Source organism: Xenopus laevis, chromosome 6S, assembly GCF_017654675.1.
Source record: "Xenopus laevis strain J_2021 chromosome 6S, Xenopus_laevis_v10.1, whole genome shotgun sequence".
Taxonomy (NCBI): domain Eukaryota; kingdom Metazoa; phylum Chordata; class Amphibia; order Anura; family Pipidae; genus Xenopus; species Xenopus laevis.
The window spans coordinates 42,870,568-43,014,746 of record NC_054382.1 but is presented as its reverse complement, the minus strand read 5'-3'; the positions used below and the strand labels follow the sequence as shown (position 1 = coordinate 43,014,746).

General features: G+C 38.3%; 2 protein-coding genes across 8 annotated transcripts; one reads left to right on the top strand and one right to left on the bottom strand.

The window, feature by feature from the left end:
* Positions 1–6,030: 6,030 nt before the first annotated feature.
* trim71.S (tripartite motif containing 71, E3 ubiquitin protein ligase S homeolog) lies at positions 6,031–44,944 on the top strand. 3 transcript variants are annotated; one of them, XM_018269304.2, is made up of 5 exons: positions 6,031–7,758; positions 19,104–19,151; positions 33,259–33,426; positions 40,760–40,894; positions 42,029–44,944. In XM_018269304.2, the coding sequence occupies exons 1-5, from the start codon at positions 7,012–7,014 to the stop codon at positions 43,478–43,480; spliced, it is 2,550 nt and encodes an 849-aa protein (XP_018124793.1). In that variant the 5' UTR covers positions 6,031–7,011; the 3' UTR covers positions 43,481–44,944. The 3 variants fall into 3 exon arrangements, with proteins under 3 accessions (XP_018124793.1, XP_018124792.1, XP_018124794.1); XM_018269303.2 differs by having other exon boundaries at positions 6,032–7,758; positions 19,104–19,169; XM_018269305.2 differs by lacking the exon at positions 19,104–19,151 and having other exon boundaries at positions 6,033–7,758.
* A 26,562-nt stretch (positions 44,945–71,506) lies between these two features.
* cnot10.S (CCR4-NOT transcription complex subunit 10 S homeolog) lies at positions 71,507–143,202 on the bottom strand. 5 transcript variants are annotated; one of them, XM_041567124.1, is made up of 21 exons: positions 143,060–143,202; positions 140,134–140,243; positions 136,734–136,828; positions 136,316–136,525; positions 135,367–135,517; positions 133,873–133,947; positions 127,944–128,092; positions 126,599–126,688; positions 125,544–125,627; positions 125,233–125,350; positions 120,346–120,495; positions 118,004–118,206; positions 113,225–113,346; positions 110,924–111,100; positions 109,786–109,866; positions 93,754–93,867; positions 87,068–87,198; positions 84,563–84,598; positions 83,567–83,694; positions 79,946–80,021; positions 71,507–72,709 (listed from the first exon to the last, which is right to left on the bottom strand). In XM_041567124.1, the coding sequence occupies exons 2-21, from the start codon at positions 140,153–140,155 to the stop codon at positions 72,552–72,554; spliced, it is 2,370 nt and encodes a 789-aa protein (XP_041423058.1). In that variant the 5' UTR covers positions 140,156–140,243; positions 143,060–143,202; the 3' UTR covers positions 71,507–72,551.
* Between the last annotated feature and the right edge of the window lie 977 nt (positions 143,203–144,179).

Below are 144,179 nucleotides of genomic sequence, written 5' to 3'. Positions count from 1 at the left end.
AATCTTGTTTGTGCATCAAAATGAGGGACCCGGTGTCTATCCTAGGGATGCACTGAATCCACTATTTTGGATTCGGCCGAACCCCCGAATTCTTCTCGAAAGATTCGGCTGAATACTGAATCCAAATTTGCATATGCAAATTAGGGGTGGGAAGGGGAAACATTTTTTACTTCCTTGTTTTATGACAAAAAGTCACGAGATTTCCTTCCCGTCCCTAATTTGCATATGCAAATTAGGATCTGGATTCGGTTCGGCCGGGCAGAAGGATTCGACCGAATCCGAATCCTGCTGAAAGAGGCCGAATCCTGGCAGAATACCGAACCGAAATCCTGGATTCGGTGCATCCTTAGTCTATCCCCATGCACTGGCTACACAATGAGATGGTTAAGAGAACTGGGGGAATGTGGGGAGAGCAGTGACATCTAGGAAGTGCTGAATGGAAAGTGAAAGTAATTGATTGCCCCACTTCTATGCCTATGGCATAGAGGAGGGGCAGGCAATATTTGATTGACAGCTGAGATTTTTAAATGAATCTACAACAGCTATGAACACTTTAAAGGGATACTGTCATGAAAACATTTTTTTTGCAAAATGAATCAGTTAATAGTGCTGCTCCAGCAGAATTCTGCACTGAAATCCATTTCTCAAAAGAGCAAACAGATTTTTTTATATTCAATTTTGAAATCTGACATGGGGCTAGACATTTTGTCAATTTCCCAGCTGCCCCATGTCATGTGACTTGTGCCTGCACTTCAGGAGAGAAATGCTTTCTGGCAGGCTGTTGTTTTTCCTTCTCAATGTAACTGAATGTGTCTCAGTGAGACATGGGTTTTTACTATTGAGTGTTGTTCTTAGATCTACCAGGCAGCTGTTATCTTGTGTTAGGGAGCTGCTATCTGGTTACCTTCCCATTGTTCTTTTATTTGGCTGCTGGGGGGGGAAGGGAGGGGGTGATAATCACTCCAACTTGCAGTACAGCAGTAAAGAGTGATTGAAGTTTCTCAGAACACAAGTCACATGACATGGGGCAGCTGGGAAATTGACAAAATGTCTAGCCCCATGTCAGATTTCAAAATTGAATATAAAAAAATCTGTTTGCTCTTTTGAGAAATGGATTTCAGTGCAGAATTCTGCTGGAGCAGCACCATTAACTGATTCATTTTTGAATGTCCCATGACAGTATCCCTTTAATAAAAAAAAAAGAATTTGGATTTCATGTTTAATTTGCAAATACTTTTATTTTACAGCTTTTTATGTCTGGGTGACAGGTCCACTTTAACCATGAAGTATATATTTTTTACTTTTAATATTGTGTGTAGGCAGCCATCTTAGTCATTTTGCCTGATCCTGTGCTTCTAGAAAGAGCCAGCACTTCATGATGTTTCTCCAATTCAATGTAACTGGAGGAGTTGCAGTGGGACTTGGATTTTTTACTATTGAGTTCTTATATCTACCAGGGAGCTCTTATCTGGTTACCTTCCCATTGTTCTATTGTTAGACAGCTGGGGGGAAAGGGAGGGATTTGATCAACTTGCAATGCAGCAGTAAAGAGTGACTGAAGTTTATCAGAGCACAAGTCACATGAATGAGGGCACCTGTGAAAGTAACAACCAGTCTAGCCCCATGTCAGATTTCAAAATTAAATATAGAAAAAATCTGTTTGCTCTTTTGAAAAAACTGATTTCAGTGCAGAATTCTGCTGGAGCAGCACTATAAACCAATAAACACATTTCCCTTGACAGAATTCCTTTAAATCTGTGGTCCAGAATGACACACGCTAGGCTAGGCTTCTTTTTCATTCCATAGAAACCTGGATATAAGAGCTTGTGTTTTGAGTATTCTGAATAATTTAATTATTAGGTAGTTTCCATTCAAGGCTGCAGTATTTCTTATGATTATTATGAACCTTCAGCTAACCTTAGCTATTGTCAGGCATGTTCTATGTGTTCAGAGCCTAAGAGAACTAACAACATAATTTATTATTAGTGTACTACTTTTCACTTAACAAGTCCAATAAGTGCTGTTTTATTGTTGTTTCATTTCTAATGTGCAGTCCTTTTGAAGAATGCTACCTGTATGCTCTGATATAAATAGGATAAATATCTCTGCAGAAAAAAAGCTTAATATATTGCCAGTGGGCCAATGGTCAATTATAGTAGAAAACAAAGATTCTGTGTAAAAGTTATAATTCTATAAACTGATTCTAATTCAGTAATTTTTCTATCAAGTCAGTACTTTGTACAGCTCCAATCACAAAGCATACTGTGCCATGCTATAAAACATGCAATTAACTAACATTTCCCCAAAGAGAAATTAAAATCTATAATAACATCCAAGGACAAGGATCTCTGGACAAGATGATGTGATGTGGGAACAAATTGACACTGTACATGCAAATGTAAAACATATTCCAATTTAGACAACTGCAGAGGAAGCATAATTTCTTGTTGTGTGTTTTTATTAGGGGGCTCTCTGGAGTATTGGTGGTGTTGCTGAGAATGTTTCGGCAGCAACATTTACCAGTCACAGGCCTTGTTTGTGTGCATGTAGAAGAAAATTCCCCTGGTATCTATGATTATTCAAGCTGAAAGTATACGTTTGCCTTGTTAATTTCCCTTAGTCTATTGTACAGGGAACACCAGTCAGTGGCCCAAGAATACAATGTGATAGCTAGAACTGGGATTTGACTCTCCCATGCTTTTCTCTTTCCAGAGAATCTGTGTACTACTACCCACAATGCAAAGCAGAGGGAGATAATGTTCCCAAACGCATTTCTGCACAATGGAACAAGGTGAGGGAGGGGTTGCATTACACTGTGAGCCTAAGGTGGTGGTTACATTGTTGAAAGTATATGATCATCATACACTTTCAATTTGGTATCAGGTATGTCTGAGTAAATAAAAAATCAAAAGGACAGTACATTCTCCCTTTAATGAAGAGGGAAAGGCCACTACTGTGCTTGAATAGATGAATGATTTTGTTGCCAGCGCAAAGCTACCTCTTGTTCAGGAATCAAAACACAGACAAATAATTTTTCACTGAAACCTTGCTAGTTTATGGGATTAATCACTGCAAAATGCTCAATGCTGTATTTTGGCTGATGAAGATGTGTGCCCTATGCAGAGTACAAAAATTCCAGTGCTCTGCAATGTAAAGGTATTTTCAGGTATTTTCTTTCCCACTAGAAAGACAATTTTGCATGTCATTCCCCTTACATTTTGGTTTTACTACCTGTTGCTGCCCCTGGCATTTCTTTTGATTCAATCACTAGTGATAGCTTCCTGGAAACTACAGGCAAGATTTTCAGTTGCAAAACTCATTTTTGAATCTTATTGATGTAAGTTATAGAAATATCCAGGGAGCACTTGCACCCCTGGGATTTCAGCTCAGGCTGTGCCATAGGCATGAAGTAAGCAAGAACTTTACTACAACGTGCGTGTTTTGCCTTAGGTTTGTCTAAGTTGACGCCTACAAGCTGGTCACGTCCCCCCCCCCCACATTACTCATGAATAATAAATAAATAAATGCAGCAGTGCTGTATTCATATGGCATATTCTTCATAGGCAGTCTGACTGCTGGATGCCAGGAGAACTCTACCTACCTGAAAGCATAATGCAAAGTATCCATTTTAATTGGAAAAAAATATTGGTTGGGAGCTATTTTTCAGGGTTTGAATTAGACCTAGGGATTTTGATCCCAGTAAAAGCAAATGTTTATCCTACAGCATATAATTATATTCTTGACAGTTTTGTGATTTCTACTTGCACATATTAGTGAAGACTTATTTCTGTTTCAGCACAATGCTCCCTTGCACCCATATTGTTTAACCAAGGGAGCCATACATCCCACAAAAGATCCGTTAGTAGCAAATGGAGTACCAAGTGCATATGAATCTCTTTAGTTTGGGAATTAGATAATGGACAGGCAGGTGTCTGGGCACTTTTGACCATATAGTGTATTTACATCTCAAAAGACCAGGGCATAGATCTGCAAATTTGGCTATGCATTACAATTAGACCATTTTAAATTACTTTAAGCAGTGTAGCCATCAGTGTAAAAAAAAAGTACAGCACTGTTCAGTATTATATAGCTCCACAGCAAACTTTATGTTCAGCTAGTCTTTTCAGGCACATTTCTTAGAATATATATAAAATATGTTACTCAAAAAAGACTGACAGAACCTATTAAAAAATACAGCTAGAATTTTTGCATAACCTAGGGCTGCCAGATCATGTGTGTAAAACAAGATCAATATAAAATCCAAATGCTGAGTAAGTTTTACACAGAGAAGATGGAAACTGCATAGATTTCAGCGTAGTCCTGCATTGTATATTGTTGCTATTTAAAAGGCAACGTTATTAGGGTCAGACTGGGGGGCCCGCGGATATGGGACGACGGGGCCCACCAAGTTTGTTTCCCAGTGTCACGATGGCCCAATCCGACCCTGAACGTTATTATATAACAAGTATAGGATCTATTACCTAGGGATTTGTAGTATTCCGAGGGGATATCAGAGGGCCCTTCTGAAATTTGGATCTCCAACCCTAAGTCTTCTATAAAAAAATGTAAACATTAAATAAATCCAATAGAATTGTTTTGCTCCCAATATGGATTCATACAGCTTAATTACCATCAAGCACAAGGTACTTTTTCATTATTACAGCAAAAAAGGAAATAATTTTTACAATTTCCTTAAGACTAACTTTGTGAGAGATGATCTCTCATAATGTGGAGCATTGTGGATAATACGTCTATGGATATTTATAAAGCAGAAATACATTTATGCTGTGATTTACACAGATTGTCCATTATTCACATCAGTCCTCGTCCCTACAGAATAGTCATAGATGTCAAATTAGCTTTAAGGTGGTTTTATGATACATACTGTAAACATAAAATTCAGAATTTATATTTAGTGGTATCAATTTACCGGATACAGGATTTTCATGTATGTGCGCATGCTGCTATCCGGATCCATTTTCCCTACTCCACTTAATTTATTTTTATAATCCTCTAATTTGGAAAATTAGTTTAAATGCCGATTTCATAACTGGTCAAAATTGCCTAAATGTTTTTTTATGTTCTTGTCTTCTAATAGCATGCACTTTGGATGATAGTCACATTGATACATGTACACGTGTACAAATCACGTGAACCTGATCCAGTCCATGAAAGACTGGACATCTCACTGCATTTTCTTTGTCTTGGGCGTTATGCATTTCAACTCAGCATGTTTTAGTATTATAGGTTATTTACATTAATAATTGCCTATACAGGCTATGCCCAAAAGCATAGATGGCCCACACTTAAAGCACCATATTCGCCCTTTAGTACATTTGCCCCATTGTCTTTTACTGAGCCTGCTCATGGAACCATAATGCCTGCTATTAGCCTAATATAGTGGATATGAAAGAGTTACTTTGCACCCATGGGTAAGTAGTGTGCACAAGCCTCCCCGCCTAGCTCATAACACACACTTAGTTCAAATGAAGGGGTTGAGAGTCGGCAGCTTATTGGCCTGTGTACGGGGCCCTCCGACGGGCTTCCCCGATCGATATCTGGCCGCAAGTCAGCCAGATGTTGATTGGACGGGACTAAAAATTTCGTTGGATCGCGGCCGCATCTGTTTGTTGATGCGGTCCCACGATCCAACTGCCCGTTACCCATCGTTAGGATCTGATCGTTGGGCCCTACGGCTCCTAGGGCCCAACGATCGGATCAACCCAATATTGCCCACCTCAAGGTGGGCATATCGGGGAGAGATCCGCTCGTATGGCAACATCACCAAAAGAGCGTATCTCTCCATGTATTGTCACCTTTAGTGCTGTTCAACAGAGACTCTCTGCTAATGTATAGGATAAAAACCTTACTTGCTAAAAGTAAAAAAGGGCTGTTGCTCCCATGAATCACTGTGCAAACAAACCCATAAAAGGCTCCAAATGCAAATAAAGTTGAAAGATTTAGTGCTGTAAGTTTCCCTTTAAGGGTTAATAGCAGCATTCCACTGTGCAGCAGCAGGAGAGATCCTCAGGCATGTTCTTCACTGAGCGTCCATCACGCACTTTCCATGAAGTAGTGTCATGTGGTGTGTATTGTACATGGCACATTACTGCTGCTGTTTAGCGTTTCCTGTTTTTCTGTTGGCACCCCTCCCTCTCCTGCACTATCCCACCCCTAAGGGCTCTGGCGGAAGTGAGGGCGCTGCTGCTCTGTACACTAGAGAGCTAGGGAAGGAGGCGAACAGTGATCACACGAGTGCAGAGGCAGGTTTACTATAGGGCGAAACCACCCCGCCCGCTCGCAAGAGCCACGAGCAGCAGCAGCAGCAGCTTGAGGAGGTGCATTCTACTGACAGTATGTGAAGGAGCGTGTGCTCAGGGCTGGGAAGAGCAACAAGAGAGCGCACTGAGGAGCATGGGGGGCTGCTGTCTGCACTCACGGCTCCCCTGGGGATCAGCTTGCACTAGCTACTACCTCATGTGAAAAGACGCACCCCCCCACTGGGCTTTGAACTCCTCGTGCATGTGAGAGCACCAGCAGCCTCCCATGGACTGGAGTGTGAGGGGCACAGTGAGCTGTGATGCGGGGGTGTGACAGGGGAGCCTGGCTGCAAGTGAAGCAGTGAAGTGCAGGGAGGCAGCTCTGACTCTCACACCGAGTAGGAGACTGGCATGCAGGGCAGCTCAGCACATTTACACACAGCCGGGCCACTTTACCAGCACTGCCCCAGCCTGTCCCCTGTGCCTGTCACCCTAAGCCGTGCAGCCCCAGGCGCAGCTCCGAGGCACGGTGACACCAACTAGCCATTGGTCGGGCCACTTCAAGCAGCAGCCACACAGGAGCAAGTGGACAGAGAGAAGGGGGTGTGTACCCATGCATTGCTGCTGCCACACTGAGCCTGGAGTGTTCATGTACCGCAAGCGGCTGCCACAGAGGAAGGCGATGTCAACGGGCTCCCCATTGGTTCCACATTAGCTCGGCCAGTTGTCCTGTCACTGCCTCTCTATGTAAATGGCTTCATTCCCGGAGTCCGATTTCCAGCTGTGCCCCCTGTGTAAGGAGATGTGCATGTCCTCTGCCCCCATCTCCTCCTCCAGCTCTTCCTCATCCTCCTCCCAGGTGTCCAACAGCAGCAGTAGTGCTGGCAGCGCAGGAGGAGGTAGCGGCACCGGCTTGGCCTCGGCTCCCCTCCGCAGGCTGCACGTTCTCCCGTGTCTACACGCCTTCTGTCGCCAGTGTCTGGAGGGGCGCCGGACCCCCGGGGATTCTCTCCAGCTGCGCTGCCCGATCTGCGACCACAAGGTGCTCATCTCCGAGGCCGGAATGGATGCGCTGCCCTCTTCTACCTTCCTGCACCTCAGCAACCTGCTGGACTCGGTGGTGGGCACAGCCGATGAGCAGCAACAGAGTAACGGCGGTCGGGCCAATTTGAACCGACATCGCTCAGCTTCGTGTTCTTCCTCCGGCCTCCTCCGCAGAGCACCCCCCTGCAAGTCCGAGCCGCGGTGTTCCTCTTGTGACGAGGGCAATGGGGCCAGCTCGCACTGTTTGGACTGCCAGGAGAACTTGTGCGACAACTGCCTGCGGGCACACCAGCGAGTCCGACTTACCAAGGACCACTTCATAGAGCGCTTCCCTGCCTCCCCCTGCAGCTCCGCGACTTCCAGTGTCGCCACTACCTTGTCCTCTTCCAGCTCGGCCTTCTCCCTCTTGCCTGTCTACCCCGAGAGACTCTACTGCCAGCAGCACGATGAGGAGGTGAGTGTCGAACAGATGGTGTCCTACTAAGCTTAACCCAAATAGAGAAGAATGCCAATACCTGTGGTTGCAGCAAACGGGGTGATCCCAAATTTATTCAATGGTGATATACAACACTTTTCAAATGATCAAACGTTTCGGGACCACATGGCCCTTCCTCAGTGATGTCCTACTAAGCTTCCCAGCATCCCCTGTCAGATTTACAGCTTCTTTAGCAGAGTCACAGCTCCCTTCCTTTTCAGCCAGCTGAGGAGGATGGGAGTTGTTGTCTTTTAGTAAGCATCTTTGACAGCCCTGAAGTAGACTTGGCACCTCTGATCCAAGCTTCAAAGCTCTTTTTTTTAGATGGGGAAAAAACACCTCATGCATTTCAAGTGAAGATTTTAAAGTACTGTATATTTTAAAACCAACAATAAAGTTTTTCCTAAGGAAAGAAAATTCAGTTCTTAGCAACTTTCCTGTATAGATTCATTAACAATTTCTGCTGTCAATGCAACTTGCAATCCCTATTTGTTTATCCCTTTCTGCACTGGGGGTTCTGCCTCATGAAAAAATGTAGTGGGCTAGCCTTGCAGATCTGTTAACGGAGTGGCTCTTTACAGGTCTGTTAACGGAGTGGCTTATGCTACATTGTTTGAGGCACAAAAAAAAAACACCAGGGCAGAGAACAGAAAGGGACTGACTGATGCTGCTTGCAATAGCAGTTATTGTTACATAAATTACAAATTGTTTATGAATGTGTTTAAAATCAAACAAATTTGGTTTCTGGTTTTATATTTCCTTTAAAAGATTGTAGGTAATAAATAAGGCACAGTAATGTAGCCATTGTTTTATCATTTCTTTGCTGACATTTATTGGAATTGCTTTGATTGCACTGCATTAAGCACTGATTTAATTAGTATTGCCTATTTGTAAGGAGGCTTTTACAATTTGTTACATCTAGTTACCCTTAGATAGCAGTAGCTAATTGTTGTAATACTGGTAAGCTCTCTTTTATTTGGCAGCCGATTGCTGCTATTTTGTAATTATTTATGTAGATTGGTTCTGAAGTTCTTTTATGAGAAATGAAAAATCTGGTGTTGTTATTTAATCAGCTGAATAAGTTGGGGAAAATGCATGCTTCTTTGGTCTCTAACTGCTATTATACGAAACGGCATCATATTCCCACAGTGCCAAATCCATTTAGTAGCGCAACCTGATATGAATGGCTGGCCTTTGCCATTCCTGCTTCATTTAACCCTACCCAACCATTGCTTTACTTTATTGTAAATAGATCTGGGATTTATGTTGGTAGATAAACAGATGTGTGGTTTTCCCTCTGCCATCTAAGGATCTCGCTACTCAAAAAGTATGTTGGCCTTTAAATGTTATTTGCTACCTGTTTAATGAAGCAAATATATATTTCTGCATGATTACCTGGGGTTTTTTTATTTCTATAATGGATCTCAATTATTCAGTAGCAACAACATCCATCTTGTGCCTCTCTCTTCTGGTTGAACCTCCTAGCTGAAACCTGTAGTTTAGAAAAAGCTCAAGAGCTATAGGCTGGATATCCCTGCTCTGTTATCCTTCTGATATTTTATATTTTGAGTTCAGAAGACAAACACAGTAACATACTTTATTCTTGTTTCATTAAAATGGGTGGGGGAAAATATCATGCAAAGATTGTACCGTAGTGTTGGTATTGGCTGGTAATAGTTATTTCTTCACTCTTTGTTTTATGCTGCCTTAGAAGCAGTTATGGTTCTTTTTTCTTTTTTTCCTATAGAGATCCAACAAATTTCATAGCACTTTACAATGGCATACATTGTTGCATGAACAAACACACCCCCTCTTCTTAATCATGGTTAATGAATCCTTTTACATGGTGCAAAGAATGTCAGCGCTAGGCTGAACAGGGAGGTTCACAAGCATATTGAATTGCACACACAGCTAACAATCTAATTAGTGAGTAAAAGAGACCCGGCATATACACTCAGGGTCACAATCAATTGTCACCAGCAACAACCGGTAAATGCTTCATATTTATAACAACATAAATGTGGCATTCATATAACGACAAGTGACCATCACATTAATCCCAGTTCCATTTTTGTAGCTTTACCTCCCTCATTTTATGCACCGGGAAACAACAGTTGAAAGAAGCATTAACAATTAACCAGTTATGTTTCTCACTAATGAAATAAGTTTAGCAGAAACTGAAACAACATACTGCTGAAACAGTCTCACGTGTTTAGTTATCTCTAAAAGATCCCTCCCTTAAAATTAGCTTTCCTGTGGCTCAGCCCACTCCTAAAGCAAATATACTGTATCTGTGCTTGAGTTATTGGTTGTAGGAGCGATGCACAATTTAACATAACGAGGAGTCTCTGAATTTTGCTTTACAACTGCTTGCCGATGTTTTAAATCTTTATATGGATAGACTCATTTCTTTCTTGCAGTTTGCTGAATATGTCTGCATTGTTACATCCTTTTTATGTTTGTTTCTTTGTGATTTTTTTCTTTGTGTCGTCGTCTTTTGCTTTTGCATTGTGTTTAACAGTGGTTTACTGCTCATTTCGTTTGGTCTAGAAGAAATAGCACATTTTCACAGCATTTATACCAGTTATTCAACTCCACAATTTTGGGGATTCTCCAGGAATGCACTAAATAGTAGTAATTTCTCTTTATAGTTCCTTAAGTTGTATCTGCAAAAAAAAAAAAAATGTTTGGGGGAAGCCTTAGTTTGGGAAGTGCTTCCTTTTTTTTATGCAGGATCATGTTATACAAGGCTTCAGATGGTGAAACTATAATGTGCATGTAATACCGTGCTGTAGATAGTTGTTAAGGATGTGGATTAAATGTCTGGATCTTTTTGATGGATAAATGCTTGTTCATTTTTTAACCTGTTTAATTAAATTGCAATATCTACATCATTCTGTTTTCTATAAGTGTACAGATGGACACACCGAATTTGAGCTCCCATTTTTCATCATTTGTAATGGTTTGCTGGATAATGGCATAGGAAATCAATTTAAAGAAAATTTAAAGCTGAAAGGGCTTACTGTGTTAAGACCAATTACAGATTTGTATGAAAAGAGTTGAAATAACGTTACAAAACAAAAGATAAATTAACATTTACTTGCCTATTTTTCACAGAGTGGGGAACTATTTTCTATGCCAATGTCACTGATTCAGAACGAATAAAACAACATGCAGTAGGCGCTTATGATTTTCAACAAGTTGTATGTTATTAAAAATGTGGGCGATGTAGAAAAATATGTGTTTTTTAAGAGGAAATCTTTACATTAGTTTTTCTATGCAAATGCTGTATTTTTGCTCATAATGGTAGAAGTACTAAATCTTAACTTCTGTACGTGTCGCCCTAGAAATATATGTAACTAGTACAGTAGGCATAAATAACTTAAGGGAAAAACGTTTTTTTTCAGCCAGAAGAAAGCTGCACACTTATATGTATATGTGTGGCACAATAAAGCCTTTAAGGATACCCTGATATACAGTACTGAGCTATGATCTCTCATTAATAACAGCATCTATTAATTGTGTGGCTGTTTTTGATAAATTTTTAGCTTGGGTGATTGGGTAATTTTCTGCACATCAGTAACCATTGAATAAGTTTGTTTTAGGTATCCTTAGTTATAAGGAAAAGGGATGGGCTGAGAGGCACAACTTCAAGTTTTCTGTCTTTTATTTCCCTGAATACACACAAGGAGAATTTTCCTCTCTGACACACTTTATTTCTAAAGAGTGTTTGTATTGAGTAAGAAATGTGGGAACCCGGATATGCAATTGTTTTAAAAGCATTTTGATAATTAGCTGCCAATGTGTTTAAATTGCTATTAGAAGGATCCTGTGCCCTTCTACAAATCAGAATTAGGTTGCATTCATTTTCGGTTAAACACTGAAGTATTTATAATTTGTCATGTGCAAATTATTTGTTCTAAAATCTGAATTTCCCCTACAATAAATGTTCTCTAGGCAATTATGATGCCCCACCTCTAGTTGTCATCAGTAGATGATTTCAACACAATTGCCAAAATTCCAGTTGTATCCATATAGAAATACTGAGAAGTAATGTCCTTTGTACATAATAAGTTGCACCCTTAAAACTGTCTAATTGAAAATCGAGGATTAACTTTAATTTAGAAAGAGGGTTCCATTTCGTTGCTAATCAAATTATGTTTTTGGAGATGATACACCCAGTAATTGTTTGTTAATTGCAGTATCAGGCTTGATTCTTTTTTTCGCAATTAGTTTATACTGTTTTTTCTCACTGTGTTGTTTTTTTCTGCTCCAGTGTGTATTGGTACCTTACATTTGATTAATTGGGCTCTGTTTCCCACTTACCAAGTCATGTGTTATTGCTTGTCTTTTGTGCTATATTTATATGTGGCACTAATATAGCAGTGTTATGTTAGAATATGTTCCTGTTAAGATATTTTCAAAGCACAAATATATTGATTTCTGATAAATTTGTGTACACTATACACACAACATAACATTCAGCTGTAAGCCACTTGAGCAGCAAAGAGGTTGGGAGTTGCAATCACACAGGAAGAGGACTGCAAAGTTCAGGAATGAAGTTACCAAAACTGAAACTGCCGTAAAAAAATGTTTTTAAATACCTTGTTTCTACTATTTCCCAATATTTCTTAAAGTGACCTCTCATTTTTTCACATGATGTAGGGAAAATGTTTTTGAAAGCTACATTACCAAATACATTCATAATTATCATTTGTTTTAAAGTTATTTGTAAATGTGATAGTAGATATAAACAGTATCTGTTTATCATACTCTCTTGTCAGGTTCTGACTCTTGAAATATTGTAGCAGTAATTAATTCAACCAAAACTTGTCTTGGCACTAGGAGCAATATACAAGGGGTTGGTGAGCAACGTTACGGTCATGGCACACGCTCAGATTCGGGGAGATTAGTTGCCCGGCGACAAATTTCCTGTTCTTCAGGCGGCTTTTCTCTGAGCGCTTTGTTTTCCAAAACTGCCCGAAGTTGCCTCACGAGGAAACTTCGGGTGACTTCGGAAAACGAAGGGCTCCCAACGGGAGGCAGTTTGGGGAGATAAGTCGCACCGAAAAAGAGGAGATTTGTTGCCGGGCGACTAATCTCCTTGAATCTGAGCATGTGCCCTGACCCGTAAGGTGGCCATAGACGCAAAGATCCGCTTGTTTGGCGACATCGCCAAACGAGCAGATCTTTCCCCAATATGCCATTAATGGCTATATCGGGGGTAATTTGAACGTTCGGCCATACGATCCGATTACGATGCACAATGGGCTCCGGCGGGATCGGTTGAGTCAAAATCAAACCTGTCCGATCGACCAAACGACCGATCTCCGCCAGACGAAAAATGCCGGCACACTCCACAAATGTCGGCACACTCCACACACGATCCGAAAATCGTACGAATCCTCAAATCGTACAATAGGATCTTTGCGTCTGTGGCCACCTTAACTCACGAGACACTGGGCTGAACGATCACTATATTTACTGGAGAGACCAGGAAAGAGATAAGGATGATAATGGCAATATGTAGACAAGACAAGGTAGAATCTGCAGACAATCAGTATTGCTGGGTGCACTAGAAACGAGTACAATTGTAAGATTGCTTACATTAGCTAAGCACAATGAAAACTTCTCTTTAAATACACCCCTCGTTGCAAAGTAAACAATGTAGCTTGCATATTAAAATTAATTACTAACTATTCAGTATTTGGTACTTTGCTTCTAGCATTAATGGGTAGATCTGGCTCTCTATTAGTTTCAGATGTTAACATGTAAAACACCAGCACCAGTGCATTGTATGTGTACATTTTTATTAAATAGTATAACTTTATAATCATGTTTCGTATTTATAAAACGTATAATCACATTATGAACATGATAATGACACAGGGGGCTCTTTGAAGTGCTTTAAGCACCATGTTTTAAAGCAGCCCAAAACTTCCAACATTGAATTTGTAATTATCTCAATGTACTTTAGTACTGCACTCTGTATAGACATGCTTTTGCAATGGGACATTTTTTACTGCTGCCCTATTCTACCAGAGAGGAAGAGATGATGGAAGACACTGTAGTTAGACTTTAAAAGACAGCAAAAGTGAAATCACTGGAAGAGTGTAGTTTGGTGGGCCACAACCCAGTGAACCAAGTTAAATTAGCCCAGTGTGAGGCTTTTTATAAAAAATGCACCCAGGGGAGTATAGTAGCATTATAGTAGCATTATATTAGGGATTTCACTTCTGTCCAGGCTAAGCCCACTCAAGAATTTCCTGGGAGATGAAGGCATAGCATTTCCAAACCAATTATCCTGGGGTATGGGTGCATTTTTTTGTTTTTTTAATAGATGCACATTGGTTTGTGGTAGAAGGCTTGACGTGCCCAACACCTTTTGTTGTCTTTAAAATGCAAAAAAAAAAACTTCACCGTCAGACCTATTTGTGTAAAGGTAACTATCTTTTGCATTTTAATTGCTGCAAAGCCCGTCCTGTATGGTGATTATAGCAATTCACAAGGTAAAGTTTGCATCTTAATATCCTTTCACTTCATATATAATCAAAACTATTTGAGCTGTTTGTTGGTAGACAGCAATATTTATTTAAATTCACCTAAAATGGTGATCCAAAGATATAGAGTTTTTTAAGGCAAACATCTCTCTAAAGTTTGGTAATGTTGCCAAACATGTTACATCTGGGGTTTTGCCTGCCATGATTCTTTTGGAGAATCATGAGCCAGAATGCCTTTCTACACTTACCATTGTTTCTCACTGAAAGAAATGTAAAACTATATGTGTATAGCTGAAGCTGGCAGTGACAGACTGCATTCAATTGTGAACGTTGTTACTAAGGTTGAGTGGTGCTAGCCTGTCACAGATGGAGTCTGATATAGGCAGAAAGTTTCCCATTCTTTTTAATCTTTTAGACTGTAAGCTCTTTTGGGCAGTGTCATCTTTACATCTGGTATGGGTTTGTTTTTGTCTGTATGTACACATCCATTCATTGTAAAATACTGCAGAATATGTTTACATATTAAATACATTTGTGGTGATCATAATAATAATAATAATATAAAGAAATTTCAGATGGGAAAGAATGTATTGACCACCGCAATTCATCCTACAAAAAACAAGTGGACAGGTATGCCAAGGGCCTTATAATACACCGTGGGTCAGTAATCATCTTCCTCAATTCTCTATATGAAGATGCAAAGACACCAACATGTCCTGTGGGAAGCCTTTGAGCAAGCCTTCAACGTTTCCTGAGGGGTTTAATTTTCTTGTGTTGCAAGATCTATTTGAAGGACCTAAATAGCTTGGAATAGCCCTTCATTGTTGTGATAGTAGGCACCAGAGTGTCTGTTTTCCAAACATTCCCTAAGTACCCTCTCTGCATTTAGAATAATGAGCTCAAATGCCATTGTCTTGCAGTCAATAAATTCCTCACAGGAATTTATTTCTTTGGGATGATTGAACCAAATTTCAAAGATGAGAAGGCTAACCTTAAGATTCTTTTGCACAGATCCAACTTGCAGTTGATATTTTCTTTTTGTTAGCTCTTTCGCAAACTATATTTGAATGTACCTTTTAATGAGCAAAACGTCAATGGTGAAAATATTGAAATTATGTATGACAAATGCAATCTTTCATGTCTTGAAGCATTTAAATTTTGATTTTGTGCAATAATTATAGAACATTTAAATTCCAGGCCAGGGGCAGTAAACATCTCTGGTTTATTTGTGTTACATTGAATACAGCAGACTGCCATGTTGTAAGCAATAGATGCCACATATCTTTTACAAGAATCTATTGATGATGTTGGTATTTTATTTTACAGATCTTAAGTGCATTCTTTACATCACTGCCTGAAAAACCTGAAAAAACAAATTGCTACTGTATGTCTTGTAATTGTAATAAACAAAGATTGGTTACATGTTATGCAGATGAACCAACTGCACTCTTTACTTCATAGTGGTTTTAATACAGAAAAAGGTGCAGGTATAGAAAACAACATTTTGCATTGAGCCTTCCTGAGATTAAGGGCGAGGTCACACGGGAGCGGCTTTATGTGTCGTTTTTAAAAACGTGCACATGATAATGTGCATTTTTTAGCCTGTAGTTTTCTTTTTCCCAAAATGCATTTCTGGGTTTTGTCATTCCCCACAAGAATTTTATTATACGTTTGTGGGAAAAAAAGCCAAGTGGAAAAGAAATTTACATGCAAAATGTAGCTGGACTGATGATCAATGCGCATGCGTAATTACGTCACCAGCAGACAACTCCGCAAATACTTATACGTGCAATCCATCTTGCGAGAGTTTGGTCACAATATTAAAAATATGAGGTGTATTTCAGCATACTTTATTTCCAAACTTGCAGATCCCATAGAGTTCAATAAATACTGGCGTCTTGTGGTGGATGGTGGCTCGCAAACACTCAGTGGGAATTGCTATAGTGCATATTCCATTATTTTCAGTAGGGTTTTATTTCACGAGTATTTACACTTGATCTCACGTTTTTAAAAACACAGTGCAAAACTCCCCATGTGACCTTGCCCTTAAATGTTGGCTTGTCCACATGTGTTGACTCGACAGCCAAATAAATACTGCACCAACATTTTTTCATTATTAATTAAATTAGTTGGCACCATGCTACAGGATTTAAGATGACCATGTATGAATTGAGGGGATTAGCTATGTATCCGCGTTTTGATATTTTGTGGTTCATCAGCCAGATTGCTCAGTTTGGGGGCCTACTTGCAGATTAATGGTCGTACAGTAACATGAAGTCATGTTATGTTATCTTTAGTTTCCTTTGTGGGCCTTATACATATACCACATATGCCAGCAATATAGTATTAATTAGTTTAAATAAATTGTACACAGCTGTTATGTTTTGGTGAATCTCAGCATGTAACGTGTTTGTTTTACAACAATAGCACATTATTGTCTTACAGGTGGTGGATGATTACACAGTTTGAAGCATACATTAAGTTAAAAAAAAAGATATATGAATCCCACCCCCAAAAGGAATCCAAAAACAAATGTCATTAATCTCAAAATAATGTATTTAAAAAAAAAAAAAAAAAACCTATTAGTTAACTGAATGAAAATGACATTACGTGGAAGCTCATCATTACCATAGTTTTGCCTTGCATGCATGTTAATAAACCACTATGTAGGGACTACAAAATCCTGCAGTTGAAAAGAAACAAAGGATTACACTGAGGGTTACAAGAGTATTTTGAGTTCTGCTATGGGGGATGAGTAGTGACAAAGTCATTTTAGTGTGTTTAAATGTTTAACATAAACAGCTAGTTTACGCTGATTTAATTTAATTAACAGTCATTGCTTCAGTCTGCATGGGTGGGAAGCTGTGTCTGCCTGATTGCTTTGAAATGTACAGGAGAATCCAATTAAACTCTTATCTTTACAGAGCATTGCCTGTTTGTTAAGTTAATTGGATGTAGGGGCTTGCCTTTGGGTTTATGCTATGCAGGTTTTCTCATGACTTGCCATTTTGCATGGTTAAATTTATCTCTATTGAGTGTTGGAGCCAGTTGTAAGAAATGGTATAATCAGAAATGTGTTTTGTTAAAAGTGCTTAGTGTAAGCTTTTTTTCTAATTATAATAAACATAGGCTTTATTAAAATTCATAAAGACACTATGAGCATATAAAGACAGAATACTGTAGGCTGAGTGCTTTTATGCAGGCTTTGGAATTCTGAAATTATCTATATACCTGTTATCCAGAATGCTCGGGAACCTGGGGTTTTTTTTTCCAATTCATGGATCTTTCCATAATTTGGATCTTCATACCGTAAAGGAGAAGGAAAGCTACCGAAGCAGTTTATTGCCAATAGATTAGCCACAATAGTGAATACACAATATGTATTCTGCATAATGCTTTACCATACCTGAGTAAACAGCTCTATAAATTTGTTTATAAACTTATAATTTGTATAATATGTTTGGGATAGCAGCTGCCATATTTGCTTAGTGTGGCATCACTTCCTGCCTGAGTCTCTCCCTGCTCACTCATAGCTCTGGGCTCAGATTACAGCAGGGAGGGAAGGAGGGAGAGAGGAGCAAACTGAGCATGCTCTGGAGGTTTATGCTTCAATTTGGTATGTAGCGGTATTTCTAAACAAATATATATTATACAAATAATTTTAAGTTAAGGTGTGTGGTAATGTTCAAGTAGCCTGTTTTTACCACTGATGATACAGCATAGGTATTTATAGAGAAATGACTTGGATTTACAGTGTTCATTTATAATGTAAGTTAAAGGGGTTGTTCACCTTTAAACTGACTTTATGTATGATGTAGAGAGTGATATTCTGAGACATTTTGCAATTGATTTTTATTTTTTATTATTTGTGGTTTTTCAGTTATTTAGCTTTATTCAGCAGCTCTCCAGTTTGCAGTTTCTGCAGTATGGTTGCTTGGGTCCATATTATCCTAGCAACCATGCATTGATTTGAATGAGACACTAGAATATGAATAGGAGAGGGAGGGCCTGAACAGAAAGAGGAGTAATAAAAAGTTGCAATAACAATACATTTGTAGCCTTACAGAGCATTTGTTTTTTAGATGAGGTCAGTGACCCCCATTTGAAAGCTGGAAAGCTTCAGAGGAAAAATATGAATAATGTATAAACTATAAAATATAAATAATGAAAACCAATTAATAAGTTGCTTAGCATTGTCCATTAACATAACATACTAAGAGGCAGATTTATCAAGGGTCGAATTTCGAAATAATGAGAGTTTTTTGAACTCCCATAACTTCGAAATTCGAATGAAAAAAGACCAATCGAATTTTTTTTTGGCCGAATAGGTCCTTTTTTGATTGAATAGATCTGTTTTCAATTGAATTCAAATTGTACAATTCAAAGTAATAATGCATTAGATCGAATTCGATTTGAAGGTTTGTTTTTTTTTGGAAAAAGTCCACCAATTGACTCCAAATAGGTTCTAGGAGGTTCCTCATAGTCTAAAACAGCAATTTGGCAGGTTTTAGATGGCGAATGGGCGAAGTTGAATTTTTAAAGAGACCGTACATGATAAATTAGAAATTCAAATTTTTTTCAAATTAGAATCGAATTTGGACTATTCCCTAGTCGAAGGACACAAAAATTAGCTCAAAAATAGATTTTTTTTTTTAAAATTCTAATTTTCACTTCGACCTTTGATAATATTAGCCCAAAGGTGAACCACCCCTTTAAGAATTCAGTAGAAGACTACATGTTAGATGAAATTTACTTGTTTGTGTGAGTGTGTACTTACAAGACTGACACTTTGTTCTTTTTTTGGTGGGGGTCCCTTCTTAACAGATTTACAAATATGGAATGCGCAAGAGAGGGTATACCCTGGCGGATCTGGTGAGGATTAAGAATTGGGTAATTTTTTTCTGAATATTTGTTTCGAACAAAAAAAATGTTTTGGTTCTCCTAATTCCTATGTAATATTAGTCTCAAACCATGGGCACTTAACTGTTAAAGGAACAGTAACATCAAAAAATAAAAGTGATTTAAAGTAATGAAAATATAATGCAGTGTTGCCCTGCACTGGTCAAACTGTTGTATTTGCTTAAGAAACACTACTTTTGTTTATATAAATAAGCTGCTGTGTAGCAATGGGGGCAGCCATTCAAAGGAGAAAAGGCTCAGGTTACACAGCAGATAGCAAATAAGCTCTGTCTGTCTAATGGTGTTATCTGTTATGCATTAGTTAACCTGTGCCATATAGCCGTTTTTCAATTTCCGCCATTGCTACACAGCAGCTTGTTTATATGAACTATAGTAGTGTTTCTGAAGCAAACAGATCAGTTTTACCAGTGCAGGGCAACACTACATGATATTTTCATTACTTTAAAACACTTACATTTTTGGTGTTACTGTTCCTTTAATTAGAATTACTTTTAATTGCTTATATATGTATGTCTTGAAGTGATCCTTGATTACAAATGTATTCTAGAGTTTGTACCTGTTGAAGTTTTCTTGTATGAACAGTTTTCATCAACTGTTATTGTGAATGCAATATCAAGCTTTGCTATGCTCAGTGCATCCTCTGGGAGATTGGTAGTTAGCACAGTTTTTCTAGTAAATGATATTGCTAGTGGCATGATGTATTAGATATCCGTATTGTTTATACTTCCATATTAAAATGCAATGTGCCACAAATATTAATAGAGACCAGTATATTCTGCTATTAAAGTTATAGTCATTTGGTTACTAACACAAATGTAGCAGTGAAACCTGTAATATTGTAATTTTGCATGTTACATGGGATTACATGTTAGATTCAGTGAGCACTTTTCCCATTACAGCACTTAAAAGTCTGGAGCAGTCTTGTTGCATGATTTCCTATAATTTTCCGAGAGTTATAGGAGTTGCTTACTTTGTTGGAGGAGCTAGTATGTTTTTTGTTTAATCCAAACTTAAATCATATAAGCAAGTAGTAAAAGATATGAAGCTGTTAGTGCATACAAAGTACATTAATGTTTAACTTATGTAGACAAGAGTAGTGTTTGTTTGTGTTTGTACATGTGAAGATTTTATTTTGGAGTGGTTGGAGCAGCTGCGGTACATATAATAAAAAGCACAAATGTAAACCTCTGTATTTGAGAACAGAAGTGTGTAACTATAGGGGAAGTCTGCAACAGCACAAGGTATAGGGGCCTCATGTGGCCCTAATTAATGAGCAATTTCAACATGTACTGGTAAAAAGTACAACCTCTGACTTTGTTGAGAGCCCTAAAATTAATTTGCAATGGGACCAAGTAACATCTAGTTATGCCACTTTTCAAGAATCTTTTTTTTTTTTTTTTTCTCAATCTTGTTGTCCACATTTAAAAATCATTTCAAGGCACTTTTTGCCTGTAGCCTTTTGTGCTCTACTAGAGCTGTGCAAACTGAATTATCTGCGGTGTGAGATTTAGCTATGAGTATTGTGTGTCCAACATCGGACTGGTACTGATGCCTCGGGGCCCCTCACAACCCCACTCTGGATTTTGGTTTTGGCACTTTCTGCAAGGAGATTGTATGTCCTCCCCATGTCTGCATCTTGCCACTTCCAGTTTGCTCCCATGCTCTTACAGGAAGTTTAATTGGCTGATCCTACTGTTTTCGACAGGAGTGCCCATACTTTACTAATGTGAGGTCTACTTTTAGTGATATTGTCCCATTATGATCTACATCCATAAAATATTATCATTCAGTTCCATAGAAAATGTTAAATATTAATTTGAGAAAATGTATATTGTTATATTTAAAGGAACAGTAAAGTCAAAAAATAAGTGTTATGAAAATATAATGCAGTGTTGCCCTGCACTGGTAAAACTGCTATGTTTGCCCCCATTGGAAAAGGGGGGATTAGCCCTTCCGCATCTGCAAATGTACTACTATGCTAGTCAATTAGCATTCATACATAACTGGTTTAACCCCGACCCCGAAAACACACTCACAGCTTTACACGCCACGCTGGCGGGCTCCCTCGAAGCAATTAGAAATGCACCCTACAGGAATGCCAAAGACACCCCTGAACTGCCACCAACGCTAAGATGCCCACAAAGGGCCTGGATGCTTGCCACTAAAGTTCTTGCAAAAGCTGCAAGCCTTCCATCCCCCTATACCCCACTATGGAGAAACTCCAATCTACAGCACCTAGTTCATCTACCGGACTTTGCGTACTGGCCAAAATTAGGGATCAGACACCTATCGGATCTCTTAGTTAACAGCACCTTCCCGACCCTTACCCAACTAGCGACTAAACTGAACCACCCAAACATAGCTTGGCACTGATACTTCCAACTCAGACATGCATTTGCGGCCCAATTTGGTAGCCTGGTAATCTGTACAAACACCCAACCACATGAAGACAGACTTTGGGACCCGAATCCACAAAAGCTGGTCTCTGGGCTATATAAGCTACTAATATCCACCATCCATAATCCACTTAACAAAGCAAAAAACAAGTGGAATGGCCTTATCCCTGCTCTAGATGATGATATGTGGGAAGATGCAATAGGGGAACTATACAGCTTTCTAATCTCTACAAAAGATAGGATGGTGCAATTCCATATCATACATTGTACATATATTACTCCAATCAGGCTCAAAGCCATGGGCAAAAGTCCCAATGGGAACTGTCCCAAATGCCAGCACCTGGACGCTGATTTCTTTCATTTGCTTTGGTCATGTCCCCTGGTGCAGAGATTCTGGGCCAAGGTAATAGCCTACTTGACTAATGAAATTCTGCTCCCTGGAGCACTAACACCAGAGGTGTGCCTACTGGGACTGGTGGACGAATTGGCACCTCTAAATAAAACGCGGTATTTACTAAAGACCCTTCTATTTTACGCCAAAAAGCAAATTGCCATGACATGGATGAGCCCACGACCCCCTACAATAAAGCAATGGGTAAAACTGATCAATACCAGGCTCCCGATGATAAAACTAACATACATAGCCAGACAGTGCCCAGAAAAATTTGGGAAAATCTGGGAACCCTGGTTGGAGCTCTGTCCCGAAGTAGACCCAGAGTCTCAATAAATGCGTGTATATGGGAGAACATATATGTAATATAACTGTTTCTTTTTCAGCGAATTGAGTCTTATATAAGCGTGCTCCAATCCTGTGAGATTTGGAAGTAACATGTAATACTCACTTTAACCTAACATGTGGCAGACTTTTTGCTCCGATTGTGTACCTTGATGCCTTAAACTGATATGTTGTGGTCCTGCGTGACCAACTGCACTTTTTATCACCAATGCCTACATTGTCTGTTGTTAAGTGTGTTGTTTGTTTCAAAACGGAAAATAAAAACCTTTTAAAAAAAAAAAACTGCTATGTTTGCTTAAGAAACACTACTATTGTTTATATAAATAAACTGCTGTGTAGCAATGGGGGCAGCCATTCAAAGGAGAAAAGGCTCAGGTTACACAGCAGATGGCAAATAAGTTCTGTCTGTCTAATGGTGTTATCAGTTATCCATTCGTTAACCTGTGCCATATAGCCGTTTTTCAATTTCCGCCATTGCTCCAGTTTTTCTCCAGTCGCTTTATCTCTGTATTCTCCCACAGCTTGTTGCTAACCACATAGCTCTGTTTTAAAATGTTGAGTTACGGCCTTTAACTCAAGTTTTGCTGTAGCAATAATAATCTGAATTGAGACTGACAAAGTTTAAGTCACAAATCATTATACAGTAGTATAATCTTTCTCTTAAACAGGTCTCTGTTTTCATTTCACTTTGAATTGAATGCGTGACATTTTTTAAAATAAGACAGCTGATGACTCAAGTGTTCCTAAAGCTCAGACGAAGCTAGACAGGATTTATAAAAAAAAATTAAATCATTGAAAAGGACCTTCGTTTAGTGTCTAGGTTGAGAAGATAAGTAGCACCCATCTTTAGAGCCTCGGGAGAATGACTCATGCCCTGGATTCCTGGAAGCCATGGGGGAGGAGGTGTAGGCAAAGCTTGCTGACTTCCAGTAATCCCATATGAGACCCTGTTTCCCTTGTTGGGGAGAACTTGCTGAAACTATTCATGTTTTCCAAAGTAGAAAATGCATGAAAATTAAGCAAGTATAATTTTACCTACAAACCTTTCTTTAATTGTGAGAGAGAAAATTAGAATGTGTACAGGTAGTACTAGCAGATAACACGACATAATGTAGTATATTAATGTAGTATATTTTGGTCCTAGTAAATGCTAGTTAAAAATAATGATGCAGCATAATATAGGAATAGGATAGTAATATGATGTAGCAGTCAATGTATAAGCAGCAGCCCATATGGCTGAAAGTTTGAAGTTCTAACAAATATGAGTATGGACAAGCATATAACAATACCATAACAATGATATCATTAGATTAAAAATGGCTCATGGCAGTGTGAAGAATTGTATCTGTTGGTTTCAATGATGGTTTAATTAATAAAGGCTTTCTAAGAATTAATTTGTTGAATGGTGCTGTAGAGAACTGGATATTAAGCATAAGATGCCCCAAGGAAAAAAAACTACAGTAATATAATGATAATAAGTAGCACAGGTATTTTACACTGATGATTCTGCCCAAAGTTGCTGTATATTCTCATAATTCATAGGCACACCACATAGGCATAGGTTAATTGTATTGGTGTTAGAGTGCATTTTACAAACAACTCCTTCCCATCATGTGTTTCAGGAATTTTTTTTGGAATAAAGGCTGGGGGCACAGGGGGCTTACCCAAGGTTGAAAATGGCTTACCCAAGGTTGCAAAAGTTATATTTTATTCCTCAATAAGAATTTAACTAAGTTCTCTCTGAATCTTTGCTGTTACTTACAACACATGCATCAGTAGCACATTTGCATCTATAGTGCAAGTCAGTTGCATATGTAGGAGAAACATGCTAAAGGAACCCTTGATATGCAACACCTCTATATTGATGTTAATTCAAGGGTACTGTTGCAACCCTTTCAGCCTTTATTTTGCATGTGAATAGTGTCTGTCTGCGCAGGTTTGTATTTATTTTTGCATTCTGCACCTTAGCTTGCATTCATTAATTTTCAGTAAAAATGGCTATTGAATTAATTCGTTAATGGACAAATATTCATTATCTTTAGCTGCACATTTATAATTTAACAAACCGTGGATGACAGTACCAAAATCTTGTACAGAGTAGCTACCCTGTGGAATAAACAGCTGGGCACAAGCAATTTTTATGGTCATTTCTTGATTGGGCTGTGTGCTTATGAGTTTGTCTTACCCCAACATGCTGTTTTAATGTTGTTTATAAACTTTCCCTTTAAGTTGAGGAAACCAGCAGTGAAAGAGTGGGCATGTGACATTCAAAAAATAATAATTTTGACTATGCACCACTAAAATCCAATGAAGCACTGCAGTTCGGATATGTAATGCCTTGTGTTCATTTTAAATATTTTATCACAAATTTGTTTAATTTAAAGTGATCAATGTTGATTGCTCTACAGTTGATCAGCCAAAATGGAAAAACAGGTTGGTCTATGACTCCTGGTTAGCCTACGACGAGTATATAGTAAAAACCCATGTCCCACTGAGACACATTCAGTTACATTGAGAATAAAAAACAGCAGCCTGCCAGAAAGCATTTCTCTCCTAAAGTGCAGACACAAGTCACATGACCAGGGGCAGCTGGGAAATTGACAAAATGTCTAGCCCCATGTCAGATTTTAAAATTGAATATAAAAAAAATCTATTTGCTCTTTTGAGAAATGGATTTCAGTGCAGAATTCTGCTGGAGTAGCACTATTAACTGGTGCGTTTTGAAAAAAACATGTTTTCCGATGACAGGATCCCTTTAAGTAATCTTTCCCTTTTACATCCCATTTCGTGATGGTCTGTGTGCTGCCTCAGAGATCACCTGACCAGAAATACTACAGCTCTAACTGTAACAGGAAGATGTGTTGTAGCAAAAGGGGGGGTATAGTTTTCCTTTAAGTGTTCCCTTAGACTCTCCATTACTAACCAGTGTTGACCAACGACACAGCTTCAAACAGAGTAAAGTTGTGAGAGATGTCTAACTTGGTCACCAGTCTGTTGAGACTGTTGGCCCTGTCCCCAAGTTCCAAATGTCACTATTCATCTTGCTTTACTTGAAGCTATATTGATGCTGGACACACTGGTTGGGGCTGGCAGGGGGCCATCACACAAAGAAGTAGTTATCGCTGAGCAGCTTTCTATAGTCATAGTTATTCTTTTCATTTTCCCTCGTTCAATGTCTTCATTAAGTCCAGATGTTTCACTTTCTGATGTTACACACTGTAATGTAAATGTAATAGCAGCGCTGCTGGTTCTGCCTGTCGGAAGCTACCTGATTAACAGACCTGTGAAAATGCATGCAAGGCATCATGAGTCTTGGCTGAAGGAGAGCTGACAACTGCTGGACTGTTTGAAAAGTCAGAACAAGCAGTTTAGGGAGAAATAGTGCTTGCAGTTACATTTCCAATTAACCTTTAAAAAGTAATAATGGAAAGTTGCTTATAATAACCTTTACATTCATTAGTCAAAATTACATTTTGGATTTACATCCCCTTTAATAACAATCAAGTTTTTCGTGGCTACTAAAAACCACTACATTTTTGCTTTATTGCAGTTGGTTAAATTCTGGTGCCAATAGCTGTTTCTGTATGTAATGCATATAGAAGATCAATACAAAGTACAAGGAAGTTAGTAGAAGCGAAGTATTGTTCGAAGGACGCATGATTGTTTTCAGTAGAGAGCGGGGTATTGGATTCTGGTGTGCAAGTATAAATGAAGCGTGTACAGAAACAAATGGAGGTTTGTTAGCCCAGAACTTAAATATGCAGACAAGAGGATGTCAGAGGAGGGCTCCCAATGGTAACAAGACATTCTTTTGCCCTAAGAGGTAGTCTGACTGTGGAATTTGCTTCCAGGGGAAAAATATTCCTTAACCGTTTCAGAACTTTAGGTGCTTGCTGCTAAAAAAAATGTAAAACATTTAGATTTTTTGTTTCATTGTGAGTTTCTTTTTTTCCATATGATAGCAAGATTCTTATAGAACATCTATAAAATGTAGTGAGTGGTTTCTCTTTTAATCGATTTCTTAACATGCCTTTAACACTATTAAGTATTAACGGAACTGAATGTTGTCTGAAAAATAAACATTTTCCCCCAAAATGCCTTGTTAATTTATATAGTAGATATTTAGAATATATAGTTGATGATTTATGCACTCCAGGATCACCATAGCTTCATTTGTCATATCCAACACCCAAAAATGCAACCGTATAATATGCAAAATATAATACATAGATTGGCACATTGGTTAACTGTGCAGCACTGGGGTCCTTTGTTTAGTTCCTGTCTGGGCAGTCTGTTAAGTTGGTATGGTCTCCCTATGCCTGCATGGGACTAGCTAATACACTAGCTAATTCAACTTCTACTCATGCTCCAAATACATACAGACAGGTTACTTGGAGTGTGATGAAACTGACTCAAATACAAGCTTGTTCTATGAATGTTGCAGCCAAATAAATGGATTATCATCTTTATAATTATCTCCTCCCTCAGGGGAGGTTAGTGCATACCCTGCCAACTGTCCTGTTTTCTGCAGGACAGTCCTGGTTTTGAATGCTCAGCCTGCAGTCCTGGGTTTCTTACTGAAATGTCCTGTGTTTCTCTCTGATCTCCTGCACTGATGCCAGAAAAAGATACAAAGTTTCTGAAAGTTAATTAAAATAAGAGGCTTTTTGGCAGAGACCACAATACTAAGCACCTGTACTTCAATACTTTTATAACATTTAAGATAAGAAAATAAACTATTTAAGATAAGCAGGTCTCTTTGGGAAACTGTTACAGGGCAATTTCAGCTTCATTAGCAATACTGTTATAACACATTAAACATTGCCCTAAGACAGAAATGTGTCCTAACTTTCATAACCTGCCAAATTCTGTAAAATGGATTTGGTAATTCGGGGGTGTGGCCACAAAATGGGCGTGGTCAATATGATTGTGTTTTTGTCCCTTTTTACATATTTCAAATGTTGAAGTATGGGTTAGTGACATCAGTTTAATCAGGAGCCTATTAACCTATCAATATATATATATATATTTACGCCTGGCTAAGTGTGGCGGAGCGTTTGCTGGCGAAAATATGCACTTGCATCTCCTCATATAGTGAATATAAATGTTAACCGTTAACAACCAGTAGAGATTGTGTTCCATAATATGATCTTACATTAGTATTGATTACATTTTTTGTGGTTTTAATTTTGTGTAAATGTAATTGCAGTTAGTGGTTTTACTCCCTATCTGCCTTGTTGCCTTGTTTGCTCCACTTGCAGGCCTTAAGCTTAATATATCTCCATATTGGGACATACTATCTATTTCTAATTTTATAGACATCAGTGCATGGGTACCTGCAGCTGTCTTATTCACTGCTGTGCCACTCATGCATTGAATTAAATGATTAAAGGAACACTATACCCCCAAAATTAATACTTAAGCAACAGATAGTTTATATCAAATTGAATGACATATTAAAGAATCTTACCAAACTGGAATATATATTTACATAAATATTGCCCTTTTACATCTCTTGCCTTGAACCACCATTTCGTGACTCTATCTGTGCTGCCTCAGAGATCACCTGACCAGAAATACTACAACTCTAACTGTAACAGGAAGAAGTGTTGAAGCAAAAGGCAGAACTCTGTCTGTTAATTGGCTCATGTGACCTTACATGTGGTTTGTATGTGTGCACAGTGAATCTTACGATCTCAGGGGGCGGCCCTTATTTTTTAAAATGGCAATTTTCTATTTATGATTACCCAATGGCACATACTACTAGAAAAGTATATTATTATGATAATGGTTTATTTACATGAAGCAGGGTTTTACACATGAGCTGTTTTACTCAGTATCTTTTAATAGAGGCCTACATTGTTTGGGGGGTATAGTTTTCCTTTAAGCATTGTACATAATAAGTAATGGATTGCTGAGCAGCTGGGGAACTGTGACACTAATAGAGGAGGCTATAGCATGCAGGCACAACTCAAAAAGAACACAAAAAGGAATACAGATGATTATTTAAATATGTAATCTATGCAATGGTTTTTATCACTACTTAAGTTATAAGCTTGTGTAATTGTAAAATGTCAAGGCTCTTAATAGGACTCTAATAATGTCACGTGCCAAGACTATTGTTTGACCATTTTGTTTGTGCCACAAACTATAATGGGAATATAGAGACTGCTTTTTGAAACCAAATCAGTATTAAAAGTCCTTATTCTGTTTGGTTTATTTTAGGATCACACTCATTTCACAGAATGCCTTCTACATCTTATTACAATACAGTGATTCTCTGTATACCACAATTGCTTGTTTAGCAAAAGCCTTCCAGCTGCATGCCATGTGACAGCACCCCGCAGTTTTACTACCATTAATCTTAATAGCCAGTTCACTAAAAAAAAAAAAAAGTCAAATGTAGTTCAGCCTAGATGAACACATTCTGGAAGTGTAGCAAGTATTTTAGGTGACCGTACATGCCATGTAGGGTCCTACCCCAATCTTCTGGACAATGTTAGGGGGCTGTTTTGATGGATCATCCTGCAGTCCTTTCGCACTGGAGATAAATTGTCTGGTTTGAGAATTTCATCAACTAATGCACCATGTCTCATGTGCACGATGCATTGACAGATGAGGAAGTGAAGGGGGGCCACCCATAGTGTCAGTCTGGCCATAGACCATAGTTCATGTATGGCTTCCTTAAAGGAACATGAACACCAAAAAATGAAAGTCTCTTAAAGTAATGCAAATATAATGTACTGTTGTGCTGTACTGGTAAAACTGGTGTGTTTGTTTCAGAAACTCTACAATCGTTTATATAAACAAGCTGATTTGTGGCTGTGGGGGCAGCCATTCAAAGCTGAAAAAGCACAGGATACACAGCCGATAACGGATAAACTCTGTTGTACACAATGGGATTTTTCAGAACTCATCTGTTTTCCATTGTGTATCGTGTTTGAATGGCTGCCCCCATGGCTACACAGCAGCTTGTGTATATAAACTATAGTAGAGTTTCTGAAGCAAACACTGCTGTTTTACTATGTTCAATTCCTTACTGTATTCATTTCACTGTGGTGACCACACTTAACTTCTTCACACCTTGTGCAAACCACCTCATCATAATAAGTCTCAAACACAAAATTGGGCTAATTGTGACTGCCAACTCCACCAATCTTCACCAACTTCTTGTATATGGTTCTGAAGAGATGACCACCCCAATTGACTTCTGATTGTGACACAGTTGGGAAGGCTGAAAATACTGCTTAAGGATGTGGATCCTGTCATTTCTTGACTGTTATGCATAAGGCCCTCTGCGATTTGATTGTGGCCTGGAGACAAAACAAGCTGAACTAATTTGGCCCACCAGATTTGAGACCAAAACGAATAAAGATTTGCTCATTTGGTAACCTTATAATATAAACACATTTTTCAGTGTACTCTCCGTAAGTGAGGGAGTAATTGTGCTGGAATGACTATATGCAGTGCTGCTTGCAGTTACTGGTATTATGTAAGTTATTAAACATTGAAGAATTATCATCCTTGCATTATCTTGTTCTTTTAATGCATCTGCAGCAGCTGGAGCCATTAATGAGTTTATAGAGATTGACAGGGAGTAGGAAGGTCAAGGTTCAGAGCTGTCTGACCTGTATATATTGCCTGTTAAACAGTATTGCAGGTGACAGATGGGGAAATCCCTTTATATTTCTAAAATAAAGCTTTCCAGAAACATCTTACTTTAGGTAGCTAAAGATAAAGCTGTTTGATGTCCCTGTTGTGAGTGTATTGTATTGCGTTGGTTTCATTCTTCTAACAAGTGCACTGTGAGTGTTTGATGATTTCCAGTCCTTGTATTGTACACAGTCGTATATACTGTTCTTCAGTCCAGATTCTATTGAAAACAACATATTGCATATCACGTGTAAATTCTAGTACACTCCTCTTAAAAGGGTTAACAGGAGACTCTGCCTCAAATTTGCCATTGATGAACTATAAATCATATATAACCTTTTAGTATTAACATAGAATTGGGTCTTCAGCTAGATTGTAGTTGGGTCACCAGATAGTTTGAAATATCAGGGATGCCTCTTTAATTTGCACCTGCTTTAAAGTGAATCAGTCAATTCATCCCTTCTAACAGGAATTCATAAAATTGTCCCCAAATTTTCAAATATGATCAGTGAACTTTACTAGACAGTTGGACCAGACAACATTTTCTACTGCCTCCTGATGCCAATTGCCCATTATGCCTTGTTCTATGTTTGACCATTACCAATGAGAAGACCCGAATGATTGCAATTATTGAAATTATTTCTGGTTCCCCAGTATTGTTTTTGTTGCATGTTACATGAGTGATCAGTATATTACTTCTCACATTTTTGAATTTATTTTTGAGCTGTAGTGTCTTCCGACTTATATCGGAAAGAAGGAAGTGTAAATTAAGCAATTTTTGCCAAATTACTTCTGGTATCCCTATATATGCTTTCTATTTGTTGCATGTAATATCAGTGACCAGTATTTTACTTTCAACTTCATTCTATTTATTTGAGACCAGTAGGATCTCACTCATGTTGGAAGAGGAAGGGGTAGATTAAAACACTTCAATGATGTAGGAAGGGTCATAGCATCAGGTCAGGGCTTAACTTCAGTGACCATTCATCACATGTTGATTGATTGCCCCAAGGTTTCAAGGGACATTTTCATCAGCTCCCCCCTCCTGAGAGAGCAGATGGACAAGTAAGTAGCATTAGGTTGATGCCACCCAGGAATTTCCTTTTTCCGTCTCATTTCTTTAATATAACCATCCTTTATAATATATCTTCTATAACCATCCATTTCCTGTGTATTAAGTGTTAGAGGTCTTATGTAGTGGTGTCTAAATGATGCATTTCTGGAAATGTAAACATGGTTTGCTGAATAAGTTGTTGCATGAGCACACACATAAAGATCTATAGATATGAAAGACAAGACTTTGGCTGTACTGTATTAAGATTAAGGTCCAATATAAGATGCAGAGACTATGGGGTATATTTATCAAAGAGTGAAGTCTGAGATCACTCTCCTTCCATTTCTATGGGATTTTTAAAAGTATTTATCAATGTGTGAAAGTGAAAGTTCAACCTTTGATAAATACACCTTTAAAAATGCCAGAGAAATGGATGGAAAGAGGTGGTATTTCACTCTAGCGGACTATATACCCCATTGTCGGTAGTGAATGGGGCCCTATTCCGACTGCTCTTATTCTCCTCCCCTAGGATCAGCCCAAAATCACCCATTTCAAAGTGATCATATCTGGGAGAGATCCTCTTGTTTGGCGAGCTCACCAAATGAGCAGATCTCTGTATGTATGGCCACCTTTGGATGGATTTACTTGAAAGACAGTGATTATTACTGTGCATTTTGACTACCCATTCTATGAGAAACATACAACAGCACTCTCAACTATAAAATATATAAAAATATAGAGCACAAAAAGTACAGGGCTTTTTCTTATTTACCCCAACCCCTTTTTTAATTTTTGAGGTACCAACATTTCTTTTTTTAGAGACTACATATATCAGCCCTAGGTTAGACGTAACTACAGCTGCATCATAACTGTATTTCTCCAGCGTTCCTAGGCAGCACAGGTACCCTAGTGTTAGGAGCAGATTTATCAAGGGTCGAATAGTAAATCCACACATTCAAAATCCACACATTAGAATTTTAAGACCTTGACCATCTAAACAGTCCTAATTTGAATATTCACCACCTAAAACCGTGCCGAGTTCATTTACAAGTCAATGGTAGAGGTCCGTGGTACCATTTGGAGATTTTAATAACCTTCCTGACATTCAAGTTTTTTTTCCCAGGAGAAAAAATAAATTCGTACGAATCAAATACAAATCAAATAAAATTTAAATTTCGATCGGATATTAGACATTTGATTTTTTTCTTAAATAACATCCCAGTATATTAGAATTTTAAGAATTCGAAATTCAAAATTCTACCTTTGATAAATGGACATCTTAATGTTGACTTCCCTCTTGGAGGCAAGATGACTGAAGAAAGAAAGTAAGCAGTTCCTGTATTTTTATGCATAGAATGTATCCATATATTACTCCCTCACTAATATATACCAAATAGGAATGTTCTGCAGTCATATTAAGATCATAGGTTTTATTTGAAAAACAGTAATTAAAACATAAATGCTGTTCAGAAGCTTAGGACTTTTAAAAAGGTCATTCACTAATTAGGAACAAATATTATTGGTCAGGTGGGAAAAGGTAACTAATACGCTTGATGTCAGATGTGGGGGTGGTATTTTGTGCACATCTGTTGAATTGTTTACTTGCTATACATTAAAGGGGACCTGTCACCCTAAGAAATAATTTCAAATTCTTTTCTATCATGTTAGTTGAGCAAAATAAACTTTACTTACACTGTATTTAATATTTAAATTTTGTTTCCTTCTGTTTTGGAATTATACAATCACAGCAAGCAGGCAGCTGCCATTTTGTGGACACGGTTATTAAGGAAAATTGTGTATCACCCCAAAATCTTGTGTATGAACCAGAATGAGGGACCTAATGTCCATGTGCAGTGCTGTACACAATTATGGAGCCTGAGGAGGGAAGGGGGAATGGGAGGAGAGCAGTGACATGTAGGAAGTGCTGAATGGAAAGTGAAAGTAATTGACTGCCCCGCCTCTATGCCACGGGCATAGAGGCGGGGCAGGTAATATTTGATTGACAGTTTAGATATTTAAACACCTTTATAACAGGTATGGATGTTTTAATGAAAAACATTTTTGGGGTTCCATATTTAATTTGGAAAGGACTTTCATTATGCAGTTTTTTTATGTGTAGGTGACAGGTCCACTTTAATGGACTGCTGGAATCTCGAGACCTGCATGTAGCATATGTGGTTAGCAAATGTATGTAAAATCATTTCTTTTTTTTTCGTATAGGTCCTGCATTTCTACTGTGACTCCTGCTCTGTTCCTATATGTCGTGAATGCACTATGGGCCGTCATGCTGGGCACAGCTTTGTCTACCTCCAGGAAGCTCTTCAGGACTCAAGGGCACTAACTATTCAGCTGCTGGCTGATGCCCAACAAGGCCGTCAAGCAATTCAGGTTTGATTTGAGGCATTTTATGAATTTAGAATTCTAGAACTTCTAGATTTGTAGGGTTATCATTTTTAAAAGAATTATGAAATAAATATAGGAAACTCTTGTTTTTAATTGCTGTATAGATTAATGGGCAGTGGCTGTCCCATAAGTTAAAAAGGGCAATATTAGATCAGATATTATTGGTGAAATATAGACAAACACCTAGATGGCCCCATTGTATTGATCTGACTGGACCAGAGTGAAAAACTCTTCTCTTCTTCACAGTATTTCTGATAGTTCCATAGGTGTCAAAACTCTGAACATCTCATAGCAATTATATATAAAACTGAAACTGTTAAAAAAGATTAATATTGTATTATTTATTGTGTCCTTTTTAAGAATTGTTTCCACTTTAAAGGAAACTAAACCCTTAAAAAGAATATGGCTAAAAATGCCATGTTTTATATACTGAACTTGTACCAGCCTAAAGTTTCAGCTTCTCAATAGCAGCAATGATCCAGGACTTCAAACTTCTCACAGGGGGTCACCATCTTGCAAAGTGTATGTGACACTCTCTCTGAGCAGCTGTTGAGAATCTAAGATTAGGGGTTATCGCAGATTTACACGCAGAAAATGAGGTTGGTCTGTAATTGGTGCTACAAGGCAGATTATTACATTCTGATGTTCGTTGCACTGGTTTCTGTGCTGCCATGTAGTAATTATCTGTATTAATTATGAATCGGCCTTATATTGTGACAATTATATTCTATGTGTACTGTATATTGTGAGTCGGTCCCTAAGCTCAGTAAGTGACAGCAGCACAGAGCATTTGCAGTGAATCAGCAGAAAAGAAGATGGGGAGCTACTGGGGCATTTTTGGAGATACAGATCTTTACTGCTAAAGGGCTCTGGTTGCCTTGGGCTGGTACAGAAGCCCAAACCATAATGTACAACATTTCTAGCCACTTCTTTAGTTAAGGTTTAGTTCAGATTTCATGTGTGTTTTTATCTATAATGAGCCATGTGTGGACTTTGACTCTGCAGTTCACTGTGTATATAAGAATATCTTGCACTGTCAATGATGCAAAGCTGTATGAAGAGCTGTATGCTGACATGCTATAAATGCTTTATATATAGATTAGTATAATCTATTGCACAATGAATTCTAGCAGTATTACTCTTTTATTAAAAGTTTAACTATGTTTTAGTCTTTTGCCAAAATAGTGCTAGATTCTTATATCTATTTTGCTGAGTGTGTGTGTTATAGGCTAGATTTGGCATACATTGAACTGGGGATTGTAGGATCATTCTGAATGAATTACCGTAATACTATTTATCACAGCCTTTGAATTTGTCAGTTCATCTGAACTTGTTCAACTTATTCATTCAATTTCAGTGGTACGGTGGTGTTCAGCATCTTTTTGACTCTTGTGTGTTTAATACAAACCATGCTGAGAGATAGCAAGTAACAAAACCATTAAAAAAAAATTTGTTTTGAGATGTAAGTTTTAATCCCCAGGGTTTTTGTAATATTGTAGGAGTATAATTTATATTTTTCATCCTTGCTGCTCTGCATTTTTGCAGACTTCTTCAGAAGGTTACCATTGCTTTCATTTGTTCGTAATCCACAGCCATTCCTGGAATTTCTATCAGTAGTTTATATCATATCAATGTTTCTCCTTGGTGTACTGATAGACAAACATAAATAATTTAGGTACATAAGTCATAGAACTCATATTTTTGGGCTTAGTGAAAATGGCTTATCTTAAGGCTGGAGAATACTTGTTAACTTCTTTTTTTCGTCATTGGTATAACCTACAAAAAAAACCTAAATTTTAAAAAGAGAGACTCTGCCGAATGTGTATGCCTTGGCCCAAACAAAATATAAAGTAAAGTGCTAATATGACCAAAATGCTTCACTAAATCCTAATTTACACATTTTAAATCTAGTATAATTTAATATTATTCAAATCATGAATATTTTAGCTCATCAATATTTAGTAAATAGTAACTGTTTATCTAGTAGCAATAATTAAAAAATGCATGTCTTAAATGCCTCAAAATTGCAGTACAAAATGCTGTTTTTCCCACTTGGTAGAACGAAAAAAAAAAGTGTATATATCAATTCACTGAATAGGAATGCAAGAATGCGTGTGAGGGCTCTAAAATGTTTTTGTTTTGTTTTTTTACAAAGTTTCCTTTCACAGAATGTGTTGCACCAGAAAAATAGATTTTTTTCATGCAATGCTTGTTCATAGTGTTGTTTATATGAGTGTATGCTCTCACACACACACCTCTCTTGATAGACAGACAAGTCTATTTTATGGTATTGTGTTATTTGCTACACTACAAAAGAAAGGAAGTTCTGAAAGAACTAAGTGTAATTAATAGGATTGCTTACAATTCGGGATCATCCTGGTAATCCCAGTTTGCATTCCATGTGTACAGAGCTCGAGCTTTGTGTGTGAACTTTGCTGACCACCTTTAATGTAATTGAATATGTAGAGTTAAAGGCAAGGGAAATCCATTTAGGGTAAATAAGAATTTGAAAAGGTAGTAGTAAATTAGGTAATTTGGCACCTTCTGTCCACTACCCCCAAGGCACCCCTGCTGAAAAGGGAGCTAGTTTTTTTTTTATCCTTTTTTAGCGAGGGCTGTTGAAGGGGCAGCTCATTAGCAGAACACAGAGGAAGTAATTCCGTTATCTCCCCACATCAAAGGGTCAGGGAGTTGGTTGTACAGAAGGGTCATTAGGGCACATGGAAAGATGTTTTGTTCCACTGCTGATGAATTCATTGAGCCTTCACCTCAGTCACGTTTGCAAAGCAATGGAAGAGCGAGCTTCAGGGAATGAGAGGGCTGTGTCCCGTTCTTGGGTTAAACAAGACAAAAGCAGGAGAAAGGGGACAGATTTTGAAACATTTTCATTCTACTCTGAGAGGCCTCTATTGGGGGAGGTGACAAAGCTGTGTGGCCATTTCAGAAACGGTCCAATATGATCCTATAATAAAATACCACCCAGGACCAAAGGCTCGTATAAGAGGCTGCTTTGGATTTATTTTGCGTAAATGGTTTAAATTGTTAATAACCTGTATTTATAAATCTGCAACATATACTGTACAATACATATAAAACAAACAGATTACATGTAGACAATGACCAGATAAAGGTTCCTGTTCAATGTATAATGAAATAGTTAACATGTTAATTTATCATTTCTGATTAAGTTAGCTTATTTAATAGCCAAACGTGGGGGGGACAGACAGCTGTTACTGAAACACACATTTTAGGTGTAGTGAAAGTTTTTAGATGCTTCATGGTCAACACAGCATTTGCATTCAAACAAAAAAAAAAAGAGAGAGAGAAATTCCCCCCTCCCCCTTTAAGGAAATATGGGCAGCAAGATTCCTGTTCCCCAACCAAACAACCAGATCATTGGTTATTAGCCAAGCTCATCTTAAAAATCCATTATCTATCATAATTTTGATCACCAAGAAGCCTTTGCAAAACAGTGTAACCTTTTGTTTGTGTATTTTAAATTGTATTAATCTTTGTTTATAAATTGTGTATACTGATATATTTTTGGCTATAAATATGTTGGTATCTTTAAGATTATCATGGACAACAAAGTATATCCATGACTAATTGCACAAGCGGTTAATGTGCGGTCGGGATCGTGCAATTAAACAAAGAGTTATCTTGGACATTTTTAAAGTTATGACTGTCATACAATTATCTGTTCTTTAGACTCCTTTTATAAGCAATTGAAAAAGTCCTTTAAAGATATTGATGTCATTGCCTAACAGGCCCATAATGGCCCAAATCAGTTTGCTTAAGGTCCCCATAGACGCAAAGATCTTTCGTTGGTGAACGACCGATTTCAGCGAAATCCGACCAATCCGTCAAACTATCGTGAAGTTAGTGGGAATCGAACAATTGTACATCTTACGATTTTTTATCCGACATCTGACAGAAAATTAATCAGCCAGGTTAAGAAAAAATGTATTGGTCCCAATGCAATCTATCTATGTTTGCAGGGCCAAGCATGCAGCTACCCTCCCTTTTTCCTAGCAATATCGGCTGAAATGGTCTTTTTAGTTGGTGGACAAATCGTACATTTAAACGATCGTTTCGAGGTCCTGACCATAAAGTCGCTCTACAACAAATCTCCTCTTCTTCGGGGCGACTAATCTCCCCGAACTGCCTCCCCAGCAGCTAAAATGTAAATCGGCAACGAGATGGCACTCGGCGCAATTCATTTTCCGAAGTCGCTCACAAGGAAACTTCGGGCGGCTTCGGAAAACGAATCGCACCGAGTGCCATCCCACCAGTGATTTACTATTTAGCCGCAGGGGAGGCCGTTCAGGGAGATTAGTCGCCCGAAGACTATATATTATACATGTTTTGGTTTAATTTCATCAGTTCATCGGTTTCATTAGTCAAAATTGGAAACTGCTCAAGTCAGTGACAGATGTCACCTAGTCTGATCGGCAGATTACAGTGTAACATCTCCAGGAAGTATCACCTTTTGCCAGTTACGCTCAGGCAGAAAACCATTTTTGGCTTCCTCCCATTAAACATCCTATGGACAGCATATTCTAACAGCAGCAGGTGTTTTTGGACAGAAAAATGAGTATTAACCCCAGAAAGGAACAAATACACTGAAAGAGATTTTTAATATTTGGAAACAATACCTCTATTTGTTCATTAGGAATCTGACACGTGGGGGCAGATTTATCAAGGGTCGGATTTCGAGGGTTGATAAACCCTTGAATTCGACCCTCGAAGTAAAATCCTTCGAATTCGAATATTGAGACTTTTCTGGAAACATTGTCTTCTCTGTTATAAAGATTGCTTTTTGCCAAGAAAAAAGTCAGATGTGCATTGTTGCCTGTACCAGCAGTGACCGGCAGTTACTATAAAAGTGTGTGGGAGGCAGCAATAGAAGTTTTTAGGCTGAGGGTAGCATGCAGGAAAGCAGAAGCTGTAGTGCTAGTGATATGTTTCACCTCTGTCTTCTGGGGTCACAGCGGATTTGACTGAAAATGCTGTTACTCTCTGCCTGTATGGCCATATTTCTGTTGAACAGGTCTGAACCCCAGCATTTCAGGTACACAGAGGCCAATAAGCCCATACAAATGCCCAAACAGCCCCCACCAGCCCACTAAATACCGACTTTCTATAGCAGCCCCTTTTGCATTTGCCGGAACCCACAAATTGCCAGTCCGGGCCTGCTGTGGAACCTGTATGTTTGCATGCATGTTCTAAAAATAATTAATGTAATAGTAGTTTACATTTTTGTTATAGTGTCCCATTAATCATGTGAATTTATAAATCCACAACCAAATTCAGGTATGGGACCTGTTATTTGGAATACTTGTTACCTGGGGTTTTCCGGATAATGGATCTTTCCGTAATTTGTATCTTCATACCCTAAGTCTACTAGAAAATCATGTAATGATTAAATAAACCAAATAGGCTGGTTTTGCTTCCAATAAGGATTAAGTATATCTTAATTCGGAAAAATACAAGTTACTGTTTTATTATTACAAAGAAAAAGGAAATAATTTTTAAAAATTCGGATTATTTGGATAAAATGGAGTCTATGGGAGAAGGCCTTTTAATAATTAGGAGCTTTCCGGATAACGAGTTTCCGGATAACGGATCCCACACCTGTATTTGACAATTTTTGCAGCTGTATCAGAAAAGAACTTAATTAGACTCTTTCAGATCAAGTGATTCCGCAACTCTACAGTCTCAAAACATACCTTCCGCCACTGACTGGGAATTGTTTCCATCACTTCAAGTATTGTTAGCTTACGGTGATGTGTCCAATCTTTACTTCTGAATCACTTTAGTAGGGTTTATGGATGGTTTACCCATTGGCTCCAATGGTAACAGCCTGGATCTTTCTAGAGTACTTTCATGGTCTGACCTGCGAGTGTGCTGGCAAATGCTGACATTACCATTCAAGTCAGTAGAGGGGCAAGTCCAAGCTGAGCAAGTAACATTTTCTAAAAAAACTTTTAAAATAGTTTAAAAGTTTTTATATATTACTTCAGCAACAATCCTTCTGTCGTGATTTTCATGATGTAGTTTTTATTTCTAAATTACACTGTTTACACTGCAAATAATTTACTCTACAATATTAAATCTAATTCCTGAACCAGTGTGTGTTTTTTTTTTACATTTATACTATTGGTGTGTAGGCAGCCATCTCCAGTCATGAGTTTTCAGAAAGAGTCAGTGCTGCACTATAGAACTACTTTTTGAAAGGCTATTCTTTCTCCTACTCAATGTAACTGAATGTGTCACAGTAAGACCTGGATTTTTACTATTGAGTGCTGTTTTTATATCTACCAGGGAGCTGTTATCTCGTGTTATAGAGCTGCTATCTGGTTACCTCCCAATTGTTCTGTTGTTTGGCTGCTGGGGGGGGTTGATATCACTCCAACTTGCAGTACAGCAGTAAAAAGTGAAGTTTATCAGAGCACTAGTCACATGACTGGGGGCAGCTGGGAAACTGACAATATGTCTAGTCCCATGTCAGATTTCAAAATTAAATATAAAAAAATCTGTTTGCTTTCGTTTTGAGAAACTGATTTCATCGCAGAATTCTGCTGAAGCAGCACTATTAACTGATGTGTTTTGAAAAAAATATATATTCCCATGACAGTATCCCTTTTCAGTAGGGATGCACCGAATCCACTATTTTGGATTCGGCCGAACCCCTGAATCCTTTGTGAAAGATTCGGCCGAATACCGAACCGAATCTGAACCCTAATTTGCATATGCAAATCAGGGGTGGGACGGGGAGAAAAATTTTACTTCCTTGTTCTGTGACAAAAAGTCATGCGATTTCCCTCCCCACCCCTAATTTACATTAGGGTTCGGCCGGGCAGAAGGATTCGGCTGAATCCGAATCCTGCTCAAAAAGGCCGGATCCTGGCCTAATCCCTAACCGAATCCTGGATTTGGTGCATCCCTACTTTTCAGACACCTGTTGTGAAACAGGTAGATGACACCTGGCCCACGTGTGTTTGTGTATGCACGGAAAAATTCCCCCTAGGTTTACAGAAAATATAGAGTTCTATTATTGGAATATCTGTTCTCCTAAAAGCTCCAAAATATGGTAATGCAATTTTCCAGAGTTCAATTTAAGTAAACAATTCTTTCTTTTCAAATACATAGAAAAATAGAAAAACAGGGTTTGTGCTACCATTGTGGATTTATGCTAGTTTAGTTATCAAGTACAATTTACTATTGTAAATATAAAATGCTTTGTGAAACATAATCCATGTTTATACAGTAAATGCACTTTTTAATTGTATCGATGTCATCTCTTTGAATTTTACAGATGAGTCTAGAGCAGGCTCAAGCATTGGCAGAACAAGTTGAGATGAAATCCAAAGTGGTGCAGTCCGAGATCAAAGCAGTCACGTCTAGACATAAGAAGGCATTGGAAGAGAGAGAATGTGAGCTGCTCTGGAAGGTTGGTTGGTGTGATATTACCTTTGACTGGAAGAAAATACCATTACTACTATATAAATAAATGATGATGATTATTTTGACGGTTAAGAGATTTATTAAATATTAAACAAATGTATGAGCAGTTATAGTTTTATATGTAATTATGCACCAATCCAGTTTGGTATTTAAATTACAAATAGTGACCCTAGCAACCAAGCTGTGCATAGAATGACAGACATGATGTGCAGATGATGAGTGGAAAAGAAATACGATGAAACATTTGTAATGAAGCCTCTTAATTAATTCACTTTACTGTTACTTAGTTCACTGATCCTATTAGCCAAGTGAGTTTATATTCCAGATTAAAGAAAGGCAAAAATAATTAGGAAACAAAAATAAGGGAAAACTGGAAGTTAACATATCTGTTGCTAAAAATTGTGTACAATTTTTCTAAATATTACAAGATGTTTTGGAAAAATCTATTGATAACAGTATTAAAAAATAATAGATGTTGCCCAAAATGTATCCTGAATAGAAATATCATACACAAGAGCCATGAATATATTGTGAATTATATCATTAGAAACTGTGCTAAATATATGTATATAATGTATGTTTTTTTTGTTATTCCTTTCATATAAAGGTTCTCTTTATCTAATAGTTGTCACTTCCAGCACGTTACTTCCTATAATAGGTACCTACAGCACAGCAGGCCCTATAGCTCCCCCCCCCCCGCATCACTGCTGGATTAATGAGGAAAGTTCTCCAAATTGGCTGGAGGCATTTTTTTCCTTAAACAAATTATTCAATTGTATAGGCACCCTAGGGCTATCCTCCAAAAGCTGCTGGCCTAGGAACATGCTTTTGAGTTCCTATCAATAAATAGGTCCCTGTATATACAGCATTAAAAGAAATGACAGCACATTAAGGGGGTTATGTGATAAAAGGCACTAAGTTTGCCCAGGGGCAGTAACCCATTGCGACCAATCAGCAGGTAGCATTTACTGGTCACCTGTTTAAATGCAAACGTCTTATTGGTTGCTAGGGTTACTGCTCTTAGACAAACTTAGTGCTGTATATTACATATGGGGGTTTGAGTATACCCTACTTTTTAAAACATTTTAACATGTTTAAATGGTTTCCCCTTTTTATTCAGGTTGAAAAGATACGTCAGGTGAAAGCAAAGTCTCTTTATCACCAAGTTGAAAAACTCCACCAGGCCCTTAATAAGCTGGACAGCACAATTAATGCAGTGCAGCAAGTCTTGGAGGAAGGCTGTACTATGGATATCCTCATAGCTCGTGATCGTGTTTTGGCTCAGGTGCAGGATGTAAAGAATGCTAGAGGCCTTCTACAACTTCAAGAAGATGACAGGATTATGTTTACTCCTCCTGACCAAGCCTTGTTCCTTGCCATCAAATCCATGGGTCTTGTCAGCAGTGGAGCTTTTGCAGCTTTGACTAAAGCCACTGGAGAAGGACTTAAACGTGCCCTACAGGGAAAAGTTGCATCATTCACTGTAATAGGATATGACCATGATGGAGAAGCCTGCCTCTCAGGTGGGGACCTCATAACAGTGTTGGTGATGGGTCCAGATGGCAATCTCTTTGCTGCTGAGGTCAGTGATCAGCTGAATGGTACCTACTTAGTGAGCTACCGGCCTCAGCTGGAAGGGGAGCACCTTATTTCTGTCATGGTTTGCAACCAACACATAGAAAGCAGTCCCTTTAAAGTTAATGTAAAATCAGGACGTTGCTACTCGGGTATTGGACTTCCTACCCTCTCTTTTGGTGGGGAGGGTGATAATGATGGGAAACTTTGCCGCCCCTGGGGAGTTTGTGTTGACAGGGAAGGTTACATAATTGTGGCTGATAGGAGCAACAACCGTGTCCAAATTTTTAAGCCATGTGGTACCTTCCATCACAAATTTGGCAGCCTTGGCTCTAGACCTGGACAGTTTGATCGACCTGCTGGAGTAGCTTGTGACAGTTCACGTAGAATTGTTGTTGCAGACAAAGACAACCACCGTGTTCAAATATTTACCTTTGAAGGCCAATTCTTACTGAAGTTTGGTGAAAAGGGGACCAAGAATGGCATGTTCAACTACCCTTGGGATGTGGCAGTTAATTCTGAAGGAAAGATCTTAGTTTCAGACACTCGAAACCACCGTGTCCAGCTGTTTGGTCCTGATGGGACATTCCTTAACAAGTATGGCTTTGAGGGTGCACTCTGGAAGCACTTTGACTCTCCCCGAGGTGTAGCATTTAGCCAGGATGGCTATCTGGTTGTGACTGACTTTAATAATCATAGGTTATTAATAATCAAGCCAGACTGTCAGTCAGCACATTTCTTGGGCACAGAGGGCACAGGCAATGGGCAGTTTTTGCGACCACAGGGTGTAGCAGTTGACCAGGAAGGCCGCATCATTGTGGCAGACTCCAGAAATCACAGAGTGCAGATATTTGAGCCAAATGGCAGCTTTCTGTGCAAGCTTGGAACGCAAGGAAGCGGCTTAGGTCAAATGGATCGCCCATCTGGTATAGCTGTAACTCCTGATGGCACAATTGTTGTGGTGGATTTTGGTAATAACCGCATTCTAGCCTTTTGATCTGTTCTCAACGCAAAACTGTCTCAGGGAAACCCATTCAAGAAACAAATATTGAAATGAGCAACTACCTCATACTTTTGTCTAGCAAACACATATACTGTTACCTAGATACAGCCTGTGAAGAGTAAATCAAATTCAGGAAATATCTACCTCAAAACCTCTTGGAAGGAGGGGTGTTAATTATCCTGCTTTATTTCTCTCAAACTGCACAACGGATTAAGTTCATACCTCAAATAAAAAAAAATAAAAAAAGATACATTTTGGAACTGCACCTGCTTGGAGATTGCATAAAAATCTCTCGTGAATAAGCCAAAAGGGCTATAAACTACAAAGAAAAGTACTGGGAATTGTTTGTTTAAAACAAACGTGTCCTCTATAACCAAATTGTTGGATTTCTTCTTTACCAGTGCTGCTGCAACAGAGGGCACCTTGTTTCTTTCCAATACCTCCATGTGTTTTAAAACAAAGATACCTCAGCATGCATATTTTACAAAGTGTTTTTTTTTCCTTCTAGAATTTCAAATACCTCAGTAGTTGAAGCTGTAATTCTTTTATGTATATTTGCTGTTAAAGCACAGTAACATGTTGCTTGACTTATTTCAGATTAGTCACATGTTTTCCTCTCATGTCTGTATTCATTTTACAGATTCCATCCAGTACTAGACATGTTTGTTAGCATGGCAGGATGGTTTTTACTTGTTTCACTGGAATACCCTCTAGGGGATGAAGAGTGTGAAAAGGTGAGGATCATCACGTACCAGTCAAGTCTTCGCATATGAGAAATGTAAATGGAGCTGTTGCAACAGAGTGACCTAGCTGATGTCATTATTTTATTATAATAGTCAGACCAAAGGTGACAAAGGGACACGACCAGCCACAGCACAATAGTTATGTTTAGCATCTGCTTGAATCAGTGCTATATCTATACCTCAGTTACAAGCAGGGAACTATGAAGTGATTTTTTTTGGAAAGTTTTTTGTTTGCTTTTTCTTAAAATGTTATTCATTTGTATTACTTTACAAAGACAGACTCATCTGTCATGATATCCTTATCAAGCACGTCATTGTAAGAACCATGGTTGAAACCAAAACATAGCCAGCAGTCAACTTGTATTTGGTTGAACAAAAAACGGAAGCAACGCTATTTGCATAAAGAAGGGGGTTGCACATCAGGATTCATGCCACTGTTTCAGTCATTCAGTGCTGCTGAAATCATTGTGTTTTCCCTTTTCCTTTTTTTATGAGGACAGTTGAGCTTCCTCGTTGAAAATCATACAGAGGTTATTGTCTAAGCTTTTGTATTGTTTTTGCCATTCTGCACTGGTGTCTCATATCATAGCATGTGTACCTAAAAGGAAAACTATAGCCCCAAAATGAATATTTAAGCAACAGATAGGTTATATCAAATTAAGTGGCATATTAAAAAAAATCTTACCAAACTGGTATATATATATATTTAAGTAAATATTGCACTTTTACATCTCTTGCCTTGAACCAGCATTTCATGATGGTCTGTGTGCTGCCTCAGAGATCACCTGACCAGAAATACTACAACTCTAACTGTAACAGGAAGAAGTGTGGAAGCAAAAGACAGAACTCTGTCTGTTAATTGGCTCATGTGACCTAACAAGTATGGCATGTTTGTGTGCACCGTGAATCATACAATCCCAGGGGACGGCCCTTATTTTTTAAAATGGCAATTTTCTATTTAGGATTACCCAATGGCACATACTACTAACAAAGTATATTGTTATGAAAATGGATTATTTACATGAATCAGCGTTTTACATATGAGCTGTGTTATTCAATATCATTTTATAGAGACCTACATTGTTCAGGAGGGTGCAGTTTTCCTTTAAGAAACACTTGTTTCCAAATTATGCTTTTCCATCAAATCTGTTTCTGTTATGTATCCATCCATATCCTTTTGTCCCACCATAGTGAGTGGCACAGCTAAGACACAATCTTTTTATTATCTCAATTTAATCTATTCAAACATCAAAAATGTATAAGCAGTAAATGAGGTTTTGACTGTAGAATAAACTCACCATTTGTAATATTAAGGCTTTAAGGCACATAGCAATATATAAAATGCTGGCTATAAAATGTCAGAGGAGTGCATCAATCTGTGCAGCTGTGTGTGACTAAGTATGTCAGCACTTGAGGTATAATTTTTAATCACCAGTCCAGTGTTTCTGCCATGGAAAAGTTTGTGCAAGGGCCAAAATGTTTAACTAGTACCTCTCTATATATAGTGATCTTTTATCTGGAAAGCATTTATCTAGAAAGCCCCAGTATACAGCATTGCCATATGCTTAACTGACAGTCTCCTGTTTAAGCGAATCATTTTTGTACATGGTTTTAAGTGAGCATAAATCAGTGTTATTGGGCACTTTTTAATGGTAAAATAACAGAGAACGGGTCTTGCCATTCCTGCATGAGTGCATATATGTATGAATATATACTTACATATATGTGGCCCTAGATCACTGTTGCTTAGTAGTATTTTCTTGGACTTTTCTTCATCCAAAGGTGTATGGTGGGCACGGCACAAAGCTGAAGTTTCATCTCTCTAGGAAAAACATGAGAATACATTTTACATTGGCTGGTGTTCATCCTAAACTGGGCAGGTTAGATTCACATGGGGATAACAAGAGTCCAACCAGAGTAATGGATTGCAGTTTATGGTGTTTGTATAAAATGATTTCTTCTTACAACCTAGAGGATTTTATATGTGCTTCCTAGAGAAAAAATGAGACTCCTATGCTGAGATGGATGTCACTGACACCTCAAAATGAAACCGACTAATGATAGTTGTGATGTAGTGTGACACAGTTTGTCGCTTGTGATTTATGCATTTTATTTGCTTTTGATTGGTCCTTTGCTTTCTCTTTGCTATCTAAGTCAACAACCATGTACAGTTTCAAGATACCAAGTGACAGTCTTGGAAAAAGATATACAGTTGCCAATAGCAACACCTCTTATAATACTAGAAGCTTTAATTTGTTTTAGTAATGAAGTCTATGATGCAGCCTTCCATTAATGGTAACAATTGTACACTACTGCCTTAGTTTTATCAAACTTTTACTTTTGAACTGAAGTGACCAAAGCAGAGCTAATTACCAAATGACATAGAAAAGCATGGTTTGGTGTGTCTTGTGTGCATTATAATAATAGAGATACACATTTGCTCTTGTGTACATTCTCATTGTACTCTCATGTCTCCATTCGTGGCCTTGCATGATAAGCCTTTTCAAATTTTCTTAAAATGAACAAATCTAAATTCTCTCTATATTATTCCCCAGTGCTTTGAAGATGGGAGTTTGATGCAGTTTAAACACTTGTCTAACTTGTGTTTGGAAGCAAGCTCCTTAAAAAATAAAAATGGATAGACTGTGAAATGGCTACTGTCTAGATCAGTTCTGTGACGCATTGCTACCAGCTTGCAAAATGAGAATTGAAAAGAGAATTGGTAACAGTCATTGTTTCAAACTGAATTAGATTTGGTCTCTTCCTTGAAGTTAATCGGACTGGTTTCCATACTTACCGTTTAGTGATTTGTGGGTTGAGAAAAACTCAACCCGCACCTGACCCTAAACCGCGCCCCCCCCGATCTGTGGCTTCCTGCACCCGAATTCTACCGTTCTTTTATAGACCCACACCACCTGACCGATGATGTCACAAAATGGTGGGGTGGACAGGGGCATGCCTATAAAACCGGTAGCTGGAAGTCCAAAGTCGGCAGTGTTAGGTCGCGAGGCAAGGAGAGCGGGCAGAAGAGCTCAACCCGAACCAGCCCGCAACCCACAAATGGGGGAGTTAGGTTGATTCTCTTTTAGCAAACCATGCTTGTTTTTATTATGACTACACTGCAGCAATGGTTGATCTGTTGGCATTATTCATACACTTATTGATCCGCCCCTGCTTCTGTGTAGATATTCTGAAAACATGCAAGGTATGAGCCTGAGGCTAGTTGGGGGGACTCGTATTCATGTCCCTAGTGTTTGGCTTCAGCAACATTACAATAATTCAACCAATGACTGACACAGAACTGAAATAAGTAGCTGCTGGTGGTCCTTGAAGAATGACCGAACCTTGACATTACGGATAATTATCACTTGTAGACATAAGCCTGTATTGGGCTCAGCAGCATCTCTGTGACGCCTTCCTTTCTGGCAAATCTGATCTGTTTACATTACCCTCCCAGTGCCAGGAGATAATGCAACAGCCTTTTTTAGATTCAAATAATACTTGTAAATAGTAGATTTGGATATATGATTGTATAAAGCCACTAATTAGGCATGCTGCAGCTTTTCTTTGGAGTGATTTCACTTTTAAACAGTTTACAGTATTGCAGGTTAATTGTAGCTTTCTAGGTGAGTGAAAAATGCATCTAGGTTATTGAATGTATGTTTATTCTTGTTTATGAACACATTGAATAGTTTTCCATCCATTAAATTGTAGATTGGATATATTGTATGTTTTTTTCTCTTAAGAAATATCAATACCAAAGATGACTTAATGGTTAATTTCATTTAGGTTAAAAAATATATATTTTTTTCATTTCCAATAAGCCTTTCTACCTCAAATCCTAATCCCTCAGAGTGTAGGTAGCCATGATAATAGTGTAGAGTGGAGTTCTATTGCACAAACAGCTCATCTACATCTCATTAAAGTAAACAATTTTTAAATTCTGCAATTATATAAGATGTTTTGTCTTAATTTAGTCCTATACAAGCCAAAGGCTTCTTTGTGTTCAAATGTCAATTTAACTTTCAATCTGTTTGCTGTCTACATCATCGTTAATGAAGTTCTCAACCCTAGACTACAGATGCTGTTCTTAGATCTACTAGGCAGCTGTTGTCATGTGTTAGGGAGCTGCTATCTGGTAACCTTCCCATTGTTCTGTTGTTAAGGTGGTCATAGACGTCGCCAAACGAGCAGATCTCTCCCTGATATGCTCACATTGAAGTGGGTGATATCGGGCTAATCCGATCGTGAGCCCTGGGGCCCAATGATCCGATCATAATGGATCCTATACGGGCTTTCAGATCGCTGGAACCGCATCGCCAAAAGATCGGATCGCTCCCCGATATGCCCACATTGAAGTGGGTGATATCTGGCTCATCCCGATTCCGATACGGACGGTCAGATCGCCGGGACCACGTCGCCAAACGAGCGGATCTCTCGCCAATATGCCCACATTGAAGTGAGCGATATCAGGCTCATCCCTAGTCCGATACGGATGGCCGGATTGCTCGTCAGATGGCCACACACGGGCCAATAAGCTGCCGACTCGGTCTGTTGGCAGCTTTTATCGGCCCGTGTATGGGGGCCTTATTGCTGCTGGGTGGGGGGAAAGGGAGGGGGGTGATATCACTCCAATTTGCAGTAAAGAGTGACTGAAGTTTATCAGAGCACAAGTCACATGACTGGGGGCAGCTGGGACACAGACAATATGTCTAGCCCCATGTCGCAAAATTAAATATAAAAAAATATGTTTTCTCTTTTGAGAATTCAGAGCAGAAATTTGCTGGAGCAGCACTAACTGATGCATTTTGAAAAAACATTTTTTCCCTTGACAGTATCCCCTTAAATTACATGGAGTATCCATTGGATGGCCAATTATGGCGTTTCTTTGCTGTTTGGTTGTTTGGATTTCTGGCTTTCTAAGACATGTGGTGGGCAAAGTTCCATGAAGTTTTGCTGACATTGATGGCAGCACCACCAATTTCAATTTCCATGTGAAATAATCCAACCCACAGTCTTATGTGCAAGCAGTGCTCAGAGGTGTATGCTCACATGCTGTCATGAGAATTAATTACATTCTGTATTTTTACTGCTTTACAAATTACTGAGACTGAAAATGATAACGTTAATAATAATATCCCAAATTTAATATTTCTGGTATCCATATATGTCCGACAGTCAAGCTGGCTATATTTAAAGGAATTGTTCAGTATGAAAATAAAAACTGGGTAAATAGATAGGCTGTGCTAAATAAAAAAAATGTTTCTCATATAGTTAGTTAGCCAGAAATGTAATGTATAAAGGCTGGAGTGACTGGATGTCTAACATAATAGCCAGAACACTACTTCCTGCTTTGCAGCTCTCTTGGTTTACACTGACTGGTTACCAAGCAGTAACCAATCAGTGACTTGAGGGGGAGGGGCACATGGGTCATACCTGTTGCTTTTGAATTTGAGCTGAATGCTGAGGATCAATTGCAAACTCGCTAAACAGAAATGTACCATGTGGCCCCCCCTGCTGAAGTAGTGTTCTTGCTACTATATTAGACATCCAGTCCTTTATACATTAAATTTTTGGCTAACTATAGTAGAAATATTATTTATTTTGCACAACCTATCTATTAACCCAGTTTTTATTTATTTTTACCCAGCCATCAGTTTTGACATAGTTGCATTGAAATAGTTGGTAAGGATATATACCCAAGGGGCTTCTGTATACGATTGATATCCAGTGCAGTTCTGTGCATTTGTTGCTACAATATAAATGGAAAAACTTCACATGAAATTAAAAGGGTATTTCACTGTAACATTGATTTGCAATCGGGCTGTGGCTTGGAAGTCAGAATGAACAAAGCATAGGAGGGCTTTAATAGAAACATATGTATTAAAAAGAACACAGAAATACAAAAAAAAAACCCGGTCCCTCAAGGAAGTTGCCTCGGAAGCTTTACATATGCCCTTTTATCTTAAACTGAGAAATCACCCTGCAGCCTGTCAGCAAAGCTTTAATTCAGCTCACCGGCTAAATGAGCAGATCCACATAATTTGACCATCCATGTAACACTAAATCTTGCAAAATCTGCTTGGGGTTTGCTATACTGGCTTACTGGCCTTAAAGGAACAGTAACACCAAAAAATGAATGAGAATAATGAGAATATCATGTACGGTTGCTCTGCACTGGTAAAACTGATCTGTTTGCTTCAGAAACACTACTATAGTTCATATAAACAAGCTGCTGTGTAGCAATGGCTGAAATTGAATAAAGGCTATATAGCACAGGATAAATAGTGGATAACAGACAACACTATTATGTTCTAAAGAGCTTATCTGTTATCTGCTGTGTAACCTGAGCCTTTTCTCCTTTGAATGGCTGCCCCCATTGCTACACAGCAGCTTATTTATATAAACTATAGTAGGGTTTCTGAAGCAAACAGCAGTTTTACCAGTGCAGGTCAACACCACATTATATTTTTATTACTTAAAAACACTCTTTTTTTGATGTTACTCCTCCTTTAAGCTGTTGTGAAGAGACATTTGTTTATCTGCAGGAAGATTTATCAAGCAGTCTTGTCAAGGCGTTTTGGTTTCAACCCCCCTTTATTATTACTATTATTATTTTTATTAACAAGTTTTTTTTAGAGCGCCAACATATTGTGCAACCATTTATGGTTCAACATTTGGTTAGGCCCTATTTTTAAATATTCTGCCTCTTTTCCTGCTTATAGTTTAAAATGTTGTCTGGTTTCCTGAGCTACTGACCCTGCAACTAGGGTTGCCACCTGGCCGGTATTTTACCGGCCTGGCCGGTAAAAACGATGGTTGATCCCAATGTTATTAATAGGGAAAAAATATAAAGGAAAGCCAGTATTTTTTTCCAGATAAGGTGGCAACCCTACCTGCAACCAAACAACTGTTTTTCTATAAGGCTTCTATTTTACTGCTTACTTTTCCTTTTTTTTTCTAGATGCCCTTTATCTTCAATTCTGACTTCCAAAATGCTGGTTGCTAGAGTAAGTGGGACCCTAGCAACCATGGAGACAATTAAATTGCAAAATCTAAAGCTGTAGAACAAGAAATAGTATAAATGAAGACATGATTTTGAGATATGCTTTAGGGACAGAAGGCAAACACCCAGTGGTGCTATTTAAGGTTTTTTCCCTTTCTGCCTTAGGATTTTGATGCCATAGGGCATTTTAGCGGGTGCCAACATTGAGATAACCTCTAAAGTAGTCCATTGAAAAGCATTGCGGTTCAGGAGTTGTCAGGGAAATCAATTTGATTTGATGTAGGTGGAAGCAGGTACTGTGTGTGTCTTTAGGAACATGGACATGGATGACTAGTAAGTGAATGTAAAATAGGATTCCAGCTGATCACTGGTCTTTCAGCGAGAGACCCACTAATAATGATGTTCAACCTTCCTCTTGTAACTTCTTGAGCGCCACAGCAGTTTGTTCATCTTGAACTAAGAAAGTTTAAACATGTCAGCCCAGTTTATTTGGCACATAATCACATGCCTGGCCTGTTTCATAAGGAGTAATCCTTGTTTCTGTTCTCAGTTGGCTTGTGCAAGGGCATATTTGGGGTTATTTAATCCAGATAGAAGTGATGGAACTGTAGGCCCTCGTACTTCATCCGCAATCTTTCTTTATCCACCAAGAAAAGGCACCGGCAACTAGGATTGTCTTGTGCCCATAGATACTCCAATAGTCTGACAGTAAGATCAAAGTTGGCTAAAAACTAAGCATGGAGAATGTTCTGTAAATAAGACCACGCAGGAAAACAGTCAGCAGGATTGTACCATAAACCAGATAGTAATGCTGGAGCTTGGATTTCTATTTATCTACATCTAGTATTCTAAATCTACTGTTAAGGTGGCCATAGATGCACAGATCATAACGTACAAATTTTCGTATGATATTCGGTGTATGTATGGCGGGAAAAGAGCCGACCGATATTGGCAGAAGGCTTGGATATCGGTTGACTTGACAATCGGGCTGGACAGAAAATTTTGATTGGGTGCCTTTAAAGGCCATTGTTAGTGCTGAATCGTCAGATACAGGTAGAATTTTATTGTTTCTACCTGTATATTTGACGATTCAGCTCTACACGTGTGTATTGAAACAATACAGAAAGATCGTAATTATTATGTCTATGGCCACCTTTAGAATGTGGCACCTGATGATTTTATTGGTTGTATCCACTGCATGCCTCTAGGTCTTTACTGTAGGGGCAAATAGTGGTATAATCTTGTTATGGAACTGCAAGGCTTTGCCTCTTGTGAATGGATCAATAGAAATGTATGACATTGTGATTGTATTTGATATTTGTATGTGATTTTTTAATGTATAAATGTATATACACCTTGGCCACATATATACAGTAATTTACATGTCCAGAAAAGCAGTTGTACTCTGGACAATTAGTATTCATCTCTCCTCCTCGTCATTGATGAAGAAAGACTTCCCCTTTAGGGTCTGGCCCCACGGACAGATTCGGGAAGAAAATCTCCTCTTCTTCGTGGCAACTAATCTCCCCCATCTGCCTTCCACTGGCAAAAATGTAAATGCCTGGGGGCAGGCACACGGAGCAATTCGTTTTCCGAAGTCGCCCATAATTGCTTCATGAGAAAACTTCGGGCGACTACGGAAAACGAAGTGCTCCTTGTGCCTGCCCCTTGGCGATTTACGTTTTAGTCGGGGGAAGGCAGATCGGGGAGATAAGTCGCCAAGAAGAAGAAGAGGAGATTTGACGCCTGGCGACTAATCTCCCGAATCTGCACGTGTGGCCAGACCCTTAAAGGGGTGGTTCGCCTTCAAACAACTAGTTGGTTTCAGATAGATCACCAGAAATAACAGCTTTTTCCAATGACTTTTCTATGTGTCACTGTTTTTCTAATATTGAAGTGTAAAGTGTAATTTTTTACCTGAAGCAGCTCTGGGAGGGGGGGTGTCGCTGACCCTGTAAACTGTTCTAAATGGATAGCAGAATCTCTGGGTTTAATTACAGGCAGCTGTTAGAATTGATACAATTGTTGCTAATATTCTACAGATGCTGCTGAGAAATTTATCAACTAAATGTTGCAAAATTGTAATAGTTTAGTCTGCGCCTGAATTACTGAGCTGCCAGACTCAAACACCAGAGGGAACATTCAACTTTACACTAAGATTTTGGAAAAACAGTTAAAAAATAAATACTGGAAAGTAATTGCAAAAAGTCTTTATTTCTGGAGAACAATCTAAAAGCAACTGAATTGAAAAACGTGTTTGGAAGGTGAACAAACCCTTTAAAGTCTCCTTAGACGCAAAGATCTTTAGTTGGTGAACGATCGATTTCAGTGCAATTCGACCAATCCTTCAAAGAATTGTGATGTTAGTGGGAATCGAATGATCATACATCTTACGATTATTCGTCTGACATCTGTCAGAAAATTGATCGGCTAGGTTAAAAAATTTTTATAGGTCCCAGTGCAATGTATCTATGTTTGCAGGGCCAAGCAGGCAGCTACCCTCAGTTTTCCTGGCAATATCGCCTGAAATGCTCTTTTTAGTTGATGGACAAATCGTTCATTTAAAAGATCATTTCGAGATAATGGTGGTCTCACGATAACGAAAATATCTTTTAAAAATCTTTACAATTATGACCAGCTTTAGACTGCTGCTCCCTTTAACCCTTACACACATGGAATTAATGCTTTAGTGGTCAAGGTGAAAAAACTAAAAAAAAAAAAAAGTGTTACATTAAAAAAAAAAAGACCCCATTGATAACTTTAGAGTTGCATATGGGATGTTATTAGATTTACGGGTTAAAATAATGGATTGGCACATTCCTTAAGCGTTTGTATCAATCTGCAGGAGGGGTGAACTGCTAATGGTTCTAAAAAGTTGTGTGTGTGTATTTGCATGGTCATAGACCTTTATTGATTGAATTTCCTTGTCAACTCAGGTAGAAATCTCTTTGTGTGTCTGCTCCTATTTGCATTGCCCCAGTAGGCATGCGGGGGAGCTGCTTTCATACCATGTATATGTGTCTGTAGTGCAGTGATCCCCAACTTGTTGCTCCCCATCCCCTTGGATGTTGCTCTCAGCTGCCTCAAAGCAGGTGCTTAATTTTGAATTCCGGGCTTGGAGGCAGAAGAAGTTTTGGTTGCATAAAAAACAGATGTACATCCAACAGAGCATCTTGTAGGCTGCCAGTCCACATAGGGGCTACCAATAGCCAATCACAGCCCTTATTTGGCACCACCCAGGAATATTTTTCATGCTTGTGTTGCTCCCCAACTCTTTTTACATCTGAATGTTGCTCACAGGTGAAAAAGGTTGGGGATCCCTGCTGTAGTGTGTAACTTTGTCGGGATTCCTGTGGGGTTTTTTAATTACAGTGTCTATGTTAATGGCCATTGAAGATAACACTGAAACTTTTGGGTGTTGGCAGTGAGAACTATGTATCTATGTATCTATGAAAAGACAATGTTTTCACTACCAGCATAATTAGGTTTTTTCTCCTGATTGCATTGAAGTGCATGTGTAACACATAATTGTACTCAATATACACTGCAAAGTGCTTTATTTGTTGCTGGTACCACACAAGTAATAGAAGTAGCATTTTCTTCTTTGAATGGCTGCCTCCATTGCTACACAGAACCTTATTTATATAAACAATGGTGGTGTTTCTGAAGCAAACGCAGCAGTTTTACCAGTGCAGGGCAACACTACATTATATTTTTATTACTTTAAAACACTTTCATTTTTTGATGTTACTGTTTCTCTAAGCTGTTGTGAAGAGACATTTGTTTATCTGCAGGAAGACTTACCAATCAGTCTTGTACAGGCGTTTTGGTTTATTATTAACGAGTATTTTTAAAGCGCCAACATATTGCGCAGTGCTTTATGGTTGAACATTTGGTCAGGGCTTATTTTTAAATATTCTGCCTCTTTTCCTGCTTGAAATTATTTGTTGCTGGTACCACACAAGTAATAGAAGACGTTGCTGCTGTATAAATGTAGATGTACAGCTCTCATTATCTCTATTTAGTGGTAAAAAAAATAGATGATAATTGCCCCTGGAAATATCTTCAGACTTTTTCAAACTGTCTGGGAATTTATGGGAATTTCGGATACCAGTGCTCCATCTGTAGGCTACCTATTCCACTCATAATAAGCATTTAGCTTTCAGGACCTGTAACCATTTACATTTCAGCAGGGCATTGGTATCCGCTAAAATGCATAAACCTTAATGGCATATTGTTCAGAAGTTCACCCTAGAACTGGTTGTAGATGTCAACCTCTTGATCCATTTGTTATTATTGCTAACTCTTTGCATCTTCTGCTATTGATTGCCTGTCTGAGGATTCTGGGAGTTCAAATGCAACAGTGAGACTGATATTCTTTCAAATGTTGTTTTCCCTGCTTTGTAAGGGATAACCGCAGTATTGCTGATGGTGGTTGAATCAGTTCAAGGTAGAGAGTATCTGGGAGTCCTGGGAGGAAGAATGAACTCTCCTAACCTTCTTATTGTTATATAAATGGATTCCTACCCATCACCTGCATCTCTCACCGAGCTTTTGTTGTCTGACATTGTGGTGACGTCTGGATCATAAAACACTGCTTTAATTGCCAGAGTTGTGTGTTTTGTTGTGTCTTGTCTGTGTGTTTTACATGTGCTCTGTCATGCTCTGGGTATTGCAAGCTATCTGGAGCTCTGGAAGATATTTGTGTTTCTGCTTAAAGGAACAGTAAAAAAATTAAATTGTTTTAAAGTCATAAAAATATAATGCAGTGTTGCCCTGCACTGGTAAAACTGTTGTGTTTGCTTCAGAAACACTACTATTGTTTATATAAATAAGCTGCTGTTTAGCAATGGGGGCAGCCATTCAAAGGAGAAAAGGCTCAGGTTACACAGCAGATAAGCTCTGTAAAACATAATGGTGTTATCTGCTATTTAACCTGTGCCATATAGTCTTTTTCCAATTCCCGCCATTGCTACACAGCAGCTTGTTTATATAAACTATAGTAGAGTTTCTGAAGCAAACAGATCAGTTTTGCCAGTACATGATATTTTCATGACTTTAAAACACCTTCATTTTTTATCGTTACTGTTCCTTGAAGTAAAAGCTGTGGGATTGTTCATTTACATGGACATATTCTATCACTGAAGTCTTCTGAATGTGTATCTGAAGGAAGAGAAGCGATGGTTAAAGTACAAGCTGCTTTGGAAGTACAGAAATACACTGTAACATAAGACTTATGTAATATTATCAGCCAGGGGCTTGGGATAGCCGGAATGGCGTGTGTTCTTTATAAAGAAGTAGGCAAAAACATTTCTTCTGAACCCTCCTGCCTCTTTCCACATTCACAGAATGTATTGTATGTACTGTATGAAGGAGGAAAATAAAAAAAAGTCCCCATATAGTAGTTATGTAGAATATATAATGCATTTGTTATGTGGGGACGGCTGGTATTTTAGCTTTAGTTTCTCTATGATCGTACTGACTGCAGACATCAGCCTGATGAAGGAGCTGAAAAGGCACCCAATCCTGACTAGTTTATTGCTTGTACATTAGCATCTGTTTATTTTCCCAGCTCCCTGCCCCTTTTATCATTGCCTTTACCAGGCTTGTGATTAGTACAGAGCTCTTAACCTTCCTGAGGCCTCTGCATTTATATAAAATGTTTGGGTGCAGTTGGGAGTGTAATGGGCACGGCTGGGATATAACCGGGTGTTAATAATCTCATGAGTGGCTACCAGATCTGGTAACTGCATGCCATTTCTTAAAGGGATCATAACATAGATATAAATGCCTTCAACTAAAAAAAAAGGAAACTGCATTATTGACTTGTGTTTACAAAGCACAGATACGTCATTTTCAAGAGTCACTTTCTGCAGCATTCCTGTCCCTTTGCACGAGGGTATCTTCTCTTTCTCCACAGGGATTAACCTCTTCATCTTCTCTTTGCTCGTTGGCTCTTTAAATCATGTCACTGAAAGTGGCAATATGAACTAGATGTTGCCTTTGCCAGTTAAAAGCATTCCCGCGAACAAAGGGAAGTGTAGGTGTTTGTAGTTATAAATAAGTTTAGTGAAAGCCTGAAGGTCATGTCAATACAATCTGTTTCAGTTGATTTCAGTTTCCCTTGAGGGAGCAGAAAATCCAGAGCCCTGTGATTATTGCACTGAGCAGTGCCCCTAGGAGGACAATGGGACATTCCCTGAAAGAATTAGTAGGTAGTCTGCAGAAAATGACTCTTATTACCTATATATCTCCTTGAGCATCAGGCCTTGCCACCCCATTCCCTGTCCTGCTTCTCATGCCCAGGAGGAGACATTGCTAGTGGAAAGGTGCTTTGTGCTAAGAAACTGTCACGTTCAGCCCTTCAGGCAGTTTTCTGCCACCCCAACCCCATCCGCTGCTTTTTCTTGCATTTTCCCATATCAAATGAATCCTTTTCTACCTGAAGCTCAATCAATATATGGTACATTTGTCCTGATCTCCTCGCTGGCAGAGACTACTAGTGCTGTTAAACAGCCCTGATTTTCTGCAGCAGGAGATGCAGTTCCACAAAGCATAATGGTATTTGCTATCATGTTAGTAATGGCCAATGTTTAAGGACAATGGAAAATCAGCTCATACAGTGTCGGACTGGCCCATCGGGATACCAGGAAAACTCCCGGTGGGCCCAGGTGTCAGTGGCCCTTATGCTGCTCAACATTTGGCCTATTTCATGGCCATTCCCTATTTCTATGAGAACAAAGAGGCTAAATAGATGGAATAATAGATTATTGTATGTAAAGAAAACAGACTAGGAGAATAGAGGTTGAGTGAGGAAGACAATTAGTACTGAGAGTGGGCCCCTGGTCTAAAGTTTTATGGTGGGCCCCTGGTCTAAGGTTTTTGGGTGGGCCCCTGGTGTCCCAGTCCGACACTGAGCTCATATGTTTCCTTTGTGGTATGTAAAGAACGTGACACCTTGTGTCTGCACGAGGTATAGGAGAGTAGGTGCCTCACTGGAAAACAAGTGTCCTCCTATCATCTCACAAGGTTGCATTGTTTGGGTTGCCATCAAAGTGTTTGCACAAAGAGCTCCCACACTATATTTAGTCCCACACTATATTTAGTAAGAGCATGACTGAATACATGCCTGTGGTCCACAGAACCAAGGTTAAATAATGTTCCTTTGGAAGATACTGAATGTACTGTGTCCTCCTTGGTCCATAGGAAAGGCTGGGAGATGTAGCAGGGGATGTCATATCAGCTACAGCAGCCTTAAAATAAAGTTACTGTCCGTGTGGACCTTAAATTGTTCCTATGCAGTTTTAATTTTGATTGCGCAAATAAATGTTTCATGTTAAACTTTCCTGCCAGTGTCTGTGTATTTTATTTAACTGTATTCAAGGGGAAACTGAAAGACATCGGGGTGTATTTATCAAAGAGTGAAGTTAGACATCACCAAAGGCTGCTAGCGTGACACACAAACTGACCTACTGTATGAGATTCCAAATGTGTCTATGGGCACCTTTGCATTGTTCTGTTTGGGCTGAACTATCAGAACAGCAGAAAAGGAAGGAGGAACCGCAGGAATTGCAGAATAATAGTCTGAAGGTATGCCAGATGGTTGGGCAGTATAGTTGCCAATGACAACCAACTCTGGGCACATGCGGCCAGCTTTAGTGTTCCCCAGCTCATGATCTTGTACTCGCTCAGTAACTTTTAAACCCATACTGAGACTTTTGTTGGGTCCAGAGTTGTGAAGAGGACTGTCTTTGGGAATCATCAGTGTAATCCTTCAGAGCATGCCCAGCTGGGAAGAAAGTTGCCGTTCTTCAAGTTTATTTATGGACTTCAGATCACATGTAGGTAAAACATGAGCATCAGTTTGTTTTTCCACTTTACTGTTGAATTGCTTAGAAATATCATGTCACCAGGCTGGTAGTAAGCATCTATTTTAGGACATTTCATAATGTGGAAACGGATGATATGATCCAAGTCTCACGCCTTATCAGTAGGTTCTGCACAAGTGCAGTCGCCAATAGCAACCAAACCGCATGCCTTTTCAATAACCTACTCTAAATGATTGGTTTCTACTGGCAACTTCACTTGTGCAATTTAACACCTATGTTTAGAAATATATACTTCATAACATACGCACCTATTTAATTATTTGCTTCTTTAATGGAAACTGTGCATAAATATTTCAGTCCAATGGGATCCACTTATTTAATATCTGATTTCAAATTCCTTAGTAGCAGTGGAAGAAATTTACAGTCTGGACTGTTTGGTTTTTCAAGTTGTTTGTGAGGGCGGTCCATTATGTAAAGTATAATTTACAAGAGCCTCAATTTGTCTATTAGAAATGTACTGTACCTTTAGTTGTAAAATACAGGATATTAGAAATCACCTTGGTATTCCATAATCTGTATTAGATCGAATCAATGAATGATGGGAAAGAAGGTTCTGTTCAAAACACTTTATTTAATAGTACTGCTCCAGCAAAATTATGCTCTGAAATCAGTTTTTAAAAAGAGCAACATTTTTTTCTATTTCATTTTGAAATCTGACATAGGGCTATCTAATCTGATAAACTTCAGTCATTCTTTACTGCTGAACTGCAAGTTTTAGTAATATCATCCCTCCCTCTTCCCCCCTGACCCCTCAACAGCCTAACAGAACAATGGGAACGAACAAGATAATTCCCTGGTCGATATAAGAACAGCACTCAATAGTAAAAATCCATGTCCCACTGCGACTTCTTCAGTTACATTGAATAGGAGAAACAACAGCTTATCTGAGAGCATGTCTAAGTGCTGACTTTTTTTTAAAGCACAGGATCAGGCAACAATATGTTCAACAATGTGTTCTGCCAATATGGGACCTAAGAACACTGGAAATATAGAATCTAGGAATGGCTTTGACAATACCTCCACCTAACTAAAAGGTCTTGAACCAGTAGATATTTACATGCTTAAAAATAGCAATCAACTGTGTTTTGTAAGCGCAAAATACAATCGGCCCACATTTAGGATAGGCTGACACAGCAAATATGTCAGACAAATCTGATCTGCAGTCTTTCATGCGGGATCGAAAATGTGTTCTGAAACCTCAATACATATTTACATGAAATATACAAACGTGTATCAAGAAGAATCACATTCTCTGCAAATTTCACCGGATCTCTTTCACCGGATTAAAACTAAGGCTCTACATTTCCTGTCAGATGTTTCATTCTAAATTTGCAATTTACAGACAAATTGGTTCAAAGTATAATAAACTACAGCAAAAAAGAGAAAGTTGTGCTCAATATTACATTTTAAACCATGAGGCAGCCGTTAGGCTTTGAATACAAATTTCGTACAAATGGTACTAAAAAATGAGCTCTCCTTCAAGCAAAACAGAGATTGTTTGTCCATATATTAAAGCTGGCCAACTATGTAAAAGTCATGCCTGGTCTGGTCAGTCCTGCACTCACTCATCTTATTCATTAAGAATTCTCTTGCTTCATTATTCATTCAAGGGGAGGACATTTTTAGTAGCTATATGCAAGGACTGTCTCAGTGTCCTTAATATATCGATAATGGGTTAAGCATACCTCTCAACTGTCCTGTTTTTGGCGGGACAGTCCTGATATTGACAGTTCAGCCTAAGGGTACGTCTACACGGATGTTTTCGTCGCGATCCGACAGCCGTGTCACGTTGGTTCAACATTGCAACTTCATCCGACATTTCTATCTCTTACCTTATTTCCGTCGCATGCAATTTGTCCCTTGCGTTTTGTCGCAGCGCCCGGATTGTAAGTCAAAAGTTTTGAGTTTCTCTTTGTATCTTTTTCTGGTATCAGAGGAGGAGATCAAAGTTTCTGAAACGTAACGTAATTAAAATAAAAGAGAGCCCAGAACCCTCAGCACCTGCACTTGATTTGTACCAATTTAATATGATATATAAGATAAGTAAGTCTCTTGGGAGAACTGATACTCACAGCTTAAAATGCAATTTCACCTTCATTGCCAAAACTGTCATAACACATAAAACGTGGCCCTAAAACTCACGGAAATATGTTCAAACTTTCACATCCTGCCAAATTTTTTAAAATGGACATCGTAATTTTGGGGCTGCGGCAACAAAACAGGAGTGGTTACAGTTTTTACGCAGTGCTGTGAGTAGTAGATCTTTTTGTCCCTCAAATGTTGGGAGGTATGGGTTGAGTGCAGAGCATCTTCTGTTTTTGTCTGCTTTTCCGAAGGTCTGGGAAGAAGCCAAGAATATGACCAGTGATGGATTTGTGATATAAATACAGTGTTAATGAAGCATCTCCCAGAGACACACAGATTTTTACATTTGATTATTCATGAAAATAGTTTTACAGCCCTACCTGTGAAACAAAATGCTGCTTGAGAAGAAGCAGGGTTTGGGGGGCATTGAGGGGGAGGGCATTGGGTCAGATTGGATGTGGGCTGGGAGTGGAACAACTAGGGGTTACAAATTTAATTTCATTCCATTGTACTCCATAGAGGACAGGCCACACTTACTATAGAGTACAATGGAAGAGTAGTATGGGTGGTTTAGTATACATCATCATCGAGCTCTAGTTAATAGATGGCAGAATGACTCTCAGAAATCCAGCAGCTACAAAGCAAATATGGCCGCTGTGATCATACTGTACTCGGCGGGAGCTGGATAAGAAGCTGGAATCCTTGGCTTGTCATTCCTGCTGTTTCCTGAATATAAATAACACAACTTTCCCTGTACATGTCCACATTTCTGTTCTGCTCTACATAATGTCATTCTGACTATGTAGCCCAAGACCCTTTGAAGTGCATCATCTCAACTGAAACTTCAAAGATTTCCCAAGGTTTTATTTTGTATGTGTGTTTTGTTTTTAAAAGCGAAAATAAAGTCATGGCTTTGAACATTCCTATTTTAAACATCTGCTAATGTGCACTGAACAGGCATCTCCTTGCGTTGGCATTCCACATCCCATTTTTATTGTGCTCTTCTGGGAAACCAGCTGAGCCCTGCAGTTGTTTTTGTTCTACTCTCTTGTATACAGACTCACAAAACTTTGCCTCAGGGAGGTGGAAGATGACAGAACAATATTAGCATGTTAGCATGTGAATGCTCCATGTCCCTGAATCAGGAGAGCAAGAGGCACACAAGAAGGCTAACCATTCAGTAATTCAAAAGCCGGGACCACACAAACAGGCAAGGCACTGATATTAAATACATGTTGCAGACTCTGGTCAAACAGCAAAACCAAACCTTTCTCAAAGGCACAAATGTTTTGGGAGTGAGAATTAAAGAAGTTGGTACATGGGCAGATGAGGAGGCAAAGCAGCACTTTAAAGGGATAATGTTATGGGCAAAAAATGTTTTTTTCAAAACACATAAGTTAATATTTCTGCTCCACAAGAATTCTGCACTGAAATCCATTTCTCAAAAGAGCAAACTGATTTTTTTTATATTTAATTTTGAAATCTGACATGGGGCTAGACATTTTGTCACTTTAACAGGTGCCTCTAGTCATTTGACATACTCTGAGAAACTTCAATCACTCTTTACTGCTGTACTGCAAGTTGGAGTGATATCACCCCCCCCCCCCAGATAGCATCTCTCTAACACAATTTATAGGGCATGTAAAGTCTAAAATAGAATAAGGCTAGAAATGCTGTATTTTGTATACTAAACATAAACATGAACTTACTGCACCACAAGCCTAATCAAACAAATAATTTATGCTTTCAAATTTGGCTACAGGGGGTCACCATCTTGTAACTTTGTTAAACATTTTGCAAGAATAAGACTGTGCACATGCTCAGTGTGGTCTGTGCTGCTTAGGGATCGTCATAAACAAAGCTGCTTGAATTCTGCATGGCTGGTAAGTAAGGCGGGGGCTCCCCCTGTTGTTCATAAGTATGATTGTTTCCCTGCTCAGCAGTTAGGGACCGTCTGACAATTCCTATCCACAGCAGTAAATGAAGGGAGAATTTCACTGCATACAGTCAGGTTTCTTATAAAAACGGTACACATTTTTTAATTAAAGTATATTTGAGATAGGTTTCTTTTTCATTAAAGAAAGTAAAAATGGGATTTTATTTTTTTTTGCCTTACATACCCTTTAACAGCTGCCTGGTAGATCTAAGAACAACACTCAATAGTACAATCTAGGTCCCACTGAGATACATTCAGTTACCTGGAGTAGGAGAAACAACAGCCTGCAAGAAAGCAGTTCCATCCTAAAGTGCTGGCTCTTTCTGAAATCACATGACCAGGCAAAATGACCTGAGATGGCTGCCTACACACCAATATTACAACTTAAAAAATACACTTGCTGGTTCAGGAATGACATTTTATATTGTGGAGCAAATTATTTGCAGTGTAAATTAAAAATACCATCATAAAAATCATGACAGAATCCCTTTAAATACTTTCCACGTCCAGACAACTCTCTCGATTTGGCAAACATGCAAGAGGGCTCTCTAATGAGAATCCAGGCTATGGATGTCTGCCCTTCCCGCTGTTAAGAGTAGGGTTTTACTATCCTTTATTTATATTATGCCAGCATCAGGCCCGGACTGGCAATCTGTGGGTTCTGGCAAATGCCAGAGGGGCTGCTGTATGGTTCAATAGAAAAGTACTATATAGTGGGCTGGTAGGAGGCTGTTTGGGCCTCTGTGTACTTGGAATGGCAGGGCCTATTTTGACTCCCAGTCCAGGCCTGGCCAGCATGTTACACAGCTTCTTACGAGATTGTTCAGCAGAAATCTGCACTGAAATCCATTTCTCAAAAGATCAAAGAGATTTTTTTTATATTAAATTTTGAAATCTGACATGGTCTAGACATTTTGTCAATTTCCCAGCTGCCCCTGGTCATGTGCCTGCACTGCTTTCTGGCAGGCTGCTATTTTTCCTTCTCAATGTAACTGAATGTATCTCAGTGGGACATGGGTTTTTACTATTGAGTGCTGTTCTTATATCTACCAGGCAGCTGTTATCTTGTGTTAGGGAGCTGTTATCTGGTTACCTTCCCATTGTTCTTTTGTTTGGCTGCTGGGGGGGGGGGGAAAGGGATATCACTCCACCTTGCAGTACAGCAATAAAGAGTGATTGAAGTTTATCAGAGCACAACTCACATGACTTGGGGCAGCTGGGAAATTGACAATATGTCTAGCCCCATGTCAGCTCCAAAATTTAATATAAAAAATACTGTTTGCTCTTTTGAGAAATGAATTTCAGTGCAGAATTCTGCTGGAGCAGCACTATTAACTGATTCATGTTGAAAAAAATGTTTTCCCCATGACAGTATCCCTTTAAGGTAGGGTTGCCACCTTTTATACAAAATTTTACCGGCTGCTGGGGGCGGGGCATGACATCAAAAGGGGCAGAGCCACGCAACGGAGACCCGTGGACGCTAGAAGAGGCAAAAAAAAGAAAAGGTAAGTTGCAGGGGATTGGGGGCAGGCCGAGGGTTCCTTTTGATTGCATTACAAATTTACCAGCAGCTACATTGCCGGTAAATTTGTAATACCGGCCCCGGCAGGTATTTTACCGGCTAGGCCGGTAAAATACCAGCCGGGTGGCAACCCTACTTTAAGGGTGAAGACACACAAAGCTGGTAGTAGCAGCTACTTGTTATCGCTACAAAATGCCCAAAAAAACTCTTCCATAGACAATACTGAGAATTTCCTCAGCTAAAACACATGTAGTGACTCTGCAAAGCCAATTATCACTACTGTCTATTTTTTTTAAGATGTGACAAGTAGCTGCCACTAGTAGCTCTGTGTGTCTTTACCCTTAAGCAGCTACAGTATAATGCAATTTTTGAGTACAAAGACACAGTAGTGCTTTTCAGTAGGGATGGGCGAATTTGACCCATTTCGTTTTGCCGAAAATGTTTTGTCGTGCGGCGAAATATTTTTGATGCGCCTTTTTTTTGACGCTTGCCGCCATACAAGTCTATGGGTGTCATTTCTGCGGCGAAACAAGGTGAAAAAATTCGCCCATCCCTAGTTTTCAGTATTTCATGTTAAAGGGGTAGTTCAACTTTAACCCTTTTATTGCCAGCTGATTTGGCCCATTTGGTACTTTTATTGCCAGACTGTTTTCGCTCATTTTGCACTCTTTCACTTTAGGGGCCTTTCCTGGGGGCGGTATTTTAGTTTACGCAGGAAAACTATACAATGTTTTTAGGACAACTTAAGCTTTGAAAATATGCTAGATGTTTGGTGTAAGTCGACTCCTGTATATGGGGAAATATGGGGAAATGTAATAAAAGTTGGAAAGAGCAAAACAATTAGCACAAATAAGAATAAAAAGTCTCATTTCGCAATGCAATATTCTTCCTTACACTGTTATTACACTGCAAATTTTAATTGCGCATTGCGAACTGTAATTGCGCATCGACCACTTTTAAGAAGAGCTTGAAGGTGTCGCAATCTTTTGGAGCAAACATAACAACTTTTTCAGTAAGAAGTTTTATTACATTCATTGCGTTGCTAACTATAGAATTCGCAAACCTTCATCCACTGTTGGAAGTGGTCGCTAAACAGTTTCCGGGTTCGCAAAAGCTATACTAAAGGCAAATTTGTTCGCATAGAGGCATAACTGTTCGCATTGTGAATATTTTTTCCGGTACCGACTTCTATTACATTCCCCCAATAGGCTTCTAAGTGTCTATAAACACACATATCAGAAACACCATTTGTTTGATGCACAAAACACAGCAGATTTGGAAAGTTTCATGCCTGCCGAACACCCCAATACTGTACATACTGTATGCTGTAGTTTTATTGGCATTTCTCACTTGTTTAGGTCAAAAACGTCAAGCCAAGCAGTACACTTCCAAAATTCCAAAGCACCAGATACTTCTGATTTCAACGCCAAGCGTTCCACTAACAATAGGGTTATCCTGGAAAACTACACGTTTGGAAAGAACAGTGTGACAAATCCAAAATGGTAAATATATATTTCTACTACAAACTACTAAGTTGCAATTCTTTCCCAAATTATCATTTTATACAAAAGTTTGTGAAATGTTTAACAAATGACCTCAAAGCTTCCAGTCTACAGCATCATATCTCCCACATATCATTAGGCAACCAGATAAAACACCTTAAATATGTACGCTTTATTAGTAAAAACAAAAGGAAATAGTTCCAAAGAGTCTTTTAGACTTATATGGTCTCCTTACCTTGGGATTTGTGACTCCAGCACTAGAAGTCAAATATCTACGTTCCTTCAATTGTAAATAGATTGCAAGTTTGGATATTTGACTTTTCCGAGTACAATGGACTTTTTTCTTTCTTTCTTTTGTTTTATGATTGTCTTTACATCCACTGGTAGTTTACTGGTAGTTTACCAGTGTTAGTTTTTGTTAGTTCTTGTTAAATTGTATTTATTTATTTATTTATTGTTCATATCTTACTTCATTGTTACAAGTTCAAAAATTTGAAAATTGTGTCATTATACTAATTGCAGCACATTTTCTTTTTCTGCATTCTACTTGTTGTCATATAGTCTTTATGGTTTATCGTGAAAACGCAAATAAAATATTTTAAACTGAAAAAAAACCCCAAAAACAAAAAACACCTTAAATATGAATGCCGGGGGTCCGCTGAACAGTTTGTCCAACAGCCACGGTGTAAAATCAACAGTTTTAAGGGGAAAAACAAGAGGCAAAATGATAAAATAAAGAACAAAAGAAAAAAAATTAAGAAATGTATGCGTTTGCACGTTTGTGCATGTGTGCAAAAGTGTGCAAGACTGCAAAAGGAAAAAAAAAGCAAGATAAAAAAAGTCAAATGTGTAGTGTGTGTGTGTAAATGTGTAAAAAAAGGCCACTGGAAGATTGGTCCTGTGACAGTTGTTGGTACCTGCTCCGTCCAGGTAAAAAAAATTGTGTCCTGCAACAATTTGCGTTGCAAAATTGTGTTTCCTAAAGTAAATAAAGCTCAAAATCCTTATAATAGCTTTTATTTCCATACACGCAAATGCATCGGGAACACTGTACATTCTATTCCAAATCAATACATGAAGAAAATGTTATCAAATTTATGTTATTCCTTTACAAAAGAAAGAAAAGGGAAAGAAAATGTCTGCATTCTTCTTTACAAACTCAAACATCCACTATATGAACTGAAAAATGTTAGATTTTGCTTTCCTTTGAATTTCTGAACTAATATTTAATTGTATTAGCAGTGTTTCTGAGAACTGTTGCATATCTGTGTTTCATGGAGTCAACTTCTGGCTCCTGTTACATTCCACAATTCTTCTGCATTTCTTGGTTTTGCCCCAGAAACAGCATTTTTTAATGTCACCCCACAAGTTTTCTATGGGATTAAGTTCTGGGAATTGGACAGGTCTCTCCATAAAGTCAATCTCGTTGGTCTGGAACCAAGATGTTGCTCATTTACTGGTGTGTTTGGGGTCTTTGTCTTGTTGAAACACACATTTCAAGGGCATTTACTCTTCAGCATAAGGCAACATGATCTCTTCAAGTATTTTGATGTTTCGAAACTGAACCATGATCCCTCGTATGCGATAAATAGGCCCAACACCATAGAATGAGAAACATCTCCATATCATGATACTTGTGCCACCATGCTTCACTGTGTACTTTGACTTGAATTCAGTGTTTGGGGGTCATCTGACAAACTATCTGTGGCCCCTTGACCCAAAAAAGAACAATCTTGCTTTCATCAGTCCACAAAATGTTGCGTCATTTCTCTTTAGGCCAGTCAATATGTTCTTTGGCAAATTGTAAGCTATTCAGCACGTCTTTTTTTTCCAACAACGGGACATTGCGGGGATTCTTGCCGATAGTTTGGGGGCTTCACATAGGCGTCTTCTAATTGTAACAGTACTCACCGGCTTCTTTGATCTTCCAGGAGCTGAGTCTTTGCTATTTTGGCTATTCTTCTATCCATTTGAATGGTCGTTTTCCATTTTCTTCCACGTCTTTGAGGTTTTGGTTGCCATTTTAAAGCATTTGAGATAATTTTAGCTGAGCTGCATATCATTTTCTGCTCTTTTTTATATGTTTCCCCCTCTCCAATCAACCTCTTAATCAAAGTACCCTGTTCTTCTGAAAAATGTCTTGAAGGACCCATTTTAGAGAACTGAACTATAACCAGCATGCACAACATTTGCTCCTTCCTTCCTTAAATAAGGGCTGTAATTGACACCTGTTTTTTCACAGAATGAATGACCTCACTAATTGAACTCCACACTGATATTATTTGGAACAAGCCTCAATTAATGATTCAATTACACAGAATCAGCAGTATGCATGCGTGTTGTGCCTGTTGGTTTTCTATTACTGTACTACAACTACTAGTAAATTATTTGCCATATAGAAATATAATTTCTACCAAAAACAGTGATTGATTAGGTTAGTGATGTCAGACTGCTGTTATTCTGAACACAACTGTACAAATGCTAATAATCTGTGAGATCTCATTACCTTCATCATAAATGCATTTCTCATGGGACAGTGCCACAACCATACGCATGATTACATTTTGGACAGGCAGTCTTCCCTGTGTCAAGGCTATGTTGGTACAGGGATTACAACCACTATTCTGGGATTCGGATTAATCACAGACTAATTTGCATATGAAAATAAGGGACCAAAAAATGGCAATTTCCTTGTTTGTGTTTCAGTTTGGGCCAGACAGTTGGATTTGGCTGAAAAAGGTTGTATCCTGGTCAAATCCTCAACTAAGTTCTGGATTCATTGCATCCTTGGTTATTACACTATATGTAGTCATTGCCGTAATTTGGTTTAATAAAAAAAAAGTACAGGGGTTTTCTTGAAAAATTCTGATTGGTGTTCAAGCAAAATTGGTAGCATGACAAAGTAACAGTCCTGAACCATAGATCATCACCCCTAAATGCTCTTCAGATTGGTCTCCATCAATAATTATGAGCGCAGGGCAGATATTTGCACAGATATCAATATTAAAGAAAAAGTAACACCAAAAAATAAAAGCATTTAAAAGTAATTAAAATATAATGTATGGTTGCTATGCATTGGTAAAAACTATGTGTTTGCTTTGGAAAGACGACTATAGTTTATGTAAATAGACTATTGTGTAGCCATGGGGGCAGCCATTCTAGCTGAAAATGAGAAAAGGCACAGGTTACTCAGTAGATAACAGATAAGCTCTCTACTAGAAAACAATGAGAGTCTATATAGTACATCTGATATGTAACCTGTACTTTGAATGGCTGCCTCCATGGCTACACAGCAGCTTTTTTTTTTTAATATAAACTATAGTAGTGTTTCTAAAGCAAACACACCTGTTGTACCAGTGCAGCTTTAAAACACTTTCATTTTTTGGGGTTACTTTTCCTTTAACTGTCCAGATTGTAAGCTTTTTTTATGCACAGGGCCCTCTTGATTGCTTGTTTTGTTACTGAATACTTTAGAAGTACTGTATGTGTTTATAATAATGAACTAATTGCCAGCAACAGACATGTTTTGGTTGCCGTTTTGCTCCCATGGTCAAGTCATGGTACCATATGTAAAAACCAGTAGAAATCTAATAAACTTGTGGAGAACCCAGCATGACAATGCAATTGTAAGTCCTTGCAAGTATATTATTACTATCCCATACATTTCAATCCACCAAATTGTAATTTTGGAGTAAATCTCACGTGTACCCAGAATTTTTTTATAGGAATATATTCCAAACTGGGAAATCTCATAGTTCATACAAAGACTGCAGCTTTTACACTTTTTGAAAATGTGTGCCAATGTTCATAATGGAAGAAGAATCAAGACATCCATTATCCTGGTGGTTTTAGAGGAAACTATTATTTCAGTCTTCCAGTTCCGTGCCCAAGTTGTAAATCATCAAAAGAGCAATGTGTTCCCTATACAACAGAAAACATTTTATAGGCAAGGATCTGAACAATTCCAAACCTGGTGTACTTGTCCTGAATGGTATAGTCCATTCTCAAGGAGACCACAGAAAATAACATCGGCCTATTAAAACAAGTGTGCTACTGACAATTGTGGCTTTTTGTTTAAGACTATGCTCTATACAATTACCTTTGGTGCTCAAAATTGTGTGCACAGTCCCACTGACAGCCAAGTATGGTTGAAATGCTGCACATTAAGATCTGGGGTTCTCCACCAGCCCAAGGCAACCATTCTCCTTTAGTAGTGAATATTTATTTCTCTGAAGAGGTCTCCCGTAGCGCCACATCAATGGAGCACATTGTTGTCACTTACCTGAGCTTAGGGACTGACGCACAATATACTGTATGTATCGATTATAAATGTCACAATACAAGTCATTGTTAGTAAGAGCAACCTCTTCCCCAGGACGTTGTCATTCCTTTGGTTTCCACTAAGCAGTTACTGAGGGAATATAAAGGAGTCCTTTTGTGGGTTTTAGCTTTAACCTGCACCATAACGAAAAAGATACTGGCAATCTAGGGGCAAATTATAATACTTAAACAAAAAGAAATGCCAGAAGAGTTATATTATGTCGCACCATCCATATGCCATATTGTAGTGTGTTTTAAAAGGAGAAGAGAAATAGTGAAATAATTCTGGGTAGAGAAAAGTTCATTGTGCATAATTTTCTCAAATTACACCAATTAGGTGGAACATTCATATAGCTGTTTTTGTGAAGAATTCAATACACAATACATATAAAGTGCTTTTTCAATTAGTAAAGTGCCCTGTGTCATTATTTCTGACTGCGGTAAGCTAACCATGGTCACACACTCAAGAAGCCACCAGCAAGTGCGAGGGCTCTATAGACGGGGTGACAGGCAAAGCCGCAAGGCCGAGCCACAACAAGAAGGATGAAGAACCGCATGGGGCTCCGGAGCTGCGGGTTGCCTACATCTGGATTAGGCCAATTCACATTTAGGTGCCTCAGAGCACAAGAGTGTTAGAATTGACCCTAATGGCATATCAGTGAAACTGCCCAGATTCTAATGGCAGGTCTCTATATAAGTTTACTCAATACCGACTGCATTACTTACTATTTTGAACTTATACCCCCTTCTCACCATCTCTATACTTCCTATATAGCAAGTTTTTTCAGTTAAGGGGTGATCAGTGTTTTGGAGATAAGATGTCATGATGTAGGTGGGATTTACTCACTGTGAGTACCATTTGGTATTACGCCACAAAACCAGATCCACACATCTCAATTTTTTTGTGTTTTTTACCCCATGAATTCTTTTGTTTTTAACGGACCAATTAAATGTTAAGTTTTAATATCAGCATAACACATGAATTCTGCTCAGAAACAATGACACAGGGCACTTTACTAATTGAAAAGCACTTTATATTTATTGAATTCATCACAAAAACAGCTAAATGAATGTTCCACCTAATTTGATGTAAATGAATTTAAGAAAATTATGCACAATGAACTTTTCTCTTACCAGAATTATTTCACTATTTCTCGTCTCCTTTTGAACATAGTACAATATGGCATATGGATGGTGCGACATAATATAACTCTTCTGGTAGTTCTTTTTGTTTAATTCGATTTTTGGAGTTGTCTGCACATCCTTTCTCCTCCATGGTCAATGATGATTTGTTAGATGGTGCAGAGTAAAAAAAGATTTTCAAAATAATTTGCAAATTATAATACCTGAATGTCAAATCCCTGCAAGAGGCTTTTATTATTATTATTTGCCTCCCAATCCCTATATTGAGGTCTTTAAATTCTGTGTAAATAAGTGGTACATAGAAACTAGGCAGTTACACTGCTCCCACACACATCATATACCCACCGTCAATGTTCCCTCTAATTCCTTCTCAGCAATGTGCACAAAAAATATTATTTTGTGTGCGCATTAAAAACTTGTGTGTGCAGTTTTTACAAAACTGTGTACTCAGGTAAAAATGTATACAAAATATATTTTCACACAAAATTCCGTGTGCGCTGACCTCAAAATTTGTGTGCATGCGCACATCTTAGAGAGAACATTGCCCACCATCAACATTTCTATCTCCAACCATCACACTACACATACGAGCAGGAAAATACTTTTACTATACCAGTGTTACCCTAATCTGAATATATACATATTTTCTGGTATAAAAGTCTTCTTCCGTTCATTATAGCATTTATAAAACCAAGGGCATGATTTCTTACTTATACTTCACACGTCGCAGAAAGGCCAGTTGGTTATAATCTGGAGATGAAACCGGCACATAATCCTTTAATTTCCAAAAAAAAAACCCAAATGTGATCCATTTTACATTATGTGTGTTATTGTGGTTAAGAAGAGACTGAATAGGTCACAGAGTATTTGAGTTGAATGGTTTGAGGCCATTTCTCTAAAGTCCCTGGACAACCATTTCTCATTTTCTCTGAGCAGCAGCAAAAGCTGGCATCTGAATCGGCTGCATTGGCTGATGCATTGTCTGGAATAATGGCTTCTTTCGAAGATCTGACATCATTCTAATGGACGGGAGAAGCTGGTTTCTTTTGATGATCTGCAAGGCCAGCTGGGTATTGCCTGCAAAAACAGAAAAATACTTTGCTTTGGCCAAGAAGATTGTTTTTATTTGGCTTTTGAAGTTTCAGAATTTTAACTCAGAACATGCTTTTGCTTGGAAACCCGTCTATAAACCAGTCTACTGTAGAATTTTTTTTTATGGTTTTGTTCCACATCGAATATTGAATATTTTTTTTTTTTTCCAAATTGTTTTTATTACAAGTTAAACATGTATAAACATGAAAACAGTTGGACCTACCAGAGGTCCATGGTAATGAGCAGAATAACAGATAGATACATGTATGCGTATCATAAACATCAGAAAGGGATCAGTGACAAACCAAAAGAAAAGAAAAACAAAAAACAAACTAACATGCAGGGAATATATGCTCTGATAGAGAAAAGTAAATAAAAGATAAGAAAAGAAAAACAAAATCCAAATATTACTTTAGGTCAAGGTCAATTACCGCAGATAAGAGGCTAAAAGCCGGTTGGTTCGCTGAGTCCTGGGGGGCGAGGTTGGAACAGCCGTATTACCACAGAGAGTGGTCTGAATGTACTGAAAAGTGTCACGTAGTAGTGGATTATCCCTAAGCGTTTCTAGATCGTACCAAGTGGTGCGTTGAAAAGTATACGTAGTCAAATATTTTAGTGGAGATGGAAGGCTATTAATATACGCGCCCCAAATAGAGAAGAATTTGTCTACCTGTCGTTCTTTTTTAGCCATGGCCTCGAGCCAGTCCATGTGAAAGATGAAATGCAGTTTTTGTTTGGTCAATAAAAGGGATGGGCTGTCCGCAGAGAGCCATTGATGTAAGATTGCCTTTCGAGACGCCGCTGCCAATCGGGTCGCTAAATGGTTTTCCTCTTTAGTGAAGGTATTGAAAGATTTCACCGAGCTAAATAGTGCCCATTCTAAAGTAGGGTGAATCAATTTATTAGTCATCTGCGTCCAGTAAGAGGAGACATCACGCCAAAAGTCAGAAATTTTAGGGCAAGACCAAAACATGTGTAAGAGATCCGCTTTGGGGGCTTGACATCGAATACAACAGTCTGAGGGGAGACGACCCATTTTATAGCGCCTTTCGGGGGTTAGATATGAGTTGTGGAGGATTTGTATGGCCATTTCTTGATAGCGGCTGGATGGAAGCTGCTTCATTATTCGGACATGGAGCTTCAAAATATCTGAGGGGTTAAGTTGCGGTATGGGGAGTGTCCATTTAAGCAAAGAGCCCCCTTCCTTATCTATTTCTATACTAGTGCGAGTGACACTATAGATTTGGGAGGTAGAACGATATGTACTTTGGTTTTTCCAAAGAGTGTCTAGTGCGTTATTGAAGCCCCTATTCCTTATATCATGAGTAGCAGTTTTAGCAAAATGTAACAGCTGTATACTAAGAAAGGGAAAGGATTTGGTAAACGGAAATCTTTCAGCGAAATCTGTCAGGGATAACAAGTCTAAATTGTGTTTGACTAAGTCACGAACCATATATAAACCTTCCCTTTTCCAGGCCAGTAAGATCGGGTTCGAAATGCCTATAGGAAAATCCGTGTTGCCCAGCCAAGTAAGATATGGCGAATGTCTTTGAGAAAGTTCGTATTTAAGTCTAAGAGAACGCCACGTTTTATGGGTGTCCGCAAAAAGCGGATTATCTTTTAAAGGTTGCGGGATGGCCGAGGGCGGGGAATGTAGGAGAAAATTTAAAGTCAGTCCGCCAGAGTGAGAGCCGTCTAGATCTATCGTAGTAAACCAGTTCCGATCCGCAAGCCAGTCCCCGGCAAATCGTAGTAATGCAGCGTCATTATATTCTTTAATATTTGGCAAGTTGACCCCCCCTAGCTCTTTGGGTAAATATAATTTGTACAGACTAATGCGGGATCGTTTGTTCTGCCAAATAAATGTTCGAAGCATTTTCTGTAAGCGTATCAAGTCAGAATTCTTTATGCTATACGGCAGCATTTGAATGGGATACAAAAGTTTTCTACCTAGAAAGGTTAGATTTATATGTTTCCATTGAACAATTTCTTGGTGTATCTTATCAATAATAGCTCGAATATTCAATTGGTAAGTGGCATTATGATGTTTTGGTATTTTAATACCCAAGTATGTAATGTAATGAGCAGCCTTTTTAAAGGGGAAATCCGGGAGCCAATTTTGTTTCGGCGAGTCATGAAGCATTAATGCTTCAGATTTGTCTACATTAATTTGAAAGCCCGCTATTTGACCAAATCTGTGAATAATAGAAAGCAGATGCGGAATCTCCAAGGCCGGGGTCAGTATAAAAAGCATTATATCATCCGCAAAAGCTATGACTTTTAACTGAATATTGAATATTTTTAAGTCATCTGCTAGATGTTGATCAGCTATAATAACATTTGAATTAATCTAAATTTAAGATAATATTTCAGACACAAGCAACCAAAGCTGAAGAAGTTGGATATTGATAGAAGGTTTTGGAAAGGCCTTCAAGTCCCGAGATTATTATTATTATTGAAAATCAGTGGTTATATCTATACGACCAAGGAATATTTTTGAACAGGTCTGGCTAACATGTGCCGTTACTTTTTATTTCATGTTTTATTATTAAATGGAAATTGTGTTTATTTCTGTTATATTTTGTAAAAAAAATTATTTAGGAGAAAAAAGTAAATATGAGGGCATTTGTGCAGCAGTTTTTTGAATGCCTTTATTGGAGGGCATGAGGCATTGTGAAATGGCTCCTTTGTGGCATCTTCTGCTTCTTTGGTGGTGAAATACGTAATTATTTGAGCCCATAGATCCTCAGTGGTTCCTAACCAGTGGCTCGCTAGCAACAACCCATTAGATGTTGCTCCCACTGTCCACAACACAGGTGATTATTTTTGAATTCCTGGCTTGGAAGCAAGTTTTAGTTGCATAAAAAAACAGGTGTTCTGCCAAAAAGAGTCTCCTGTAGGCTACCAGTCCACATAAGGGTTATCAAATAGCCAATCACAAGCCTTATTTGGAACCCCCAGGGACTTTCTGCATGCTTATCTTGCTTTTTTTATCTTGCTTTTCAACATGTGACTCACAGGACCCACATGGATGGCTGCAGTTTCAGTTATGGAATCCAATGTATAAGTTCTCATTGAAAAGAACAGAGAAACAGTTCCAAACAGTTTTTACTTTGTTTGCTGTGAAATCAAACAAATTGCTCAATGTTCTTAAAAGGAACAGCCCCTCAATTTGGTGGATGTATTGGAAGAGATCTGCAGCCTCACTGACATACTGAATACGGTTATGGTATCAGTTATCCAGAAACCCCTGAATTACGTAAAGGCAGTCTTCCATAGACTCCATTCCTTTTTTCTCTGTAATGATAAAACAGTAAAGGTATAGGATCCTTTATCCAGAAAGCTCCAAATTATGGGATGACACTCACACATTCAATTTTAATGAAATAGTTAAAATTGATATAAAAAATATTTTCTTTTTTTCTGCGTGATAATAAAACAGCAATTTGTACTTGATCCTAACTAAGATACAATTAATTAATCAATCAATCACTGGAGCCAAAACAAAAATCTACTGGGTTGTTTAACGTTTAAATGATTTTCAAGTAGACTTAAGGTATGAAGATCCAAATTACAGAATGTTCCCTTATCCGGAAAAAACCCAGTTCCCAAACATTCTGGATAACAGGCCCCAAACTTGTACTTTGTAATTCATCCAACGAAGATATAATTAATCCTTATTGGAAGCAAAATCAGCCCATTGAGTTTATTTGATGGTTACATGATATTTTAGTTGACTTATGGAAAGATCCATGAGCCGGAAAACCCAGGTCCTGAGCATTCTGGATAACAGGTCCGATACCTGTACTTTCTATGATGTCAAAATAAAGTAGCAGTCTAGAGCTGATAAGTGCCTAATGCAGAGTACAGTGGGTGTCTATAGCTGCCCTTAACTCTGCATAACATTTGTTACATTATTCAAGATAGGATGAGGGTGTTAACGGTATGATTAAAATGTTTTACTGGGGGAGATTTACATTGACACCAAAGCAAAGGTAATTTCTGACATTAGGTTATCCTTGCTGGAGGAAATCTAGTACAGGTCTGCCATCACTCTAAAGGTTTATATGCTAAAGTATTTTTTAAAGACTTTAACTTATATCATTTTATCCCAAAGCTAAAAATGTTACCCTTAATTTCAGGTTTCAGCGCTCTGTATTCTGACAGCTGAATCACTTAACATCTTTTATAATGGGCAAACCCAACACGGCCCCCTTTTTGTTCCACTCTGTTTAAATGGCAGGAATCCATTGGGAGCAGCAGAACACACTTCAGAGGAGCTAGAATCACTCAAAGGAAAATGTGCCTCTGCGGAGTCATTTCAGCGCTGCAAATATTTCTCAAAGTCTAATAGAGAATGTCAAAATGTCTGGCAATGGCATAATGTGATAATGTGCCAATATGTTCATGTCACGTGTAAATATGATCTCATAGTAATGCCATCTGTCACCACCAAAGTGAAGCATTTCTGAACATTGATTTTCTTCAATGGGAACACTAGTGGGTAAATGAATCATGTGAAGAAAGCTAAGTGAATAAAGTATGGCACCAGCAAAGGCCCATGGGGATCGGGATATGAAGCAATTTGGATATTCACTTAAATGAGGTTGCATTTATAAAATATGCATGTGCTATGGATCCTCTCCCTGTTGGAACCTCTCCATGTTTGTTTCAGGCAAGCAGAAATCATACAGGGCAAGCAGAAATCATACAGGGCAAGCTTGGATGATTTCTTGGACACAATATCAAAGGCTATTGTGATACTAAACTCTATAATTAGTATAGATATGGGTATGTATAATTTATGATATGGAGGGGTGTGTGTATGGATGCTGGGTTTTCATTTGGAGGGGTTGAACTTGATGGACTTTGTCAACCCGATTTAACTATGTAAGCTGGTTGTGTACATTGTTAGCACATAAATATGGAGCAGCAGAGAGGGATTGGCTACCAGGTCCGGGTCAGATGGATACACTTGAACATGATTGCACCTTTTTTGAGATTAAACACAGGCGATTACTAAACTGATGTGACATCTTTACAATATGCTCAGGAACTTACAACAATGTACAACTACTTTCAGTAAAAATATTGTTTTCAGTTGTATGGGAAACATTTAGGAAACGAAAAAACCCTTCTGATTTTCTCCCAACAAACTCTGCTTAAATATATATAAATATTTCTATATATATATATATATATATATATATATATATATATATATATATATATATATATATATATAGAAAAATAAACTAACACTATTCCCAGCAATGCATACTGCAGCCACACCAAGAAGGTAGAATGAAAGAACATGTCTTCTCCCCGACCATAATTTCTTCCATTAAAGAATAAAAGGATGGATATGACAGAACGTAGTATAGATATATAGGAGGACCCTGCGATTAACCCTGCGAGTGCTGCAGGTCTTTGCTCATGCCACACTGTGTTTTACCAGTAAACTTGCAGTACAGGTATGGGACCTGTTATCCAGAATGCTCAGGACCTGGGGTTTTTCCGGATAATGTATCTTTCCATAATTTGGGTCTGCATGCCTTAAGTCTACTAGAAAATCATTTATACATTAAATAAACCCAATAGGCTGGTTTTGCTTCCAATAAGGATTAATTATATCTTAGTTTGGATCAAGTACAAGCTACTGTTTTATTATTACAGAGAAAAAGGAAATCATTTTTCAAAATTTGGATAAAATGGAGTCTATGGGAGACAGCCATTCCGTAATTCAGAGCATTCTGGATATCTGGTTTCCGGATAAGGGATCCTATACCTGTATTATATAATAGGCTGTGCAAAAAAAAAGGTTTCTAATATAGTTAGTTAGCCAAAAATGTAATGTATAAAGGCTGCAGTGACTGGATGTCTAACATAATAGCCATAACACTACTTCCTGCTTTTCAGCTCTCTTGGTTACTAGGCAGCAACCAATCAGTGACTTGAGGGAGGGCCACATGGGTCATAACTGTTTGCTTTTGAATCTGAGCTACATGCTAAGGATCAATTGCAAAACTCACTGAACAGTTATGTCCCACAAAAATCTTTTATATACTGAAGTTATTGCACCAGCCTAAAGTTTGAGCTTCTCAATAGCAGCAATGGTCCAGGACTTCAAACTTGTCACAGGGGGTCACCATCTTGGAAAGTGTCTGCGACACTCACATGCTCAGTGGGCTCTGAGCAGCTGTTGAGAAGCTAAGCTTATGGGTTGTTGCTAATTATCAAGCAGAAGATGAGGTTGGTCTGTAATATAAATTGATGTTACAGGGCTGATTATTAAATCTTTCCATAGAAAATCTTTTAAACATTAAATAAACCCAATAGGCTGGTTTTGCTTCCAATAAGGATTAATTATATCTTAGTTGGGATCAAGTACAAGGTACTGTTTTATTATTACAGAGAAAAAGGAAATAATTTTTCAAAATTTGGATTATTCGGATAAAATGGAGTCTATGGGAGACAGCTATTCGGTAATTTGGAGCTTTCTGGATATCGGGTTTGCGGATAAGGGATCCTATACCTGTACTGAGCAAAGATGGGACTGAAAAAGTGTAAAAAGCATCAATGATGACACAATGGAGTAGGTAGGGGAAAGTTTTTGGTCTCAAAAGCAACACGTTTGTTACAGGACTTAACTAAATTCCTACAACTTTTCTTCCTCACGTAAAATTTTCTTTATTCCAACAGTATCCCCTAAGCCTTCATTCATTTTCCTTTAGACGTGTCTGCAACTGAAACCCTTTAGAAAGAACACTTGTAAATGCATCAGGGGATTTGCTTTATACTTATACTTATACAGATGGACAGCCACCTACTATTCTACAGTGGTCCTTATATCACCACACAACATTTTGGGTCCCTTTATCAAGTGAATATAAAGGTTTTTACACATGCTGAAGAACTAGTATAGACAAAATCCAGAAGCACACAAAAAATAGTTGCTGTGTGAAAATAGGTGATTTATTTAGCCCATTAGCATTTCACAAACAAGACAACTATTTTTGGTGTGCTTCTGGATTTTGTCTTTACTATTTGTGCCCTGCAAGGACCGTGCATTACCGTGCATGCTGAAGAACTAGTGCAAAAAGCACCGAGTTAACAGGGACTTTAAGCTCTTCCCAATTCAGCACAAAATCTGAGAAATTAGGAAAAAAAATGATTTCTGCACAAGCCTAATGTCTATATTGCCCTATTATAGACACTTACCATTCTGTAGCTCAAGATACACTGCAAGCAGGATTGCCTCTGGTGGGATTTCTTTAGGGTGGATCATGGAGGCAGCCTTGGAAAAATGAAATGAACCAAGAAAATCTTTATATACACAATCAATCAGACACAAGATGATGCTCCTTAGCAAAGCTCATATTAAGATTTGGCCAGCCACCTTTAGCTCTAATAACTCCCATGGATACAACACATCAGTCACTGTCTGTACGTTATACCTCCCACAGCAGCTTAGTCTGGCTGATGCATATAAAAGAATATGAGAACAGAATACAGAGCTGAGAGAAGAAGCAAAACGTATTTACTGATCCCAAGTGTTTGATAATTAAAATGGATTTAAAAACACGTCAGATTTCATAACCATTCTTGCAGACAATTAAAAATAAACTATTATATTCAATAGAAAAACACCATGACTGTGTATATGTGCACCTGAGATAGGGAACCTGTAAGCTCCACTGGGCAGTGCTTGTTGTGAATGGTTGTGCGTTTGAGATAAAGCTCTGTATAATAGGGAATAGGGGAACTATAATGAACAATAACCATATGAAATATGTGCTAATTTGATTTGTTCAGAACTTATTCCCAACAGGTGGCTGAGGAAGCAAAGAGCTGAAAAAGAAAAATCCATTATCTAATTAAGGAGAAGGCAAGTGATTTATTTCCTTAAGGTGTCAACACTTCTGCACCCTCGCCTGGAACCTCTGATAGCCCCTAATTAGGTACTGTATACCTGTAACTATTCAAGCTGATAAATTTCTATAAAAGCCAACTCTGCTGCTGGCTACAAGAGGAACAGAGCTGCAGTGTAAGACCAGATTGAAATGACTTTATATGGCCTCATACATATAGTTCTCTTAGTACGTAGTACTACAGCACCATTTATTTTAATGCTGCAAGAACAGCTCTGATGTGGCCCCAGCAACATGAAAAAGGCCGTTTGATTTTTATATATATATTATTCATTTTTACAACTTATTGTGAAAGGATACTAATCCATGCCTGTATAGGTGTATTCAAAGTAGTAGTTTTGACTCTGCTTAGCACTGAAACCCAGAATGAATCTCTATTTGTGTGCTGAACTACTGTACAAGAATATTCCTGTATCTCCCTCAAGCCCTGACTACATGGTTGTTTTGTGTTCATTTACATTAATTGGGAGTTCAGTGCTGTGGAGTTATTGCATGTGGAACAGCCCAAATGGCCCAAAGCTGTGTACATTCTTAAAGCTTCCTGAGCAACATCTAATGCAATAGTGCCCAATAGCTCACTTGTAAGGTGCTGTCATATTCAAAGCAATTTGTATTCATTTGCAATTCTGCAGTAAAAAATAAATCTAGGGCCTGGTTATAATCCTTTGCATCACGGACATGAGTTAGTGTCAGATAAGTTTCATATCCCTCTCCCTAAACCTATACTTGGGTGCTTTGCTTTTAATTTTGAAATCTGACATTGGGCTAGACATATTGTCAATTTCCCAGCTGCCTCCAGTCATGTGACTTGTGCTCTGATAAACTTAATTCACTCTTTACTGCTGTACTGCAAGTCGGAGTGATATCACCCCCCCCAGCAGCCTAACAACAGAGCAATGGGAAGGTAATGAGATCGCAGCTCCCTAACACAAGATAACAGCTCCCTGGAACATCTAAGAACAGCACTCAATAGTAAAAGCCAAGTCCCACTGAGACTGATTCAGTTACATTAAGTAGGAGAAATAACAGCCTGCCAGAAAGTAATTCCATCCTAAAGTGCAGGCACAAGTCACATGACTGGGGCAGCTGGGAAACTGACAAAATGTCTAGCCCCATGTCAGATTTCAAAATTGAATATAAAAAATCTGTTTGCTCTTTTGAGAAATGGATTTCAGTGCAGAATTCTGCTTGAACAGCACTATTAACTGATGCGTTTTGGAAAAAACATGTTTTTCCATGACAGAATCCCTTTAAGGACAATCACAGATAATGTGCTTTGAAGCTGCTCTGGGCAGTAACAAATGTCTCAGTACTGTCATCAGTCTAGGGCAGTGGTCCCCAACCAGTAGCTCGTGAGCAACATGTTGCTCTCCAACCCCTTGGATGTTGCTCCCAGTGGCCTCAAAGCAGGTGCTTATTTTTGAATTCCAGGCTCAGAAGCAATTTTAATTGCATTAAAACTAAGTATAGTGCCAAGTAGAGCCTCCTGTAGGCTGCCAGTCCACATAGGGGCTACCATATAGCCAATCACAGCCCTTATTTGGCATCCCAAGGGACTTTTTCATGCTTGTGTTGCTCCCCAACTCTTTTTACATTTGAATGTGGCTCATGGGTAAAAAAAGGTTGGGGACCCCTGGTCTAGGGTGACCCACTGCTGTCAACATGAAGAGACCATTAGCATATATTGGGGTGATGACTATACCACCAATTACAGTATAAATGTAGTTATCACAAAATTTTTACTCAACGTCTTACAGCAGTTTCAAAATAGCGAATTATTCACAGGTCTATGTTAGTGGTCTGGGGCTTAAAAGCTCCTTGCTTTCTCACTAGAGCTCCTGAGTTAAAGGAACAGTAACACCAAAAAATGGAGGTGTCCTGAACTAATGACAATATAATGTACTGTTGTGCTGCACTGGTTAAACTGGTGTGTTTGCTTTAGAAACTCTACTTTAGTTTATATAAACAAGCTGCTATGAAGCCATGGGGGCAGTCATTCAAAGCTGAAAAAGGAGAAAAGGCACAGGATACTCAACAGTATTGCAGGGCACAACTATATTATGGTCTTTCTTTTAAAACACAAATTTTTTGGTGTTACTGTTCCTTTAAGGGTAAGGGCACAATGGTCTTATTACTCAGTTAAAGTGGCCATACACAATAAGATCCATTTGTTTGGAGAAGTCACCAAACGAGCAGATCTTTCCCTGATTTGCCCACTAACGGCAGGGTGATATTGGATTTATCCGAACGTTTGGTCCTAGGGCCAAACAATCAAATTACAATGAAGAAAATGGGTCATAGGACTGCATCAACTAACTGATGAGGTCCTTGGTCGCGGGAAAAAAAAAAATCAAAACTGCCCGATAGATAACAGGCCAATTTTTTTTTTCTTCTGATTTCGATCAAGGGGGCACCAGTCAGAAGCCCCCACAGATGGGCGGGCAGATAAAACTGCCAAATCGGTTTAAAAGACCGATATCACCAGCTTTAATCTGCCCGTGTATGGCCACCTTTACACTGTTTGCTGTAGGACCTGATTTTGAATGTGAGTTTACATATTTTGACCAAACTGTGGTACTAACGCCTCATTTTTTGTAATAATTCATTTTAAAGGCAAACCGTGTGCTAGCAATCTTTCTTCTTCTTTTCGTGTCAAAATAGTGGCAATTTCTGATAAGGGTTTCAAGAAGAGCAGTGAAATATAGGTTTGCCACCTACTGCACCACATCTTTTAGAATTGGTTGCTGGCACTGGCCAATCCTGTGAATAGTAGTCAACAGAACAGCACCACCAGTCTGTAAATGAGCTCCAGATACACCAGATAGAGAAAGTACTTTTACTTTTGTTCTGCACAACTACAATTTTCATCAATAAAACACCATAAGCTATTAGTAACATGGAGATGGCATACCTGGTGTAGACACTTGCGTGCTTTGTCATATTCGCTACGTAAACAGTAAGCACTCCCAAGATTAAACAGCATCATTGTTCGAGCAGAAGTTACTGAACTTGGGTAACACTGAGGTATCTGTTTACCAGCTAAAAACAAAAAAAAAATACGCAAATGATTATGTATATATAGGTCTACATGAACAACATTGTATGCCACCAAACATATATGTAGCCGGAGCTACTCCCGAGCTTCACACTCAATTGTTTACGGTAATTGTACTAGACGGGATAAGACTATAATTTTCTAAGTATTTACTTAAAGTCCCTGTGTTGCTCACCATTAAACACTTTTTGGTCCAGGTGCCCTCTGCCCCGGACCCCTCACTTAAGGCTGGGAGTAGGTATAATCCACTTAATCTCCCCACAAACAGGACAAAATACATGAGGTATATAAAGAGAGTCTTACGCCGACATCACTGTGAGCCGGGTGCAGCTGCCCAAAGTCCATCACTAAGAAGAACGTAATCAGCAAATCAGCAGCGCACTCCGGAACCACTTCAAAGTACCTACCACACGCTCCCAGATCACCAGAAAAAGCAAACAATCTTTATTTCCACATCTGATTCACACACATAGCATCTGAGGTCTGACGCGTTTTGTGGCTACGCATTTCCTCAGAGTGCGTCTCTGAGGAAGTGCGTAGCCATGAAACGCGTCTTTAAAGTGGTTCCGGAGTGCGCTGCTGAACTTGCTGAGCTCCATGAACAACACTGCTCATAGGGCAATCCACATGCCAAAAAACCATGTAATGTAGAAATTGAGTACCACTCCTCCTTCTTATTTAATTGTCCAAAAATACTTTCAGCGAAACAAAAACGTGTAGCAAGTGCTGGTGCTAATGCATTTAAATGATTCTCACAGGGTTCAAGGGAGGGTTATTTGAGGCTTGTGGCCCCACATGTGGGTATACTTGCCATAACACAAAAGCTGCAATTTTGAAGTCAAAAAAGCTCACCAGATTCCATGGGCTCATTTTCTCCTTTGTCAGAACCTATGTAAAAAAGGAAGAGGAAAGCAAATAAGTGGGTTGGGAAACAAAACAAATATATGGCATAATAATAATATATGGCACACTAAGCAGGATACAGAAGATAATTGTAGGATCTTCCTCAGATTATTAAAATTGTTGCAGTTTGTCTTCATTCACCATGTGCACCATGACCAGCTTGCTGTATGGACTGCATCTCTAAGAAACCAATGTTATCCAACATAGATGCCATTATACCTTGGGGAGCAGGATATTTTTCATCAAACCTATAAGATGATAAAGGTTTGTGCCCTTCTTAATAAAATGGGTAACTTTCATTAGCATGATAGCTAGGGTAATTTGGACCCAGCAACCAAAAATTGCAAAGTGGTGAGCTGATGAATAAAAAGCTAAATAACTAAAAAAAACACAAATAAAATATGAAAACCAATTGCAAAATGTCCAGAATGTCACTCTCTACATCATATGGGACCTGTTATACAGAATGTTTGGGACCTGGGGTATTCCAGATAATAGATCTTTCCATAATTTGGATCTTCATACCTTAAGTCTACTAGAAAATCATGTAAATCTTAAATAAACGAAAAAAGGCTTGTTTTGCTTCCAATAAGGATTAATTATATCTTAGGTGGATCAAGTACAAGGTATTATTACAGAGAAAAAGGAAATCATTTCTAAAACTTTGGATAATTTGGATAAAATGGAGCATATGTGAGACGGTTGTTTCGTAATTTGGAAGTTTCTGGATAATGGGTTTCTGGATAACGGCAATGAAAGAAGAATCGGTGAGCACTCCACGTCCACTCAATGTTAACGAAGAACCTTTATTTCAACATATTAAAAGCAAAACATCATCCTGACGCGTTTCGCATCCACGATACATAGTCATAGGCATTCATAAGTGCCGAATGGATTACTTAAATCTAAGGAACTTTGCATTCCATTTAATCAAATGATATAATGTAAACGAGGTGTAATTTATTTTAACTGTTAAAATGTTTGGCTGTTTTGTAAGGGGGTTAATCACCCAGGTTTTAATGATTGTATAATCAATGATGTAACATCCAGTGTTTTAGATTTAAGTAAGCCATTCGGCACTTGTGAATGCCATGCCTATGACTACGTATCGCGGATATGAAACGCGTCACGACGATGTTTTGCTTTTAATATGTTGAAATAAAGGTTCTTCATTTTGAGTGGCCGTGGAGTGCTCGCCGATTCTTCTTTCATTGCAGTCTCATCTAAGCTACGGGTTCGGGGCGATGCACCCGAGTCATCTTCTTCATCGGGTGAGTGGAATTTTTCCGCAAATTATCCTCATAACTGCTGTTTTAAGTGTTTGCTGATCCAAATGCTGGACCTGGGGTTCGTACACATGGGTCAGCGTTTTCTTTGGGTAAGCGTTCCTATGGGTCCGCTTTAGGGTTAACACCGCTCATTTGTGAATTCACTTCAGTGGCAAAGTCCTATGTTTATATGGGGTTAACACCTAGCGGTTAATTATAAATATGGGGTTAACTCCTAGCGGTTAATTATATATATATATATTTCAGGACCTACCGAACTGAGTATTCTTTTTGTTTTTTCATGTAGATATAAGTTTCCGGATAACGGATCCCATACCTGTACTAAAATGTAACTCCTTTAAAAGCATGTGCTGAGACGGGGGGGGGGGGCTAGTTATTGTTTCAATACAAGCTTCTTGTGTCTTCTCCCCCATGTCCTGGTCATCATGACATTTAGGGAGTTATTTACTAAACTCCGGTTGGGCTTTTTTGGTGAAAAACTCGAATTTTAAGCTTTGCTTTTTTATTTTTTTCTAATTTTTTTTTAGAGATTTATTAAATTCTGATGCAGCAAAAAGTCAGATTCCTTAAAATCTGCCATACCAGGGGTTGTATATAAATCAATGTCCCTATCCTATCTTGAAGCTTCTGTGGTCTGTGCTGGAATTGGGCAAGGAAAAAATGCTTTTCGGACAATTCAAAAAAAATCTGGCTTTTCAGGCGAAAAAAAAAAATCAAGCTATTGGGGAAAATTTACTAAAAAAAAAAAACCTGTACAATTCGGGTTTTCGCTCAATTTTTTTTGAGTTTTTACCTGAACCAATTAAATCAAGCTTTTTAAATAAGAAGGCCAAATTGAGGATTCTAGTTTGGTCAGACTTTTTTGTATTTAAATAATCAGAACAATTGGGATTTTGATAGATAACCCCCTGTAAGCCCCACTGAGCAGAGGGCAGTATTTCTGAACAAAATCCTCAGTCAAAAGCAAGTAGGTCTATGTAAGGTCTGGTTATTATTTATGCATGAGTTGCTTGATTTAGCTTGCTCTGTCTCAATCTTGTATAAATAAATGATGCACTGAAGAAGCATGCACTGTGCAAGTGTGTCTACATGTGTGCTCATTACCATTAGTTGCAGCAAGAAGGCAGATAAAAGTATGCTTTTCATCCAGTGTGCTTTCATTTACCTTGCTCCTGCTCATTGGAAGAGACCCCTAGAGACACATCTGTGACATTCTCAGGGTTCAGATGAGTGATGGCATCCGAAATCCTGTCCAAGGAGATGAGAGCTTCTGCAGCATATAAATGGCCCAGGAACCTGGATCATGTGATAGAAACAACTGCATGTTAACATTATATGAAGAATGAAGCAATGCTGCCTTGTAAAGATCAGGGCAGGGGCTAAACTTCTCAAGTATTCAGCCTACAGTTCGACAGCTCAAGCCTGCGCTACAAGTTAACAAGGCAGTGACCTTTAACCCTTTATGTGCCACCTAGGTCATATAGCTCCCATTTCTGCTGAATATTTAACATTCCAGTCCATTACAGTTTGGACTGACATCAGAGGGGGTGGGGCAGTTTAATAGGACTGCCTGTCAATCTATTTGTGTGATAAAACAATGTTATAATAGAAAACATCATGATTACTATACATTCCATTCCTCAAATACAATTTTACTAAAAACTGTCTTTATGTGTTCATACAAGAACATTCAATGTATTGTACATTCTAGGAGACAAAAGGACTGAGTTATTTTTACATTTTTGCCTACAGCTCAAGTATATTTTGCAGAAAATATCCTTACAAAGCATAGTGCAGATTTATTAAGGTTCGAATTTTTAAATTCGAATTTGGTCAAAACTCGCTCATTTGAATTTTAATTCACCAACCTGAATTTGAATGTAAGATTGATCGCACCTCGACCATGGAAACAGTTCTAATTAGAATATTCGCCACCTAAAACCTGCCAAATTCACGTACAAGTCAATGGCAGTGGCCCTTTGAACCATGTTAAATACCTTTCTGGACATTCAAGTTATATTTCTTAGAGGAAAGCTTGATTCAAACTTTCGGGTCATTCATATTTGATCGAATATTGGACGTTTGAGTTTTTCCGTAAAATACCCTCCCATTCGAGTTGTGAGTAAATTAATTAAGTTTATTTAGGAGTTAGAAAAAATTCACATAACTTCGAAATTCAACCTTTGATAAATCTGCCCTAAAAAACTGCACAAAAATAAAAGTGCAAACAGAATATGAAAAAACAATTATCAAACAAAAACATTTGTCCCTTTTTCCAAGAAATGCTTGTAACAAACAAGCCTAGATTAGAAAGACTATGCAGGAGGTCTTAGCTCACTTGAAAGTATTTTTGGAATGTCTCATACAGGTCTCTCCTCCCCCTCTTCTCATCATGACCAAATTAATGAATGTGACAGAGCCAAGAGGCCCAGTGAGGCATACTAAACCTCACAGTGAAGTGGGCTCGCTCAGATTAGAGGAGGAGATCCCCTGCCATATACTGAATAAATGCACATACAATGGGGCGGGGAGGGAAACTCTGATGTCACAACATATATACTATTAAATACAAATCTCAGTTATGGTTTACATGTGCAAAAAAGATGAGAAAAACAAACCAGAAAATATCCCTTAAAGTGGTGGTTCACCTTTAGGTTAACTTTTGGTATGTTATAGAATGGCCAATTCTAAGCAACTTTTCAAATGGTCTTCATTATTTATAGTCTGCCTTTTTCTGACTCTTTCCAGCTTTCAAATGGGCATCACTGAGCCCATCTAAAAAATAATGGCTCTGTAATGCTGCAACTGTATTGTAATTGCAACTTTTTATTACTCATCTTTCTATACAGGCCTCTCCTATTCCTATTCCAGGTTCTTATCCAAATCAATGCATGGTTGCTAGGGTAATTTGGACCCTAGCTACCAGATTACTGAAACTGCAAACTGGAGAGCTGCTGAATAACTCAAAAACCACAAATAATAAAAAAATGAAAACCAATTGTAAATTGTCTCAAAATATCACTCTTTACACCGTACTAAAAGTTAACTCAAAGGTGAACAACATAAGGTCAATATAAAACCTTCTTTTCTGTGATTTTTCATATTTGTATTGAATCAGAGATGCCATCTGCTTGTATTAAAAAATAGCTAAACTGCAAATAGTATAAATAATCTTGCCCAAAAGGTAAGATTTTTCAGTTTGTCGTTAGAAGGCAAATAATCTTGAAACCAGTTTGGCACAGTTTAATACGCTCATCTAAAGAAAAAACAAAAACGCACCAACAAAGCTGTCACTGTCGGATACAAGTCATAAAACTGATGCGAGGAAATGACCGGTTATGGTTCAGTGATTCACACTTAGGGGTCACTCCGTGCTTGGATTCTGACCCTCTTGATCTCTTTAACTCTTTCTTAGGGGCTGCATGTCATGTATGGCTGGCTAATAATCAAGCTTCTCAAGCAGCACTTTGTTATTTTACATGAAATTAAGCAACTCAAACATTTTGTTCAAGAATGTATTGTTATCAACCTTTATTTATATAGTGCCTGCACATTTACACAGCACTTTACAGAGATTGTTAATCATTCTGAGCGGTTCTGTCGTATGCTGATTGTGCATAAATATTTGTACAAGATCATTGTTTATGTGGAGGGATGAGTGAAATATTTTGCTGTGTTTTGCTGAGACTATAGACTATGATGGATACTTTTAAAAAAATGTTGTGCAAAAAAACGCCCATTGACTTCTATGTGTTAGACTACTTTTTTGTTGTTTTTCTAATTTTTGTCTAAACTAAATGGGTCAGATTTGCCCATCGCTATTTAGGTGTATTCATTGTATTTTGAATTCATTTTCTGTGTGGAGTATTTTTTGCACATTTATTACATATGGGCAGCACAGTGAGCTGACAGCTATATGAGTGTCTCTTGCTTACAGCATTCACCCTTCAGCAGGCAGCTAACAAAGATTTATTCCTAAATTACACTGCAAATAATTCACTCTACAATATATTAGTTGTAATATTGGTGTGTAGACAGCCATCTCAGATAATTTTGCCTGGTCTTGTGCTTCCGGAAAGAGCCAGCACTTTAGGATGGAACTGCTTTCTAGCAGGCTGTTTTCTCCTACTCAATGTAACTGAAGGTGTCAGAGTGGGACCTGGATTTTACTACTGAGTGCTGTTTTTAGATCTACCAGGGAGCTGTTATCTTGAGTTAGGGAGCTGCTATCTGGTTACCTTCCCATTGTTCTGTTGTGAGGCTGCTGGGAGGGGAGTGATATCACTCCATCTTGGAGTGACTGAAGTTTATCAGAGCACAAGTCACATGACTGGGGGCAGCTGGGAAACGGACATGTCTAGCCCCATGTCAGATTTCAAAATTAAATATAAAAAAAATCTGTTTGCTCTTTTGAGAAACGGATTTCAGTGCAGAATTCTACTGGAGCCTTTTGCAAAAAACATTTTATTCCCTAAATACTTAGCCCCAGCAATAATCCCCTTATCTAGCCCCCCTACAGCAAAATGACCATGGCACATTTTGATTGCTGCTATTTGTGGCAACAATTACATTGCTACCACTCATCCCAGATCTCTTTGGCACACTATAATACTGCTTGAAATGTTTTTAGCAGGTTAGTGCTTCCTATTAAGCATTCTGAGATGAGTATACGCATTATGATTGCAGCCACATGTAAGTTGATCAAAATACCATGCATTCCATGGACTTTACTGGTACAGTATTACGTCAGTTCTGCTGAGCACAAACCACAATGAGTCAGAACTAACGCTTCACTGTTCACTTATATAAGCTCTAAATTCCTTTGCTTGTATGTATATATGCGTGTATATATTTATATAGCAATAGATATATAAAAACAGTATAATAATAGGACAAAGATCAGCATAATATATAAATATAAAAATAATGTTATGTTTAAGTGCGAACTGTAAGAAGGCCCATGACCAGTAGCTTTCAGACACAAGACAAGAATAATAAGAGACACATTTACATTCGTTGTGAATAAGAAATGTTTAGCAACAAAATAAAATATGAAGGGAGGTCAAGTAAGTAAATTTACTGATGAGAACAGGGAAAACGGGTATTTTGAACTATTGTTTTTTTTTTTGTCCGTTTATACTACAGAGGAAACCAGTAACAAATTCTAATAATGTAACCGTTAATGGCTGGTCAACTAGACTAGACCTGTAAATGTAAACTAAGGTCCAGGACATGATGGAATTCATGGCAGGGTACAAAAAGATTGCCAATCCACATTTGTTACATTTTCTGGATTCTTCAAAGACTGTCATATTGCAGTGAGATAGACAAATTGATAATGTAGTGCCATTATTTGAAATGAGATGCCACTCTCAGACTGAAAACTATTGGCCGGTTAGTTTGACATCGGTGGTAGAAAATATTTTGGGGGGGGATAAGGGATAAGATACTAAAATACAAATGTAACCAATCTATGAGAGGGTGAGCAGAAACCTTTCTGCCTCTAAAACATATCACAATTCTTTAAATACTGTAATGTTTTTTTTGACAGGGTTCTAGTCACCTGTTGTATTGGTTGTTTTTGTATGTAATCTTGTACAGTCATATGAAAAAGCCTGCATAATAATTTACTCCACTTTCAACAAAAAAAGATAACAGTGGTATGTCTTTAAATTCCCAGGAACATCTGAGTACTGCAGTGTTTTCTGAACAAAGATTTTTAGTGAACCAGTATTCAGTTGTATGAAATTAAATCAAATGTGAAAAACTGGCTGTGCAAAAATGTGGGTACCCTTGTAATTTTGCTAATTTGAATGTATGTAACTGCTCAACTGTCAGGAAATGGAAGACCACAGGCACAGTTGCTGTAAACCCTAGGTCTGGCAGGCCAAGAAAAATACAGGGGCGGCATATGCGGAGGATTGTGAGAATGGTTACAGACAACCCAAAGATCACCTCCAAAGACCTGCAAGAACATCTTGCTGCAGATGGTGTATTTGTACATCGTTCTACAATTCTGTATGGCAGGGTGATGAGAAAGAAGCCCTTTCTGCATTCGCCAGTTGTATGCATTTGTCATTTCGGAACAAAGTGCTGTTATTTGGTAATAACAAAAAGCGCTTTGCATGGCGGAAGATGAATACCACATTCCAAGAAAAACACCTGCTACCTACTGTCAAATGTGGTGGAGGTTCCATCATGCTGTGGGGCTGTGTGGCTAGTTCAGGGACTGGGCCCTTGTTAAAGTCGAGGGTCAGATGAATTCAACCCAATATCAACAAATTTTTCAGGATAATGTTCAAGCATCAGTCACAAAGTTACGCAGGGGTTGGATATTCCAACAAGACAATGACCCTAAACACACTTGGAAATCTACAAAGCCATTTATGCAGAGGGTGAAGTACAATATTCTGGAATGGCCATCAGAGTCCACCGACTTGAATATCATTGAAAATCTATTGAATGATTTGAAGCAGGCTGTCCATGCTCGGATTTTGTATGGACGAATGGTCTAAAATACCTCTATCCAGACACTCATCAAAGGCTATAGGAGGCGTCTAGAGGCTGTTACATTAGCAAAAGGAGGCTCAACTAAGTATTGATGTAATATCTCTGTTGGGGTGCCCAAATTTATGCACCTGCCTAATTTTGTTATGATGCATATTGCATATTTTCTGGTAATTCAATAAACTTTATGTCACTGCTGAAATACTACCGTTTCCATAAGGCATGGACTTTAGGGTTGCAGGGGATACAGTGGTGTAACTAGATATAATGTTTTAATTGTAAGTACAATTTAATTAGATAGTTGTACATAAAGGTGACAAATGTTTACCTAAACATACTCTCTGATCAAATCTACTTTTTCAGGAAGTATCTCCTTTTACCTCAACAGTGAAATGCTTCCAGGCTGCATGCGAGCCTTCATAATTAACGGGGTTGTTCACTTTTATCTAAACTTTTAGTATTATGCAGACAGTGATATTCTGAGACAATTTGCAATTTTTTATTATTTGTGGTTTTTGAGTTATTTAGCTTTTTATTCAGCAGCTCTACAGTTTGTAATTTTGGAATTCTGGTTGCCAGGGTCCAAATTACCCTAGCAACCATGCATTGATTTGTATAAGAGACTGGAATATGAATAGGAGAGGGGACTGAATAGAAAGATCAATGCTAAAAAGTAGTAATAACAATAGATTTGCAGCCTTACAGAGCATTTGTTTTAAGATGGGGTCAGTGACCCCCATTTGAAAGCTGGAATGAGTCAGAATAAGAAGGCAAATAATTCAAAAACTATAAAAAATGAAGACCAATTGAAAAGTTGCTTAGAATTAGCCATTCTATAACATACTAAAAGTTAACTTAAAGGTGAACCACCCCTTAAAGGCTGGTCTTACAGCTTCATGAACACTGTCCATATTTACCATTGCTTTCTAAGGGCAGATACACATGGAGATTCCGGGAGATTAGTCACCCGGCGACAAACCGCCTTTTCTTCGGGCGTCTAATCTACCCGAACTGCCTTCCCACCAGCTAGAATCTAAATCGCCGGCGGGATGGCACTCCGAGTGCTTCGTTTTCCCAAGTAGCCTAAAGTTGCCTCACGATGAAGCCCTACACTGAGGGAATACCTATTTAATTCAGGGAAATATCTTGCCTGTTTTTGTTGTTAACATGTAAAGATAATTGGAGTTTTGCTTATTGAGTGGAAACTGGGGTAGAGCTAGATCAGTTGCCTGCAGTAAGATCGAGAGCAAAGGAATTTGTTGTGAATGCAGAAACATTTCACTTATATGCTTTCATCACGTTATACAAGTATATTCTGTGAGACAAGAGAATTATTATACTTACTTAAGGGATCCCGACAACCGTGGCTGCTGTAGAAGTTTTTCAGCATGGTTTAGTGCCATGAGGTTATCACCCAAAGCAAGGGCAACATAGGCAATGCAAGCAAGAACAGAACACCTGTAGGATGAAGAGAACATTGAATGCTATTGTAAGAAAATAACTGTAAATAACCCTGTTTATAATGTAAAATGTATAAATGTTGTTCTGCATCAGATATATCCAAGTCCTCCAGCAAATCAGTTCAACTCTGAGCATCTACCAGTAGCTCAAAGCTGGAATTCAACAACAGTTGGTGGAAGGGCCATAGACTGGGCAAATTACTCTGATGTACCATATACCCAGTCTAAAATAAAATAAAATACACTACATGCAAATAAATTGACATGTTTAACTTATTTATTCAAGGGAATACATTTTGTGTACAAATGGACTGTACAGAATTAAGAATTAGCTTGCTATGGCTTTATTTCAGTCAGCATTACATTAATCTGTGAGAGAAAAGGTTAATTCCTGTTCTGCCTGATACCTAATCATCAAAACTCCTTAGAAAACACTGATGGCACCACTGGCACCTGTTTATCTGCAAACCATGACAAAATCTGTGCTTCTATACTTTCTGTAATTTAAATACTGCAGCATAGACACCACTACAGACTTCTGTCAACTGGAGAATCTCTCCCTTACTAGTGCATGGCTCCCTCCTCCCATGTAATCAAAACCATTAACGTGAATGGAAAAAGCGAGTGTGATAGATTATATTCCCGAAAGACATAAATACTTACCTTTGGGTCAGCAAATTAACTTATGCTTATTTGAGTGTATGTCAAGGGTATGGAGAGGTAAGGAACAGAACTAGGAACCAGATCATTTTAAAAGCCTTGGGTGTGAAACAGTTTTGTATCTGCATGTGATACCAACACTTCACATTGAACACCAAACTTATCTCTACAACATTATTATACAAATAAAAATGGGATAGGCACTAAGGTAATATAGTGAATTAAAATACAGCTTACAAAGATGCCAAACAAATGCATCTCAAATAACATGAGATTATGGCTGTTTAGGCTTTTCTTTCACACGTTGGGCAAATTAAAGATGCCAATTCAGCAGTTTATCTGCCCATGTGTGGGGGCTTCCGACGGGTCTCCTCGATATTGATCTGGCAGGTTTGATTTTACCTGTGATGGAGGACTGCATCGGCTAGTTGATGCGGTCCTATGACTCTCAGCACCCGTTTCCTTCATATAATCCGACTGTTTGGCCCTATGGTCGGACGTTCGGATTAACCCAACATCGCCCCATCGTTCATGGGCATAACGGGGAAAGATCTACTTGTTTGGTGAGGTCACCAAACGTGCTGATCTTTCCCCGGCAGGGTGAAAGATCAGCTTTCAAGGAGAAACAAACTCTTTATTTAAAAAAAACCCTACCCTAAATAGACTGCCCCTCCCCCCCCCCAACCTAGCTGCCAACCTGGGCAAATGCCCCAAACTCTTTACTTACCCCTCTGTACAGATTCTGTCCAGCAGAGTTCACAGGCGCCATCTTCAGTCACTTCGGTAATATTCGGAATAAGGACGGCTCTTAGTCAATTTTCAGCGCATACACAGTTGTTGCGGAAAAGAAAATTGCTTCAACTGCGCATGCGCCGCTTCGCAGGTCTCCTTCCGAAGATTACCGAAGAGAAGAAGATGGCTGCATGAGCTCTGCTGGACAGAATCTGCACGAAAGGGTAAGTAAAGAGTTAGGGGCATTTGCTGAGGGCAGGGCAGCTAGGGTGGGGGGAGGAGGGTCTATGTTGGGTTTTTTTTTTTTTAAATTAAGAGTTTGTTTCTCCTTTAAGAAAGCTTTTCTCTACTTTAAATTCTAGTCTGGTCACAGGACACAATGCCACCACTGTGACCTGAAAATATATCATGGGTTCATTAAATGTAAGCATTACATTTAGCCTTACAAACAGCATTAATTTAAACTGTGGATTGCCAAGTAAAACACATTACTTGTGGTGATCAGGTTTCACGATGGAAATTGGCCTTTTTCGCATCTTCCCGCTACTAAGCCATTCATTGGAAGTAAGGGCAATGGCATGAGTAGATTTACTGCAAACAACATAACATCCCTTGTACCATTGCCCTTAAGTGCTTTACTTGCAATGATATCAAGACATGTCTAAGGGTAAGGACACACGCAAAGATTCGGGGAACTTTAGTCGGCCATCGACAAATCGTCTCTTCCCCAGACGACTAATCTCCCCGAAACGCCTTTCAGCCGGCTAAAATGGAAATCGCCGGCCGGATGGCACTCTGAGCGCTTTGTTTTCCGAAGTCGCCTCACGAGGCCAACTACAGGTATGTCTCAAGCTATCCAATATAAATACATGGTAAGCAATTATTGTACTGGAGCCAGGAAACCTTCAGGAGTTGCAAAACAGTGGGAAGAAATTGCAAATATACAGTATATAACAGGTTGCACTATAATAGGGTGCAGAGAAGGGCAACTAAGCTCGTAAAAGGTATGGAAAATCTTAGCTATAAGGAAAGACTGGCCAAATTGGGGATGTTCATGAGGCGCTTAAGGGTTGATATGATAACTATATAAGGGGATCATATAATAATCTCTCTAATGCTTTATTTACCAGTAGGTCTTTCCAGCTGACACAAGGTCACCCATTCCGATTAGAAGAAAAGAGGTTCCGCCTAAATATTCTAAAGGGGTATTTTACAGTGAGAGCTGTGAAGATGTGGATTTCTCTCCCTGAATAAGTTGTACTGGCTAATACATTAGATAGCTTTAAGAAGTGGTTGGATGGCTTTTTAGCAAGTGAAGGAATATAGAGTTATGAAAGAAAGCACATAGTACAAGTTGATCCAGGGACTAGTCCACTTGCCATTTTGGAGTCAGGAAGGAATTCGCCCCCCCCCCCCCAGGCAAATTGGAGAGGCTTCAGATGGGGTTTTTTTTGCCTTCCTCTGGATTAACTGTCAGATAGGCAGGTTAAAAAAAGTAAAAAGGTTGAACTTGATGGACGTGTGTCTTTTTAAAACCTAACGTACTATGTATAACACGCATCTATTTTTTTTTTCTTCTATACTACAGGTATGGAATCCATTATCCGGAAACTGATAATCCAGAAAATTCAGAATTACAGAAAGGCAATCTCCAATGGATTTTTATCACAAATCCAAATTTTTGTGATAATTTCTGTAATAATAAAACAGTACCCTGTATTCTAATCAAAAAAAAAAAAAAAATTATATATATATATATATATATATATATATATATATATATATATATATATATATTTAATCCTTACTGGAAGCACAATAATTCTATTGGGTTTATTTAATATTTACTGTATATGATTTTCTAGTAGACTTAAGGTATGAATATCAAAATGACGGAAAGATCCTTTATCCAGAAAACTGCAGGTGCCTGGATACAGGACCCATTCCTTTAGTTTTAATGGTCATCAAATCAGATTACAACAGCGTAATATAGTTTTTACCTTTCATCTCACATTTTAAATGCTCACTCGAAGACTCATTTCATTGGATCAGTACACTTTTCAAATGAAGAAAACAAAAAACAAAATTGCAGTATGCTACTCTAAACAGCCTACAAGCAGGATTTCACTTTGTGCATTTACTTTTCATCTGCACCACTGTTCTCCATCCCAGAATGCTCTGCTGTGAAATACGTTAGCACCTCATAAATCGTTTTGGAAGGAGGGTTCCCTAGAAGCATTTAAGAAACAAACATTTTGTGCAAAAGGCCAAGGTGATAAGACTTTAGTTTTACCACATCCTTTTCCTGATTCTAACAGGAAAAAAATCCGAAAAGGAAATCAGTTACACATTTAGTGATGTTAAGATTATTAAAATAAAACAGTGCTTCCTGGACTGCAATCTCAGCACATGCAACACAGACAAGTTAAATAACAGAGGGTTGCTAAGAAAACTTGACATTAAGAAAGAGCATGGAGTATACACAGGGCTTGTTCTCAAATGTGCTTGTTCTTGAGCATCAGTAATGGCACCCAGATATCAGGTATACATTTGCATGGCTGACCATATGCTGCCTTTACACAGCAGGCACAAGTTGAACAGTCAAAGAAAGACAGGCAAATAGCTGGGGCAAGGTGTATAGTGGTCAAAAGACAGGGTGCTTAGTGTATTTACCATTCACCCCAGAACATGCATTTCTTAATACATTTATGAAGCCACTGCTTGACATCTCAGAAAGGATCACTATTTGTCCAGTGGCAGAAAGTGTGGGACACTCCTGCTTGGCTCCAAAAAAGGGGGAAGCAAATAAATACATACATACATACATACAGTACATACATAATAGATAATAAACGTAAGCCAAAAGACAGGTTCCATTTTGAAACATACACTAGGAAATAATACCGAAAGGCCAAGCAACAACATTTTCTTAGGGAAATATTATCCTGAAACTATTCATTTTGAAGATCTGCCAGACAAAGCTACAGGCATGCTTTAATGCAATATAATGCAGTTACTCCTGTTTCCAATGACCTGTGCCAGAAAGTGGGGGGGTGACTAGAGGAAACCAGGGGGCCCAGGAGTATAGGAGACCCCAGGAAGCCCTAATTAACATATATTTGTAAAAATGGATGACCTCTGGATATGTTGGGGGCCCAAAAATTTATTTGCTGTGGGGCCCAGTAACATCTAGTTATGTCACTGCCAGAAAGCCAGTATCAATTTTACTCAAGTCCATTGATTTGATGTGGTCCTTCAGTGGATTTTCATAGGATCCCCGGCTGTTCAAAGGGGTTCACAGATTGTTTGTTACATTCTTATTGTATGACAGTTTGGTATAATGGTATAATCCATGGAAATATATGGGCAAAACTTTCTTAGGAACGTGTATGTTGGCATGTATCTGGCTTTCCTATACATTTGTTGCCAGGCTCTGCAGAAAATGTAAGAATATACTTCACAAAAGTATTTTTACATCAGACAATACTACAACTGCTTGGTTCTAGCCATAGCTAACAAAAACAATAACTCTCTCTATTTAACCTTTATTTTAAAATGTCCATCATTGTTACTAAGATTGTTCATTTACATTGGTCCTTGGATAATGAAGCTTACAATGTAAGGTTCACACAACACACAAGTGCAGGAGCTGCACTGGACTTGAATGATCAGAAGTTTCTGGTCAGCTGTTGATTCACACGAGTTTGAAGGGGGGAAGGGTTATGCGAGACCCTGGAACCGCAAACTTTTCTTGTGATCCAGTCTTTTGGCTGCAGTATGAATGGTCACATTAGAGTGATTATGTGATAGTTGTTTTGTTAAATAATTCACAATGTGATTGTTTGTCTCACTTGTTTGGACTGTTGACCAGTGAGGTGCCAGCTTTCAGAAGGTCATGTAAAAAACCACACAACCACAACAGTCAATGCACATCACCTAAACTGCCTATTTTTCTTATAAGGTACAAAACAAACTGAAAAACAGATAAAATAAGGAACAGTGCATTAGGATCAATATAAGCTGCTTATCCTTACTGGTTAATACAGTAAAAGAGAAATAATGCTGCTATACAAAGAAATTATGTTTTTAGTCCTGAGAATAGACTGGGCAAGAGAGTTGTGAGAACACAAAATATGACTCGACTTTTGGTTGGTGGGCAACAACCTTCTGGCAACTGTCAAGCCCACTAGCAGTAAGCTATATATTTCATAACAGCGCCTGGGTTTTCTTTATTCGTCCATTTCTAGCAGGGGCACACTAATTATGTTCCAAGCAGCTTGTGTAGTGCTTTGTGCAAGTACTGCTTCTTCTCTTCACAGATGTCACATCTAATCTGAGCACACACAAAAGCTTTTAATAAAAGGAAAAGTTTATTTGAGTTCTACAAGTGCCTTTGGAGGATAAAAAACAAGCTACCTGAACAGAACAAAGTGGATCCACATGAATTATAAGTAGAACATAAGCTGGAAGCATTATAGGGCCGCATACCCTTTACATCATCTGAAAAACATGGAAGCCTTTGATAAAATCGGCCCCTGAGCATACAAGTGTCAAACGGTGAACTGTAACTTTTACCCATTAATAAATATGCCTCTATAAATGCTATAGGAATGAATAGAAAGTGGAACAAGTTTACTGTGGTAAACTCTAATCTTACACTTTCATAAATCTGCTCCATAATGTGACCAGAGAACTCATATTACACAGTCACAGTGCTAATAACAAATAAAAACTACTCAGAAGAGTCAGACCCAATATAAATGAGGCCATGTTGGATGGTTATCTGTCCCCTTAAAATAACATGTGCTTAGAAACATCAAAAGTAAAAGATTATAAAAATGGTTTGTGCAAAAATCATTATATTTTGAGAAAAAGCCTCCTCCCATCTAATAACTGGCACAAGGCAGCCCTGCCATTACTACTGGCCATATACAGCGAGCACCCACCAAAACTCCACCTTGTGTGTCAAAACGATGCAAGCAAGGTGAAGGGGATGCATATATGCCTTTTCTGTCTGCGGTTCATGAATACAGCACTGACAAATATAGGCAGTTCTGTATTCCCGGAGTGAACATAGGCCTCCGTGCTTTGTTTTTGAGGGCAGAGATCTGCAGCTATTTCACTTTGTCTAGTGCTGCACCTGTTTTTAGTTCTTTGCAACCTGTCCGCCACAGTGAATGAGCCCTATGTTGGGCAACCACAAAAGCATTGCTACTTTTTCCCTTCTTGTTAGGAGGGAACTGCACCAGCCTGTGGTAAAGACTAAGCACTGCACCAGCATTTTACTTACCTTCTTACAGGCTTCCGAGGCATGTGCATTGAAATAACCTTTACTACATGCCCCTTAATAGGTTTTTTTTTCTTTTTATTACACATTTCCCTTTAACTGTTCTAATAGCCTGCAAAGAGACAGTTCACAAGTATGCCACAATGGGTGTTTGTACTAAACACATTTCAAACTAAAAGGGGAACTATCATGAAAATTAAAATTTAATATTAGCTTCAGCATACTGAAATAAGAAACTTTCTAAATACAATCAATTAAAAATTCAGTACCTTTTCTGAAACAATCAAGTTTATCTTCACTATTACCCTCTCAGCATCTGTTTCTCCTCATTCTGTCTTCATCCAGGAGTTGGGTGTCAGATTAATGATCCAATATATCTTATAAGGGGGCTCCTTTTTCCTAGAAGATATATTAGAGCTCACTCTATTAAAATCATCAGAAATCCTGTCTCTCTACATGCAGAATTTGTGCAAAAGGAAGTTATTTTGTTAGATTTTGTTTGTACTGGAATCAGTTATTTGAGTGAGCTCTAATACATCTGCTAGGAAAGGAACCCCCTATAAGATATAGTGGATCTTTCATCTGAAACCCAACTGCTGCATGAAGATAGAATGAAGAGAAATAGTGAATATAAACTTGATTATTTCATTAACAATGCATAGATGCATTCACTATTTAATTGATTTTTTTTTAAGAAAGTTTCTTACTTCAGTATGAGGAAGCTTATATAAAATTTTCATTTACGTGATAGTTCCCCTTTAAACTGACATGGCACAAGTATGCAGACCCTATGGTCTATGTGAATAAAAGTAACCCGCTCTAAAACAAAGTTAATTTGATGTTTGACCATATAACATCTTTTGCAATGCTAGTAAACATATAAAAAAAAAAAAAAATCAGACACTTATAATTATAATCTATATATTTCATTTCTATAGCTCAGTCAAGCCAGTCTTTGCAGGGTGCTTGGTTTTGTACTAAAGATTTAAGCAGTGCAACATAGGCTTTGCATTTGAAGGACCACACACAAAGTCCTTCATGAAGAGAAATGCTCCACGTGTCTGAGAGAGATTTCAAGTTAATTCTAAGTAACGGGATTTTCTATGATGAAATGTCAGATCAGCTAAGCGTTTGCTTAACTACGTCAGACAGATTCCTGGAGCAGAATAAGCTTGAACACAAGTAACATTTACAAACTGCTTAATCCTAAACCATGTGCTTTCTGCACACCAACACCACACTAAAACTGAATGTCATTTGGTTTAAAAAAATGAATTGGATGTTTAGTCTTCCTTTCTATTTGACATTATAGATAACACAACTTATAGCCCCCCCATATGTCATCAGCCTCTTAAATCAACTGAAGCTAGCAAAGGGTGTTGATAAACACACTATACTTGTTGTTTGCTTGTATGTAGGTGTTATAACAGCCCTAGGATCCACCTTCATATCTGAGATGGATATCTCCACTGTATGTGGTGTTGCAGATTCTCGCTGTGCTTAGAGATACTTAAAGGTGCCTACTAGCCATGAACTTGTGCTAAATACCCAGAAGTGTCTCTAGTGAGATTGGACAATGCTACCAGGGTGTTGTTCTCAGGCAAGCTGAGCACAGATCACAGCAGCATAAATTGCTAAAATGTACAAGGATATTGACTCGTCTATTAGACCAGAATACAAAATACAATTTTGAGGCTGAAGTAGGTTAACCTCATTCTACCAGTTTGAATTCTTGAAAATGGACTGGTTACCTGCGGGCACACAGCAAAGATTTGTGATAGTGTTGTCCCTCAAGCAGGTTAACATGAATATAAGACATAAAGAAATATGCTTGCTGAGATTCAGGTGTGCTGCCCTGGATCAGAGTGTGAGTGTGTGTGAGTGTGTGTGTCTGTGTGTGTGTGTGTGACCCAAACAACCCCACAACAAAAACATCCAAACAAAAAGACTTTTGTTAATAAAGATTGCTTAGAACATTATAATCCATCAGAACATGTGTTCCAATAGAAAGTTATTTGGTTATGTTGCAGAACTCTTCTATAGTTCTTTAAAATGAAGTCTGCCATTTCTGGGTGGTGCTTCAGTCAAATGCTATAGAAGATGATAAGACTGATAGTGGGCCCTGAGATAATGTCAACATGCATCGTGTTCCCTAATGAAGTCTCATTGATTACTCAAAGGCATTAGAAGACCCCTTCCAAAATTAAATCACACTGTAAAAAAGATCGAAAAGCCACATCATCTGTTCAAGATTCGTTAAAATCTCTCTACCAAAGAAATCACCTCCCACACATAAATCCAATGGATAGAATTGGGTCCACCAGAAGCAATGCTTTATGGTGTGGATGGTATTTATCACTTAATTTATGGGGATGATTACACTAATGGAATCATATTATTCAGCTTGGGTTTTGGGAAAATGTAACCACAATGGGTGGTTAAGTCAGTTTTTTTCAGGAATGCTTTGGATGCATACACCTACTGCAATCATTAGCCCTGATTCTTAAGCCTATGTCTCACAGAGGTTTCCTGGTTATAATTGTCATGATGCTTTTACATTATAATGTTGGAAGATTTTGGGAGTTATAATAAATAAACATAGGTTAAGAAACAGGAACTACACAATCTAGAACCTGCTTGATTAGTGATACCCAGACAGTGTCTTGAGAGCAACATGCTGCTCACTAACCTCTTGGATGCTGCTCTCAGTGGCCTCAAATGAGTGGCTTCTTTTTGCTCTCCAGGCTTGGAGGCAAGTTTTGGTTGCAAAAAACCAAATGCTACCAAATAAAGTCTCCTTTAGGCTGCCAGTCCACATAGGTGTTACCAAATAGCCAACCACAACCCTTATTTGGCATCTCCTTCTTCAATGCTTGTGTTGCTTCCCCAAATCTTTTTATATTTGAATGTGGCTCACACATAAAAAAAATGTGCCATTAAAATTGAAAGATTATATGTAAACCAGGTAAATTAATTTGAACTATCCAGGTAAAAATGCCTGTCACTGGAAATGTTTTACAGTGTAAGAACAATGACATGTACTGCTAATCTTTAAATATGCAAATAGGTATCAAATCCTGTTATGAGTTGTGCAAAGACCATTTCTGCCAGGGAGGAGGAGGGAGTGTAGAGATAAAGACCCAAGCTAAGAAGAAAATAAATTATTCTGGGTATAGCATTGAACACAATGGGTAATTCAAATGTCTACTGAGCCCTTCTAAGGTTTTTAAAAATATAAAATAGGTGACACAATGCAGCGTAGTAGTTTTGGAATCTCAAAAGGGACTGAAGGTGGGGAAAAAGTAATTTAAAAAATGCATCAATTTTACTTTGGGTATAAAAAGCAACATTAACACTATAACTAGTTTTCTTTTAAACATAATTAAAAATAATTATACCGGACATGCCAAGAAGGCCAATATGTGTTCTAATGCTTCTCACATAAAAACACAGGTATTGTATTTAATGCAATTTTAATGGAAAAAGATACTAAGGAATTATTATAAAAAGAGGGTTGATTCTTTGTTTAAATGGATGATTCTACAGGCTTACATAATACATATGGACACAAGAAAAGGACAGCAATCATCATATATAAATTGAGCTAGTGGGGATCTGTTGTTATTTGAAATTGTCTTCAGCTGTATTTTAGCTGGTGAATGCACCTGCAGGTTGTTGTACAGGCTCTATGCGGATATGTATAATACTTTCTGTGTTAAAGTATTATAGGATTTTGTCGCTATTTTCAAAACTGAAGAAAAGTTCATTTGTCCATGTCTAAGGGGCAGATTTATAGAAGTGAATTTTCGAAGTAAAAAACATCAAATTTCAAAGTAATTTTTGGGTACTTCGACTAGGGAATAGTCCAACTTCGATTCGAATTTGAAAAAACAAAAAAAACTTAAATTTTTTTTAAGTACTGTCTCTTTAAAACGGCGACTTATCATAGTAAGTAAGGTGCTGTTTTAGCCTATGGGGGACCTCCTACAAACTGTATGGAGGCAATTAGGGGAGTTTGGGAGATCGAAAATAAAAAAAACTTTGAATCGAAGTAGATCGGCGTAGCGCTACTTCGAATCGCACGATTCGAAGTAGGCTGAATTCGGGCCACTTCGACCTCCATTCGATTGGTCTTTTTGAATTCGAAGTTCGAAGTTTTTTTTAACTTCGACCTTTGATAAATATGCCCCTAAGTATCTACACTCATCCCAAAATTTAATTTTCTCATGTACAGTTCTGTTTGCTATCTGATAATAGCGGAGACAGTCAAAGAGTCTTCCCATTGCCAAGTAAAGCAAGAACACCAAAGACAAAAATATTTGTCATACATTTACTAAAATGGGGATGGCAGCTTTTGTATTGAACAAAGCCTATAAAACTTGCCAAAACAATTTAACAGTTATTAAAGGAGAAAGAAAGGTTTTTTTAAATTAACATTGCAAGCTGTTGGTTGCATGCCCCCTCCTGAAACGCCGTACTTTAATTACTCAATTCGCTATGGTTTACTTGCACCAGCACATTGAATTAAATCACTGCAGCGGACTTTGCAGCCACCATCTAGATGAAGTGCGCGTCATAGCCTCTGTCTCTTGGTCCGAAAGCACGCATGCGCAGTTCTCCCTCATGACCCCTTCGCGTCACAAGGACCAAAGATCGCATTTTTTTACAGCAACAAGACACTATCATTGCTGTTGGCACTTCACAATGAAGGGGAGAAGGTCAGTGATGACGTTCGATTTTAACATTTGATCAGAATGTTCCCTGGGGGAAGTAGTGATCATTTGCTCATGCGCAGGGCTTGGCTGATTTTGTACTGCGCATGTGCAAGCCCTGATGAGCAGTATTCTATCAGCTGAGGGATGTCATCTAAATTTTATGCACTCTTCAATATTTTTAACATCAATCTCTACATGCAGCTAAAGGGAAACGTGTATAGAAGCAGCATTAGTAGTAGAAGAAGTAGTTCTTCACCTAAGGGGTAATACATAGAGCTTTATTTGTTTTTTAACTTTCCTTCTCCTTTAAAAGCATAGAACATATAAACCTACTTATGAACTCGCTATGGAAAGATTAATTTGACATGTCCGTGACATATTGTTCTACAAAGCAGTGTGCTGATCTTTGAAAGAACACAAGTGTTTTGTAGATCTTTGAAAGAACACAAGTGTTCTGTAACCTTTAACCCTTTGCCTGCCAAGCACATACAGCATATGTGCTGGCAGGCAGATGCTCAGGCTGCCAAGAACGTAGCAGCTGAGCTTTTTCTCTCTGCATCAGCGGCTTTTGGGGAGGGGAGGGAAGACAGCCCCCTAGGAAACGAGGCTGGGGGCTGTCAAGTCGGATCTGCGACTCGATTGTCGCAGATCCGACTTCAAAGTGGCAGACGCATCGCATAGAGCATCTTATACTACACTTACTTTCTTCCTCCCTGTAGAGCTGCCCACGCACTTCCTGCTGCGCAACAACTCTGCAGACACGCTGCCAGGACTCCTTTTTTTTTTTTTTTTACACACTTACTTGCACTTACACATACATTTTAGTAAAGATTTTATTTTAGCACACTTAGCTCCTTTTGTAGTTATTTATACTTATTTACATGTATTTACACACTCAGACAAATTTTATTAGTGCACAAACATTTATACACAAAAACTCACAAACAGGTGTTTTTGGTTTTTTTTTTACATATTCATTGTACTGTTATTTGTTTTTTTGCCTAAAATGTGTTATTTTGGCAGCGTGACTATTGGATAATCGACTTTGGCCACTAATTACGCTGTTGGATCAATTATTTTGTTATTGCATTGATTTACGCTATTTTTGTGGTTTTATTGCAATTTTATCCCTGCATTGTTGTTCTTATGTATCTTTAGTATAGTTTTGCACTTTTGTGCTTTTGTATAGAAAGATAGATTTTACTTAGTTTGATCCGCCAGAATATGTGCTTTTCAAAAATATATGGTTTTCTGGGGGCTTTTTACAGTTTGGGGGTCTTACTGCACATAACACACAGTTGGGGCTCTCTTTTCTGCAGCTTAGTTGGCTAGCGTGAAAATTCATATGCACACCAGATACTTTGGTAAATCTATGCATATTGGGCATCAAACTTATTCATTAGACCTCTGACATCCATATTTAGGGTGATTTTTCTTTGTACGTAAAACATTGTGTGTGATAAATATGGCAAACTGCAACAATTTTAGGCGATTTTCAGAAATAATGTAAAAACCTCTACGTTTAGATAAGCTTTGCAGTTTGGTGTAGAAAGACATATTTATCTTTGTTGGATTCGTCAGAATGTGTACTTTCCATAAATATATGGTTTTGGGGGGTCTTTGCTGTTAGGAGGGTCTTGAGGCACATAATATGAAGTCAAGGGTCTATGTTCACAGAAGGCAAATCGGCAGCGGAGAAAACTCATATCCACTATTTTCACTTGGGGTCCACACATGCTAGCTGATTTGGTATATCTATGCATATTGGGCATCAAACTTTTCAGTAGACCCTTGGCATCAATATTTAGGGTGTTTTACAATTGTATGTAAGAAATTGGGTGAGATAAATGCGGCCAATTGCAATATTTTTAGGTGATTTTCAGAAAAGTAAAAACCGTTGCTTTTATCGCCAAGAAAGGCTTGCGACTTGGACATGCATACCCAATTTGGATTCGGGGGAATGTGTACTTTCCGAAAATATATGGTTTTCTGGGTTGAACTAACTTTTTTTCTACCTTTGCCCCCCCCCCCAAAACTATGTAAATGTGTTGATTTTGCAGTACCTGAAATGACATAACATATAAGGGGGGTCTTCATTTGTGCTTAGGTACACCTATACATTTTGGGCATCAAACTGTTTGGGTGATTTTTCTTGATACTCAATAGTATGTGGGACATACAATGCTGCAGGGAAGTTTTGAGGTGATTTTTGAAAATGTCCTTAAAATTGCCTAACTTAGGAAAGTTTTGCAGCTTGTTGCTTTGGAATGTGTACTTTCCGAAAATATATGGTTTTCTGGGATGAACGTACTTACCCCAGGCTTTCATATTCAGGGTGTTTTACATATGATGTGTGGGAGATATGATGCTGTACAGTGGAAGCTTTGAGGTTATTTTTCAAAAAATTCACCAATTTCTATAAAACATAACTTTAGGAAACAATTGCAACTTGATAGTTTGGATTCAAAGATATATTTACCCATTTTGGATTCACCAGAATCTGTTCTTTCTAATAATGGGTAGTTTTCTAGGGATAAACCTATTGTTAGTGGAATGTTTGGCCTTGAAATCAGAAGTATGCCGTTTGGGGAGCGGTGCTTTGGAAATTTGGTAGTGTACTGCTTAGAGATCTCCATAAAACTATATGTATTTGGTATTGCCGCATTCAGGAGACATAGACCTTTCCAAATTGGCTGTGTTCTCTTATGTAAAATAAATGATGTTTCTGATATATGTGATTGTTCTTTGTGAAACATTATTTTTTTCATTTTATTAGACACTTAGAAGCCTATATTTTTTTACAGAAGTAGAATTACACCAAAATTCTTGCATATTTTGAAATTTTAGGTTTCTCTGGGTAAACTAAAAGAATGCCACAGGAAAGGCCCTTTAAGTGAAAGAGTACAAAATGTCTAAAAACTGCTTGGCAGTACAGTGTAGATCAGGGGTCAGCAACCTTTACTATCAAAAGAGCTGTTTTGCACCCTCTTCTACTAAAGAAAAATAGAGCCGCAAAACATAACTTTTAAAAGTTTTAACCTTTTTTTTTTTTCATTTTAACTGCTACAACAACAGAATACAACAAACAGAAGTGAAGTGTGTATGTGTAGGCCTACTTTGAAATAAATTAAACACTGAATAGCCCAATTAAATGCTAGTGTTCTCATCTGTTTAATGTGACGTCTGTTTCTGAAGCTCCATGCTGATCTTCCCTCTATTTTCTTGAGTGTGTGACCGTGGTAAGGACCATGATGAATCATATTGCTGCGGCTCGGTCTTGCCTGACAGGGAAAGCCGTAAGAACGAGCCGCAGCAAGCAGGATGAAGAGTCGCATGAGGCTCCGGAGCCACGGATTGCCTACCCATGGTTTAGATGTTCGCATCTAGAACAAAACGGCTGACAGGGAAAGGGTTAAAGGGGTTGTTCACCTTCGAAACACTTTTTCAGTTCAGCTGTTTTTTTTCTCCCAGGCAAGAAAGGGATTAAAATGAACTTCTACTTGCAAACAAAATAGACTTGTATTCCCCCTTCTTCGCCCCATGGCTGCCATGATCAGATCACTTGGTCATGACCTATTCAAATAAGACTTGCTTGTTCTCACACTTTAAAACGTATTAAATCTCAATGTGCAGCCAGGTGATGCAGAGAAGCGTTACTGAAGCGTTGCCCAAGAGGAAAGGAAAAAGCTCTGGCAGCCACTGAGCCAGGGGCAGTCCATGCGGGAATATTTCTCCCTCCATTATAGCTGCTTAGTTCAGAGCTGTGCACTATATACACAAAGTAATAGCATAAATTATAAAGCAAGAGCATCTAGCAAAAGGTATATATATTCATATATATATATATATATATATATATATATATATATATATATATATATATATATATATATATATATATATATATATATATATATATATATATATATATTTTGTTTATTTATTTAAAAAAATGGCTCCCTGGCTTAGAATAAGAGTTTTAGACTTTGTCAGATAAATAAAAAAAAAAGAGTTTATTTATTTTAATATACACTTAAATATTGGGTATAATTTCCATTCAACTAAAGTGTTGCTCAAAGGAAAAGTATCCACCTGTGAGAAACTGAATTTAATTACCAGCTGGCATTTAAAGAAAATATAAATAATGACTACTAATGGTAAATAGTGTCAGCAGGGTTGGACTGGGCAACATGAAAATAGCCGGTGGGCCCCTGGCTCTTGTGGGCCCCGCCGGCTCAGATCAACTCCCTGACGAATCTCCCAGCAGAATCTAACTCTCTGCCGCAACCTCACTTTATCAGGCAGGTCACAGCAAATACAAAGTGCGCGCATGTGCAGTGTCGCGGGTGGCCTGGCTCAGAAGGGGATGTGGCGGGGGCAGCTTGGCAGGGGACCCAGAGGGAGGGCCGGGCTCCGACCCAGAGTGTCAGTTCCAGTTCTAAAACTGCTTAAAGAAAGAGGTACAGGTACAAAAACGTCACCCCGCCAACTGTCTACCAACATGAAGAAACGGTAACCATACCTTAAGTTTTCTACTTCTTGCCTTCTCAGGGGAGAGGAAGGTGGAGCTGGAATGAATTTATCCCCCTCGTGGTTTTTATTGCTAAAAGAAAAACCAAACAACTAAATTTTAAAGATGAATGTGCTTGAAGGATATAAGCAGATCTAATTCAATAACATGATGATGCAGGCTTCTAATATATATTTTTTTTTCATCTTTACAACATGTTTATTTCTATAAACAAGTCAATAATGAAGCAGTACATAAAAAAATTCCAAAAAATTAAATGGAGAAGCACAAAGATACAGTAGCAAATGATGCTCTTCATGGACAAACCAAGAGCAAAATAAATTCTTTATTCAAGATGAACATGATCATCATGATCGTCCATGCCAATAATGCAAGTTGCAATATTTGTCATTTAAAAAAAAAAAATCAATTAAGCAGTTATATAGATGGATAGTGGAAAATTTATGTAATAAGCCATTCTACTTCTGTTTTACAAAAGCCGTAACAGAAACCCCTCAGATTAAACAATCCTTCAAGCTGAATAAGGTTAGAACAGTGGTCCTCAACCAGTGGTTTGTGAGCAACATGTTGCTCTCCAATCCCTTGGATGTTGCTCCCATTGGCCTCAAAGCAGGTGTTTTTTAATTCTTGGTTTGGAGACAAGTTTTGGTTGCATAGAAACCAGATGTACTGCCAAACAGAGCCTCCTGCAGGCTGCCAGTCCACATAGGGGCTGCCAATACCCAATCACAACCCAGGAACTTTTTTTTCATGCTAATGTTGTTCCCCAACTCTTTTTTACAATTGAAGATGGCTCACGGGTAAAAAAAAAGGCTGGGGACCCCTGGGTTAGAATAAGAGTTTTAGACTTTGTCAGATAAAAATAAAAAATAAAAAGTTTATTTAAACACATTTACACACAAAGATTTAGAAGTTTATTGACACACATTAAATATACACACATACGTAATAAGTAAACAGAACAAATGTAAATATGAACAAATCCTGAAACATTACTGCTGTAGGGTTGATGGGGTGAATAATAGATCTGTTCCAGGTCAGATCAGAAGCTGTGACAGGCATAAAGTAAAATTCCAAATGTTTTTGCTAGATAAGCAAAACAACCTACCAGTATTTCTGGTCTGCTTACCTGCACACATCACTGCTCTCCCCACTAGAGTCTGTATTAACTGTCTGACTACTAGCCTTTGAACCATTTTCTTGCTTAGTTTCCAACTGGTCTTCTGGCAAAAGAAGCAATGCATTTCTCAGACATATTGCAGCAAACTCCATGCTGGCAACAGGAATAGCTGAAGACTCTCCATCACTGATAAATAAAAAGCACAAATATTTAAAATCTATTAAAAAATAGATACTCTCTGTTCAGAATTAAAGTACATGTATACAAATACAGTATATGGCGACATAATTTAAAAAAAAAAAAAAGCTATATCCCCAGTTTACTCACATTTTTAGTTTTATTCTTAGGTGTTATGTAATTATTTCTTATGTTTAATTAAATAATAATGTCAGATGAAGAAGTGAGTAGAGTTGCTGTGCAGACTGGCAGCAACAAAGACTCCTCTTGGGAGTGCCACATACAACCCATGGGCTTCCATCTTGCTAGCCACACACAGTTCACCAAGCAGAATAGGTTGCCCTTTATTCTACGGCTTACTTGTACAAATGGACTTTATAGTACTTTCAATTTAAAAGGAGAACAAAATCCCTACATAAAATGTAATGTCCATGGAGAGCCTTCCCTAACTGCACCAGCTTGTTCCTCATCACTGATCTGTTCTCCTTACATTAAGAAAAAAAAAAAAAAGAAAAAAAAAAAAAAAGAGTAGTACAGGGTTGACAGTCGAACATCTTTCAAAGCCACTTATCCTCTAATGAGTGACTAAAGAAACAGATCATGCACAGTAGAAGCCAGGTCTGGATCACCTTCAACTGGACATGCTCAATGTCAAAGATCCCATGAAGCAGCAAGATTAGTTGATGTGAGGTGACACCTATCAACCCTCTTGGCTACTCTTCTTCTCAATGTGTACAGAGATCTGTTGGGGGGTTGGTAAGCTGGCATGGTAAAGGTTGGGGGTATGGGAGGGCTCTCCAGGGACACCAGCTTTCATTTGAAGCTGGCACAAAAATGAGTTTCATACGATTTTCCGACCACCTGTTGAACATCCCAACATTTTTCATACTATTTCGATTGGTCTATGTCGATCCAACAACATCAATGGGTGACTGTTAGTATTGTCGGACATAACTTTCGTATGATTGCTGTCACAGCCAGAACATGGTCTAAATTGTTATTCTACTACTGCATTTATTCTGAATGGTTAGTGGCTGGTCAGGAGATAGGGGACGTATGATCGGCACATCTATGGTCTCTTTTAGGCTTTGCGTCTCCTTTAAGGAGAGCTAGACACAAAACTATAAGTAGTTTCTTTAAAGTGGTCATAAATCTTTAGTAATTGTTTAATGATATTGAAATTTAAGGCTAGATTTCATTGGCTGAGAGGAAGGAACCTTTCTTTCTATGCAAAGCTATCTGGTAACTTTACTATTTCTTTCAGTTATTTCCTGCTGTTTTACAATGCCATTATATAACCTTTACAATAATAGCCTTTACAACAGGCAGGAGATGCTTCTTATTATAACAGTTAGAGTAGAGTAGTACAAAGAACTCCACTTCTTCTGGCTTATGATCACAATTCCTGGTTATTATGACATTTTAGTTGTGATTAAATGCAAACCTTGCTGTAGTTCTCCAACTAAGTATGGTTCCAAGAACACTGTAGATTATCTACTGATAAGAAGCAAACCGCACTGTTTTCTAAGCTTGCGTGCCATGGTACTAGATTTAAATATTGCACTATTGTACTAAATCGGTCAGCACTGTAATATTTCCATAAAAGAGAGTTTCATAAATAGATAGAACCACAGTAAAATAGTGGATGTGTGCTGTGTGTGTTGACAAACATTTGAAATACATGAAAACTGCATAAATGTAAATGTTCTGTCTATACAAAAATTTAACATTTTTAGTAAATTTATTAAAAAGAAATGGAAAATTGAATATATATGAATTGTATGTACTACTTTCCCTTAAAACAATGATGACTAAATAGCCTGGCCTACATATCAGCAACATTTTAGCACTAGAGCTAGAGCACTAGAGACCAGATCTCTATTTTAATTAATGCCTTCAACAGTAACTGTATCAAAATATGCTTATTGTCCCTTTAAGGAGAAATAAAAATGAACATGTATATATAAAAGCCAAAGTCTAGACACTGTCACTTTGACCCACCATCTAGCAAAAGATTCTTTTTAAGAGGAAATAAACAGCACACATGTCTGACTTACCACAAAAATCTGTGAATTTAAATCAGTTTTCTCTTTATGTCAACTCACTGTACAGATACAAAAATGAAACACTTACTTGTAGAGAAGATTCTGTACTGACTGAGAAGCTAGAACAATTTTCCTGTGATAGCCTTGGCCTACAATGGATTGTACTATCCCTTTCTTGCTTGGTAGACCTTTAGTTTCTTGTTCTGAAGTCTAAAGAAAGAAGAATAGATAAAATAAACAATAAATCATTTTCAGCTGAAACAACTTTAGGGAAAAACTAGGAAGGAAATACCTTAATATAAGAGGAATGTCAAGGCTTACTAGTACATTTTTTCAGAAATTCAGATTGTATTGCATCTTAATTCGCAAGCATGCCAACTTGGCTTACATGAAGAAAGTTATTAGCTGTGACTTTTTGGTCCATCCCTTACCACAACAATATAAAGGAACACAAATGTGAACAACTGCTATACATGGGAGGGACAATTTATTAAAATTTCAATTCGTGATCAATTCAAATAAACTCAGATTTTTACCAAACTTAAATGTTTGCTTATTCATTAAAACATTTTGAATACAATTGGGAGGGGAAACGAATGCTTTGTATTCAACTCATCATTTTCAATTGGTCTACAAGATCTTAAATTAGAAAAAAAAATAGATTGCATTTTGCCTAGGACGGCTACGTTTGACTTCTAGATTAACTCATAGCCTTTTAAATTTTGCACTTGAGTTTTCAATTTTTTTGTGATTGATAAATATCGAACATTCAAGTTTTTGAAACCATAATTTAAATTGACGAGTTTTAGCGCAATTTTTTTTTTTAAATAGCAGCAATAATTCGAAATAGAGCTTTGCTAAATCACCCCCTTAATATTACTTCCCTTAACCTAACACCAGCCTTGCCACGTAGTAACGGTCGCCATACAAGGGCCAATACAAGCAGTGACTCAGCACTGCCAGACCAAGTCAGCAGTTTAATGGCCTATATATGGGGTGTGCCTACTTGGGCGCCTCTTTTAACCAACTGATTTATTATACACAAGTAGTGATGGGTGAATCTGACCCGTTTCATTCCCCATGCATTGAAGTAAATGGGTGTCAAACTACACAAAATTTTTCAAACCATGCAACATTTTATTGGCATTTTTTCTAGGCTAAATATTTTGCTCATGCCTATACAAAGCAACCACTAAACTTATGTTAAGGCAGTCAATTATTAACCACGTCCTTGTGCATTATAGGAAATAACATACCAAAACCAGTACATTACTCTCTCTATAAAGCCTTAAAAGTTCCTCTCTTGGGGTTATGTATGCTGTTAAATTAATCAAACATTTACTTGCATTCGTATTAGAAAAGTAATGTAAATTTTTCAGTTTCTGATATACCGCATTGTAATAGCATAATTTTATTCCATATGTAAACATGAACATTATGGGGGTTATTTATCAAAGTCGAAATTCTCTCACTATTTTCTGAAAACCACACAGAACACATTCGCACAGACTTTCCCTCTACTATTTATCAATACTTTTTCACTAAAATTTCGTGTGTGAAAAAGACATAATTGTACATTTTTTTCGGATTTGTTGCTGAAAATGGCTTTTCCGGATTTGACCCTGAAACCATGAAATCTTTGTATTATTGAACGAAACCCAGATATTAAAGAATATCTTTAAAATGTCAACTGAACATCTGCCATTGACTTCTAAATGAACTCAGCAGGTCTGAGTTGACTATCATCACCATTGGGGTTTAAAAAATCTCAAAACATTTTAGTTTTTTTTTTCTACGAAAAAATAGTTTTTCCCCTCTAAAAGTCCGACCAGTCTGAAAATCAGACTTCAATGTCACTAAAATTAAAAGGCTGACAGAAAAGACTTTTATGCCTCAATGGTAGATGTATACCCATCTGTATAGTGATATAGAATTGCTCTGTCTGTAAATTGCAGAAGTGTTCAGAAGAGCACTATGAACAATTTGGGTGGATATTTGCACCTTTTAAAATTACATCCAGCTGCATATAAATTGCATGACACATTGCGTCTGTTGCAAATTCATTCTGTCATTCATTCATTATGTAACATTTGAAAACTTGTAACATGTGAAACGGTCTTCTTTGACTTCCATTTCCAACGCATTGATAATTCAGACTTTGTACCCAATTTCAGGTCTTTCTCCAAAAAGATTTGGTGCGATTCCTGCATTTGTCACAGCGCAAAAGCATTGAGAAACCATTCCTATATGATATTAAATAAATTGTAGGAAAAGACTGCCACCTCCTGTAACGAGGCTACCAGGAGAAAGTACTGCACACCGCATACTACAAAAGCTTGGTGAAATCTCTGTAGTCACAACGAGAAAAGTGGATATTGAGCGACCCCTGCAGATCATGTGACAAAACTGCTGGGAAAACATTTTAAAGCTACCTGTAGTATTAAAACTAAACAGGAAAAACACATAGGGACAGATTTATTAACATAGTTGTAACAAGACCAGTACTGCAGATCTGAAAACAAATGCCAGGGCCTGCTGTAAGATGCCACAGAGCAGTGATCCCCAATGAGCAGCTTGTGAGCAACATGTTGTTCATCAACCCTTGAATTTTGCTCTGAGTGACTTCAAAGCAGGTGCTTATTTTTAAGTTCTTGGTTTGGAGGCAGGTTTTGGTTGCATAAAAAACAGGTGTACTGCCAAACAGAGCGTCCTGTAGGCTATCCATTCACATAAGGGCTACTAAATAGCCAATCACAACTCTTATTTGGCACGCAGGGACTTTTTTCATTCTTCTGTTGCACCTCAACTCTTTCTACGTTTGAATGTGGTTCACGGACAAAAAGGTTTGGGGACCCTGCCATAGAGTGACACTTTTATTGGGCCTGTGTGTACATACAATGCCAGGGCTTGTTTTAAATGTCAGTGTGCAACTGGTTTTGATCAGATTATGACGTTTAAAGAAATTGTGAAAATTTCTGCAAAAACCCTACTAGTCCCACTCATCTGTTCCACTTCCTGCTGCCTCCTTTTCCAGGCTATGCAAGGGAACTGGCAGCACTCAGCACAGAAGGATGCAGCTACACTGACCTGATCGAGAACTGAAGCCTGTCTTTGCTTGTGTTACTTGCAGGGCTGTGATTGGCTAGCTGCCTCCTTTTGTGTTTCTGGCAGCGACTGTTAAGACACACCCACCCCTCATTTGAAACAGAGAGGAACCATAGCAGATCTATAGCAAACTGCAATAAAGGGCCATTTTTAAAGATAATAATTTTTGGATGAAATTAAAAGCAGCACATATATTATTCATTACTGCCTACAAGAATAGAATGCTTTTTTTCTTTTTAACTTATACTACATGACATCTTTAAGTGATTTTCTTTCTGCTTATTCATCTACCTCTTGGACAATATATTGCCTCAATGCCTTTTGGAGGACCATGCAACAAAGCACTTTTCAAGCCATCATTTTCTTTGTTATATTATTCTCACAGTATTTAGTCAGAACCTACATACATATTAACGGGCATGCTCTACAGATATACTGGTAGGTAGAACAGGCCTTATATTTAGCAGTCACAGCTGCATGCTTCTTTCTATCATGTTGTTTTGCCTGTTTCTTGTTGGTTTGTATTTTAAGTCATTGTCTCCATCTCCATCGTCTTTTTCTATTTGATTCCTTAACCTAAATTTTCCTCCTTATACAATCCTTTTCTTCTCATATGTGCTTCTTTACACACCATTTCTCAGTATTCCAGCTAGTATTACCTTTCTCCTATTTCTCTCCTTTCCCTTCTCGACACTTCTCCTGCCTCTATGCATCTTCCATTTGCCAGTTTTTCTCCACTTTATGCACCTTTCATCTTTTCCTTATATTCTTTACTTATTTCCTTTTATTCCCTAGTCTGCTTTTGCTGCCTCCCTTTTTATTATGCACAGGGTTTGTCTTATTATTCTTTGTAAACACACAAAATGCTGCCTAGAATGACATTAGCCTTAGGATTACTCTGATGCCAAGAATCCGTGACCCCCACAACAAGGATTTGAGATATCAGGCTCAAGAAAAGGAGAATTGAAAGGCCAATATGCAGAAGCACGCAATAATTAAGATCTGCAAAAAATTCTCTGTATCACAAAAGATATCATACAAAGTTAATTTCAGGGTTAACCAATTAAAGGGGTTGTTCACCTTCCAAACACTTTTTTCAGTTCAGTTGTTTTCAGATTGTTCCCCATAAATAACTACTTTTTTCAATTGCTTTCCAACTTTTACTTTTAACCGTTTTCCCAAAATGTAAGTTTAACGTTTAATGGTCGTGTCTCTAGTAACGGAATGCCCATACTTTTCTAATGCTGGGTTTATTTTTAGTGATGTTCCATGAAAAATTACTTAAATACTGATCAGGAAATGTATATTGCTATATTTAGCAAACAACTATTCCTTATGTAAGCTTATCTGAATGAAGAGCATGAAACAGGAGGGCGATTTATAATGGTTACAATTTGTTCCATTAATTGATACAATTAGCTGACATTTCTCAGCAGTATCTGTGGAATATTAGCACTACTACATCAATTCTAACATCTGCATTTAATGAAACTCAGGGATTCTGCTCAGAAGGAATAAAGATAAGAAATGTATCAACTAACTGTATCAATTCAAAACAGTTACAGAGTCGGCGACCCCCCTCCCTTCAACATCATAAAATGGTCACAAATTGTAAATAGAAAGTAATTATTGGAAAAGTTATATAGCTCAAAAGTTTGAGAACAATGGTGGGGAGCAATTAATCAGCAATAAACCAGAGATGAATAAAAATATAGTAATATAAAAAAAGAAGGGAAAAATATATGTTTACTGAGACACTTACACCTTTGTTAGCAGCTATGCAGCACTCTGCTAATCTTAACCAAAGACGAGGGTTTGAATGATATACTTGTACGGCTTCTACCAAATACTCAAAAGCTGCAAGAGGTCTTCCAATATGCAAAAGCTGAATTCCACAATTATACAGAAGTTCATACCGCTTGTTGGTCAACAGGGTACACATTGGTCTGCCTGAAAATTTCTTCCCTGTAAAATCAAAAATTAAATGCTTAGATTAATAGCTATCAATTTAGTATGTGCAAAAGGTTTCTTATTCTCTCTAATTATAAAGGAAATTGTATTATGCATTTTATAAGAGCTTCTGATGCACAAAAAAAATCAGATGCCTTTTACTACATAAGGATCAAACAAATTATAAACATACACAGTTGGAGTGTGAAAGTATCTTTATCCAAATACCAAAACTTGAGGGGTGCTGGAAGCTGTATTCCCAAGTAATATATATGTGTTGAAATTATATTCACTTTTGGACACTATCATACAAACTACAGCTAGTACTGGGTTAACTGCCTGTTGCTTGATGTTCTCTATGTCACTATACATGTTTCTAAAATTTAAGTACAACTTATTTCAGAAGCTGTGTATACCAATAAGTAACATGTAATTCATCTATTTTGGTCATATGTCTCTTATGTATTATAATGATTTGATTTTTTTTATTGATAGCAATACGGATAGGAATCTTGTCAGTAGCAAAGACAGAGTGCTAGCTAAATTGACGAAACCGCTCAGAGAGTGTTAAAATATTTTGAAATTATGCAAAAAGTCCAGTCAATTTAAACTTACCACTGCTAAATAGACAAAGCAAATATTTAGAGAAAAAGAAAACACATACACGCTATAACCTACACCGCAAACCAGCATCAGAGGTTTCCAACACACAAGCTCTATAAATCACATGCAAGTACAATTCTACCACCAGCTGCCGTATGTTTAAAATTTGCACTCCAGCTTGCTGGAGAATACGCTCTACAAATAAATGTCAATGCCCCTTGGTGACACTGGGTCAATAATAATGATAATAATTGTGCACAGCTTATCCGCTAGTTGCCGAATACCCTTATTATGCTCAATGATTGCGTCAGTTTAACGTAAAAGGAGAAGGAAAGGACTTTTAACTTGGAGGTGTCAAAAGTTAGGCACGCCCAAGTGATCACATGTACTTACTGGAAACCCCAGGCCAGTGCACCTATTAGGAGAAAACTGCACCGGCCTGGGATTCTTCCAGCAAGCACCGCAGATCGATCCTCTTCTGGCTTCTTCTTTTTTCTTGTGGCTGCGCTTGCGCAGTAGCGAGAAGAGACAAACTTTAACTAAAGACTATTTCATCCTATTGCCCCGGGAAATTTGAAGAAGTCGGAAAACAATTGCTCCATGGTGCTTGCTGGAAAAATTTCCGGCCTGGTGCAGTTTTCTTGCCGGGGGTTTCAGGTATGTACATGTGATCACTTGGGGTTCCCAACTTTTGACACCCCCAAGTAAAAAGACCTTTCCTACTCCTTTCAAACTGAAATAAATGTCATGATATTATGTTATCAAATTTGTCATTAAAATATTCCAGTACAACAATGATGCTAGCCGCATCATTCTGTCTGCAACACAGCAATCAAAAACAAAATGTGATTGGATACTATTGGTTGTGTTATTGATTATCACTTGAGTTTGGCTGCAGGATTTTTTTTTTGTTTGTTTGTTTTTGGTGTAAGTGTCTGCCATGAGTGCATACGAAAACAGGCAGCTCAAGCTCCTGAGTGTTACGCCACTGCCTTAATAGTATAACTTGATTAGGGATTACCTATTTGCTTACTACTTACTTAAAGGAGAAGGAAAGGTTAAAATTAAGTAAGCCTTATCAGAAAGGTCTATATAAATACACCAGTAAATCCTTAAAGTAATGCTGCTCTGAGTCCTCTGTCAAAAGAAACACAGCATTTCTTTCCTTCTATAGTGTATACATGGGCTTCTGTATCAGACTTCCTGCCTTCAGCTTAAACCTCCTTGCCCCAGGCGTGAGCATGCTCAGTTTGCCCCTCTTCCCCCTCCCTCCTCTGCTGTAATCTGAGCCCAGAGCTATAAGTGAGCAGGGAGAAACTCAGGCAGGAAGTGATATCACACAAAGTTAATATGGCAGCTGCTATCCTAAACAAACAGAGAGCTTCTAGAGCTTTTTACTCAGGTATGGTAAAACATTCTACAGAATAAATATGGTATTATAGCTTGCACTATTGCAGCTAATCTATTGGCAATAAAATGCCTCCATAGCTTTCCTTCTCCTTTAAGGATGTTTTGCCAAAAGCATTGGTTATTAACGCATGCGTTTCTTACCTGGATCAGAGTTTTCAGAAGGTAACTGTGCACATGCATTATCATTTTCATGGAGAGCCTTTTTGAAGTAGAAAAGTCCTAGATTGTGCTTTCCCATGGCAAAGTGAATGCAACCAAGATTATTCCAAAACATACATCTCACACATTCACCTAAAAATACAAAAATGATAGCACAAAAATACAGTTACAGAACAGTCACTTTCATTGTAGAGCTTTGTTATCCACTTTCTCCATTCATGCTAGGAAGTGTTTTGAATGAGAGAACAGGGAGATGAATAGAAGAGGGCATAAATAGAGAGATAAATTACAAAAAGTAACAATAACATTGCAGGCCCAAAGAGCAAACTTCTTTGGCTGTCTGACTACCATTTGATTTTTTGATACTCACCATTAAATCTGTTTCTCTGTAGTCGATAAGGGGGACACAGGGAACCAATGGGGTTAAGCTCCATCCTCTAGGAGGCAGGACACTTAGAATTTATGAAAGGGGCGTGCCAGGTACGCTGGCTTAACCCCACACCATACCAATTACGTCAGTTTGTACCAAAGAGACTGCTGAAAAGTATAAAACATGTAACTTGCAGAACTGGTAATCTGGGGAAAAACTTTCCCTTGCAGACCCACATGGTCAACTCGCTTAGGGTCAGGAAGACCTGTGGCCCCCTTATAGACCAGAGAAACAGATTTAAGGGTGAGTATCAAAAAATCCTGTTTTTTCTGTCATCTCAAGGGGGACGCAGGGAACCAATGGGGACTTAAAGCAGCCCCACTTTATTACACCGCCTTACTGCCGGGCGAGGCCTCAGCTGAAGAGAACGGGTCTAGATTGTAGAACTTCGTAATTATGTGCACCAAAGGCAAGGTAGCTGCTCTGCAGATCTAAACCAGAGAGGCTGCGTTGCGTTATATTCCATTGGATAAGTAGGCCCGCCTGATGGTCTCCTTGAACCATCGTGCAATCAACGTTTTTGGAGGCCGCCTTTAGACCTAACTGCAGACCTCACTGGAGAAAGGATAGTACCATTGGAATGTTGCACTCCAGGAAGGAGAAGTCTTATGTTGTACCAAGTCCAGTAGGTGCGGCAGACTCTAAATGACATAGGCTTGTGACACCTAAACCTGGTAGTGATGACGTCCTCCGCTATCCCTTTTCGTCTCCAGATGATTGCCTAGACAGCCGTCCTGTCAAGTCGAAGAGGCCCGCGTTGAGGTGGGCTATGGACCCCGACATCGCCGGTTGGCCGTAGGGACTAAACGAATGGGCTGTGCTGTGGACATCTCTTGAAGATCCGAGAACCAAGTCCTCCTGGTTCAATAGGGTGCTATCACGAGGATCATAATAAGAGATTGCTTGATCTTCTTTAGAACCCGAGGCAGTATGAGTAGAGGTGGGAAGACGTAGGCAAGGCGGAACTGCTAAAACTGTGTCATGACATCCCGTCCTGCTGCCAGTGGATCCCGTGAGCGGGCGAAGGAGGTAGTACCTTTGCGATTGGTTCTGGGTGCCCTTAGGTTGATCTGGAGATGACCCCATTTGCTGACGAGTTCCGCAAATGTTTCCGGGTGAAGTTCCTATTCCCCTGGAGCTAGTACATTTCGACTGGGAAAGTCCGCCCTCGTGTAGGACACTCTTGCAATGTGAATTGCTGACAGCAGTACAGAGTTGTACTCCACCCAGTTCGACATCAGTGAGCCTCCGCTAGCGCTGCTTCGGAGCGGGTTCCTCCCTGTCTATTTATGCATGCGACTGTGGTGGAATTGTCGCTTTGTATACATACTGCCCTCTGCATGGAGCTGATGTGACCAGGGGTTGAGTGATAGTCTAGCATGTTTCTTGGTAGTTTGGCCTCCCCGAGAGACCATAGACTTTGTACGGACAGAATGTTCAACGTTGTGCCCCAACCCCATAGGATTGCCTCTTGTCGATATCACTAAGCATTCCGGCGTCGACGGATAGGTTATTCGACGTGAGCCACCAAGAAGAGAATCCCTTACGAGGGTGGGGGCGCAAAAGGCTTACCGCTTTGATGGAGGAAGGCAGCAGTCCTAGCACTTTCATTGCCAGGTGGATTGTGGGTCCTTGGGTGTGCAGAAAGAGATCAGTTTGAGCTCTTATCCTCGCCTGCTTGTCTGGAAGTAGACTCACCTGCTGTGTGAAAGTGTTGCACTCGAGAGCCAGGAATGTCATGTGGTGACTGGGATTAAGATTGCCCCAACTGATGGTCTATCCAAAGTCTTGTAAGAGAGCAATTGCCCTCCGGAGATCCCCTTCGCTCCTTTCTTTCATTATGGCTTTAAGCAGAAGATCGCCCCTGTAGGGTGTCATGGAAATTTCCAGGAGCCCTAGGGTTGCGGCAGTCACCGCCATGAGCTTGGTGAAGACCCTGGGGGCCGATGATAGACCAAACGGGAGCACCACAACTGCTGGTGACGATTCTTGAAGCAACTCTCAGGAAACGATGTCTGGAATTTGATGTGGCAAGATAGGTACGTGGATATATGCATCCTTGGTGACCAGACATCAGCAACTGTCCCGATTCCATTCCTCGGATTACTGATCGTAGGGTCTCAACTTTCAATCGAACCGACCGGATGTATTTGTTGAGAATTTACAAGACCAGTAACGGTCTGATGAACCGTCCCTATGAACAGATTGAAGTAGAAACCAGAATGTTTTTGATGTGGGAGAGGATTACTCCACTTTGTTCAACCTCGTGGATGCAGTCCAGGAAGGCATGTGCCTTGTCAGGACTGGTCGGAAGTCTGGACATGATGAATTTTCTGAAAGGGAAGGAAGAAGAGTGCAGGCGGTAGACTTCGGTGATATTTTCGTTGACCCAGACATCTGACGAATGTTGGTTCCAGACTTCCCGAAACTTCAGCAGTGAGCATAGTGAGGCCAGAGACTGGGAGAATTGAATTGCCCAAAAGGGGAGCTGAAGGCTCTGTTGAGGGGCCAGCAACGCTGTCCTGTGGAGTGCCCTCCACGGAAGGATTCCCAGATGGAGCTGTCATGGGATTGACAGGAATAGCTCCTTGCCCCTGGGGGCAGGATCTCCAGAGGGGCCCGCTCCCCAGCATGCCAATTTTAACAGACAAGTATTTAAATTGAAATGTTGTTGTTGGAGCTCTCCCCCCCACCCTGGGGAATAGTCCCCCTGACTTACCTTCTGCCATGTGACAGAGTCAATGTTAGCAGCTGAAGGATTCGTATGCAGGGATAGGCATAATGCATATTCTGCATATGAGCTGTGGTAGTAAAGTGCCACCTAAAGGGATCGTGCAGTAGTGTAGCGTATTTGCAGCTATTTGCCCTGTTCTGACTGCACAGCCGGAGGGATGCGTTTCAGCGGAGGCGCAAAAAAGAAAATGGCACCCGGAACGCAAAAACTCCCGTTCCTATATGCCCGCATTAACTTGCGTTCCACCTGAGGCACGCGGAATGGCGCCGGAGACCAGTCTTCCTTGCCATCCGCCAAAAAGACACCTCTCTAATAAGAGTAAGTATCAGTACTGGAGGGGAGGCCTACTCACCTGAGCTGAACCGGGGCTAGCACCGCTCTCCCGGAAGGCCCCCCCCCCTGTTGCAGCAATAGGAGACGGGTGGGCGCTGAGGCAGAGCTGGTAGGAGAGCAAGCAGAGGCACGCATAATAGCCAATCGGGGGAGAGCAACCAGAAGGAGTATACATAAGAGAGGCCATACTCACATTCCTTCCTCACCGGTCAGGCCCTCTGCCATCCCTACCCGGTGCAGGAATATGCCTGTAGTAGTCGGTATAGCTCCCCAGGCCTAGACTATGAGATGAGATGTCCCACGTGGGAGGTTTACCATAGAGAATACAGGTAGCCCTGTTCCCGGTATCACCCCATATGTCAGTACTATTCTGAAAGAATTTATTCGAACTTGCAGAATGTCCATCCTCATAGGAAGCAGGACACTTAAAAAATTAAGGTAATTGGTATGGTGTGGGGTTAAACGGATACCGTCATGGGAAAAAAAAATTTTTTCAAAATGAATCAGTTAATAGTGCTGTTCCAGCAGAATTCTGCACTGAAATCTATTTCTCAAAAGAGCAAACATGCTTTCTGGCAGGCTGCTGTTTTTCCTTCTCAATGTAACAATGTGTCTCAGTGGGACATGGGTTTTTACTATTGAGTGCTGTTCTTAGATCTACCAGGCAGCTGTTATCTTGTGTTAGGGAGCTGTTATCTGGTTACCTTCCCATTGTTCTTTTGTTTGGCTGCCGGGGGTGATATCACTCCAACTTGCAGTACAGCAGTAAAGAGTGATTGAAGTTTATCAGAACACAAGTCACATGACTTGGGGCAGCTGGGAAATTGACAATATGTCTAGCCCCATGTGAGATTTCAAAATTGAATATAAAAAAAATCTGTTTGCTCTTTTGAGAAATGGATTTCAGTGCAGAATTCTGCTGGAGCAGCACTATTAACGGATTCATTTTGAAAAATTTTTTTCCCCATGACAGTATCCCTTTAAGCCAGAGTACCTGGCACGCCCCTTTCATTAATTCTAAGTGTCCTACCTCCTAGAGGGTGGAGTTTAACCCCATTGGTTCCCTATGTCCCCCTTGAGACGACAGAGAAGGGAAAGTAATTCAAAAACTATACCAAATAAAAACTGATAACAGAACATTGTAGGACATATTAAATGTTAATAAACTATGCCAGAAGGCATCAATTAAGCCACCCTATTGAAATGAGAGCACTGTAAAAATGTAATAAAAATTCTGTGCTAAAGAGAAATTGGTCAGTGGAACCAAAATATCTAATTAGCAAATACAAGCTGCTATGCATTTTTTTAGTCCGTTATAATGCAGCATGATTTAGAACAATGCACTCAAGAATCTGAATGAACAGCTCTTTACCTGTTTTCATGAAGCCAGGATACTCAGCAATATTTGATGAATTCAAGAGCTTCACTGCTTTTCGGTAATTGCCTCTGAGGTATTCAAAATTACTTTTCAGAAACAGAGAGGGAGCTGACTAAAAATGAAAATAATCACATTGCTGAAATCTAACACAGAATTATTCATCACACATTTTGAACATTTAAAAATACAAATCTGGACATTTGTTATAATGCAGTTCAATAGGTTTATGAATGAATACAATATATTAACAAAATAATGATTTACATTATGGAAGTATAATGAAAGCCAAACACAAGGATACTCACATTTCCAGATGTGTTCATCACAGACTTTATTTCCCTCTTACATGCTTTTAGAGACTTCATTTGAATGTAGGCTCTCACCTTATACTGTGGTAAATACATTTTGAATCAGTAAAAAACAGTGATAAAAAAAAATATGAACAATATTACAGGAGGTTTGTTAAAAGGTTAACCAGCAGCCTCAAGGCAAATGTACTTCTTAGCAGTAGCAGGCAACAAACCCAAACCACACTGCTTATTTAGCAATTTATGTTAGTTAATGCCAAGTAATGCATTTTCTTGCAGAAATGACCTATAAATAGGCTTGGCTGCTATTTAAGAGTGATGTCAGATGCCTGCTATAGTTATATTATAACTTGGGTGAGGATACTGAACACCTTCAGCTGTAACATTGTTCTAGGAGAACTGGTTAATGGTGTAAGGTAAGTGATTATAATCACTGGATGGGGGGGGAGATGCCTAGCATTTGGAATCCCTAGTGGTTTAAAGGAGAACCAAACCCTTTATATTAAAATCCCCTACCCCCCCCCCCCCCATAGACACCCCAGCCTAGGTGTTACCCTTGCTAAATGGCCCTAACTCTTTACATACCCCTTGTTGCAGATTCAGCGCATCAGAGTTCACGGGCGCCATCTTCTTCGCTTCAGTAATCTTTGTGAAGTAAGCACTGTATCGGCGCATGCGTTGTAGGAGCAATCTGCCGGTTTTTTAACAACTGTGCATGCACGGAAGGTCACGGAAATTGCCAAAGTGCCGAGAAGAAGACCCCAAGATTACCGAAGAGTAGAAGATGGCGCCCGGGAACTCTGATGCTCCGAATCTGCAACGATGGGTAAGTAAAGAGTTGGGGTCCTTCTTCAGAGACTGGGGATCTATATAAGGTAGGGTTTTTAATATCAAGGGTTTGGTTCTTCTTTAACCTTTCCTTCTCCTTTAGGTAAACATGTACTATTCTGTTTGTCAGATTCAGCTTCTTTAATAAATAGCTATCATACTATTAGAAACCTTTCTTGGAAAAAATTAAGTTTAAAAACCAAGTGAAAATATGCAATCGGTACCTGATGAATTTTAGATTTTGCTGCTTCTACATTAACTCCTCCATCACCCTTCTGTGCAAAGAGCTCTTTATTGTTAGCATTGCTGTTTGTCTGTAAAGAAAATAATTAAAAATTGTACTATTGTAAAATACATTCATACAAAAACTATGGCTTTTACAAACTACACAAAATAAATTTAGTGGGAACATGAGTGCAAGTCTATATTGCTTCCCCACAAAAGAGGAACAAACCATTACATATTTAATGCAACTGATGGGTACCTAAAAATGTAATAAACTGCCATATTCACAACCTATAACCTTATTACATTGTTGGGTAAATCTTAATGTAATGTTTATTTAATGTAAACATTAAAAAAAAAAATAGAATAGTTTTGCCTCAGGTAAGGATTAATTATATCTTCAATCAAGTACAAGATACTGTTTTATTACTACAGAGAAAAGGGAAATCATTTTTTAAAATATAAATGATTTGATTAAAATGTATACCAAAGATGGCCTTTCCGTAATTTGTAGCTTTCTGGATAAAACCCTCCTTGGGGTTCTTCCGATTATTACAATACTGCCTCTTAACATCATTACAATCGTATACAAAACAAAGCTGCATTTTTCCTCATGAGAAGGAAGCCATTTTTTCTTAAAGCAATACTGACACTTAAATAATTTCAAAATATTAATCTACATTTGGTGTTTATTTACTAAACTCTGAAAATCTTACGATTTTCTTAAAACCACTTTGACCAAACTCTCATGCACAAAAAGTCGGTAAAATCCGAATTGAACGATTTTCTCGGAATATCGCCTGAAAATTATTGTATGAAACTCAGAGCAGATCATGATCTCTAATTGTAAATGGGACATTTGCCATTGACTTCTACATGACCGTGGCAAGTTTGAGATGGAGTACTTTTTTTATTCAGACTTTCAGTAGCATCTGGGTTTAATAAATCCCAAAATATTTGAGGGTTTTTTCCTCCGAAAAAATGGTGTTTTCCCTATTTAAACCTCAGGCCAGAAAAGAATCAGACTTTAATAAACAACCCCCTGATTGTTTTTCCGAGGATGATTCTGCTTTTGTGTTACTTGAAGTTCCTAAACCTGACTTTTGCCAACCTGACTGTCCCTTCTAAAGTTTCTAAGTTTCTAATACTAAGGGACTACTGCTGCACAGCCCACTCATGGAGGAACATGGGGGTTAGAAAGACAAAAATGGCATGAGGCGAATACTTTTTTGCCAAAATTATAAATAGAATTCAAAGACAACGTTATTATAGATATAAATAAAGGCTAATATCAGTATCTCTTTAAACAATAATGTATGTTCAGTCATCTTTCAAAGAACATACCTCATTATTTTTACCATTTTTATTATTGCTGTTCCCCTGTAAAATCATTTTTTCAAGAACCACCAACAGGTGCAAGGCTTTTTCAGTTTGGAATGTCAGAAGATATAAATCTACAAGCAGAAAGCATACAGCATGTGCAAATTTCTCTTCTGCAACAAAAAAAAAAGGAAAAGGTGGTTATACCAAATATGCAAAAAGACAAGAATATGAATTTAAATGTTAACACAAAGAAGCAACAAAGCCTTTTAAACATTCTTAGAACAAAAAAATGACCATAAAGAACTTTCGTTTTGTTCGTTTGCATATAAGGATGCTCTGCCATTGATTCGCATACTCCTTAAGAGTCAGGTAGAAAAAGGTTTTGTATTTTTGGGGTCTACAAAGTGTATCTATTACTGAAGATAAATTACTGATGAACCAGAAATTAAAGCAAGTTAACACCCCACAATGCATAGACATAATAATTTTTGTACTTTACTTTACAGGGGCAGATTTACTAAGCTCGTGTGAATTTTCGAAGTCCAAAAAGTTCGAATTTCGAAGTAATTTTTTTGATACTTCGACCATCGAATAGGATACTACGACTTCAATTCGAAGTAAAAATTTTCGAATATTCGACCATTCTATAGTTGAAGTACTGTCTCTTTAAAAATCCTTCGATTTCAATACTTCGCCAAATTAAAGCTACTGAATTGCTATATTAGCCTATGGGGACCTTCCAGTGCATTTTTTTATGTTTTGGCATCGAATAAAAATTCTTCGATCGATAAAAATCAGCTAGCATTTTTAAAATACCAAAATGGAGAGCTGCAGAATAAAATATACAACAAGACACACAAGACAAAATACACTCAAACTAAAAGTTAATATCATGGTGATAACCTAGAAAACAGGAAAAAAAGATACACGAAGTTACTCTGAATAAAATGTGTATGTTGCACACAACCTCCTGTCCTTTTTTTACAGTATTCCCTATACATGCACATACTAAACGAAAACACTGAATAAACAAATATTTTGATTAAAAAAAAAAGTGTCAGCTTGTGACTCAAGAACAACCCCAGCCAGTGTTTCCTCTATGGCAAAAGCTTTAGGTAGACAAAGTGAACCATTCTTTTTTTTTTGAGCAAGTTTTTGCTTAAATATTTTTTTATTTTAGGGGGTAATCTCAGAAGAAATAATTTGCCCTTACTCATCCTTTACATTCACACTCCCCACATTCCATAATCAGAGAACCCCATGTCTTACCCAAAACAATGTATTGGGTGGGGCATCATGATGGTGATAAGGCACTAGCTTGAAAAAGTATTTATGCCAGTCTATATCTATTCTTATACTCTTACTTCTGATGTCAGTCTACATCTATCTATTGATATCTATTAGATTAATATAATAGGTCTTTTAAACACTATTTATCATCTAGCCTGCAACGAAAAAACTCAAATCCAGGAGTGCAGATACTACTTTTAGTCACAAAGGCATACACAAATGACTTTAAAAGCCTTGAAAATTTGTAAGCAATGCACATTGTAGAGTCGCTTTCAACAATTATATTCTTGGTCACTATGTAAAATTTGTTTTTGGGTGGAGGACCCCTTTAATTTGTATAAAACACAGGTCAGGTTGAGAAAATCAAAAGCAATGCATTATTAAGCATCAATTATAAACACAGATTTTAAAGCTAGCTAGAGCAGCACCAGCTTATCTACTAAGCATGTTAATAACATGATTAAGAAAATACAGTATGTGTGGCATATATAAACAAAGCACAAGCTATGCAATGATGTGGTCAAGCCAAAGCAGAGGCCTGTAAATAGAACTGTCTTGTATTATAGCCATTTCAGGTAAAATATTCATCAGTGCGGAACGAAAAAAAAAAATCAATTCCATGCAAGGAAACATAAAAGTAACATGTTGCAATGGCTTTCCGTATGCCTTACATGCAATTATATTTGTCAAATAAGGACCAAACCAGATATGACTGTGCAGTGATTTATTTTTTTACATGATGTATAATTAAAGTGGAGAAGCAGGATAGACACAATGTAAAAAAATGGACATTGCAAAACTACCATTTGCATAAAACACAGTATAGCCAGCAAAATCACACATATATATATATATATATATATATACACATATATATATATGGATATATATGGATAACAATGGATCATTCTGTAATTTGGATCTTCATACTTTTAAGTCTACTAGGAAATCGGGTAAGGTAAACACTTAATACACTCAATAGGTTGGTTGTTCTACTTCTGTTAAGGTTTAATTAAATCTTAGTTTGGACCAAGATACTGTTTTATTATTACAGAGAAAAAAAATCATTTAAAAAAAAAATTCAGTATTTCATTATAATGGCATCTACGGGAGATGCCCATTCCATAATTTGGAGATTCCTGGATAACTGGTTTCCAGATAAGGGATCCCATACCTGTACACACATTTTTGATCATTAGATTACAAAGAACTATGCATGCACATAACATTCAGTATATTCCCATTTGCTTCAAGATATAGGGAGTTATTTATCAAAGTCAGTATGGCAAATTTTTTTTTACTATAAAATCCGAATTTTTAGAGGACAAAAACCCCTTTTCAGAATTTAATAAAACCCTAAGGTTGTTAAAAGTCTGAATAAAAAAAGTTCTCCAACTCAGACCTGCCGAGTTCATGCAGAAGTCCATGGGAGATGTCCAGGAGATATCCTGATCTGTGCTGGGTTTCATGCAATAATCCAAAGTTTTAGTGGATTTTTTTCTCAATTTTCTCCCCATCACAAGAAGTTTTCGGCAAAATGTATTGATAAGTAAGTGGGGAAAATACCTGCAGATCTGGTCGGAGTATTTTACCGAAAATTAGCATAAATTTTTGGATTTTGATAAATAATCCTCCCGTCAAGTCTTGTGAAAACCTGACTATTCGTTAAATTTTCTTTAGTGAACATTCTTAATACTTTTCCAATACTCTCTTTTTTGCACAATGAAACAAAATATGATTTTAAGAAAGTTTCCAGTATACATTAATTTAAAATGTATTTATAAATGTAACTGTCAAAATTAGTATTTGTCTAACCCTTTAATTTCTCTGGACCTACCTCTTAAAGAGTTGGTTCACCTTCAATTTACTTTTAATATGTTCAAGAAAGGCTAATTCTAAGCACCTTTTCAATTGGTCTTCATTAATTGTTTTTTAGTTTTTAAAAAAAAACAAATTTGCCTTCTTATTCTGCATCGTTTCTGCTTTCAAATGGGAGTCACTGACCCCGGGGAACCAAAAAACAAGTTCTCTGTGAAGCTACCAATCTATGTTTACTGTTACTTTTTATTACTTATATTTCTATTCAGGTCCTCTCCTATACATAGTCAAGTCTCTCATTTAAATCAATGCATGGTTGATATTTCCATTAACGATTGTTAATTTGGACCCAAGCAATCAGATAGCTGCTGAAATGCCAACTTAAGAGCTGGTACAAAAAAACAACTAAAGAATTAAAACTAAAATTAAAAAAAATTAAGACCCAATTGCAGATAACTCAAAACCCACAACTGATTAAAAAAAAGGAAAACCAATTGCAAGTTGTCTCAGAATATCACTCTCTATTCTAAAAGTTTAGAGATGAACAACCACTTTAAAGGGTTTGTTGGCCTTTGAATTAACTTTTAGTAAATGATGTAGAGATAGATATTCTGGGGAGATTTGCCATTTGTTCTCATTTTTTATTATTTGTGGTTTTTGAATTATTTAGCTTTTCATTCAGCAGCTCTTCAGTTTGCAGTTTCAGCAACTGATTTGAATAGAGGACTGGAATATGAACAGGAGAGGGCCTGAATAGAAAGTAAAAAGTAATAAAAAGTAGCAAGAACAGAAAAATTGTAGCCTAACAGAGCATTTGTTTTTTTGATGGGGTCCCTGACCCCCATTTAAAAAAAATGGAAAGAGTCAGTAGAGGAAAGCAAATAATGAAAAAACGAAAATATTGAAGCACCAATTGAAAAGTTGCTTTTAATTAGCCATTCCATAACATACTAAAAGTTGAATTGATTTCAAACAACTGGAATTAGTTCTACTCTAGATCTTTTAGTCAGCTGATTTGAAACATTGTTCCAGGAGTGCAGAGACAATAAAGACAGACATATATTGCTTTTAATAGCAAGAACATTTTCAAATAACTTCTTTACCACTGAAAATCCACTATTAAATTATATTGGTAAGTTGCTTAAAATCAAATTCTTAGAGCAAAAAATTGTTTGCGTATAGGCCCGACTCCTTTAATAAATATTTTTAGCTTTCTTGTTATTCATGGTTATATAAGAAATTTCTCTCCATCTGCTCCCTCTCTCAAAAGCTATGTCACCCCATAAAGGTTATTTAGGCTCAACTGTTCTGTGACATGATTTTTTTCTGCTCTACTATGCTTGTTAACTGATTTTGCATATGCTTAAATACAAAAAGAATAATATAACTAGGATGAATCAAAAGAGAGTAGAAAAGGCAAATGAGTTGTTAACTGATGTGCAGTACTAAAAAGGTATTTATCCATCGCAATTGTAACAGGCACACCTAGTTTGTTTATGTGGAAATGTAGAGTCTATGGCACTGGCACTTGTGTAACAGAATAGCAGGTTCGGCTAACAAGGTTAAGGCAAAAGATACTGGGGTTGATTTAATAAAATAGGGCAAAACTGCATCCAAGCAGCAAACCTTGGCAGCCAATTAAATCTTTTTCTTTCATTGTTCTACCTGCAACTAAAAAAAAAAATTCTAACCACTGATTGGTTGCAATGGGCTAGTGGCCAAAAATTAACCCTACTGATTCCCAAGAGGTGGACCTAAAGGAATAACAATTAGAGAATATACCCCTCATTTGTAATTAAAGACACACAGGTTGCCCAGGTGCAATAGTTCATTCAAAAGAAGCAATAGCAAACATTCTGCCTATTATTACCTAAACCAATATATATGAAGGTTCTAAACAGAGCAGTCAGAATTGTGAGAAAGAATAGAGCTGATTAAACAGCAAAGCATAGCAGAATTAATTGAAAAATACAGTACCGGTATGGGACCTGTTACCTAGAATGCTTGGGACCTAGGGTTTTTTGATAATGGATATTTCTGGTTTTGTTCCCAATAAGGATTCATTATATCTATATTTTGATCAAATACAAGGTACTGTTTTATTATTACAGACAAAAAGGAAATTATTTTGAAAATTTAGATTATTTCATTATAATGGAGTCTATGGGAGAGAGCCTTCCTTAATTTGAAGCTTTCTGGATAATGTGTTTCCGTATAATAGATCCAATACCTGTTCTAGAAAAGCAGGAGATTACCATCATGGAACATATATATTACATTTATTTAAAAGAAGCTAGCTGCAGTATACTCAGGCCAGTTTTTTTTTTTTTTTTTTTTATAAGCTTGCATATAAAATGAAGATTTAGGGGCACATTTATCAAGGGTTGAATTTCGAATTCATGCGAGTTTTCCAAAACTCCAATAAACTTCTGACCCTTAAAGATCTTATACAAGTAGCAGCTTAATAACAGAATCGACTGTAAAAAAATAAGAATTACTATATAATAGAATACTATAGAATACTATATTGGCCTTTTGTATAAACCAACAAATAAGAGGGGTTTTTACTCTTTTGCCTATATCATATCCTAACATACGGACAACCCCCAGTGAATCCAGGCTTCCTTCTTCAATTTTTGGAATAGTTTACAAATTATACATTTTACAGATTCAATACCTTAAAGATAATGAAAATATACATGTTAAATGAGAAAGTTTGACATTTTATGGTGTCAGTAATTTGCTTCATTCCATTTACAGACAGGATTCTCCACCCTGCCCATTCTCACTGAACATTTGGGGAATGGGGGAACCCTCAGAATTTGAATTAGTGAATCTTCACCTCGTCTGTGTGGTGTAAACCGTCCTGTAGGGCTTTGGGGCGACGATCTAGGTGTTTTCAGACAAATACGCCTACCTATAATGTCAGTGGCAAAGAAAGCATCATAGTAAAGAAAGTGTGCAGAAAAATATAGAATTGGTTAAAAAGCAAGATATAAAATAGAATGAAATGGCAATAGAAAATGTTACAGAGCATTTGTGACAATAACACACTATGCTGGAATAAACATGGGATCCTCACATTTATCTACAGCATATGTATTTAGTGCACAAACACAGTGTTAAAAAAAAACCTCCACATCCATCTAAAGTTTATCTGACACAAAATTGCCTTTGGTGATGGAAAACATTTTGGCACTTCATAAATGTAAATAATTGTACATAAAAATTACAATTTAAGAACTTGAACTAAAGGTTAGAAAGGTGAAAACACATAATAGGATAAACACATGAAAGATAGGATGAAAGATACTATACATACACAAACCTATAACAATCTTTCTTTGTCACCACAAAGATAGAAACCACCAAACATTATGAATCTGTATAATAAAGTACAGAGTAGACATACAGATGATTTAATTAAAGGTCAGACATTGAAAGAAACAGTTTTCCACTTTAATAAATTTATCAAGACATTAATATATGTATGATAGGTTGCAATACATAGTTGAAAGATAACACAATCAGACTTGCTCAAAAACCTGGAATGACGTATACATGTATTTTGAATACATTCTATGAATTTATTAAGTGATTATAATACAGATACCCATACTCCTTAAGTAATAATTTCGTTCCATGCACTTTTCACCAAATTTTTATTTTACCCTTTTCTTAAAGAAAGGAAAATCTGCATCCTGTTTGAAAACTAGGGATGCAATGAATCCACTATTTTAGGATTTAGCTGAATACCGATGTGAATCTGAATGTTAACTTGCATATGCAAATTAGGGAAACAAGGTGGAAATAGAAAAACATTTTTACTTCCTTGTTTGACGAAAAATCACGTGATTTTTTTTGATTTTGTTTGGCCAGACACTTGCATTCGGCAGAATACGAATCCTGTTGAAAAAAGCAGAATCCCAACTGAATCCTGGATTCACAGCATCCCTGTTGAGAACTCTCTTAATGTATAGATCTGGAGTTGGCTGGGTACTGCAAAATGTACAGGTACTGGGTAGGTAGGTCATGTGTAAAGTTAGCCCATTTCCTTACACAGAAAAAAGCTTTTCTTTTCAAGTAATTTGAATTCTGAACATCACTACTTAAAACATATTAAAATGAATTACCTAGCAAGTGAGAGGTGTCAAGCACAGTTAAAAGAGAAAGTTCTTCTTGTGTGCCCAGTGGACACTTTTCACGTCTCAGAGCACAAGAATGTTTTTTTGTTTTTTTTCCCCCAAGACTGAAATTAGGTAGATGTTTTAACTCTTGATTAAATCTCCCCTTAAACACCACAAAAGAGCAAGGAAGCGGTGTTATATGTACTTACCAAATGGTTCAATAAACTGATAAAGTTTCTCCCCAACTGAAATGGCTTCCATGTGCTGACGCAGATAATACAAAATGACAGCCTGATTGTAATACAACATACTGTTCTCCACGTCATCTAAGCTATCCATTTCATCAACAGCAGAATGAACCTATAAATCCAAAGGGATATTCATTAACATACACAGACATTTATGCAAGATTTAGCCTGAGCTATTTTTTCTTTGCATAAAAAAGTCCATCCTGTAAAGCTCAGCATATAGGTTAGGGTAGGTTCCTCACAGTATGAAAAGCTTAGAAGTGTTGGGCTGGCCCACCAGCATACCAGGTAAACCCCAGTTAAGCAAAGGTGTAAGTCATCCTCCTGTTTAACAAATATTTTGCTTTGGCAATTAATGCCTACAGTATGGCCTTGTCAGTTAAGAAGGTGGGCCTGTATTCTACATATTTTTTGGTAATGCAGTTATGATGATGTTTGGACAGCCTTGGCAGATTTAAGACTATGATGATATACTTTTCCTTTCCTGATTCATGAAATTATAATTGATTTAACTGTACTAAAAGCATATTCAGTAAATTGTTTTTTAATCCATCCTGACACATGCTTTTAAGACACCTTTTTTATGGAGACACCTGTCTTCATGGTGTTGCATTTGCAAAGATACTAGCTAAACAGAAGTTGGACCTTTCAGATACACATGTATTTATACTACAAATCACTTAAAATCCATTGACTACATACATGTAACCTTCAATTAACCAATCATGGGACTTTACAAAATAATTGGCTTCACTAGTAATGATATTTAGGTTTGTCATATTACAAGGGATGTATGCATTTATTTTACACATTTTTTATTGTGATCAATTAAATACACTTTCAGTTTTAAAACAAGAGGCATGGATGTACAGGAAAGTCTACTAATTCTTAAAACAAAACACAAGACTACCTTTTCATCCGAGTGTTTCTTTTTTGAAGTTTCGGTACATTTTATTACCTCGTTCCTTAATTGGTTAAGTGTTTGCTTCAATAGGTCAGTTGTTGTTTTATCGCTCTTATAAAACTCAGCTACCGCAGCATTCAGAATCACTTTATAGTCATCTTTGTTGATTTCTTTAAGTTCTCCTAGATGCTGTAGGCAGGCTTCATAATTACCAGCCTATGAAATTAAAAAAAAAAAAAGCATAATGACTCAGTTGTTCGATCGTAGGATTTGCGGTAAATCTTTCGAATTCAATATTCGAATTTGTAGGATTTTACTTTGAGGGTAAAATATTCTACCCTTATTAAATGTGCCCCTATGTATTAAAAACGTGGGAGAATAACAATAGCTGTATGTTTTACACTTGAAAATGTACAAGACTTACTGTAAATGCTTGTAATGCACTTCTGGACAATTCCTTCTCCTGGTCAGATATGCCTGAGCAATTAGCAGAGCCCTCATGTTTTTCAGCTCCCTGTTCTAAGTGTCAAACAAAGTAGAAACATTTGAAACCACATTGATGAGGAAAGTTAAATAAAGAGTTACAAAGCCTTACTCCTCAGGTGACTATTGAAACAAAACAGTATGAGTTAGACACAACCAAGACACAGTTCTCAGTCTGCAAGTGTAATGTGATTGGATCAATGATCCAGAAGCCCCGCCCACCACAAATTTTACAGGAAGAATAGTGTATTCCATTTGACAGTTTGGCCAATTTGGTAGTTTTATTGCCACACCATTTTTTAACACATTGCACTCTTTCACTTTAGGGGCCTATCCTTTTAGTTTACCCTGAAAACAATATTGGGGTTTTTTTTTCAGGACAACCTTAGCTTTAAAAATATGCTAGATTTTTGGTGTAATTCAACTTCTGTAAAAATATATAGGCTTCCAAGTGTCTAAAAAGTATATAACAATCATGTTTCCCATAATACAAAACATATCAGAAATATAATGTATTTTATGCACGAGAAAACAGCAGATTTGGAGAGTTCTATGCCTTCTGAACAAGCCAATACCATATACCGTATATACTCGCGTATAAGCCGCGTTTTTCAGCACCCAAAATGTGCTGAAAAACTCTACCTCGGCTTATACGCGGGTCAGCTAAAAAGGTTGACGCTTACTCAGTGTGTGTAGTGACTCCCAGTGCTGCTGTACTTCTCCCCGCTCGTGGCTTCCTCAGCCCCTCCCCTCTAAGCTCTCGTCACACAGTACTCCTCAGCCCTTCCCCTTTTTGCAATGTGTGCGCATTACCGTATTGCGAGAGGCGTAGGCCGTGTCAGTGAATGTGTGACAGGAGCGGGGGCAGAGAGGAGGGGGAACAAACTGATCGGCACAGTGCGGAATTGTTTGTGTTTGTAGTGTGTGTTGCCGTGGGATAGTGTGGTTGTAGGGAAGGTTCTGGTATGGAGGACAAGACGTTTACTAAAGAGCTGGACCAGTGGATCGAGCAGCTGAATGACTGCAAGCAACTCAACGAGAGCCAAGTGCGCACCCTGTGCGAGAAGGTGAGACCGGCCCCGCGTAGCAACGTCTGTAAACACTCCACATACACGCACATAGGTGTATAGCGCTCACAGCATCGTAGCGTAACAGGCATGATGTCATGAAGGGAACACATCTGTATATAAACGCTTATAAGGACATTTGCTTATGTAGCAAATCTAGTTTATGTCCATACATGCACGTCCCACACATAAATAATACATCCATACACCCATCAGGGGTTGCTGAGGGTTACCAAAACTGGAGCAAACTTTTCACCTGCTATTGCTACTATTGCTACCCATACAAGGATTTCCTTGTTCATATGGGGGAAAGCACAGCAGTTCATGATCCCTGCAGCTAAATGCCTTTTAAAGGTACAAATATAAAAATTATTTTTGATGAGTGCCTTCCTTAAATCATTTTCGTTTTTTGTAATCTAGCCTGTGGTCAGTAAACACATGGCATAAAGCAAAAATAGTACCAGTTTCTCACCCCTAGGCTTATACACGAGTCAATAAATTTTTCCAGTTTTCTTAGGTAAATTAGGTACCTCGGCTCATACACGGGTCGGCTTATACACGAGTATATACGGTATATATGGAGATTTCTCACTTGTATAGGTCAAAATCGCCAAGCAGTAACATTAGGTTTACCATAGAAAACGACACATTTTTTCCAGATTGTGATGGATTCAAAATGGGTAAATATATCTTTCTACTCCAGTGCGAGTGGGCAGCGCTGAGCAGTAACATAACTAGCTTGGGCAGGCCCGGGTGCGGTCCGTGCAGCCAGACCCCTGCACCCCCCTCTGTACAGGGGTCCCTGAGGGGGTGCAGGCCCTGGTCCAATCGCACCCCTGCTCCCCCGATAGTTTCACCACTGGCGCTGAGGGCACTGTAAGTCTGGCCCTGCAACGATCCAAATAAAAGTGGGGTCCTGCAACGATCCAAATAAAAGCGGGGCCCTGCAACAATTGCGTTGCAGGACCTAGGTGAGAGCCCCCCTTGGATTGTTGCCTAGAGGACTGGGGGCCCATCCAACTCGAGAAAGCACTTTACTGTGCAGCACGTAGGTACTATGTGCTTGGAAGTCTGAGCATTTTCCTGCCAGCCTGTAGTACCTAAGTGCTTGGCAGTTAAAAGGTTAAAAACGGTTTCCTTTTTCTAAGTAATAATAAAAGAGTGCCTTGAACTTGATCCTAACTAAGACATAATTAATCCTTACTGGAGGCAAAACAATCCAGTTGGATTATTTAATGTTTTAATGATTTCTTTATGGAGATTTAAGGTAGGGCTATCCAAATTATGGAAGGCTCGATTATCCAAAAAAAAAAAAAACATATCCTAAGCATTCTGGATAACAGGTCCCAAACCAGTATGCTTATTGATGTAATTTTTGTTGGATTACTGAAACTTGTCTATTGTAACAAATAATGCATGCATTGACTCAACATGTAATGGAAGAGGTCCAGGTGCGCTGCCCTGAACCTTCAGCTGAGGGAAGAGGATAAAAACCATAATGTAGTAGAGCAGGCACTCTAAAGAGCAATCTTCCAGGCGGACATGTAAAAGAATTTGGTTTATTTAGGTACACATAGAAGCAGCAATATGTGTTAATCTTAATCATAGGCATAGGGTGTGACATGAAACGTGTGCCTGCTCTACTACAATATGGTTTTAACAAATAATGCACTCCAGGTTGTAAAATACAAGGATATTAGCAGCCACCTCTGTATTCCATGACCTGTATAAAATAACTCAGCCATCGGTGTCTATATTTAACTCCTCAGGGATATATGATATTCTTATATTTTACAATAGGGGGTATATTACTCCTGATGCAATTTAATGCTTGACAGTGAAAACAAGCAAAGAATTTCTATGCTTCACACACTTTTTAAGAGTATCAAATAATAACGATTGCAGCATTTTTTCCTTAACTGGAAATAAGTCAATTAAAGGGTATAGTTTACCTTTAAAGCACTATTTTCTTTTTATCCATTTTCAAATAGCACACCAGATATAATTTTTAAAATGCTTTAATTTTTTATTTTTTTTTTGTGCCTTTAAATACAATTTCAATAAGGTGTTTTTAATTCATACTAGGCACTAATAATTATAGCTTCTGAATGGCAAACATCTAAAAAGCTCATTTTAACAAACGCATTAAAATTATATTGTAGTACACAAATTGTGTGTACACAATTGATGATGGTGATTACGCCAAGAAACATTTGCCAATAAAAACAGCAGTACCACTTCTTTTATATAACATCAGAGCAAAAGAACATCTACCTCCTGCTTTGTCTGCAGCCATTCTTGAATCTTCTCTGATACAGTGTAAGACTCCTCTGTGAGCAAGTTCTTAGAATCTAGTCTAACAAGAGTCTCCTTCGGTGTTTTTCCTGAAACAACAAGCAAAAAAGCTGAAGAATACATTTAGTTTGAAGGCAAACATTTTAAATAAAAGGAAAAGTTCCTGTCTATGTCGCATAACTGTTAAAAAGTGTAAAAACATTTAAGTACTCTCCAGTGTTACTGTTATACCAGCCCAAGTGAACTACTTTGTTACACACAATATACAAAACAGTTTAATCACTGGAGCAGCTATAAGTAGGGATAGGCGAATTTGTTCACCTTGTTTCGCCCACCCATGGACTTAAATGGGCTTTGGCGACATTTCGCCACCGGCGAATTTTTGGCGAAACGGGTCAAATTCGCCCATCCCTAGCTATAAGATGATATTATGCTTAAGATAACTCCCAAAATTGCACCAAAGTCTATATAGTTATTATATTGTAATTATTATATTTAATTATGATAATTAAAGGGACCTTGTTTGTACCACCAAGGAAAGATGATGTCTAATACATCCACTGTTCCCCAGCAGAAACAAGCCAATCTCTGAAATGAATGTACCGCTGTAACATTATATAGTGGTGTGAAAAACTATTTGCCCCCTTCCTGATTTCTTATTCTTTTGCATGTTTGTCACACAAAATGTTTCTGATCATCAAACACATTTAACTATTAGTCAAAGATAACACAAAATGCAGTTTTTAAATGAGTGTTTTAAATGGGTTTTTATTATTTAGGGAGAAAAGAAATCCAAACCTGTGTGAAAAAGTAATTGCCCCCTGAACCTAATAACTGGTTGGGCCACCCTTAGCAGCAATAACTGCAATCAAGCGTTTGCGATAACTTGCAACGAGTCTTTTACAGCGCTCTGGAGGAATTTTGGCCCACTCATCTTTGCAGAATTGTTGTAATTCAGCTTTGAGGGTTTTCTAGCATGAACCGCCTTTTTAAGGTCATGCCACAACATCTCAATAGGATTCAGGTCAGGACTTTGACTAGGCCACTCCAAAGTCTTCATTTTGTTTTTCTTCAGCCATTCAGAGGTGGATTTGATGGTGTGTTTTGGGTCATTGTCCTGCTGCAGCACCCAAGATCGCTTCAGCTTGAGTTGACGAACAGATGGCCGGACATTCTCCTTCAGGATTTTTTGGTAGACAGTAGAATTCATGGTTCCATCTATCACAGCAAGTCTTCCAGGTCCTGAAGCAGCAAAACAACCCCAGACCATCACACTACCACCACCATATTTTACTGTTGGTATGATGTTCTTTTTCTGAAATGCTGTGTTACTTTTACGCCAGATGTAATGGGACGCGCACCTTCCAAAAAGTTCAACTTTTGTCTCGTCGGTCCACAAGGTATTTTCCCAAAAGTCTTGGCAATCATTGAGATGTTTTTTAGCAAAATTGAGACGAGCCTTAATGTTCTTTTTGCTTAAAAGTGGTTTGCGCCTTGGAAATCTGCCATGCAGGCCATTTTTGCCCAGTCTCTTTCTTATGGTGGAGTCGTGAACACTGACCTTAATTGAGGCAAGTGAGGCCTGCAGTTCTTTAGATGTTGTCCTGGGGTCTTTTGTGGCCTCTCGGATGAGTTGTCTCTGCGCTCTTGGGGTAATTTTGGTCGGCCAGCCACTCCTGGGAAGGTTCACCACTGTTCCATGTTTTTGCCATTTGTGGATAATGGCTCTCACTGTGGTTCGCTGGAGTACCAAAGCTTTAGAAATGGCTTTATAACCTTTGAAATTGAACTCAGGTGTGATAAACCATAGTTAAGTTATTTTTTAACAAGGGGGGCAATCACTTTTTCACACAGGCCCATGTAGATTTGGAGTTTTTTTTCTCCCTTAATAACGTAAACCTTCATTTAAAAACTGCATTTTGTGTTCAATTATGTTATCTTTGACTAATAGTTAACGGTTTTTGATGAGCAGAAACATTTAAGTGTGACAAACATGCAAAAGAATAAGAAATCAGGAAGGGGGCAAATAGTTTTTCACACCACTGTATATGAATGCTTGATGCAGATGAAATGCACAAAGTGAAAAATACATGGGATTTGCACTATTGTAATTAAAACTAGGGATGCACCGAATCCAGGATTCGGTTCAGGATTCGGCCTTTTTCAGCAGGGTTCGACCGAATCCTTCTGCCAGGCCGAACCGAATTTGCATATTCAAATTAGGGGCAGGGAGGGAAATAGCGGGACTTTTTGTCACCAAACAAGGAAGTAAAAAATGTTTCCCCTTCCCACACCTAATTTGCATATGCAAATTACAATTCAGGTCGGTATTCGGCCAAATCTTTCGCAAAGGATTCGGTGGTTCGGGCGAATCCAAAATAGTGGATTCAGTGCATCCCTAATTAAAACACAAGGATTATTGTGTAGGAATGAGCTTCCAGCACAAGATCACCATTGTTTGGTAAAGCCACTGACAGAACTCCTGTTGCTGACAATATAGAAGCAGAGTTGCACTATTCCCCGACACTGCACAGACTGTGTGACTCAGTATATTCATAGTCATCTTGCTGCAGGCAAGTGAAACAATTGTTTAGCAGTCAGTCATACGTACATAAATGCCCATGATATTTGTATTCCTTTATACACTTTCACTCTCCTTCATGCAGTGTGCTACTAATCACTAGGGGAGAGAAAAGTCTACCCGCGCCCCGATACATTTTGGGTCCTAAGGGGGACCCGCCTGTGCCGCACTTACTTAGATTACCCCTTAACGCTGTCAATGAGCTGCAGACTTCGGGAGAGTAGCTGCTAGGGTGCCTGTGCGTTCTTTCCCTTACACAGCTTTCATACTGCCCAAGAGCCCCACTTTTCGCAACACATCTAGCAGTCCAGGGTCGCTACTTACTTGCTTCTCGTCTCACAGAAAATCCCAATACCACAAGTCACGCGAGACTTGCGTCACGACTAGACGTATGATGACGCATCACGTAGTTGCTTTGTGGGAGTGACGAATCTCCGTAACTCAGTGTTATACAGTCAGAAGCTGTTAGTAAATTGCAGTATCTCCATTTTAGCTCGCACCTCCTACTTCTGACTGTAAAAAAAATACATCTTTCTTCTTTATTTGTTGGTTTCTCACCATGACCTTTTTGCCACCCAAGCTCCCAATTTGCTTAGAGTGCCAACTTGTGGCAGGCAACTAAAACAAAATCTAAGAAGGACCTCGCTTTAGTCTAGGGTTGGTATAAACATGGACATTGATCGACACATCAAGCCTATTTCAAACAGTGCTCCTTGTATTTACGTTTCACTTTATTGTATTGTATTTATAAAGAATAAATAAAGCACACCTGCGGGAATTATATGACCTAGCCCTTTGTTTACAATCACGTCTCCATGACTAAACAAACGTTTTTCTTTATTGAGGTTATTTTTCCTCAAAAGTTACCTTGAAGTGCCTTCCTGCCAGCAATTTAGTTTCTAGTCGGTGGTAAGGCAGCTCGGGGAGATTAGTCATCTGAAGAAAAAGTGATTTGTCGCCAGGCAGGCCCGGACTGGCAATCTGTGGGTTCTGGCAAATGCCAGAGGGGCTGCTATAAAGTGCCATAGAAAGTCAGTATTTAGTGGGCTGGTGGGGTCTGTTTGGGCCTCTGTGTAGGCTGATTGGGCCTCTTTGTACCTGAAATGCCAGGGCCTATTTTGACTCTCAGTCCAGCCCTGTCGCCAGGTGACTAATCTCCCCGAATCTCCACGTGTGTCTGCCTTTAGTGTGAAGGCTAGAAGTCGTCTGAAGTTTCCTCGTGAGGCAACTTCGGAAAACAAAGCGATTTGAGTGCCATCCTGCCAGCGACTTAGATTCTAGCCGGCAGGAAGGCAGTTCGGGGAGATTAGTCACCCAAAGAAGAGGCGATTTGTCACCAGGCGACCAAATCTCCACGTGTGTCTCTGCCATTAGGAGCTTCTTAATTGTTATTGATTACACTGTAAGACCCAAACCCCACTGGGCCCAGAATGACTGCCCCCCT

What these genes read in the sequence shown, in the direction of transcription:
- cnot10.S (XM_041567124.1), bottom strand. Translation starts at nt 140,155, where the DNA reads ATGGCTGCAGACAAAGCAGGAG. An exon ending in TCCTGGCTTCATGAAAACAG is followed by an intron (nt 120,496 to 125,232) that starts GTAAAGAGCTGT and finishes TTGTATTTTTAG; the next exon opens with GTGAATGTGTGAGATGTATG. An exon ending in GTACAGAATCTTCTCTACAA is followed by an intron (nt 111,101 to 113,224) that starts GTAAGTGTTTCA and finishes TTTATTTATCAG; the next exon opens with TGATGGAGAGTCTTCAGCTA.
- trim71.S (XM_018269303.2), top strand. Translation starts at nt 7,012, where the DNA reads ATGGCTTCATTCCCGGAGTCCGATTTCCAGCTGTGCCCCCTGTGTAAG. An exon ending in GCCAGCAGCACGATGAGGAG is followed by an intron (nt 7,759 to 19,103) that starts GTGAGTGTCGAA and finishes CCTTCTTAACAG; the next exon opens with ATTTACAAATATGGAATGCG. An exon ending in TGGTGAGGATTAAGAATTGG is followed by an intron (nt 19,170 to 33,258) that starts GTAATTTTTTTC and finishes TTTTTCGTATAG; the next exon opens with GTCCTGCATTTCTACTGTGA.